The sequence below is a fragment of the Enhydra lutris genome, unplaced genomic scaffold (genome assembly GCF_002288905.1).
Source record: "Enhydra lutris kenyoni isolate GAN:26980312 unplaced genomic scaffold, ASM228890v2 scaffoldscaffold57, whole genome shotgun sequence".
NCBI lineage: Eukaryota > Metazoa > Chordata > Mammalia > Carnivora > Mustelidae > Enhydra > Enhydra lutris.
This window is the reverse complement of record NW_019154141.1, coordinates 8051072-8194756: the sequence shown is the minus strand read 5'-3', so window position 1 is coordinate 8194756 and position 143685 is coordinate 8051072. Positions and strand designations below refer to the sequence as shown.

Here is a 143685-nt window from a genome sequence, read left to right as displayed (position 1 = left end):
TCCCTCTGTTCCTCCCTCTGCTTGCATGTGCTCTCTCTAATAAATAAATTAATTAAATCTTAAAAAAATAATAACGTTCATTCCACACATACACCAGCCAAAACCAGAGGGGGGCAGGCAGCACTAATGTCAGTTATGCTTATCAGTAATTTTTATTTTCTAGTTTTAAGTATTTCCAAAGATTTTCATAATCTGGAAAAAAAATTACATGTAAATGGATGTCAATCTTTAAAATGAAATCATGATCTTTGGAATATAAAATTGCACTAGCCCATCCCCCATAAGTTACCCAAAAGAAAACTAAGGCACAGAAAGATTCATTTTTATAAAATGAGTCACACCATAAGAATGCATGCAATCTGTTTTTATACACAAGATTACACAGTGATCTAGCATATGGGTACCAGTGAGGCCTTTGGCTTCAGTTCCACCAATCTGGGAGGAGTCTGACCCTCAGGCGAGTTATTTACACTAGCCAAGCCTCTGTTTCTCCATCTGTAAAATGGGAATTGCAAAAGACTTCAGATTAAATAGAACAATATGTAAAGCACTGAGCATGGTCTTTGGTACAAAGCAAGCATTCCCTAGATGTTAACTGTGCTTTTAAGTGTATCCTCAAGTCAAGAGAGATTCTTCTACACATGATTTTAAATAGTTACCTAAAATTGACTATTCCATAACATAACTGTTTCAACACAAGATATTGCTTGGAATTTGTTGCTATCACAAACAACTCTACAATGCATTACGATCCTATACGCAACCTTTGACTGTCTCTGATTATTTCCTCAATAAATGAGGTTTTAGAAATAAAAATATAGGGTTATATAGCATCTATACATTTGCACTCCAGTTAAAAAAATACAAACAACAACAACAACAACAACAAAAAACAGTTTCAAACTCATTGTAAAAACCTTCCAAAACTGCTCCCCTCAAAAAATCAACTGCTTGGAATGTATCTTTCCTTTAAAAAAAAAAAAAAAAAAGTATCCTTCCTCCCAGTCCTTTTGTATTTATAAGTACACACCAACACATAAAGCTGTTTCTTAGTCTTAAATGAGATCATATTACACATACTGCTTTGCAGTTTGTTTTTCACCTACTATTTTTTAAGATTTCATTTATTTATTTGAGACAGAGAGCATGAGTTGGGTAGGGGGTAGGCAGAAGGAAAGGGAGAAGCAGCCTCCCCGCAGGTCAGGGAGCCCGATGCGTAGCTCCATCCCAGGACCCCAAGATCATGACCTGAGCTGAAGGCAGATGTGTAACTGACTGAGCCACCCAGGCAACCCTCACTATTTCTTGAACTTTTTCGTACGCCTATATAGTAAATTGATAGGTATACATACACACACACGTTTTCTTTATGTAATACAGATACACTATCATCCAATTACTCATTCCTTTGATAGAAATTTGAGTTTAAATTTTCACTATTAGAAACAATGCTATTTTGAAAAGATAAATCTTGTGTCCAGGGCAAGCCTATCTGTAGGATACATTTCTAGAAGTGGAACTGATGGGTCAAAGGAAGTGCATTTTGACAATTCTGGAACTGTCTTGCGAATTTGCCCGATTTGCTAATTTACACTCCTACCAGCAGCATATAAAGTATCCACCCCGAACTTTGGTCAAGACCGAACATTATTTTTAATTTTCGTCCAACTGATCAATGGTAAAAAGGCATCTCAATGCTTTGATAATCATTTCAAGCTTTTCCCCACCTGTTTTCCTTCTTCTGTCAACTGGTCATTCATGGTTCTTCTTGCTCAAGGGTTTTTCTTATTTATTTTATGAGTCGTGGACAGTTACCATTTTCTCTACTGTCTATTGCAAATATTGCTTCCCATCTCTGACCTGCCTTTTAATTTTGAAATATACAAAGTTTTGGATTTTGAAGTGTTGAATCTCTCAATCTCTTATTTGCAGTTTCTGGGTTTTACACTTCCCAAGAAAGTATTCCCCATTCCATCAGCTTAAGAACATTAGTCTCTGAAATCGCTGCAGAAAACGATGACAATAGTATACGTAACATGCATATTGTTCTCTGGTGCCCACACAAGGATCACACTCTTAACTTTAGAAAAACAGACTGTCAGGAACAATCATTCCTCTGTATTTTCTAGTCAAAATAAACAGTAAAGTATTGGATTTTTTCCCCTCCAAATCATATCTGTAAACTAGAAAACCTAGTTCACATATCTGAACCCCTTCGTATCAACAGATGGCTCAGCTTTCCCACGTGAGGAAAGTATTTCAGATTAATTCCTCAGAAATGGAAAAAATCTCTGGGAGAGAGAGAGAAAGGTAGCAACGGGTGGAAGTAAGAGAAGGTGACTTGAAGAAAGTGGAGAGCTGGCTCTTGTAGACTTGAAAGGCCGACCACAAAGACTTAGTGAGTGTAGAGAGTACATTCTGTGAAGGACAGACCAAAGGAAAGGGAAGGAGAAAAGAAACCCAAGGCCATGTTCAAGACCTGCAAGGTCACGAGATACTGTGTTCCTGGTAGAGGCACAGTCCTGGACGGCCAAATGGCCACACTGTGGTTCCCTCTGAAGAGGACTAGTTGCCTATAGGCCCCGTCAGGTAACATCCCCCCCATCCTACGCAACCACCATTGTGGATGTGACAGGGAAGGACTGGAGCTGGCAGCAACCCAGTGATATGACCGAGCCCAACAGTTCTACCCAAGTGTGAGATTTTGATAATTGTTCAGATGGTAGGAGAATCAGCCTCTGAAAATTCATACCGAGTGAAGCCATGAGGCAGCAGGGCCAGGAACTCCAAGGGGGACCAAGACCCTCCAGTGACAGTGGTGGCGCTACTCCACTTCACCTCCCTGACCCTGGGTTCTTTCACTGTAAACTGAGGGGACCCTCCTCGTCTTCGAGAAGTTTTCCAGAAAGCTCTAAATTCTGTACGTCTATGGTTCTATGATTCAATGTTCATGGAACAGAACCTACTTAGAGTTCCTACATTTTCATTTTGCCCAGAGAAACTCTTGGGCAATTGCCCAAGTCAAGCAAAAGGATGAGAGTACACTTGAAATGATTAACGTGCCTAAGGCAATTAAGTCAAAATATTTTTCTAATAATATTGAAACAGTTCATCTCAATTAACAAATACTTCCAGACCTTGTCTTGCTTAGCCCAGCTGTGGAAACATCCCTCACTTCTTCTGGTCCTAGGTAGAGAGTCTGCCAAGTCTACGAAGAATGAGATACAGACAGAAAATCAGCGCTCGCGTGTGCTGTGGTGACAGAAGGCTTCACCCCCTCTTGTGGATTCAAACAATACCTCCTCCAGGTTCCCATCTATCCTTACAGGGACACAATTCCATACCCTCTCACAAAAAATGATCCCCCTCCTACTCTGCCTGGCTTTTTTTTTCTTTTTTTTTAAATGGGGGAAGAGAGAAAGGTAAGAGAAGGGCTGGCCTAGTTTTTAAGACAAAATCACCATCTGTATTGTCAGATCAAACCACCATCTGTACTACCCCATCTAAATCATTAACACCGCTATCTATCGCCTGCGAGACATCCCCACCCCCATGCCTACAAGTCCTTCCCACTGCTAGGGATCTTCATCCTGGGTAGGGAGGGTGTGGGGGGAGAGAGCGGGGTGGGGATGCTCCAGATCCCAGCTACAGAGGTGACTACAGCATGCAGACCTGGACTAGGACATTGCTGTTTCCAGGAAATTCCTGAATTAGCTCATTGATTTCCTAGTCAGATCCCCCACTGGTCTGATGCCAGGCCTTGTCTCTCATCCAGGTGTCCCATTTTGTCTCCCTCTTTTCTCCCTCTAAGCAGATGGCCTTGCCCCTAATTCACTGGGAAGGTGGTAGGAGTTGCCATCTTGTCTCCCATACCTAACTACATACACGAATCCATCCCTTGGCTAGAAATTCTAGCTGTTCCTCTCTAATCTACACCCACACACAGATTCTATCTAGGTCTAAAGAGGCCTAATTCTAAACCAAATGGACCCATCTGTCCCCTCATTCCTGCCCACCCAACCTGACCCCACACTAACTCCCTCTCATCCATCAAGGGACTCCTGATCTTCCAACCACCAAGGCTCCAACCCCAATGGGTCATCTCCGATGTTCTCCTCTTCTTTATCCTCTAAGCCTCTTTTGTTCCCCAAGTCCTGTTGATGGAGTTCTTCTTTCATCATCTCATACCTCAACATTTCTTTCTGGTTTCATCTCTTGTCCCCAGAATCCAGCCCACATGGCATTCTGCAACCTGGCTAGCCTTCTTTTTCTTCTTCTTCTTTTTTTTTTTAAGATTTTATTTATTTATTTGGGAGAGAGAGAGAGAGCATGAGAGGAGAGAGGTCAGCAGGAGAAGCAGACTCCCCGCCGAGCAGGGAGCCCCATGTGGGACTCAATCCTGGGACTCCAGGATCATGACCTGAGCCGAAGGCAGTCAATTAACCAACTGAGCCACCCAGGTGCCCCAGCTAGCCTTCATTAAACACTGCTCTCATTATGTCCCTCTTCTGCTCAAAGACCTATCTTCTGTCTCATCTAATCTCTTTGGCTTTAAGGGTCCAACATAACCTGGTCCCTTCTATCTACTCAACCTTATTTTCAGTTACTCTCCAACACGTTCCCAACATTCTGGTTGGGTCTGATGAGCCACTGGCTCATGTGAGAACCATCCTCCTTCCCACCTTCATTCAGGCAGCTCCCTGTATCTAAAATGCCTTCCCCTCTTGTCTCTGTCTCGTCAAGTGCAATGTCCTCCGTGAAGCTAGTGATGCTTGAACTGAGCCCCAGGCCTTCCTCCTAGACAACTCTGGCCTGTCAGCTGACCTTCTACAACATTTATGCCATACAAGTAATCATAGTAAGTGAGTTCTCACCCAAGAGCAGGCTGAGTCTCAAAAGTTCATCAGTAAGTCAATTGTGTGAAATTTAAAATCCCTTTACCCTGAAGGAAAATACATGGGAAAGAGGTTCCTAAGCCCACAAAATTTACACAGTCCACAATGTCACCGTGCTACAAATGTACCTTTCCAACCACACAGAACATAACTCAAAACAAAACCACATTCTGAATTCAGATAATGCCAGGACCCTAGAACTAGGACCCACCTGTACACACTCCAGAAAAAGACAGTTCTAGAGAATAGGAAACCAGCGACCCAGGGTATAAACCCAGACACTTCTCAACCACCTGTCCCAATTGGACTTCTGGAGTCCAATTTCCAATCCAGCTCAAGGACATGAATCTGTTTTAACTCCTATGTAAAACTTCAATAGACCCTGGAAAAATAGAGGAATTGAATCGCCAGTCCCAGACACATAGGGGCCAGGCGGCAGTCAGAGGAAACACTTCCTCTCGGGCCCCTCCAGGCAGCGACAGAACTGCTTCGATGACTTCCAAGCATTGACATGGCAAAAGGCATAAGGGAGAACATGGGAACATTTTTAATTTGTCCAGAGGATAGAGTAGGGCACATAGATAACTTCTAATTAGGAATCTGGTGGCCACTCATCAGTGGCGATTAAATTCTAAGGTCAGGGCAAAAATCTACCAAGAGCCAAGATTACCCTACAAAGTACGGTACAAACGCTTCAGGTGACCTTGTGCGGTCATTGTTGTGCAAGTTTGAGAAACTCCAAGGCCGACTACGGGATGGAGTGAAAGAAAAGCCTGACTGTGGCCTGGCTGTTTGCCCCACTCTGCCCCAAGGAGGACAAACAAAGCTCTGATGCCGAGGGGGGGTTTCCTGGGGCTCCTGCTCACCTGAAGCATTTGCTCCGGCTTATTCTAGTATCAAGCCTCTGTGACTTTAATGCAGGTAACAGATGTGTTTGCGGCGAGCATGAAGGTGGAAGATAGAAGGTGGTAAGTTTTCTGAAGTCAGAGAAACCCGGTTACCAGTTTAAACACTGGTGTTACACTGCCCCAGCTTCTGATCCCAGCTGCACTGCTGACCAGCGTGTGACTCTGGACAAATTATCACAAAAGGCCTCTTTCTCCTCATTATTCAAATAAAACAGAGATAACAGTGCCCACCACAGAAGGGCTGCTGGGAAAATGAATTTAGCACATGGAAATTATAATTATCATTATCTGCAGCAGGCACGAGCACATCTTTTTATCCGTGCCCACGGGGCTGGAGCTGACCCCACCCGACCATGTTCTCAAGGGTCAAACAGCTTGTCCCTGGCCTCTCTAACCACCTGAACTAGACTGTCCCGCCTGGCTGACTTCAGCTTTAGTTCAGGCAGCTGTGACCATTAAGAATTACAAACACTGGGGCAAAGCAGAAATATGGAAAAGTCTATACATTATAGCACAACATGAAAAAGTAGAACTTGGGAGGGTGTGCATGGAAAAAAAAAGAAAGTGCGGCCAACAGGATCCTAGGAGGCTACAGAGACGAAAGGTTAATAGTTGGTGCTTTACTGTGAGTTGTCTTTTTGCTTTTACTATAGAGCTGTTTAAAAGGATCACTTTTAAAATGAAGGCACCAGGCGCACCTTGGGTGGCTCAGTCAGTTGGGCATCCGACTCTTGATTTCAGTTCAGGATCGTGGTCTCAAGGTCATGGGATCAAGCCCCGCATCAGGCACTTCACTCAGCAGGAGTCGCTGGGAGATTCTCTCTCCCTCTCCCCTCCCCACACTTGTGTGTGCATGCGTCCTCTCTCTCTCTGAAATAAATCTTTTTTAAAAAATACATAAAATAAAATAAAGACACTGAATGACCTATGCAATCCTACCAACCTTTTTTTCTGTCCCTTCTCCACTTTGGCCACATATTTGTGGCCAAGATTCTAACAAATGATGTTTAGTAGTAATGGGTTAATACTATATACTGTTTTTGCATTTCAATGCTGATCCAAATTTTAACCAATAATCCACACTTATAAAGGGTTTTAATTTTTTATTTATTTGAGAGAGAGAGACAGCACATGTGTGTGTGTATGCACGCACATGTGAGAGAGAGAGAGCACACATGCGCACACGAGCAGGGGGAAGGGACAGAGGGAGAGGGAGAAGCAGATGCCCCACTGAGCAGGGAGCCCAACACAGACTTGATCCCAGGACCCTGGGATCATGACCTGAACTGAGGGCAGATGCTTAACTGACTGAGCTACCCAAGCGCCCTATAAAGGGTTTTAAATAACATTATGAAATCAAATCACTGCCATAGGTATAAGGATGATAAACATTGCTAAGTAAGCAAGAAAGAATCAGTTGCTTAACTTTGATAATCAAGGTCAACCCCATTCTAAAGGCAGTAAGAACATTCAGTTTGGGGAATGAGACCTGATACCAGCTCTAATAACAATATCCAGAGTTAGACCAATCCTGTCTCAGAAGTTCTTATGTAACTCACAGCCAATCAGCACTTGGAATCAGCATGAAACCACACAGACTTGGCAATTCCAAACAGAAGAAAAGAAACTTGATGACTTGGGTAGCTTTTGTGTCCTTGTCCCGCGTAAATGCATAGCTTGTCTGAAGCCTTTTGAAATACTGAAAATGGCTCCCTGGCTCCCATGGGCTCCTTTGCAGATGTCAGGTTGGAACCACCAGCCTAGATCAGCCCCACCCAGCACACTGCGGTGGGCTCTTACCACCCAGCTCTGAGCACCTTCTTGTCCCTCGTAACCAAAGGGCAAGTGGGCAAATGCATTTGGGGACTTGAGAGAGGAGGTGTGCCAGGAAATCCTAGGGAATGTATTCATGCCAACGACCCAGCCACCCCTCCCCATCTCAGGACCTGTCATAACTGAGAAGGGGGGATTAGAAGACAAAGAATTTGAAACAATTTCCCAGTAATCACAGCCTATGTATGTGCACACATTTGCCCCAATACCTACCATGGAATTAAGACTCACTGGTCTAAATCACCTTGGAATATCAGGAACGCAGTATACTCACTCACTTACTCACTTACACACACACACACACACACACACACACTGGAAAGGGTGATGAAATCATGAAATCCCCAGGAACTCAGCTGGAGGCACAGTATCAGCTGTTCCTCAGCACCAGTAACTAGTTAACCCAGTCTACATCTATGTTAGAAGGCACTACCTTGGGGCGCCTGGGTGGCTCAGTGGGTTAAGCCGCTGCCTTTGGCTCAGGTCATGATCTCAGAGTCCTGGGATCGAGCCCCGCATCGGGCTCTCTGCTCTCTTGGGGAGCCTGCTTCCTCCTCTCTCTCTGCCTGCCTCTCTGCCTGCTTGTGATCTCTCTGTCAAATAAATAAATAAAATCTTTAAAAAAAAAAAAAAAAAGAAGGCACTACCTTAGAGGCCACTCCTTTGTAAGAGGTGACTGGCTCTGTGCCTACATTAGAAAGGCAGGGGCAGGCCTACCTCCATCAAGGTTAATCAGTGAACTACTTCAGATCTTTCAGATGAAGAATGAGAGGTGGGCCCCTGCTTCCATGGGCACAGGACACGACTGGACTGAATTCTGCTCTTGACCTTTGATATACCCGACTGCACTATTTGCCCCTAGAGCTGTGGCCTCATCTTCCTGGGGCTTAGCCTATCCCCCACCAAACCCAGACCCCAGGTACAGAGTTGACCCCAGCCAGGGCCTCCACAGCTGCCTATTCTGAAGGTCTGTTTCATCACTGTCTAAGGGCCCAAAGCAGGAGAGAAGGCAGAAATGAAGGGCAAGTGAAATACACAAACTTGGACGCACAAAGTAACAAGAGAAAAAGCTGTTTCTTGGCGAATCAGGGAAAACCCACACAAGGAGCATTTCATCACCAGAAACACGAGTACACAGCCTAGAACCAAACTGCCTCATCTAATTTGGGAGGCACTCTAAACCTGACGGCTGTACTGGGCCTCCATCTGACATTTCAAAGGGGTGAACGCTGTAAAGTTGTGATCTTGATGCTCTTCTGTTCATAGGTCCAGCAACTGCCTAACAGCGGTGTCCTGCCCTTTCCAGGTGAGGATGCTGAGTCTGTTGTTGGCTTTTGTCTTCCAGCTCACGTGGGTCCTCAGAGAGGACTCTCCACCAAAGGAAAATGCCAAAACAGGAGCAGAATTTTCTGGCTACCGAAGTGTAATTAAGGATACCATAAAATCCCACAGAGATAACTCAACACCCAAAGGCATAGCCCAGGACAGCTGAGGCTAACTGGGAAGAGCTCTGGCTCTGGAGCAGCCTCGCTGGGACTGTAGTTCCTGAGCTGTCAAATGAGGGTCATGATGGTGAAAACCCACTCCTCAAATTGCTGGGAGAAAGAATAAATGGGACAGCACTTCATGAACTGTGAAGTTATGGGCACTGATGGCAGAGAAATGTTATAATTAACCATGATGCTCTCTCCCCGTGGACAGGACGGAGTAAAGTATATCAAGGAAATATTATTAATTGTTCTCAAAAGACTCTGTTTGGCAGTTGTTTTTATTTAAAACAATGTATTACGGTCATCATACAAGGGGTTTTTTTCCTCCAAAAGCTTTGAGGGCCATTTAAATGTCCATGGTAAAGACCACCATTCACGTCCTGAGCATACATGCCCCAGTCACCTAAAGCAGCAGGAATTATTTCTTGGAGGAAAGGAGGGCCAAGGCCCACAGAGATCCAAGTGAGACACGATCTGGACGTGGGAGGATGTAGCAGAGGGATTCTGATAATTAACTTCTACACGCGCCAGGCCTCGGGGCCTTACCAGCAAGATCTCACCAAAGACTAGTGACTCGGAGAGGTAGGGAGCTAGTATTATTCCCACATTTTGCAGATGGGGATAAAGGAGGAGTGTTCTGGGCAACTTACCAAGGCAACAGAAAACTACCGACTAGCAGAGCTGGGGCTCGCCCTCCAAGGCCGTGCTCTACACCCCTATTACCTGCCTCGTTCATGTATTTCCAAGAGCAAATCGATCCATGGGCAACAGAAGCTCTCTACCAGTGCTCTGTGCTTCAAGAAAAGCTTCCAACCATTCAACATTTACTGAGCATAGGCTGCATGCCAAGCCCACTGCTGAATGACAAGGACCTTCACACTGTCTGTCCAGGAGGGAGCATCAATTCCAGGGTGGACCCTGAGTATAACTCAGCGAAGCAATGAAAAGTACTTCTTAAAAAGTCCCAGTAATTCATAGGACAGGCTATAAAATGCTTTATTCTTCGCTCTACTCTTCCAGGTCCCTCAAAGCCTACTTGGGATAGTAATCAACCTATTAGGGAACTACGTTCCACGCTGGGAAGACTTTCTTATAGTAAATCACGGTTTACAGCAAAAAGAAATCCAGCAGGCAGGTATCAGCCCTAGGGACTACGTGTTCTACCCCCCCACACACTTTATTGTGTACATAAGTAAATGTTCTATTGCATGCACAAAAATCTTAAGAAAACCCTAAAAATATGGCACTTCTCTTCTTGCATACTATGGGAACGTATTTCCATCCTAGGGAAGTTGGTCACAATTAGCTGGGACTCCAAGGAGACAGTGAAAGGTGGCAGCAGAGGCGGCTGCTGTTTGTAGCAAATGGTCCACCCATGTTATTGATTACCTGGTGACTTTACTGATGTCTCTGCCTTCCCTTTTGTACTAGCCATCACAGGCAGTCGCTACCACAGATTTTCCCTACGTGACCACTCCATGAAATGTTCATCCAAAATGTCTAAAGGTGCGACCATACAGAAACTGACTTCAAAAACAGCACCTAAAGACATTCATTTTCCTCTCAATTTATTATGCATAAAAAACAAGCATTTGGAGTTGATAGTAGATTTAAGGCTCTCTTGATTTCACAGTTTACGCACTGGTACAGGTCTGTTTGCACAGACATTTTAATCTCAGCCAAACCTTTCTAGTTGGACATGTGGAACTAAAGCTCTGAGAGCAGAGACACGTTTAAGCATTCAGTGCTTGCCACCTGCCTCCTGCCTTACAATGTCATAGCAGCACAGTACTGGAGCAGCCCTCAGGGAGCTTAGAGGACAGGGGGCAGAGACCATCAAATAATCAATGCAAGGGCTATGAAGGAACACGAAGGGTGCCAAGAGAGTACGGCCAGCGGGGAGACCCCATCAGTTTGAGGCTCAGTCATGGAATGGTCCCTAGAACAAGTGGAATTGGGCTGACATTTCAAGGATGAGGCAGAGTTGGCTGGGATGGTAGTGTGGGCGGTCCACAGGCAGAATGGCATGAGCAAGGGACCTGAGGCAGGAGCACAGCCTAATGGAGGAATCCAAACGAGAACCCTTGAATGCAGGTGTAGTGTACACAGCATGAGACTGGAAAGGTGGGCAAGGACCAGGTCATGCAGGATATTGAAGGCCACATTGAGGAACTGGTTTTTATCCCAAGAGCAATGAGGAACAACTGAAGGGTTATAGTTTGTGGTCTAGAGGCAGCATGCCGGTGATCAGATGGACATTCTGAAAGCTTACTCTGGGTACAGTGTGGAAGCAGACTGGAAAGGGACAAGAAGGGACTCAGAATGATCAGTGACACTCTTACATTTTAGGTGAGAGGTGACAATAGCCCGGACAAGGGAGGTGGCTGTGAAGATGAAAGAAGGGGACTGAGAGAGAGAAGATGACATGCGAGGGACTTGACTGGTAGGACAGGGAATGAGAAAAAAGGTGCTTTTAAGGACAAGCCTTAGGCTTTAGGCTTATAAGACAGTGGTCAGCAATCCCATTTATCAAGTCTGGGGATAAGAGAAGGATCAGTTTAAGGAGGACATAGCAGGTTCAGTTTGGGACATCTTAAGAGTCTGACATTTGGTGGCCTCCAAGGGTGGATGTCAGAAAGGTGCTGGAAGTTCCGATTCACTAACTGATACTATTCCACAACCACCAGGGAGGGAGACTAATGGTTCCTTACAAATAATGGCAAACCAGGGGCACCTGGGTGGCTCCGTTAAGCATCCCACTCTTGATTTCAGCTCAGGTCATGATCTCAGGGTCCTGGGATTGAGCCTTGTGTCGGTTTTTGCGCTCAGTGGGGAGTCTGCTTGAGGATTCACTCCCTCTTTCCCTCTCTCTGCCCCTCCTCCCACTCCTGCACATGCACACGCACTCTCTCCCTCTCTAAAATAAATACTTAAAAAATAAAAATTAAAAAAGCAAACAAACAGTAGAGAGAGAATTTGCTGGATGACAAAGTATTTCTTTTTAAGATTTTATTTATTTATTTGACAGACAGAGATCACAAGTAGGCAGAGAGGCAGGCAGAGAGGGAGAGGGAGAAGCAGGCTCCCCGCAGAGTGGAGATCCTGATGTGGGGCTCGATCCCAGGACCCCGAGATCTTGACCTGAGCCAAAGGCAGAGACTTAACCCACTGAGCAACCCAGGCGTCCCAACAAAGTATTTTCTTTGTTCAAAGTCAAAGTTCAAAGTCATGAACTTCTAACAATACTGTGCAAGTAACATATGCAATAAAACCATTGCATATGTTTGCCTATATTCAACATTTTTAGAACATCTTTCAAGAGAAATTTAATGCCATCTACTGTTCTACACACACACACACACACACACACACACACACACTTCTTCAACTTTTAGGACCCTAATTTAAACCAGGCAGCAAAGAAGAAACTTCAAATTGAAGCAGGAAAAAGAACTGTTTCCTAAAATGAGGAACAGGGTTGGGGGTGGGGGGGGATCTTGGCATTGCCCAGGCAGCTCACTTGGCAGGCACCAACTCATCTGAAGTTCTGAGTTAAGGGGAAAAACTATGATTGAAGATATAAGTCCTGGATACATCAAGACACTCCTTATTTCACTTCTGGCTCTAAGAGGCAGGAACCGTGTTTTCATTTCAAATGAGGAATAGGAGACAGGGAAGTTAAGAGATTTGCCTAAGGCATCATTGCCAGTTAAGGGCAGAAATGCAAAGCAAATGGGTCCAGGCAACTCCCTTTAGGGATGCCCAACACCACAGCGGAAAAGGAAGAAGCAGCTATTTCCTTGATGTTAATCCTCTGCTGTAGAAGTCGAACGTCGGGATATTTATTTCAGAAGGTGTTTTCTGTGATCACCTGTCAATTTCATCCTTAGCCTCAAGATAATCTTAATTTTTTAAAAAAATTCTAAGCTGTAACCGTTTTCTTTATTTTATTTTTTTTAAAGATTTTATTGATTTGAGAGAAAGAGTGAGTAGAGGGAAGGGCAGAGGGACAAGAGACTCCCCACTGAGCAGGGAGTCTGACATGGGGCTCGATCGATCCAGCTTAACCCACTGAGCCACCCAGGCGCCCCGAGATAATCTTAATTTTTAAAAAGTTTTGTCAATTCAATCCTCTCTGCTTTAGCTTCTGAAAAGAGTTTTGTCTGGTTAGATACGTAAATCACACCCAAGGAAAGTTTTAAAAGTTTTAGTTATGATTGTTTATAACATTGGGATCCAAATGTAAACTCCAATCTGGAAAAACCAAATATTTGTTTTTCATCAAATGTCTACTACACGTTTCCAAATAAAATCCACTGAAACTACAGTGAATAAGTGCCTCTAACTTACAGAACGATTTTTCAAAAACTATTTATTTATTCTTTTTTTTTTTTTAAGATTTTATTTATTTATTTGACAGACAGAGATCACAAGTCAGCAGAGAGGCAGGCAGAGAGGGAGAAAGGGAAGCAGGCTCCCTGCCCAGCAGAGAGCCTGATGTGGGGCTCGATCCCTGGACCCTGAGACCATGACCTGAGCCGAAGGCAGAGGCTTCAACCCACTGAGCCACCCAGGAGCCCCAAAAACCATTTATTTATTCTTAAGCCAAACTCAGAACTTTTCTTCCTAAAGAAGAAATGCTATCAGGTACATTCCTTGCCAGGCCCCAGAGCTTAACAACTCAAAAGGCCAACCAAGGATCATAACTGTGTTAACGGGAAATATTACACAGTCCTTACAAAGAGCAAGTATGGGGCGCCTGGGTGGCTCAGTCAGTTAAGTGTCTGCCTTCAGCTCAGCTCATGATCCCGGGGTCCTGGGACTGAGCCTCACGTTGTGGGGGGCGGGGGGGCGGTCCCTGCTCAGCAGGGAGTCTGCTTCTCCCTCTGCCCCCCCCCCGTTCATTCTCTCTCTCAAATAAATACATAAAATCTTGAAAAAACAACAACACATAGCAAGTATGTATAGAAGTGGGGCGATATGCAAATGAAATAATGATAAATGAGGAAAAAACACAAACTAGCACCTACACCGATTTCCACAATTTTAGAAATGTAAGAATGTAGAGTTTAATTTTCTGCTGCATCTCCACACACACAGACACGTATGTATGTATATTTATGTACATATATGTGTGTGTATAAAGCTCTTCACCCACAAATGTGTAACATCTGTGAGCCCTCCAGGGATCTCAGAAGCACTGCTCGGCTTGGCACGGCCCGGCCTGCCTGACACAGACCCAGGGAGGCCGCCGGCCCAGGTACCAGGCAAAGTGGCTGAGGTGACACTGAGGGGGGGCAGAGCAGGAGTTACAAAGGGAAGAAGGGAGCAAGGGCCAGGTGGCCTCAGCCAGGTGAGGCAGGCGCCGGAGGGGTGGTGAGAGCATGTTTTTCCAAACCCCACCTGGGTGACACCCTCGCCAGCTGCGTGACCTCGGGCTAGTTACACAATGTTTTTGCACTTCAGTTTTCTAATCTACAGAATGAGAAAAATAAACTCTACCCCATGGCATCTGTGTGGGGATGAAAGGAGTTCCACACAAGCCTTTATACGGGCTTCTCCCTGTGTGACTAGTGCCCTTCCTGCCTTGACAGGTGTGGTCAGTTTCCTGGTCTGCAAAGGGGCAGCAGTAACAACAGGATGTTGTGATGATTAAGGGCAGGGGTATGGCCCTGGCTCTGTCCATCGCAGCCCGATGCAAATACCGGTTATTAAAGTATCCTGGGACGACTGAGTACAGGCAGTAACCATGGGGCTAACAGGCCCCACGTGTGAACAAAGGCAGCATCGCTGGCAGAAGTATATACTATTTCCGAAAAGGTTGTTTTATAATTTTATGATTCAGTGCTTACACTTGATCTTAGCCAAAAGGCCAAGAAGCGATGTGATTCAGTGCTTAAAAATGACACTGAGGAGGGGGGAAAAAAGCCTTAGGCCAATAGCTGTAACTTTTCAGCCTGTACCCAGGCCCCTGTGTCTGGGACTCGACCATGCTCAGGTCAGCTGGCCTCTGGATGTGGGGACCCTTTCAGGGAAAGCATTCAGGTTGTCAGACCTCATGGAGCGACAAGTGGAGGGTCAGTTCGTGCATTTTAAAGACCGCTGGGCACTCATAACATCAGAAAGCGAGGTTCAGTGGTCAAGTTCAAAGGCAACCCAAGAGTAGGGAGATGCTCGGTCTGCTTTGAACCACCAGCACGACAGCCAGAGACAACTTGTTCTCCTCCTATTCCTGCCACAGGAAAACTGACAGTATGAAAAAAAAGAGGATACCAACCAGAATAAGGCCAGTCACTCTCTCAAAAAGTCATTGATACCAAAGTCCCAACTCCTCAAAAGATCCTTCAAATTAGTCGGTCAAAATCTCTGCAAAGAGGAGAAGAGTAAATGAAACAAGATGGGATTGGGAGGGAGACAAACCATAAGTGACTCTTAATCTCACAAAACAAACTGAGGGTTGATGGGGGGAGGGGGGTTGGGGGAGGCGGGGTGGAGTTATGGACATTGGGGAGGTATGTGCTATGGTGAGTGCTGTGAAGTGTGTAAACCTGGCGATTCACAGACCTGTACCCCTGGGGATAAAAATATATTATATGTTTATAAAAAAAAAATCTCTGCAAAGATGCCTCACTGAATTCCAAGGCCCCCAAGACAACTATTACTCCCCAAAATTTATTGTAGTAAAAACAATGGCAGGACTCAGCTCTAAGGTCTCCTCAGAAAGACCTTCCTGACCACTTCATTCTAAAAGCACGGCCTCCCCAGCCCCTTATTTTATTTTTAAGAACAGTAATACTACCTGACATCGTGTTACACGGCTACTTACTTGTTACCTCTCAGCCCGCAGAATATATGCACTGCAGAGTAGGCACTTAAATATTTATTGGTTCAATGAATGAAAGAACACCGCACTTAATACCTATGTAACCTGTTTATGTCCTTTTCGGGATATTCCATATGGTCTAGAAAATGAATATATCATTTATAGTCTAGTATATTTTTAGCAACTGGGCACCAAGTTTTAGCCCCAGAATGTAACATATTATAACACCTGCTAGGAGAAGGTGAGATCTAACTTCACACCCAGATCACCTCTACTGGTAGCCTCTGCAGCCACACAAGCTTTTCCTAATGCAGGCTGTGAGCATGGTACCACTCTTTTCTACAGAACCACTGAGTATATACATATTGTTGTTTCTGCTGGGAAAATGCATTTCCTCTAGGAGACTGAAATTCCAAGCCAGCCGCTGTCAAAGGAAAGGATCCTTCAGGAGAAGGGGGGTATACCTCTGGATGGTAGTGACTTCTCAGATCACTTAATTAATAAGAAAAACCTTTTAAGGTTTTAAAAAAAAATTTTATATGAAAGAGAGCACGCGTGCAACGTGCATGCAGGAGGAGGGGAGGCACAGAGAGGAGGGAGAGGGACAAGCAGACTCCCTGCTGCACGGGGAGCCCAACAAGATGCTCGACCCCAGGACCCAGAGATCATGACCTGAGCCAAAGTCAGACGCTTAACCAACTGAGCCACCCAGGTGCCTATAGATCTCGATGGCATAAATTAAAGCTCCTCGGCAAGTCACCATCTACCAGGGGTTCAGAAGTGGAAATTGCAGAGCTGTTGCCATCAACAGAACTCCAAGGTGTCCACCTGTGGCTCCTGGGCCTGCCTTTGGACCAGAACCACCCCACTCTCAGCTTGTATCACACGCCAGGCCCACTGGAAAGTGGAGCAGAGGATTTGAAAGCAGGACACAAATCCAATACATGCAGTTCTTTTTTTTTTTTTTTTAAGATTTTATTTATTTATTTGACAGAGAGAGAGAGAGAGATATCACAAGTAGGCAGAGAGGCAGGCAGAAAGAGGAGGAAGCAGGCTCACTGCTGAGCAGAGAGCCCAATGCGGGGCTTGATCCCAAGACCCTGAGATCATGACCTGAGCCGAAGGCAGAGGCTTAACCCACTGAGCCACCCAGGTGCCCCCAATACATGCAGTTCTTACAGAATATATATTCTCAAATGGGAAAATTCTGAAATCCTGTTGTGCATAAGTAAGTATGCAATGCCTCCTTTTTAACTTACATAACAAGCAATTTATCTAACAAATTAATTTTTGGCTCTTAAAACCCACTAGGTCAAAGTCTGTATCAGTCTTTTTAAGGGGAAAAGGATATGAGCAACGAGGGAAATAAATGCAGAGTTGGTCCAGCTTTGTCACACACACATAATCAATAACTTACACTTACAAAGACCTTGTCCAAAAAGCCTCTGACAGCAAACGCTGGGCCCAGATCTTGAGGGGAGCAGGGAGTTGCACCTTCTGGAAGCACTACTCTCAGACTGTACAACTCTCTCAAAATAGGCCTGGCTGGGGCGCCTGGGTGGCTCAGTGGGTTAAAGCCTCTGCCTTTGGCTCAGGTCATGATGATCCCAGGGTCCTGGGATCGAGCCCCGCATTGGGCTCTCTGCTCCACAGGGAGCCTGCTTCCTCCTCTCTCTCTGCCTGCCTCTCTAACTACTTGTGATCTCTGTCTGTCAAATAAATAAAATCTTAAAAAAAAAAAAAAAAAAAGGCCTAGCTGCGTATTCCAGCCCTGCTAAATCTTACTGTCCAACAACCCACAATGCACACTCCCCAGCGAGCGCGACCCTCCAGAGAAAAATGGCATCAGCACCAGCAGCATACTCCTTCCTAACATTCTCTTCCAAACCTTCCATCTTACTATTTTACATCAAGGGTTCCTAACATCCTATGGGCCAAATCTGGTCTAAGCGTACGTGTGTGGTTTCCTTGGGAGACGATGCGTAGCTTTCAGAGGCGCAAAGGGGTGCACGTTCCAAAAGTTAAAACGCTGCTCTTTCGAGGGAGTAGCAGAACTTCATCTGTTATTTTGGGAAACCAAAGTTTCTTTTTTTTTTTTTTTTTTAGGATTTTTAAAATTTATTCATTTGATATAGAGAGAGAGCGTGAGCAGGGAGGAGGCAGAGGGAGAGAGCGAGAAGCAGACTCCCCACTGAGCCAGGAGCCTGATGTGGGGCTTGATCCCAGGACCTAGAGATCATGACCTGAGCCAAAGGCAGATGCTTAAGCACCTGAGCCACCCAGGTGGCCGAAACCAAAGTTTCTCAGAGCCAGCTCTGGTTTGAACTGTTTCAGATCAAACAGTTTTTCCCAGGAAAAACACTAGGAAGCCAGAGTACTGGCTCCCATACTTGGTTGCTGGGAGTGGATCTCATGCATTTCTGGGGTGCCCAACAAGAGCCTGCTGGACCTCCCAGCAGGGTAAATCAAGATGACATGTCAGTGTGAGGTCTGCACTGAGGATGTTGATTCTGGAATTTGTTTGGGATTCTTCGCTGTTGGCATTTTCCACCCCAGGGCTCTGACACCTCATGAAAATGACTATTTTTTCCTCAGAAACAATATTATTTTATCCAGCTTCGTAAGAAAGATCAAAATTAATGTTGAGTCTGCAATGCTCTAATACATCACTCAAAATGCAGGGCACATCTCCACAGAGACCTTCCTCCTGGGCAAGTTTCTTCTTTGACTGAATGCTTCTACATCAAATGTAATCCTTAAAGCACTATTCCCACTGCGCTCTGGCTCCCTCACCGGACTGTGTCCCAGGTTATCTTTTTTCAACATCCTGTAAGATACACACGTGCACATTCCTCCTCCCATTTTTTAAAAAGTGATTTTCTATTTTGGTCTTAACAAACCACTGTTCTTGATGAGGTTTTTCTAACTTGGAAATTATATATCATACCAACTTAAATATCCTTCAGATTTCATGAATTCTCCCCTTCCACCAACCCGAGCTGCTAGACCTACTGTGATCACATATCCTTTGTTTCTACAACCGACGTAAGAAACTAGACCTTGTTACTCTGAAAATCTCACTTTCATCTCGAGTCTATCCAGTTGCCAATATCCTTTCACACATATGGCAATTCTTGGTCTCTCTTCAAAAATGTGGCCAAAGGTGTAATAAAAGAAAGGCTAAAAAAAACCCTGTTCTCTGCTTGTCTCCTGGACCACAATCTTCCTCTATTGTTTCTTCTAAACAAAAAGGTACCACTGTATTTGGAAAATAATCAGTTCTGGAAAAAGGTACCTTCACACTATTATTTCCAGAACAACGAGATGTACAGAAGGAGAAATTTAGAATCTGCTGAGAAAATTGTAAAATTATTTCTGACACTATTTGCTATAATTTGACAATTCTGTCCTAAGAGTCTGAGAATGGCACCACTGTGAGATGTCTGAAAACCATTGTCCTAACTGAAATCTGTTCAAATAGAATAGTTAGTTGATTTTCAAGTCACATAAAAGCACATATAGGGGTGCCTGGGTGGCTCAGTGGGCTGAAGCCTCTGCCTTCAGCTCAGGTCATGATCCCAGGGTCCTGAGATCAAGCCGCGGGCATCGGGCTCTCTGCTCAGCGGGGAGCCTGCTTCCCCTTCTCTCTCTGCCTGCTTCTCTGCCTACTTGTGATCTCTGTCAAATAAATAAATAAAAATCTTTAAAAAGAAAAAAAAAAGCACATATAGACCAGAGATCCTTCCTATTAAATCAAGGCATGAAATACCTATAAAGCACATCACCAAAGCAATATAAATTTTAGCCTCAAAGTATCCTAACCATTTATCTCAGTCCATGTAAGTACGGATCTTGAGATCTTTACATTTTGACTTACACACTAAATGAAGTAATAAACAATGCTCCTTTATTTTTATTTTTTTTAGAGATTTTTAAAATTTATTTAAAAATTAAAAATCTCCGCCGAGCAGAAAGCCTGATTCGGGGCTTGATCCCAGGACCCTGGGATCATGACCTGAGCCGAAGGCAGAGGCTTAACCCACTGAGTCACCCAGGCGCCCCAACAATGCTCCTTTAAAAGAAAAAATCAATGTCAGGAAAAGCAGACATGTTATATTCATCTAGCTGGTTTTCACTCACACATATTTGTTCTCCATACATTTTTACTGTTTTCTTTTTTCTTAAAGATTTTATTTATTTATTTGACAGACAGAGATCACAAGTAGGAAGAGCAGCAGGCAGAGAGAGAGGAGGAAGCAGGCTCCCTGCCGAGCAGAAAGCCCAATGTGGGGCTCGATCCCAGGACCCTGGGAACATGACCCGACCCTAAGGCAGAGGCTTTAACCCACTGAGCCACCCAGATGCCCCATACTGTTTTCTTTTAAATACATCGGACCTTTCACTTCTCTGTGTTCACAGAAGAGAAAAGCAGAATGGATAATCCCAAGCAATTGATTTGGGAATAAATGGCATTTTTTGGTAGCTTCCCATTAAAATGGGTCTGCATGGGAGGAACGTGAACCGAGCAGAGTGGAGTGGGAGGGAGACCCCAGCCACAATGGGGTGCAAAGGGAAGCCAGCTAAAGGCATAAAGACGAGCAAGAAATAACCTACTCAGATAACCGAGGGCCACTGCCATAACTTCCTCTGTATTTAACATCCACAGTGCTGAGTCTTCATTAATTTTAGATGAATTTCACGGTAGGTTTTGTGTAATTACCAACAGCTTGCATTACTAGCTCATGAGATCGCTCTATCTATGAACAGATCTGGTTTCCTAAGCAGAGCCTCCTGGACCGCACGCCCACCTCCGTGTGAAGGTGAGCGCTGCCAAGGAGCTAACGAGTCCTCAAAAGCAGGAAAAGAAGGAGACCTTCTGCCCAAACCCTTTCAGGGCCAGAGCCCTAGCTCCCCAGAGCACTGGGAGAAATTCGGAGAGGGAAAGAAGCTTAAACTACCGAAGGTAGAAAATGATCATCTTTCACTGTAATTTAAACTTTTGCTGTTGCAATGATGCACATTTGTCACCAATGCTCTCATATATTGGCCTGCCCCTGGAAGAACAGTCTTTCTGGAAGCAATAACTTCTGTTGTTTCTGCCTCTGGCAGCACTGGAATAAGGATGATAGAACAGAATCATACTTTCATGAACCGAGCTCACCATCATGGGATACATATAAGGTCCACAAGGAAAGGCAGGAGCCTGTGACAGCAAATGCATGTGTGTGTTCCTGGCTGGGTGGAGGCCACCAGAGCAGATGGCTGGACTTTGGGGATGGAAGCGGGTAGTAAGCTGAGACCCCGCAAGACATCCCAGGGAGGGGCAGGATCCACCGTCCAGAACCACAGGGCTGGGAGGCCTCCTGGTTCTCTGTCTAGCTCAGGGCCCCCTTTCTGGCTGCAGACAAGAGTTACCAGACCGAACAGAAAAGCCAATGGCAGGGAAGAGATTAACTTAGAATACATTAAGGAAAAAAAAAGGGGGGGGGAGGGGAGTGGGGGAGGAAGAAGGGGAGGAAGAGAAGGTGGTATAAGAGAGAAACCCAAGAAAAATGAGAAGAGAGGCCTAGGAGAAGTTAGAAGGCAGTTAGGGCATTGACCAAAAGAAAGTGACTAAAGAAACCAAGGACAAAATATCCTGGCGCATGGCACCGGGCTTGTAGGACAAGTTCATCCAGTGCTCTCCAAGCAAAGGATACCTTACAGATTTGAAGAGGGGAGAGAGGCCAGTAGGGAGGAAAGGCTCTCGGGGACCCAGAGGTAGTGAGAAGCCAGGCTAGCGTGCGTGGGCTCCCACCAGTCAGGAACCTGCAGACTGTGATCTAGGTTCTTTCCCTACTGTTAATCGGTCCTTCCTTTCTCAAAAGCTGGCTTTAGAGCTTTCTAGGTGAGAGGTACAGAGACTTCAGCTCCTTCGAGGGCTGCGTGAAAGCCTGACAAACATAAGACCCTACCACCACCAAACACAAATCCACAAACACCCGCAAGATTTCACATTCAATTTGCAAGCAGGTACAGAGTTCTCCCTTCCCCTTCCCAAGGTTAAAAACCCCGATTTAATGGGCTCCCTGCTCGGCGGGAAGCCTGCGTCTCCCTCTCTGACTCTCTGGATTGTATTCCCTCTCTCGATGTCTCTCTATTTGTCACATAAATAAATAAAATCTTAAAAAAAAAAAAAAAACAAAACAACAACAACCCTGATTTCAAGAACTCATTACATTATTCTCAGGAAGATGTACAGAGGTTTGATGTACACCCTTTGGGTAGTGGGGTGTGCGGTCTTTTAGAAGTCTGGGCAGGACAAGAGAGAGGGCAAGGTGAAGTACTGCCCCAAGAAAACAACAAAAGCTTCGTGGGTTTTTTTTTTTTTTTTTACTCCTGTGGCCAAGACCTTCCTGGGAAAATATGTGGTTCCTTTCTAGACACTCTACAAACAACCAAAAGTTGAAAAGCAAATATTCTAAAACATACTTAAGTGCTTGCCTAAGTTAAAAAGGAAAGAAAAACTGGCACACTGACTTTTAAGTTATTAATCAGGAAGAAAAAAAATCGAATTAGCCATTTTTTAATTAAGAATGTATCATGTTTCATGCTATGCAAATACTTGCTTTAAGATTCTTCGAGACCTCCCTTAAAAAGAATGACAAAGTGGGTAAACACTTTTAAGAGACTCTCATTTAGGAGACTCGCAGAAGACTGCCTTTCACTGCCCAGGAGAGCGTGGGCCTGCCCTGTGACAGTCCCCAAGTACGGCCACTGCTTTGGGAGCGGCGTCATCTGCTCAATGCTCGAGCGTCACCGGATGCCCAGCCCAGGTTAACTCAATGTGGGGACAACCCGTTTGATGAGTCCTTTCTCCAGCCCCAAATCACCATGAGATCTTCAAGCTGGCTCGATGAATGCTTCCAAAGCTAGTTTCAGGGCTCCCTGCTTGTCTCGCAGGGTCACTCCCTCCCTAAGCAATAGCATCACACCAGTGAGAGATCCGGATTTGTACTCTACGACAACGGGCAGAAATACAAACGGACAGGGCTGACCCAGGGAACCACCCTGCTTTATGGTGGCAAAAACCTCATTTTCCCTTTACACGCCCATTGGGGCACCTGTATGAACTCCAAAAATAGAAAAACTTGACCAAAAAAAAAAAAAAAAAAAAAATCACACTTTTCCCCTTAGCTTGCTATGAAGTACTGAACACTTACCAACCAATAGTGCCCACCCACGCTCTGTGCCGTGTTGGGTGAGGGACCACCAGCCCCCGCTGCAGTGCCGTGCCAGAGTTCAGAAGGAGCAACAGGATGTTTCTGGGCGGGGAAACTGGAGCTACTGGGTCAACTCTGCCAAATCACACAAAATGCTCAAATTCTTAGGCCACAGCACAGCTAAGGACTTCGAGATTGTGAATCCTGCAATTCCTGGAAGCCGTCTAAGCTGTGGGTCATATATTTTAAACATGTTTAAAATTCTATTTTTTAAGATAAACACTCTGGCATTATAAATTCATATAGTTGGAAGGAGCTCTTGATCACCTGCCCCCAGAAAATTCTGGGCCCTGTTCTTGCTACATCGGCCAAAGCAACTCTGTCACCTAATTCAGAAACTCAAGATATGTTTTTCCCTTCCACAAGACTTTCATCCCGCAAATCAGACCTCATGAGATAAAATTCGCTTCAGGCTGTTAAGCCTCTGCCAACAGCCCTCTTGATCACAGTCAGACCTTAAAAAAAAAGCCAGGCTGACCAAAGAAGTTCAGCCTCTGGCTCAGAGTATGATCAATAGTCATTTCTGTTGGGAGTTTTAGCCTTAAAAAAAATTAATGTTCCTGCTTTACTATTAACTTTCCCCATCAGGATCGAATACCACTCATCATATCTCCACAGACATTAGTCTACCCTGGGATATTAAAACAAAAGCAATTCCTTTCCCATGGGTTTTCTACTACTCTGACTTATTTTCCACTTCAATTTTGCCTCTGAACTTTGCCAGGGCAAGCAGCTCAACTTGCCCTGAGGACAACTCCCTTCAGACTTCTAGGACAGGTACTGCAGTTTCTACTCGAATTCTTCCGGGGTGGGGCAGAGGGTGGGGGAGTTGAGGCAGATGGCAGACCGAGGAGGAGCCACATCAAATTAGTCATTGCCATGGCCTGATACTCTAGAGGTCATTTCCAAAGGCATCTATATTTGAGGACACCAAGATGGCTCCTGTACAGCGAGTGGGAGGAGCGGTTCCATCGTTTTTATCAAAGGAAATAGGAAGAGGCAGGAGATGCTCGAAGAGCAGGGGCTGTGGAGCCAGCCTGCCTAAACCCCAGCTCTGGGCTTATCTCCCGGCTCCCTTGCCCTCTGGATGGCTTTAGCCTATCCGCGCGGTCAACTGGCTTTTCCTTATTTGTCATCATTAGGTCCAAACAGCACCCACCCAACACACACACACACACACACACACACACACACACACACACATCCCTCTACCTGCTCTCAGAGATAAAATATCAGCAAGGTGGTATTAAAATTTACCATATGGTCCACTTCTATTAACACTCACCTACAAACATCTTCACAGTCTACTACATCTGCCGGGGGCCTCTTTTAAGATCTGCCTGTGGAATAAAATCGTTGCCAGCTCAGTATGGCAGGCCGTCCTACAATTACATACCGGGTCCTGCCATCGTGACTGGAAGGCTTGCCGCCAGCCTTCTGCGGTCAAGGCACACAGAGGAGTCTCTCCTAGGGTTTTCTTTGGGGCCACGTGTGCCCATACTCCTTTGCTCTATTTCAGTCTATGCAGATCCAATTCCAATAAGCGGATCACTTATTTATCTGGCTGTGATGTTAAGGTTTCCAGTGCCTGGAGACATTGGCTGCTCCCCCTCCAGGCATGAGTTGACAGATACCTGACCCCTTCCCTCCGCGCTGTTCTCAAGCAGCTTCGGTGCTCATTTCCACTGGAGAGTTTCTGGGCACCACTTTGGTGCCCACACGGCCGCTGAGTCACATAGGTCTCTATAATATCTGGTTCTGCAAATTTCCTGTATGCTTTTTTTAAATATGTATATACTTTTCTATCCCCTTAATAGTCAGATTTGCAAGTCTCCCAGAAAACACATCACTCTTGTCCTCGATAAATACCTCCACTCTGGTTATCAGAGGACCTGGTCTGGGGACCCAATCCATTCTTCCAAAGGAAGGAACAAAACAAAGGAAAGGGAAGTTACCTAGGAAACCAGGTAATAACATCCCACATCAGTTTTCTCTCTCAGAATCACAATCGCAAAAGCTATAGAGGAAATTTAACTGCCATCTCCGCCTCAAGTTCTTTTCCTGTTTAGAACTTCAAAGTTCCGGTGAAGATCCAGGTGTTTCCTATGACTCCCTCCCAAGTGACAGGTGATCTGAGGAGGCAGACTCCTCCCCTCATCTAAAAGTTGGCCTCAGGGCTAGTAGGGCAAGTCTGCCCATCTGCTGGGCCAGGTCTAAACACAGTTGCCTCTTTTCTCTCCAATGGTGAATCTCCCAACATCGGGAAGATCCTTCCACCTCCTACTGCTGTCTAGCTCCCTCTTTAGGGCCCATCTAGCATTATTTTTGAGTAGTATGGGGGCTATTCACAAACACCTGCTGAACACCCAAGGGTAGAGCACTCTGGTTTGCTGATGGGAGCTGGGGAGGGAGCAGGGAGTGTGAGAGGGAGGAGATACAAATAGGAACAGGGCACAATCTCCACCTTCTAGACAGAGAGGAAGACTACTATGTCCCTGACTGTGGGCTGCATATGGAAGACTCTACCCTTGAGGCCTCAGTTTGGAGCCCCATGCTACCAATGACATACTCAGCAAGTGACGCCTCCTGAGGCTGGGACAGGAACCCTGGCAACTTGGCCCACATGAAAGCTTCAGGAGGTAAGGCAACCCCAGCCCAGAGGATGGAGAGGTGCGGAGGAGATGGGCTGAGGGCCTGGGCTGTCTTGCTCACCTATTTCTCCCCAGCACATAGTAGATGCTCGACGAATATGTTTCAAAAATGGATGACAGTTTTCAAGAATAGATTTAAGAGCAAATAAGGAGAACAGCTTTAAATTTATCTAGAAATTCTGAAAAACAGGTGCCAAGGGAAGTGTAATACCAGTGAGTTGCAGAGTATGCACAGCCAATGTTTTCTGCCAGAAGTAATTTACATTTCTTTTCACTGCAAATGCAAGCTGGCCCTCACCTAGTCCTTTACCAAGCGCTGTGATTTTTATCTTTAAACCTCTCCTCTCTCTTTCTTTCCAATTTCACTGCCACCACTCTGGTCCAAACGACCACCTTTTTGCTTGGAAGACAGTAGCAGCCCCCTCACGGCTCTCCCCATGGTGACTTCCATTTATTCGCCCAACTGCAGTGGAAGTGGTTTTAAAAATTCCTAATATGGGGGCCCGCTGGTTGGCTAGATCAGCAGCGCATGCGACTCCTGATCTCAGGGTGGGTCTTGTATTCAAGCCCTACAATGGGCGCAGAGCTTACTTAAAAACAAAATTTAAAAATTTTAAAAAATCCTGGGGCGCCTGGGTGGCTCAGTCGGTTAAGCAGCTGCCTTGGGCTCAGGTCATGATCCCAGGGTCCTGGGATCGAGCCCCACATCAGGCTCCCTGATCAGTGGAGAGCCTGCTTCTCCCTCTCCCTCTGCCTGCTGCTCTGCCTACTTGTGCTATCTGTCAAATAAATAAAATCTTTTAAAAATTTTAAACAAAAAATCCTAACATAAGCGTACCATATCCTTGCTCAAACCCTATGAGAGCTTCTTGTGGCTCATGGACTAGGATCTATGTTCTGAAAAGTGCTATATGGTCCAGCCCCTCCTGCCTTTTGCCTCAGCTGGGCCCATGCCTCTCTCCTCCTGGTTTATTATATTCCAGGCACCTTCCTGCTCCCAGGAGGAAGGGAGCGAGGCCTTTCAGGAACTGAACCACCTGCTCCCTCTTCAGGAAACAGCTCTACCCCCTCACCTCATTCCCATTTGCGCTTTCCTTTGTAGCACTTCTCACTATTCTTTAGGACGCATTTTTTTAGCAGACCTCTGCTTTTCTCCTTCCTCCAGGAGGGCAAGGACCTTGTCAGTCTTGCTCACCGCTATATACACAGTACCTAGCACACCATCTGACCCATTGCGCAACCACCTTTAATGTTTGTTGGGTGATGAATGAATGAATGCAAATGTGGTAGAAAACAAGGAGAAACTTGAGATAATGCTCTTCAAAACTTGGGTTCATAGAAGGAGTCAAACAATTTTTAGAGTAGAATAATCCAGAATGAGAAATAAGGGGGGAAAGAGTCTTGGGAATCCATGCCTGGAGCTGTCCAATGGGTTCAGACCCATCTCACAGAAGAAGCATGTTCTGTGCCTTTGTCCCAGACTTGAAATGAATTCTCCTGCCAACTTTTAAGGGTGGCCCTCTAGTCTGGGTGGGCTTCCTGTCCCACGCTCAGGAGGCATCACTCTCACTGAGTATGTCATCAGAAGAATGGGGCTCCAACCTGAGGCCCCAAGGTTATAACCTTCCCTATGCAGCCAGGTCAGGGATGCCTAATTTTCATAAGCAAGACTATGCAGACTTGCAAGAAATGTTCATTTAGGATTCTGAATTTCAACTACTAACACCAGTCCTGTAATTAGGCAGCATGTGGTAATTTTTTTTTCTCTAGGACCATATCTACCATATAATTTTATATTACAAAGATACATTTGTACTGTGACAGAAAATCCACCAAAAATGCTTCAAATGGAAACTATCTTGGAACAAGATTAGCAAAATGTCGATAATTATTGAAACAATGATAGATACATGGGCCTCATTATATTATTCTCTACTTTTGTGAATTCAAAAAAATGTTTCCAGAATAAATTTTTTTTTTTAAAAAAGGAACTAGTGCAATTATATACAAATTTGATCAGTTCTAACAAAATACTCTGTAGGATACTAACAAACTCTGATATGGCTGGGTTTCTATTTTACTGAACATCCCAAAGCAGGCCAAAGAACCAAAGCCAGTGACTCATTTCATGAAGTCTTCCTCCTGTATGATCCCGAGGTGTGGCCGTTTCCTCGAGAAAGCACCACATCAAATCTCATCGAGCATGGAGTTCAGGTGGGTACCACTTAGCAACTCTGAGTTGTCACCTTTGATCGCCTGGTAGTGAGGGCACTGGCCTCTGCCTCCTTTTATGGGGGGAAAAAAGGCCTAAAAATCTACCCTCCATATCAAACCCCAAAGCAGACAGCTGCAGGAAGGAGCTGAGGAACGAAGCTTCCGGTTGAATACGGCTCCCACAGCAGACAGGGCCAAGGCTCCATGCCAAGTGCTCCCCAGGCACAGGTGCTCGGGGGTGCTCCATGGTTAGCGCACCACAGAACATCCAACACCAAGCCACCTCAGAACGCACCCAGCAGCCGTGCATATTAGCCATCTCGTCTCAACTTCAGCCCCTGGTTACTTTACACATGGAATAATGGGAAATGCTAACCAGGAACAGAAGCTCATCCACTCCAGGTCAAGATGCCCACTGTGTGAGAATCAGCAAACCCTTAGCACCAGTCCTTCCTGTACGTGCCTCGCACCGTCCTCCAGAATCCCCAGACATCAGCTCATTCAATCCTAACGGCCACTTAGGATGGGAAATTGAGGCATCAGGAGCCTAAGAAATCCCCAAGTCCCTGAAGAAGTATCTGGCTCCTGAGCCAGGGGTCTCCACCTCTACCCTGCAGGGCTCTCCTGATGACTCGCCTTCCCACAACCTCCTCCACACCTCCTCCCTTCTCTCCTCCCCATGCCACACTTTCTACATACACCCTGTTCCCTCTAGAAATGCTTTGCTGGACACTCCCAGTTGCCAGCTCCCTCCCTTTCTTCCTTCTCAGTCTTCCCCTTCCTAGGAAGGAGCCTTCACACTTACCACAATGTAATATACACATACAACGTATACATCTCGACTTGTTGACTGTCTGGACTAGATAATGTGCTATGTGCCCGCAGAGACCACATCTGTTTTGCTCCCCACTGGATATCCAAGGACAGGCACAATGGTTGGCTCCAGTAGATGCTCAAATATTTATTGAACGAGTAATAATCATTGTTTAGTCAGTCCTTTCAGTGAAAAGATTTTTAAATTCTCTATTTCAAGCCCCAAATGATAAATATGACCATTTTTAGGAACACTGTTTAAAAGGCAGCATTAGATGCAAAAAGGAATTTAAAATTGAATACGAAAACAGGCCGGCTTACCCAGCTGTCAGAAACAAAGGAGATATGAAACTCAGAAGTGCCTATTGTGATTCTGAAAGGTTACGGCAGGAGGGATCCGAGGGGTGTGTTTACATCTCAAATCCCAAAGAAGCTTAAGACTGAAGTGGGCTCTGCTTGCCTGTGCTATTCTCAATTTTTTTTTTAAAGATTTTATCTATTTATCTGACAGGCAGAGATCACAAGTAGACAGAGAGGCCAGCAAAGGGTTGGGGTGGGGGGTGGAAGCAGGCTCCCCGCTGAGCAGAGAGCCGAAGGCAGGGCTCATTCCCAGAACTCTGAGATCATGACCTGAGCCGAAGGCAGAGGCCCAATCCACTGAGCCCCCCAGGCGCCCCCATTCTCAACTATTAGGATAAGACCAGGAGGCGCTCAATTTGTTAGGTCCAATAACCTGCCTGGGGAAAAGCCCTTAGAACCAACACTCCAGGGGCGCCTGGGTGGCTCAGTGGGTTAAAGCCTCTGCCTTCCACTAGGTCATGGTCTCAGGGTCCTGGGATCGAGCCCTGCATTGGACTCTTTGCTCAGCAGGGAGCCTGCTTCCCTTCCTCTCCCTCTGCCTGCCTCTCTGCCTACTTGTGATCTCTGTCTGTCAAATGAATAAATAAAATCTTAAAAAAAATAATAATAATAAAAAAAGAACCAACACTCCAGGCAAACCCAAAAGCGAAAGGCTACCTGATTGTTTCTAAGCCCACCTACGTTTCCCATCCCACCAGCTCCACAGAGAAGGACTGGATTCTGCTCTCAATGGTCCCACTTATGCTCAGGGTGACCCAGCTTGCGGCTTCTGTTCACCAAAGGAAAATCATGCCTTTGAAGGACTTAGGTCGCCCACAACTGGCACAGGCGCTATTCTTTAAAGGTTGAGCAAAATTCTCCCAATTCACAGCGATGCCCTGAACAAGAACTCAGATTTTTTTTTTTTTAAGGATTTTATTTATTTGACAGAGAGACATCACAAGTAGGCAAAGAGGCAGGCAGAGAGAGTAGGGGGAAGCAGGCTCCCCGCTGAGCAGAGAGCCCAATGCACGTGGCTTGAGAGGATTCCAAGACCAGGCAGGGTCCACCTGAAAGCAACCAAAGAGCTTGCACTGGAGAGCAACAGAAGCCCTCATCTTTGCTGTGTGACCTTGGATGAGGTTCGTACTTCTCTGAACTTCAGTGCTCTCATCTTACAATAAGATTGACCATGGTCTCCCCTACTCAAAGGGCCATGTGAAACTGAAAAGGAGACAGTGCCTGGCACACAGCAATTCTCCATAAATGATAGTTACTCATATTGTTATCACCTGACTACTGGTTTCTGCTTTACAAAGCATGATCACAAACACCCAAGTGAGACTTCAGGAGTCCTGAATGAAGGAACTCCTTTCAACCATTTAATTTCTCAGATTCTGGGGCACCTGGGTGGCTCAGTCGTTAGGCATCTGCCTTTGGCTCCGGTCACGATCCCAGGGTCCTTGGATCAAGCCCTGCCTCGGAGTCCCTGCCCGTCGGGGAGTCTGCTTCTCCCTCTCCCACTCCCCCTGCTTGTGTTCCTTCTCTCACAGTGACCCTCTGTCAAATAAATAAATAAAATCTTTTAAAAGAGTAAATAAGTAAATAACTTCTCAGATCCTTAGTTCATAAACTCACATAATCTCTGATACTGTGTTGAAGGGAGTCAGCGGAGGAGACTGAGAAATCACGTCTTCATTTTGGAAAAGAGAGCCTCGAGGCCCAGAGAGACCCTTGGGGGCCCAAGAACACACACAATAACAAGATAAACCCCAGGATTGGGAGGCAGGCCTTCCGATGCCCACTCCAGAGCTCTCTCTGCCTCAGCCAGTGCTAGACAAGGGCTTCTGCACATTCGTGAGCTCCTCGGCTCCTACTGTGTAACGGCGTCTCATGACACTTCCCCCAAAGCAATTAAACATCACAAGGAGTTTTGAGGGGAAACACAGAATCTTGTATATAACCTTGAGGAGCTTTATTTTTTTTTTTTTTTAAGATTTTATTTATTTATTTGACAGAGAGAGATCACAAGTAGACGGAGAGGCAGGCAGAGAGAGAGAGAGAGGAGGAAGCAGGCTTCTTGCTGAGCAGAGAGCCCGATGGGGGACTCGATCCCAGGACCCTGAGATCATGACCTGAGCCGAAGGCAGCGGCTTAACCCACTGAGCCACCCAGGCGCCCCATAACCTTGAGGAGCTTTAAAATTCACATGTAAGACTATGCAGGTTTCCAATCTTCTTACAATGATATTTATTTTTAACTTGGGATTTAAAGTTGACAAAGACCTTAATGAACAGGCAGGACAAAGGGAGCTGTCTGCCCGTGGCTCGTTAGCTCCTAGAGTTAATGCTCCTCATGGGGACAAGAGTCAGCCAAAGGACAGAGTTCCAGGCAAACAGGAAAATGCTCCTCCAGCCCGCAGATCACGGACTATTGCCTGGGCTCCAAGTGGCAAATCTTTGGAGGTGTTCACCGGCTTCAGCCCAGAGCCACCCACCAGTTCACCCTAACCCTGTCATTCAGTACCATCAACTGACATTGGGTGCCCACTATGTGCCAGGCACGGGAGTGACTTCATGTAATCCCCACAATTACCCATAAAGACCGCACTACTGGGGTGCCTGGGTAGCTCAGTCAGTTCAGCGTCTGCCTTTGTCACGATCTCAGGGTCCTGGGATCCAGCCCCCTGTCAGACCCCTGCCCAGCAGGGAGTTTGTTTCTCCCTCTCCCGCCGCTCCCCCCGCTCATGCACATACATGCTCTCTCTCTCAAATAAATATTTTTTAAAAATGAAGAATGCACTACTACAATTCATCTGATCTAGAACCCACTACTGTAAGACGTACCATTATATTATGTACCAAAAAGGGACATCATAGCCAACTACAACTGTGAGACCCCATAGATTATATTTTTCTTCAGAAATGTTAAAATGAGACAAACTGTACTTGTCTTACCATTGTTGGAATGTGAATACTGTCCCATTTTACAGATAAAGAAACTGACGTATAGAGAGAGAAAAAATTTGCCCAAAGTCACAGAGCTGCTAAATGGAAGCATTGGGATATGCCCTGGTAGGTCGGGTCACCTTTTCACAGCAGTAAACTCATATTTCCTGGCAGCCACACGAATGACCCAAAAAGGCACCAGGCAGAGACACAGGACATAGGGTGCTAACTCCTGGTCCACCATAAGCACAGTAACCGTGCCAATTCTCTGAACATCTCTGAACCTGACCTTTCATATGTCCAAAGAAGGCACTGTGCTACAACTGCCATGACTCTTCTGGGAGAAGCAACACAGTACAATGGAAAAAGCATGTTTTAGAATCACAGAGTCCTCGACTGACATTCTTGCTCCACTATCTAACCAGCTTATCATTCTAGACAAGTTACTGAGACTGCTCAGAATCTCAGTTTGCTTGTCCATAAAATGAAGCTCCCACAATCTATCTCCCTTAGAGGGCTGCCCGAGGACTGGAGAAGATACCTATATCCACATCTACATCTATCTGATAGAGATATCTCCTGGAGAGAGAGAGAGACAGTAGTACAGAGCAGAGTTGAAATTCAACAAACGCTCTCTTTTCTATACTAGCTGCCTTCTGCTTTGGGACAGAATCAAAGAACAAACATTCCCTGTGACCTCAACAATGCCCAAGGGGGACCCTCAGGGGAGAATAAAAATCAGAGAGAAGAAAGTAGATGCTGAGGGATAGTCTGGCAAAGAAAATGAAGTGGAAGCACCTAGAGGCCAGGGACAGTATTTGTCTAATGAACTTCCAAGTTTTTGAATAAATAGATAGCAGAAAGGGAAAAAAGAAAGAACAGGAACCAATACCATGAAATGATACCAGTGAATAGATATGAGAATGCAGATAATCTTATACCAAACCTGACACAGAAAACCACTCTTTGAAGTTTCAGTTTGACACCAGAAGTGAACTAAAGTGGGAAGAATTTCCCATTGTTCTGTTTTGTTCTTACATTAAGTAATATTCTGTGCATTTCTCCCCTTTCTTTCCTCAAGAACTTCAGAACAACCTCAGAAGAGAGCTTTTGACTTGGAGGGAAGGCAAATCATACGGCACATAGAACTAAACCCTCCACCCCTTTTGGTTTTTTCCACCATAACCCACAATGCCTTCCAGGTTCTGATACACTACCGACTTAATAAAAATTAGTCGAATGATGGGGCGCCTGGGTGGCTAGGTGGCTTAAGCCTCTGCCTTCGGCTCAGATCATGATCCCATGGTCCTGGGATGGAGCCCTGCATCGGGCTCTCTGCTCAGCAGGGAGCCTGCTTCCCCCTTCTCTCTCTGCCTGCCTCTCTGCCTACTTGTGATCTCTGTCAAATAAATAAAATCTTTAAAAAAAAATTAGTCAAATGAATATTTTTCAGCTACATGCAATTTCTTTTTGACAAAAACTCCAAAACATCCTGTACATTTATTCTACCTGAAAGCCTAATCTCTTCTGCTTTTCCAGAAGTATTCTAAAATCAGCATCTCTAATGAACAAACAATACATTTGGTACATGTGATTTCTCCAACCCTCTCATAGGAGGACACTCTACTCTCTTCAAACCTCCAGGCCCCAGAAACTCAGCCCAAGCAAACTCCTGCACTTGCCCTCCCCCACTCTGTCCCAGCCCCTGGGTCCCTTGTCGGTTGTCTCCATTACCACCATCCTCCGACTTGCATCAGGTTGTTAATCTCCTTCCTCTCAGGCACAGCCCCTCTTCCTGCAGATAAATGAACGGGCCAAGCTGAGTTCACCCAGGGCCTGCCATAGGCTGACTGGAGGCCTTCACTGACACTCCTAGAGAGCCCCATGTGAAAGAAACTGTCTGCCTAAAGACCCACTCTGTACGCATCACCTTAGGAGGCTTACTTGTTTTCTGAAAGTTTGGACCAACTACCCATTCCTGGAAGAATCTGAAATACCAAAATAGCTTAAGGGTTAAGAAAAGCTAATAGGAATGACTGCTTGGAATGACTCTTCCAATACCTCCTACGAGATAAGCTTCACAGTGTCACCTAGTTCTAAACCCTTAAACCTGGACTCCTCAAATACCCCCTTACTCTGGAGTTCAAGGATCATTTGCCCCTCCGTTTTTCCTTATTGGTTTCCATATAACAGCCACTCATTGGTTTCTTCCACCTTACATCTGGCTCCTGAAAGGACTCCTTTAAATCCTTTGATGGGTATCATCAAAACATGCAGAAGGCTGGTTCCTTTCAATTCTTGGGCAGAGCTGCCACGGTGGACTTCAAACAGGAATATGGTACCACCCCTGCCTTCAAGGAGCCCACGCTTTCCCTTCAACTCTAAAAAAGTATATCCTCCCAGCACAGCGTCTATAAAACGTAGTGACAAAGTACTTCATAGCTTTGGAGAAAAAGAGCGAGGGTGGGAACAGACTTTGCCCTTATATTTGATGCCCCGTAACCATAACAACCGATGGTTTAAGTAACCATCAACCCACTGAGGGGCTAAGTTTTCCAAAAAACCGTTTTCAAAAGGGGAAAACTCCCCTGCACCAACTCCCGCGTCGGCCGTGCAATTCGGGCGGCGTGCATGGTGCAACTGGAGTCGCGGTGCATTCCTTCTCCCCGTCCCTCGGCTTCGCTGGTGTGCTCGCCAGCGGCCAGCAGCCACAGCCTCCACCGTCACACCCGCGCTCCCGGGCAGGGCACCTGGCGTTAGGCCTCAGCCCAATGTCACTTGTTAACCTTCCGATCCCCCGGCTCTGGGCACGCCGCCGCCTCCTGTCCACGGCCATCCGCGATCTCCAGGAGTTGGGGGAAAACAACCCGAGCGCAGGCAGCCCCTGACAGATCCCCGTAAAAGTAACCGCGGTTCTTGACTTGGAAAGCGTTTCGTGACGTGGGAGAGGGGGGCGGCGGGAACCCGGGGCCCCATTCATAAATTTACAAGCTGTTTTCCCTTAGTTGCGTGTGGACTGCCCTCCCTGGTCCGGGCCGAGCCGGAGCCCGCGGACCGCAGGCTCGGGGCGCGGGAGGCGGGGGGGTGGGGGTACGGGCCGGCCGCCGCCTCGGGTCGGGGTCAAGCCTAAACCGCCACACCCGACCCCAAAGGAAAGAGGGGTTCGCCCGGGGGCGTCGCGGGTGGGCGTCTCCGTCAACACCGGGCCGTGACAGCGGGGCGGAGCCCTGGGGGGGCCCGATCCCCGCGCCCCGCCTCACCAACGGCCGCCGGCCCCCAGCGCAGCCGGGACCCAGCGGGGTTGGACCGCCCCCAGCCCCGGCCTTCTCTGCGGGCGCCCCTTCCACCGCCCCCCTGCCGGGCCCCAGTCGCTCTCACCCCGGCTCCGCTGGCTCCTTCATTGTACTGCGCCAGCGCCCGTGCTCCGCGGCCGCTGCGGATCCGGCTTGGGCTCCAGCTCCGGCCGCTGTCCTGCCGCCCGTCCGCCCGCGGGCACCGGCCGCCCCGCCCCGCCGGCGGACCCACCCACGCCCGCGGCCGCCGCCGCCAACCAGAGGACGGCAGGGGCGGAGCAGGCCGCGCGCCAGGCCCGGCCAATCCAGCCCCTACCCGCGCGCCGGGGAGCGGCCGCGGAAATGGGCGCGCTATTGGCCAGGTCTGTTAAAGGGACCGCCGCCCACGGGGCTAGAGGGGCGGCGGCAGCGTTACTGTTAAGAGACTGGATGGGAGGGGTAAGAGCTTCTCTTCTCTCCCGGCTGCAAAGCTTTCTTCAGTTCTTTGCACTTATTAATTTCCTCTTCCTGCAGTCTAGCAAACAAGTGGAGACAGAACCTGGCCGGGTTGGAGGGAGAAACTGAGGCTACGAGAACCAGGGGTCCCGCGCGGGGCATATTCACTCAAATTTGGGTTTTAGAAGGCCGTCATCTATCCCGTCCAGTCCCAGAAATTCACTTAAAAAGGCACATTCTCAGTCTCACCATGGAGGATTTTAACATGAAGATCCCTAGGTCCCACCCGAGTCTCTAATTGCCCACTTCTGGAATGGGTCTGGGGAAAATATGCCTTTTTCAACATCCCTCCCCCGAGGTGAATCTAATGTAGATGGTACAAACAGATTCACGCACGCTCAGGTGCATCTTTCAGTCCATCATAGTCATGAAACTCAAATTTAACTGTCAAAAATAAAGCTAAACTCCTTTTTATCCTCAAAATCAGTAATATGGCTGGGAGACTCTCTAGTGGGCTGGAGGTCGCCTACTAAGAAACTCAGAGCAGTTCCCTGAGAGCGTCATACTAAGAATTGAATTTGAAGGGAACTGGGGTGGGATGAAGCAAGAAACAAGTTTTGTCCCTCTGACTGGTGAGACAGTGTTGAAATATCTTAATGGCAAACACACCCAGACCCAGTCATAAGCCCAGGAGCGTGACTTGCCCCTCTGGAGCTTCCCTCCTAAACGCCTGAGCCCTGCCCACCCTCCCAGCCACATTCCTCTCCTCATCCCCAGTGTCCCAGATGTACATTTGACCCAGAAGTTACTGCCTTCAGTTTCAAGGTCAGCCCTGTCCACCTAGACCCCTCCTATGAGGAGCAAATGGCATCCACAGAACACCCCATATTTTGTTGTAGTATCTGCTGGGTGCTGTGTTTGCAGGGACAGCTCCACACACAGAGCGATCACCCTTGTCAGGGTTCAGTCTCGGGGTTGCTGATATCACTGCCTGGTATTACCATGTCTCCTCTTGGCATTCCCAAAGGGAAATGAGCTCTTGTCTCAACAGGAGAGGGCTCCATTCATGGATCTGTGGAAATGTCCAACAAGGGTGATTATCAGTGGAGAAACAGCCCCAGACTCTTTTTGGCCACATCTTAAAATCTCCACCTCGGTGGGGGTCTGGGGTGGGGGGAGCAGACCCTGAAGCTGCATGGCTGCAAGGGTCCTTGGAAACTGGCAAGGTGCATCAAAGGGTACCCACCCTCCTTTGTGCCTGTTCCAAGCCCTATATAAATATTAGATTAATTAATGCCTCATCAATCTGACCTCAGAGTGGAGGCCAATAAGATCTAGCACGAACACTTAGAAGAATCCCTTCTTTTTGAAAAGTGAGGAATTTGGATTCTTTGAAAAATAAATGAATATATAGTAACAATAATCTAACACTTCCTACCTATTAAGAGGCTACTATGGGGCACCTGGGTGGCTCAATGGGTTAAGCCTCTGCCTTCAGCTCAGGTCATGATCTCAGGGTCCTGGGATTGAGCCCCTGCATCAGGCTTTCTGCTCAGCGGGGAGCCTGCTTCCACCCCCCCCCACCCCCCCCACCCCCCCCACCCCCGCCTGCCTCTCTGCTCGCTGTCAAATAAATAAAATCTTTAAAAAAAAAAAAAAAAGAGGCTACTATGTGCCTTACTCTGTCAAGGCTTTTGCACATATTAATTCACTGAAACCTTACAATAATCCTGTGTGGTAGATAGGATTGCTATTTTCTCCATTTTACGGATGCAGAAACTGAAGCCCAGAGAGGACTGCTGATGCGTCCAAGATCACAAGACTAGCTAAAGAAAGAGCCAGCGTTCATGACCCTAACGATCAGGATCCTCCTAACTGCTCTGCTCCAGTGCCTGCCAAAATGCCCTTTGTTGCTGCCAGAAACAGGATGAATAACTTCAGAAGGCAAAAAGAAGTGAATATCACTAACCTTCACCAAAAGACCCTGTGATATAGACACCGCCTTGGAGGTGAAGTTCCAGTGCTCTAACTTACATCTGTTTGAACAAGTCACATAATTAAATCTCTTTGGCCCTTGATTGCTCATCTATAAAATGGGATCATAACAAATTCTGCCTCCTTGGGCTGGTATGAAAATCCAGTCAAATAAAGAATTTGTATATGAATCTACATGGACTTTGAACTTATAAACGAAAAGAGTCATTTTAGAGCTTGGCATCTGTGACTTCCTATGGTGACCTGTGACAAAGGGCGGGGATTGTGATGCAAAATTCAGATATCAAGCAAGATTCCTTACTCTATCCCCCTAATAGCTGTTCTATATGTACCTCATATACAAAGTAAAATAAATTTTTGTACCTACAGTAGAGGTAAAAGTCGTAGAAATTCATGCCCAAGTTATTAGTATTATTCTGGCATCTGCCCCCCTCTTTGTCCGGAGCCATCAGCGTGGTCTCTTTCACAACCCGGACTGCAGCTTGAGCCGACCTGGGTTCTGGTATACTTGACTTATTCCCCATTGTGATATTTCAGGATAATCCTTATTTTCTCCCGAAACTCTAAACAAACAAACAAAAATGCTCTATGATTTTTAATTCAATGTTTTAAATTTTTAAATTTTTATTTTAAATTTTAAATTAAAAAAAAATTTTTTAAGATTTTTATTTATTTATTTGACAGACAGAGATCACAAGTAGGCAGAAAGGCAGACAGAGAGAGGGGAAAGCAGGCTCCCCGCTGAGCAGAGAGCCTAATGTGGGCTTGATCCCAGGACCCTGAGATCATGACCTGATCCCAAGGCAGAGGCTTAACCCACTGAGCCACCCAGGCGCCCCCTTTTGATCCAATGTTATGACACTGCATTGCACTTTTGAAGGGAGAAGTGGTTGCAACATATACAAAAACAGAAAAGTTGATCCACCTGTATGCTTAACAAAGGCTTGGGACCCATTATGCTGCAAGCTGTACCATTAATGAGCAAACATGGAGAGCTCAGTAAGTACCAGGTGGTGTTGTAAGCACTGAGGATGGAGATGAAGGTAACTATAAAAAAGTGTGAAAAAAAAAAAGGTTGAATTTGGGCACTAAACTAGTAGAGAACGAGGCCCTATAGCTCAGGGGTTAGAGCACTGGTCTTGTAGAGCTAGTAGAGAAAGATCAGCAAGTTGATAGACCACTATAGGCTTCTGCGAATGTAAGCCCAGGAGCTATGGGGGCACAGAGTAGATGCTACTAACAGATGAGGTTTTAGGGGTAGCCAGAATAGGGCTATGAAGAAGAGAAACCAGAAAGGCGATAAAAAACCCAGAAAGAGCGTTGTCACCAAAGCCAAGGGAGAGGAGACTGGAGAAGGAGGAAGTGGTCGATAGCAACATGGCCTCCAAAGGTTCAAGTTGGAAGAGGTCTGAACTGTGAACCTTGGGATTTGGATATTAGACAACTATTGGGTCACTGACCAAAGCAGTGTAGGGAGGCCTGGAAATGCAGAGGACCCCCGGAGCTGGGCTGAAGAGAAGAGCTAAGAAAAGAGAATGAAAAGGTTGGGCAGGAGATGACCCACAGGACAGGATCCCAGGAGGCCCACAGGGCAGGGGAGCAGTCCTGGGACAGGAAGAGGGTCCGAGCTTCCACAGTAAGTTCGATGCAACTAAGAATGGGTGTGGGTGCAGCTTCATTCATAGGTGGAAAGCAGGAAGTTGAGGAAATTCCTGCCTGCTGGCTCCTACTTTTTTAGCTCTAAAGTGAGAAGCAAAGTCATCTCTTGAGAGTAGGTGGGAGGTGATAACAGGGGTTTGAAGGAAACAGTAAAGAACTGGAAAAGCCTCTGAGAGAAATGAAAGAGGGAGCTGCCAGATTGAGAGGGAGAATTCTGGGTGGCGCCATGGGCTCATGCACTCACCACAGCCCCAGGACGGTGGAGGGCTAGGCAGCGGGGGTCCAGGTGGGCAGAAACCAGAGTCACGAATTCACAGGGTCAGGAGCAGGAGGAAAACAAAACAGCCCAGGGACACCTGGGTGGCTCAGTTGGTTAAGTGTCTGTCTTCAGCTCAGGTCATGATCCCAGAGTCCCGGGATGCCAGGGTCCTGGGATCGAGTCCCACGTCGGGCTCCTTGATTAGCGGGGACCCCTGCTCCTCCCTCTGTCTGCTGCTCCCCGTGCTTGTGCTCTCTCTCTTCCTCTCTCTCTCTGACAAGTAAATAAGTAAGTAAATAAATAAATAAACAAATAAAATCTTTAAAAAAAAAGAAAACAAAACAAAACACCTCAGATACTGACAACAGGGGATTTGAAGTGATGGGTCTCGGGTCCTATGTTGGATGGAGATAGAGGGAAACCCAAAGACGGGGGTGGGGGGCGGATTGGGAGGGGATTGGAAGGGGAGCTTGGCAGGGGGAACACGTGGTGGCAGGAGAGATGAGGAGAACCAACATTGCCTTCATTCGGAGTGGGATGGTAGAGGCAAGGTTTTCAGAGAAGAATGATTCCAAGTGATGACAAGGTCAGGTGTGGCCAAAGAACTGGAACTTCTGAAGATGGTCAGCTCCTGGGTTTCCCCTCCCTCTGCTCCGTTTGAAGAATGATCAGCCACAGTGAGACTTCTAGCACTTTCTGTTTACTCTGCACCAGCACTGGGGTGAGGCTTCAAAATGACGGGTGGTAGGGGGGAGAGGGTGGAGGGTGGGAAGAAGATATTCTCATCTGGTTTTCCTTCTAAAATAAAAATCTGGGGCACCTGCGTGGCTCAGTGGGTTAAGCCTCTGCCTTTGGCTCAGGTCATGGTCTCAGGATCCTGGGATCGAGCCCCACATTAGGCTCTCTGCTCAGCGGGGAGCCTGCTTCCCCCTCTCTCTGCCTGCCTCTCTGCCTACTTGTGATCTCTCTCTCTGTCAAATAAACAAATAAAATCTTAAAAATATATTTTTGTTTAAAAAAATAATAATAAAATAAAAATCTGCTAATAATCAGGACTCACACCATCGTCAAGACACGAGCATCTGGGGGAAGGGATGCTTGAGAGAAGTCTTCAGGGCCTTCAGAGAGGCCTCCATCAGTGGGCTGACGCTCTGTGAAGATTTCCTAGCCATCATGGAACAGCAAACAGCAAGGTGATGTCAATTGTTTGCTCTGCTACTTAGCATGTGAGACCTGCGTTTATCAAATACAAATGTCTCAAAGCTCTGTCATTCCCAGGGGCACTGGAGGAATGGTGGCTTCCAACTGGTGTAGACCAGCCAGAATGGAATTTCTAGGGAGAAAGACTGATATTTCCTTCCCATTCCCTGCCCACTCTAAGCCTTGCCTCCCAGGCCCCCCGCCCCCAATGCTCATAGAGAATGAATACACAGTACAGAGGTTATTCCCTTGCTTTCCCGATAACCTTGATGTCACCCACCATCCCTCTTGTCTTCCAACCACCAGGCCCACTGCTCCACTGCAGCATGGGAAATTCAATCTCCAGCTTGCCCAGAATCACCCTGGAGCATAGTTCTGACTCCGGGGATGAGAGGCTTAGGAGTGCCGCCAATATAGGTAGCCTCAGCCGTGCAACTTTTATCCCCACCAGAACACATCACCCCTTAAGCAGCAGAAATGGGAGGGCTCAGCTGGACGTTTAGTGACATATACATCCACCTAAACATAGGGGAAGGTTGAGCATTTTGTTTTTGGTTTTTAAATCTTGGAAAGGAGATTTATATAATATGTATTATATATTCACACCCTGGTATATTTCCCAGGAGTTAGTGGGAAATGTTAGCTCCTGACCAGGTTGTTAAACAGAATTGAAATGAAAGTGGGCTTGCTCGTCTTGGTCATTTCCACATATCTATTCTACTCAACACCTCTGCAGTTCAGAAGAGAAGGATGGTCTGTATTTGAGGGAGCATTTAAGGAAAGGAAATGTTTGGGCAGCTCGTGGGGATATGGCCACGGAATCGGCCATGGTGGCCGTGGCTGGAAGTTCTCAAGTGGTGTGGTGCTTAAGACGTTTCTGATACAAAGTCCATTTTCAAAAAGAGAACCTTGTACAGTCCTCTCCAAACTGCCATCGTGGGGTATCAGGATACAATCTTTCAAATGTCTTTTGATGTTGTTATAATGTTCGTTTTAGGGAATTGGGATCAGGCGAGTAGCTTTGGGGGCCTTTTGGAGCTGGTTCAGGTTTCACCTTTGTCATTTCTGAGCCGTGTGGTCTTGGAGAAGATATTGAATTTCCTGGAGCCCTGGTTTCTCATCTGTAAACTGAGATAACCACATCATATACTATTGTAAAGATTAACTGTATGCATAAATGCTTAATATAGCATCTTTCCATAGTAGTTGCTCAGTTAATGGAAGCTGTTGTTTTTTCACTCTAGGGAAAACACACTCTGGCCAGGGAAGAAGATGATGGATTGACAGGCTTAAGCCTCAAATATAAAAGTGAAAGAAGAGATCACATGGTTGCAGAGAACAAAAAAAAAGACTCTTAATACTTTAAACAACCAAACAGTTTCAACTACGGTGACTACCTATATTGGAGTTTGAAGGAAAGCATCAGTATCAAATATTCTGTCAGTATGTAAGCTCATATTTGAGAGGAAGTCATCTTGATCTCAGACCAGGAAATAACATGATAGATATATCCCATCAAGGAGAAACCTCAGCCCTCTACTTTCCTTTGCCCTGCCCACTCCTGGAGAGTGGGAAGCATAGGTCTTCTCTAGGACAAGGTTCTTCTTCCCACACCTCAGTGCAGGGCTCAGCTTTGTTTGCACAGGTGAGCTAATTAACAGCCAACAGCAGAGGAAGAACCCAAATCCACAGGTGGGGGACTTCTTTCTCACTGCTCCCCCAGCTCCCCCTTCAAACCCCGCAGCACCCCACTCTCCTCCTGGGCCTGTGTGGTCCACCACAGCAGGAAATGGTTTGGGGTTTTCTACCGTGAAAGTGACAGAAGCTCAGTTTAGAGTATTAAAAAAACAGAAACCTAGAAGGGGAAAAAAAAAACAACCAACCTCCCTCATTTTCTTACCACTTATTAAAAACTGTCAACATTTTGTTTGGATTTCCTTCTGTTCTTTTTATTTTATTTTTTTAAAAGATTTTATTTATTTATTTAACAGACAGAGATCACAAGTAGGCAGAGAGGCAGGCGGAGAGAGAGGGGGAAGCAGACTCCCTGACGAGCACAGAGCCCGATGCGGGGCGCGATCCCAGGACCCTGGGATCATGACCTGAGCGGAAGGCAGAGGCTTAACCCACTGAGCCACCCAGGCGCCCCTCCTTCTGTTCTTTTTAAAAGTATAATTTGATTTATATAGCTGTTATTTCATACTCTATACAATGTTGTATTCCCTATTTGACATTTAACACTGTAATATAATGGATGGCAATATAGGCTGTGGGAAAGCAGGGTTTGGCTGGGGGTCAGAAGGGTCTGAGTGTTAATTTCAGCTCTGCCACTTATGGTATGACTTTGGGCATATTATTGGCCTTTTTTTTTTTTTTTTTTCTCTTCTCAGCCTCAGGCTTGCCATCTGTATAAGGAAATTGATAGACACAGCCATTCTCTGGCACTAGTTTTTTGTGTGTGATCCTGGACTGTAGGAGCTAGACCTGTGGTCTGGACTGTAAATTCTGTAAACACAAAGCTCTTTTGTCTAGTCCTCTGATAAATCCCTTGGGCCTTGGGCTGTGGGGGAGTAAAGATGATCACAAAGGCTTGGTCATTCTCCCCATCCAGAGGTAGAGTCTATTTCTCTACCCGTTGGAATCTTGGACTAGCCTGGTGTGACACCCAGCCTCCAGGATGGTCCCAGTGGTCCTCACTTCCTGGTCATTCGTGTCCTTTCACAGTCTCCTCCCATTGCAAATCGGGGCTGGTCTGTGTGACAAAAAGTTATGGCAGACATGATGAAGTCTGCCTTCGAAGCTCACTTATAAAGGGCTGCCTTGGTCTTTTGGATCACTCACTCTGAGGAAGCCAGCCACCATGTCACAAGGATATTCATGTAGGTCATGGAGATGCCCATCCAGAAGAACAGAGTCCTCTTGCCAAGAGCAAACCCAAATTTGCCAACTCAGTGAGTCAGCCATCTTGGAAATGGATCCTCCAATCCCAGTTGAGCCCTCAGATGAGCACAGCTCTGGCTGACATTTTGATGGCCATCTTATGAGATATCCCAAGTAAGAACTGCCTGGCAAAACTGCTCCATATTTCCTAACTAACCCACAGAAGATGTGAGAGATAAATATTTTTTTTTAAATAAATTTTATTTATTTATTTGACAGACAGAGATCACAGGTAGGCAGAGAGACAGGCAGACAGAGTGGGGGAGAAGCAGTCTCCCCGCTGAGCAGAGAGCCCGATGCAGGGCTTGATCCCAGGAATCTGAGATCACGACCTGAGCCGAGGCAGAGGCCCAACCCACTGAGCCACCCAGGCGCCCCGTGAGAGATAAATATTTATCATTATTTTACACCACTAAGTCTTAGAATCACTTGTTATGCAGCAGTAGGTAACTACTACACACACTATGACTGGCTTTACCCCAATAGAATGCAGCAGAAGTGGCATTCCGGGACTTCTGAGCCTGGGCATTATGGATACTGACAGCTTCCGCTTCCCTGGCTCTTGGCAATCAGTCACCATGCTTTGAGAAGCCCAAGCCAGGCAGAGAAGCCATACAGAAGAGAACCGAGGCATGCTAGGTGAGAGATGCAGGTTATCTCCCAGCCAAAGGTCGGCACCAACCTCCATCTTTCTGAGTGAGCCATCTTGAAGGTTCTAGCCGAGTCTTGCCTTGTCCAAATAACTTGGGGCCTCGGCCATCACCCTGTGGAGAAAAAGAACCACAGAGCTGAGATCAGTTGAACCACAGATATGTGAGAAATAATCAGATATGTGAGAAATAATAAAATGACTCTTGTTTTAAGCCTCTGAGTTTTGGGGGTAATGCATTGTGCCGCAATATTTAGCCAAAACACTGGCCCAGCACTTGGCCCATAATTGGCTCTTGAGAAATGCCTGGTGAATAAATGGATGACCTTTGTTGGACTTCAGTCTCCTATAACATCACAGAGGTGAGGCCATTGCGTGCCCTACATTCTGTGTGTTTCCATCTGTCTATTGTTTTATGGCTGTTTACCTGGCTGCCTGCCACGTGGTCACTTTACTATTGTAGGAGAATCTGGTGTCTGCGGCAGCTCTGTTCCTCACCCCACACAGTTCCTTCTTCTTTCTTCCTGTGCCGCATACACACTCCAGGCCCCTGGCTAAGTTTCTGCTTCTGAGAACTCGTGTCAGCTTCTGGTTTCTCAGGTTCCCTTGTTTGCCACAAAGGTGCTGCAATTTTATTAGTGGTGTCTATGGCCATCTGGGGTGGTAGATCTCTATCAATTCCATTAAAAAAAAAAAAAACAAAAAAACCACCACTCCAAAACAAATTAAACAGGATGGAAGAAGTCAAGTAGTTAGCCTGAGGCCACTAAGCAAACCCAGCTCCCTGGTAGAATTGAACTTGCCTTTCTTTCTCCCATCTTCTGACCACCCCGCCCCCTCCATCCACCCCACCCATGTTGTCTGAGCAATCATGGTGTGACCCATTTAAGTGATTATTCAGAAGAGTAATTGGTCCTCGTGGACTATCAGTCATCCCCAAATCCTTTTCATCATTGTAATTAGCAAGGCCTCTCTCGTGAAGCTCTGAAGGTATCTGTCCCAGACTCTACAAAGTCACCCGGTTTCTGGAGGCTGGGGGGACGACTGTTACAGGACCATTGCTTGCTATTTGTCTATCTCTACAGAAAATATTGATGAAAGCCTACTGCCTTCTAGGTGCTCTGCGAGGCGCGGGAGATACATCAGTGAACAAAACGCGGGCCCTGTTTGCAAGGAGCTTATAGTCAAGGGCTGGAGACTTTCCTCCTCTTTGTGCAAGTCAGGATGGTGAGGCCACACCCAGGCCCGGCTCCTGCGTCCGTCTCATGCACTGCGGAGCAGAGCAGAGGAGAAAACCTTTCCCTTACTCTCCAGCCTTCCCCACCTGCCTGCTTGTCTCTGTGATGCCTCACAGTCATCTCATGTTAAAATTCCTCACATGCATCTCTTGGTCCCTGCCACCCCATCTTAGTCCGTGCCCCCCACTAGCTTGCTCCAGTCAAGAACAATGAGTTATTCTTTTTTTTTTTTTTTTAAAGATTTTTATTTATTTATTTGACAGATCACAAGTAGGCAGAGAGGCAGGCAGAGAGAGAGAGAGGAGGAAGCAGGCTCCCCACCAAGGAGAGAGCCCAATGCGGGGCTCGATCCCAGGACCCTGAGATCACGACCTGAGCCGAAGGCAGAGGCTTAACCCACTGAGCCACCCAGGCGCCCTCCTCGGTCCTTTTAGAGGCTGACCTAGCTGGCTTCCTAGGAGTTTGTTGCTCTAGTCCGCCCCCTCCCCCACTTGGTAGATCATTCCTACCAACACACAAACATGCCCTAGCAGCTCTCTTCCGAAAACTTCCTTCTTTCTGGCCCAAGACTCCCTCCCGTGGTTCCCATGCTTGACCATCCCTTCCAGCACAACTTCTCCAGAAAGTTCTCCTCCTCTCCTATCATCCTCTATAACCTGCTCCTGAGAGGCTTCTGCCTCCACTGCTCCCCTGAAATGCTCCTGTCAAATCCTTGATATCTGTACCCTGCCAAGTCTCAGGTCGCTTCTCTGTATTCCTTGACCCTGACTCAGTCCTTTCCAAAATGTCTGCAGGCTACCGCTCACCTCCTCCAGACTTGGCTCCTCTAGTCTGGTTTCTCACATCCCCTCGGAGCCAGGTTGTGACAGAGATGGCAATCTTAGCCATTCTGGTCTGGTTACACATTTCTGGTGGTCTGTTTCCTATCCAGCAGGCAGGACGTCCATCTGTCTGTTGGTGCCAGGAAATGTAAGAGTGGGGTGTTGGCCAGGGCAGGCCCTGGGATGTCTGCTGTGGTCACCAAACACTGTCCCCACGGGCCTGTTCTCTTCATCTGGCACAAAGGGCCGGAAATGGAAATTTCAAGGCGTTGATATGGGGTGGTGTGATAGGATGGCTGGTGTTTCTTCCCTCCACCCCTCTCAATTTCCATTATGTAGTGCTAATGGTGTTTGGGGAACAGAGAATACTTTGATGCCAAAAACATAAAATGCCAGATAAGAAGATTTGGGGCTCCTCTGCTTCATAACAAGCAATCTCCATGGAGGGGACCCGCTTGCCATAGCAGTAAAGGACAGGGCAGTCTGGGTGGGGCCTGGTGGGCATCACTCAAGCCTCCGACAGAGCCATGATTCTTTCTCAGTCACGTTTTCAAGAGCCTGGCTATAGAATTCTCAGATCTGCTATAATTCTGGTTAGTGTTTATGCAGACGGAGTGTCCAGGGAACTTCCTGAAACCTCCTTGCCTTGTCTTCCTTTCTGGACATCCAGCAATTTAAATCCGAACTTGTCCAACCTTTCTCACCAATATCTACCTCCTTCTTCTCAACGCCTCTTCCCTTTTACTAAAATCTTCCTTTTCTAAGGGTGAAATTGAGCCCTGTCTCCCCGGTGACCATTTCCTTTGGTCCCGAGTTGTAAATCAGAGTAGTCTGGGTCCCGCTGGTGCTGCCGGGTATCTGCTCTGAGACACTGACCGACAGGGTGATTCAAGTCATTATTGGCATCTCCACCCCTGGACGGTGAGTTCCAGGAGATCAGGAATCAGATCTCGCTTCTCTCTCCTTCTGCAGGATGAGGCCCATCATGAGAAGAGCCCTTTCTGGGCCTGTTGGGCAAGGGGAAACGTCCATCAACTCTCCTCTCCTTGGCTGTTGTAGACACGTGTTCCACCAGCTAGAGCTTGGAAAGGTCCTGGGTGCCTCCAGCCTTGTAGACCAGAAGGCCAGAGGGGCAAATTTCCTGTGGTCAAGATACTGTTAGGCTAGATGCTGTTGGGATGAGCTGGAGTTTTCGTTCGCACTCCATGGTGATCCGACAGACATCGATTCTTGCTAGGCGTTGGAAATTTTGCCCTGACATGTCCCATCAAGGGTACAAAGCAGCCCCGTGAGAGAAAAGAGGCTCAGACTCTGAATGCATAGGAGGGAGTCTCCAAGGCCTGGGGAAAAGGACAAAAATTCTTCCTGTGTGTGGTGGGAAGAGAGCAGCGACTCCACTGACTGTATCCAACATCCACCAACTGAATAAAAACCTGAGGAGTGCTGTTTGAGGGAGCGAATTCTCTCCCGTTGGAGGATTTTATTTCCTAAATCCCATGGAATATATAAAGATAGGTAGAAATTCCTGTTTCGGGGCACCTGGGTGGCTCAGTGGGTTAAAGCCTCTGCCTTTGGCTCAGGTCATGATCCCAGGGTCCTGGGATCGAGCCCCGCATCAGACTCTCTGTTCAGCAGGGAGCCTGCTTTCTCCTCTTTCTCTCTGCCTGCCTCTCTGCCTACTTGTAATCTCTGTCTGTCAAATAAAATAAATAAAATCTTTAAAAAAAAAAAAAAAAGAAATTCCTGTTTCTCTGGCCAAGTTGGGGAAAAACAGAGGGAGAGGGACATGCTAATGTTAGGTTCCTCTCAAAGACTCTTCCCCACCCCCAAGAATATTTAATATTAAATATCAAATGTTAAGAAACTTATAATTACTCATCTAGTAAAAGCTGAAAGCTTCTTATATTTACTAAGCACCTAGTTTATTTTTTGTCTTGCCTTTCTTAATGGAGATGTAATTGACATGTAACATTATATTATTTTCAGGTGTTCAATGTACTGATGCGATTTCTGTGTTTATTACAAAATGATCACCATGGTAAGACTAACGAACATCTAATGCCACCCATAGTTACTAAAAATGTTTTTCTTGCCATAGGAACTTTTAAGATTTACTCTCCCCACAACTTTCAAATACGCAATACAAGATTAGCAACTATAGTCTCCATGGCGTACATTGTAATCCCAGGACTTACTAATTTAATTTTTTTTTATTTTAAAAATGTTTAGGACTTGTTTAATTTGTAAGTGGAAGTCTATAACTTTTGACCCTCTACCCATTTCACCCACCTCCTAACCGCCACCTCTGGCCACCACCAATCTGTTTTCTGCATCTATGAGTTCTGTTGCCTTTGTTTTTAAGATTCCACCTATAAGGACTCTTGAAGACTGAAAAACCAAGACTGGTCACACTCTTTCCTCAGCCTCCTCCTTTGGGTCTACTGCCTGGGGACCATCTGCCTTGAGCGAGTGCGCTGGGGGCGGGGGGCGGGGGTGGTGCTTGCTGGCAGAGTTGGCAAGGTGAAGCCCTTATATCCTGGGGCAAAAATGTGGTAGGTGGATAGAAGGTTCCAGCCCCAGGAAGAAGTGCCAGAGGGGAGGGATGGGAGTAAAATGATGGAAGGGTGCTAGAGCAGAGTGACAAAGAGCATAACTAACTCTCTTTCATTGAGATGCTGGGACCTCTCCTGGGGAGTCTCCAAATGCTCAATGCTTACCCTGGTCCAGAACACACAAAACATTTCACTTTTTATTTATTTATTTTTAAAGATTTTATTTATTTATTTGACACACACAGAGAGAGAGAGAGAGATCACAAGTAGGCAGAGAGGCAGGCAGAGAGAGAGGGGAAGCAGGCTCCCTGCTGAGCAGAGAGCCCAATGCAAGGCTTGATCCCAGGACCCTGAGACCATGACCTGAGTGGAAGGCAGAGGCTTTAACTCACTGAGCCACCCAGGTGCCCCACAATTTTTAAATTTAAAATGATAGGTAAGGTTGTCCCCTAGGAAGGGGACACTGGACAGTTCCAGAAACTTGAAGCCTACCCCAAGCTAGGGTTGGGAAGTGAGTGCACAAAATTGTCATAGAGCATTGATTATAATTCAAAAGAGGATTCTCAATCATTTAGAAGAATGAGGGCCATATCTCAAAGACCCTCTCCATCACACCGTTTCTTTGGTCTTGCTGTGCCCTCCGCTCCTAACGCATGACCTGGCCTGAATGTCTGGTCAATTTCTTTTCGTATTTTAAGACCAAGCTCAAATATCACCTCCTATGATAAGCCTTCTTTGCCCTCATCTAGGTAACTTTAATCATTCCCATCTGTTTTTCCCTAGCATTTTAGACATGTGTAGCTGGATTTTAGCAAGATTAACATGATTCAGAGATACTTATGTGTCTCTCTCCCTAGACTGGGAGCTTGGCATACAAAGACCTTGTCTTATTCATGTTTTTATTCACACTGCTTTACCTGGTAGAACTCCAGCTAGGGGGCTCACTAGATAGCTATGAAGTAATGTTGAATCAAAAAACCTTTTATATGTTTAATGGTGTTTATGAGGCCTTTCATGAGAAATAATAAACTTTTAAAAATTAAAAAAAAAAAGACCCTCTCCAGCTCTATGACCCTATTAAAAATAAAGAAAAGTCTTACCAAAACAAAAGCGATTGATATGTTTTGGTTTTAGGGAGACCTTAACTCTTGTTTGATGGGGAGAGAGAGATGTGCTAAACTGCTCTGGAAAGCTATCCCATTTTTCCTGCCTTTCTCACTGAATAAGGCAGAATAGGAATTACGGGTCTAGCTTCTCTGATTACAAGATTTTTTTTTTATGGGTATATTTTAAGCCCTTTATCATAGAAATTTTCAAACATAAGCAAAAGTAGAAAGAACAGCATTATTTGATACCTGTGTACCCATAATGGAGTTTTATCAATGATCGACATATGCCAATTTTTTGTTTTTATTAATCCCCTACTCCCCCCTCAACTGGATTACTTTTTAGCAAATTCTAGGTAATATTATTTCACTTTAAACACTTCACTATGCATCTCTAGGAAAGACTTATTATTATTATTTTTTAAAGATTAATTTATTTTAGAAGTGATCTCTACACCCACCTGGGGCTGGAACTCCTGACACAGAGATCAAGGGTCATATGCTCCACTGACTGAGCCAATCACTGCTCCAAGAAAGGCTCTCCAAATATGTAACCACAGTACCACTAGCACGCCTAGAAAAATGAACAATAATTCTTTAATAAAATATCCAGCCCGAATTTGTTTTCCTGAAAATTGTCTCATATTTGGTGCTGTTTCTTTATCAAGAACTTTCCAAATGTTTAGATGAGAGAAGTTCACCTCCAGCAATGAATCCAGAAAAATTTTAAGCATAAAGATGTTTTCTGACACTTTATCTAAAATAATGAAATTTGGCAATAAATGAAACGGACACACTAGGTGAATCGTTAAGTAAAACCCAATGAAACAGCACTATGATTAGAGAAAGGCAATTAAGTATCTTTCTACTCACAGATAAAACATGGGTAATAAGTGTCCACCTAAGTGGGTAGGTACTACTGTCATGAGGATTCTGGAAAAATGTGCTTAAAATATTCAGCTAATGTTTGCCTGGTTTCAAGTGAGCCCTTAATATATGTTCGCTGTCTAATGGGCAGCAATAAATGTGTTTATGATGAACTTGTAATAAGAAAAATATTATATCAAGTTTTAAAATGATTAAGCAATCACATTAGTCTAAAGCCACAACCATGAAAAAAAAGTGTCCGAGTTAATATATCAAAATAACAGTTTATCATTGAGTGGTGGTGCCCCTCAAAAATTGGAAAGTGCAGAGTTTGGGGGGGGGATGTGAGATTTGATCAGTTAAGAAGCTGAGCGATCTTGGGTGCTTCTTTTTAAAGACCTCAACTCCTAACTGCCCCCCCCCAACTATGGTCTGCCAAGCCCGTTAGCGCCACCTTGTGATAAAACTCAGCAACTACTTAGACAAAAATCCAATGCGGAATTAAACTGACAAATGGTGTAATACGCAGCATAAATGTCACGCTGAATTTTCTGCCATGGGACTTCTCACCCAAGGTCCATCTCAGCCTGTGGGCATGGGGGGAATCCTGGGTACCTCATGTAAATGTCCTCAGGTGAGAAACATGGTTCATGTCCTTTCATATGACATCCTACATGAATCTAACTCACCTGTCCATAGCTATTCTATGTCCCGCCGGAGCCTTTCTGGAAGCTTGTGTTCACTGAGTGTGTCCAACTTACAGAGGAGCCCAGCTGTCTCAGGGTTTACCGCCAGTGCAGAGAAAACCCAGCTGACACCTGCCCACCAGAGAATCACCTGAGAGAAGAGCAGCCCCCTCCCCTATAGCTCCTCCCACACCTGACCCTTCCCATGTCACTCCGGTTCTCTAAGGCACTAGACTAGCTGCCAATCCTCTCATCCTGTGAAGTGGAGGGAGTAGGCCTGAGGTTCCCTGAAGTTGATGTCCGGATCAGCTGCATCCGAGTCGTTTGGGGGGAGTTTGACATAACGAGTTTTGTTGCTTTCGCCCAGAAATTGTGACGCAGGTAGTCTGCAGGGTTGAGGATGAGATGGGGGTAGAATCTTCAATTCACAAAACCTCAGCAGGTTTGGGGATCTGGGAGTCTCCAGATGATGTCCCTCCCGGAACTGCCGGTCTCTCTCTTCTTCCTGCAGAGTCTGGAAAACTTCCTCCGGAGTACGGTGTTGTTTCAAATACATCCAAAAGTAACACAGACGTCATCGCAGTTAAAAGCGGGGCTCTGGAGGCAGATAGAAGATTTCCTCCTTGATCTGTCCTTTAACCTTGCTAACCCTTAGATTGATCTGTGAAATGAAGATAATGATGTTATACCTACCTCACGGGGTCATCGTGCGGTGAAGATTAGATTATTTATTATAATCATTTAATTACACTTATATTTAAATTCAATTACAGTTCATTTATGTTTGCAAAGCCCGAAGCCCTACATAAAAGCTATTATTAGCAGGGATTATTTTTAACTGTTATCACCATTACTATTATCTACAGATGGGTATCTCTAGATAATAATACTTTTAAAAGATACAACACCGAAATCTTGAAAAAGAACCTATGAGTTAAAATACCGGGTTCAAACCACACCCCTACTTCCTTCCCAGAGTGAATCCAGATGGAATACCCAGGACAAGGAGAATTTTCACCATCTAGAGGTAATACTCTCTGGGGGAAGGATGAGTTGTGGGGGCCTGGGGCATTTTGGGAGCGGGCAAGGCCCAATTGTGGGGACAGGGTTGTGTCTCCAGGCCCTTAGGTTAGTACATGATGATACGGAGCAGGGTTTCCTGAAGTGGGCATCCTTGCAGACACCAAGATGTTTCTGGTGGTTCAGGAACCAGTGGGTCATTAAGACCATGGACCATACCACTCTTTCGACCCTGACCACGATGGGTCAGCAGATACCAGTGCTCAGTGCTCTGGCTGCTCTGTGTCTTGGTTGAAATCAATTAAGTGCAAATGGAGGCGCTGGACTGTAAGACACTCTACTGATGAGCGCGGGAGACCCCTCCCCACCCTGCACCCCTCCCCACCCTGCACCCTTCACAGCGCTGTGCTAGGGGCAGTCAGAGCCAGTCAGCGGGGCCCCAGCCTCCGGCCCCTCCAGCCCCACTGGCTGAGTTTAAGTGTTCCTCGTGTGCACCCAGGACCGTCAGCGTACATAAGGCCAACAAGGTGAAGTCTGAATGAGTTTCCATCACAGAAAGAAGCGACATCTCTGAGATACAGATATGTGCTGCTGGGAAGTAGGATCTGATTCTCAAAAGGTGGCCCCCAGCCCACATCAGGGGCAGGTAGCTGTTCTCAAAGGGCGGAGCTCAGAACAGAGACTGCCACTGTTCCCTTCTCTGCCAATCAGCACAACAATTAAAAGAGTCACCCTGGGACACCGGAGCAGCCCATTGGAGAACTGGGGAAGTGAGAGCGCCCCCCTGGGACGTCCCACAGTCAGGATCTGTCACTGTCCTAGCATCCCAGCATGCCCATGGAAGGAAGGTCTCCTGTCTTGGAGGAAGCAGTGTGAGGCAGTAGAAAGAGCACTGTCTTGGGAGTCCAGGCAGGGCCCATCCCCCTCATGAGCACGAGGAGAGCCATGATGAAATCACTTATCAGGGGAAGTTTCCAGAGTGACTGATCAAGGGATGAACCTCTCTCTGGGCTGAAGGAAGGGTTCAAGGTCTTCCCACCCCGAGGGGACATCATGAATCCTGGAGGCCACTGCAAGAACCAGCAGGAAACTTCTTCACAGCCCCAGGCTCTGGGTACATCAGGCTCCTCCTACACATTTGCTGGGGACCTTCCTCTGTGCACAGAGCCCCCTCGGCCTCCCTTCATGTGAGAGATTAAAGGGAACCCCCACCTGAATTGGATCCTCTTTCAAACAAAGCAACCATAAATAATGTTTTTGAAATAACTGTAGAAATTTGAATATGAACTGGGTATTAAGGATATTAAAGGAATATTATGACTTATGCTCGGGTGATAAGAGTATTGTATACAATAAAGTATCCGTATTTAAAAAAATTGTACTGAAATATTTAGGTGTGAACTGCCACAGTATCTGAAATTTACCTAAAATATTGTTCAGAAAAAATCTGGCAAGACGTTAACTAACAGTCCTTAAACCCAGGTAATGAGCATGTAAGGCTTTCTGTAGGTTTAGAAATTTGTGGCATATAATGTGGGAAGAACAGAAGTCACCCCCTCTAAGAAGCCTTCCCTGATTTCCCAGAACTGGATGGAGTGCTCCTCTTGTGGGCTACTACTGTTTCAGGACAGGAACTGTTGTCACCAGGGAACTTACTATCCTGAAGTCAAGCACCTGCTTCTTCCACCAGGCGAAGACCCTTGGGCACACGTCCTGGAGTCCGGTAGAGAATAGGGTTAATAAGGGGAGGAGAGGGGAGGCAGGAGGTTACAGGCCCAGCACCCATCTCAGTGTCTGGGAAAAAGCAGGTCTTCGAATCTTGTTTATTAGGCTGCATTTGCTAAGAAGCAGCCTTCTCTCCTGTCTTCTTTCTCCTTGAAGCCCCCTCAATGCGGCGGTCAGAACACAGACTGGCTTTCACGTCACCTTCACGGACTTTGTCTCAAGCACACCATCACCCGAAGTGCCGATGGAAAGTGACATTAAGTATCTATGTCTACTACCCAAACACTCGTGCATGGATGTGTCTGATAGTGTCATTCATAAGACCCCAGACAACCCAAATGTCCATCAACGGATGAACGGACAAAATATGTTACATCGATACAATGCTGTCTTATTTGGTAATAAAAAAGAATTAAGTACTGATTTGGTGATCCAGGAAAATAGGACGCCAAGTGAAAGGAGCCAGTCACAAAGGACCACATACTGTCTGATACCATTTATATGAAATAGACAGAACAGGCAAATCCACAGAGAGAGAAAGTAGATTGGTAGTTTCCTAGGGCCAGGGGCATTAAGGGAATAAGAGGGACTATCGGGGGTATGGGCTTTCTTTTGGGAGGTGACAAAAATGTCCTAAGATTGATGGTGGCGATGTAGCACAACTCTGTGAATATATAAAAGTCACTGAATTGTACACTTTAAAAGGATGTGTTTTATGGCATGTGAATTATATCTCAATCAAGCTGTTATTAAATATATATGCATAAATATTTATGGCCATTATCCAGCCTGTACCCAGGGGCGGTATGGCAGAAGAAGATAGATATGGTGTTGGCTATCTCCCCAGTTTAAAACAGAATAATAAAAGATGAACTTGGCAGGGAAGGGGGGGTGGTTTAGTATGTAACAGAGCCGATAAATAAGGCCTTGGCTGTTAGCCGTCAGATGCAAGGTGATGATTAGGGCTGGTTATCTGTGACTCCACAAGGGGCAAGGTTTGATCTCCATCTATTTGCTAAAGAGCAAGTGTGACGCTACAGAGATAGGAAGGAAGAAAACGCCTTCCATGATGCTAGAGAAAGATCTAATTAAAAACACAAATTATACTTTCTAGGCTTTGGAGGCATTCATCATGCTGCTTTCCACAGGCATGCACAGATAAAGCGGTGTGAAGAATTCTATTAATTATCTTGGGAAAGAAAAGGAGGGGCCATCTCTGGAGCTGTGGGCACTGTGACTGCCTGGAGGAGGGAAGGAACGAGGACAGAGCTGCAGTTGGATACAGCTCAGGGACGGGGAGATCAGGAGGGAGCCTCACAGCCCGGTGGTCCTCACCAGAACGTGTTTAGTGGGTGCACACAGCATCAGAGAATTTTCTTATTCAGTTGCCGTGAGAATGTAAGTTGTGGGAGGGCAGAGATTTTTGTGTGTTTTGTTCATTGATGCCTCCAGATGGCTGGTATTCAGTAATTTTCTGTGCATGCAATGAATGAATGGATATTTTAAAAATTAGGAGATTTTAAAAATCTCCTGAGTTTCTGTAGGTATAGAAATTTGGTCCATTCTGACCAGGATGGAGTACCAGGGACCAGTCTGAAGCAACTTAAAAATTGGACAAAAATATATGCAACGGTGGTGGTCAAAAAACATTGGATGTTGGGCAGCAGGGGTCAGTGACTCTGGAGAGACAGGTCACAGACTACGTGAGCCCTGCGATTGCCCCAACTAACTGCCGGAAATGTTTGCAGGCCCTGGTGCGTGCAGTGGGAATCAGATGGACTTTGGCAGCTTCCCTGAATTGAGGAGGTGGAGCTGGGTGGCCAGGGCAGCTATTTTGCAAGGTAGAGACCTGGAGAAGAAAGCTTCAGGAAGAGAAAGTTCCAGAAATCTGCACAGGGTCCTGCTCAAGTCATCAGCGAAGTGCTGATCAGTCCAAACCCATGAAGAAACTACTAGAAGCCAGAGAACGGACCCCCCTGAACGGAACAGAGAGAGCAATCTCTGGCGCTCACACGGGGCCAGTAATGGTCCATGCTGCTACCAGCCAGGGCAGAAAACCTTGTAATTCGTGAGGCTGCCCCCTGGAGGTCCCCCATACTCTACCGGCAGCCATATGCAATGGGAGTTAAGAGGCCCACAGAAGTGCCTTAGAGTAACGAAGAGAAGCCTCTTTGCCTACAGCGTCCCTCTAGCGCCCCCTACCGACAAAGCTTAATACGGTGCCGGCAACAATGAAGAAATGCTTAAGAGTTCAGGGTGAACCCTGACACATTCATTTGTAGCTGCGAGGGAATAAACTGGTAACTTGTACAGTCACAGGCTGATATCCAATAAAAAATTATCAGGCATTCAAAAAGAAAAAAAAATGTGACCCACAATGAGAAAAAAAATCGATAAATAGAAATAGATGTAAAAATTGCAGATAGTACAACTAGTAGACAGGTCATAAGAACAGCAACAATACACCCTATGTATGAGAAGGTAGAGGAGAAGGGGCATGTTTAGTAAAGACATAGCAAACAGGAAAAAAGATCCAGACTAAACTACTAGGGATGAACAATACAATGTCTGAGGGGGAAAAATACACCAGATGGTATTAATTTCAGATTAGACACTGCGGGAGAAAAGATGAGTAAACTGGAAGACAGCGTTGGCAACTACCCAAAATGAAACACAGAGGGAAAAAAGACAAGGGGAAAAAAGGAACAGAGAGTCATTTCCCTGCTTCCCTTACCTCCCGGTGCAGAGATTGGGATCGTTTTTCTTGAAGGGTAGCTAGTGTTAAACTTGTGGGCCATATGGTTTCTATTGCAATCACTCAACTCTGCCTATTCACCTGTGCTCAAAAGCAACAGCAGACAATATGGAACAAATGGGCATGTCTGTGTTCCAATAAAACTTTATAAAAACAGGCATCCAGAAGTGGCCTATAGTTTGCTGACTCTGTCCCAAGAGCATTTAGTCAGCACCTAGACTGCTCATTCAGCACCCCTAAAACTCAGAGGGGCTGTCTGGCCCACTAGATGAGAGCCCAGCCCAGGCTTCTGCCCTGTCTCCTTCTCTTCCTTCCTTTCTCTCCCCATCTGAACTTCCTCTTCCAGCTCCCATCCCCCAGGGCCTCCAAAGCTAGCTAGCTGATAAGGTGACTTTATCTAGCTATTGTGGTTTGTTGGAAAATGGCCCTCCAAAAGATAGCCACATTCAAATCCCTGGAACCTGTGGATGTTACCTTATATGGGAAAAGGATCTTTGCAGAATGTGATTAACCTAAGGATCTTGAGATGGGGAAGTTCTCCCGCTTTACCCTCGTGGCCCCTCTCTGCCATCATAGGTGTCCTTTTCACATAGAAGCAGAGGGAGATTCGATACACAGAGGGAAAGGCAATGTGAAGACAGAAGAGAGGGAGACATGAACATGAAGATGCTGGCTTGGAGTGACGTGGCCACAGTGAAGGAACCAGAAGCTCCTGGAAGCTGTGAGAGGCAAGGAACAGATTCTTCTTTAGAGTCTCCAGAGGGACCACACCCCTGATCATGACTTGATTCTGCCTAGTGATACTGATTTGGGGCTTCTGGGTTCCAGAACTGTGAGAGAGAACAAAAAAACCAAAAAAAAAAAAAAAAAAAAAAAAAAAAAGTGTTGCTTTAAGCCACAGTTGGTGCCCATTTGTTGCAGTAGCTAAGTAACAGATACGGCCATCTCTACGTATCTGCAATAATTATCTGTGATGGGGCACCTGAGTGGCTCAGTCTGTTGAGCATCTGACTCTCGATTTCAGCTCAGGTCATGATCTCAGGGTTGTGAGATCGAGCCCCGAGTTGGGTTTCGTGCTCAGCATGGAATCTGCTTGAGATTTTCTCTCTCTTTCTCCCTCCTTTTCTGTCTCTCCCCCTCTAAATAATAATAATGATCCGTGATCATCAGTAGAATTAAATGGCCTCCCCCCATCCTGGTAAGTAGGTTTAGAGCCAAGTTAAAGGAGACTTGATGGAGCCTTTGCCTTAGTCCACAGCTGGCTTCTTGGGAATGGGGAGGCAGCCCAGTCAAGGAAGTGGATGGAGTCCCAGCCAGGGAGTCAAGAGAGCTGAGCTTGTGTCCCCCTCTGCCCTCCTCACTGCCCGAGGCCCAGGCAAGTCCCAGCTTTTGGTTTCCTTGTCTGTAAAACCCCCACCCTGGGGTAGAGGAAGAGGTTTTCCTCCGGCTCCAATAGCCATTAAGCTTAAAGGAAATGCCGATGGGAGCATTCAGCACAAACGTGGGGCTGGGGGGTGAGGGGAAGACAGTAGTTCTCAGATTCTACAACTGGAGTTTTAGGAATAACAATATTGATAATAGGATCAGCCCACCTGTACCGAGTGTCTCCTACGTGCCAGGCGCTGTGCCAAGCATTTTATTTGTGCCCTTCTCCAAAGACACGAGGACATGGGACAGCAAGAGTTTGCACTTTTGGAACCAGAAAGACCTGAGCTGGAATCTCGGATCTGCCACAGTTAAGCTGTATGACCTCGAACAAGTGGCTTAGCCTCCGGAAGCATCAATATCCCCACCTACAAAATGGGGCTGCCTTGAGCTATCTTCCCGGGAGGACTCGAGGATCAGATTTGCCTTCAACCACACATCTGGCCGAGTCCTCTTATTACTATTTGTCTTTTATAACGAGCGGTTGACTGCTGGTGAACCCACAGGATCATCAGGGGTTTGCTGATGTCTCTTGGGTGGGAACATCTAAGTGCCACTGGCATCTATTCAAAGGGCGCCCCCCCCACACCTGCCCCAGCCCCCATGGCTGCTGTACTATTGAACACCTTCTAAAGTGACAGCACCCGGACACCTGCATCTGCGGAAATCTTCAGGCAAGAGCTGAGCAACTAATTTCCCTCCCTGAAATTTATTCTCCCTTCTTTTGTTATTATAGGCTGGGGAACAGACATAATAAAACCCCTCTAAGTCTAGCAGAGAGCAAGAACACGAAATGTGATTTGAAACTGGGAGTAATCATTGCGTTTACAATTTTAAAAAAATTAATAAATCAAGGAGAAGCTTTTAGAGCCAGGCTTAAGGGCCAGAGTTCAACACAGAGGGCTCCGCATACCCAGCAATTCAGTTGTTGTTGTTTTTCTCCCTGTGGAGGCCAAGAAAAACAAGGCTGTACCCACCTCGAGTCTAGCCCTGACATAAGTACAGCCATCTTGGCAAAGCAAAAGCTGGCACCTTGCACCCCCTCTTCACCTGCTCCCCTTGGTCATATGTGTGACATTCCTCAGCCACCCCTGGCGGCTCTAAAAGTAAAACAAATAGTTAACCTGCAGAGATCACAATCCTGCAAGACAGGAGTCTCCCTTGGTTTACAAATGTCCTAGAGATTTAACAATAGCCCAGTTTCCAGGGGCAAATGACTCAGTTCTCCAAGCCCTAATGTTGCCCTCCCCACCATAAAACTGAAGGAGGCTGAGGCAGAAGGAAATGTAAATAAAGTTAAATTCCTAAGCCTAAATCTCACTAACAAGGACACTTGATAGGAAAAATGTGAAACTTTCTCTCTAAACCTCCAAGATAGTGTCAGCAGTCAATCCCAAGCATATGACCCACTGATATACATCTAAAGGGTCTCATGAGAAGATTTTTATTACTGGTAATGAATAACCTTTTCCCCAGACAATAGCTAGCCTAGCCCCTCAAGGTCCTGGAGACCTCGCTTCCAAAATTCCTTAGAGACTTACATCATCCACCCCACCACCGAGTCCACCCCTACTCTGCCTTTAAGAACACTGACTGTAGGGGTGCCTGGGTGGCTCAGTGGGTTAAAGCCTCTGCCTTCGGCTCAGGTCATGATCCCAGGGTCCTGGGTTCGAGCCCTGCATCGGGCTCTCTGCTCAGCGGGGAGTCTGCTTCCCTCTCTCTCTCTGCCTGCCTCTCTGCCTGCCTGTGATCTCTATCTGTCAAATAAATAAATAAAAATCTTTAAAAAAAAAAAAAAGAACTCTGACTGTAATCTGGTTCGGGGTCCAGGTCCCTACTCCGCTGTGTTGGGTATACTTGGGCCCAAGCTTAAGCTTGTCAAATAAACCCTTGTGTGATTGCATTGGTGCTTGGCTCCTTGGTGGCCTCTTGGATGCAAAAACTCGGGCATAACACTCCCGAAAATGCTGCTCTGCCTAGACTTTCTGTCCTGGTTACAATTCCCACCAACCCCCAGACCCCCAAGACTGGAGCTAGACTCAGTGATGCTGTCCATGGTCCCTTCTGGCTCCATCAGGCTGCCCGGTCCCGCGGTTTCCTGCCTCTTGCAGCTGTGGGACATTGCCCCTGGCCTCACTACCTCCCTCCCCCAGCAGCAGCAAGGCAAGTTCCCTCGCCTGCAGGCCTGAACTTGGCTGAGCACCTCCAGGCCAGCTGCTGAGGGATCTTTCTGGAACACAGATGGAAAGATCCTAGCGGTGATCGACAACTACTTAGCGCCTACTGAGTGTCTGCCATCTTGCTCGTACTTTCATTTCCTCTCCAAAAGCCCACCAGGTAGTTCGTACTCGTCCTACTTTACTGATGAGACACCTTGCTTCGATGACTTGACAGGGTCCCTGAGCTGGTAAACAGGGGAACTGGGATTTGAACCCGGGTCTGTGGGACTCCTAAGCTTTCATTTCACTCGTTTCCCTCATGGGCATCCTACTACTGATCACAGCTGAATTTCCCAAACTCTGCCCTTGGGGACACCACTATGTAAGATGTTAATAATGATTTTTTTTTCTTTAAAAAAACAGTGTCCACAGCAACGAGGTGTGTGTATGTGTGGTTGTGGCGGGTCTATAGTTAAGTAAATCGGAGGCATATTCCCTAGGCTGCCTTGTCTTGGAGAATCCCTAACATATTTGTCTATTGAAGGCTTTGATGTGTCCTGCAATTGAAAAAAAAAAAATCAAAGAACACATTAACCTTGAGTTTTCCAAAGGCGTTTTGCCATGGGACCCCTTCACACTGAGCATCTATCCATCAATCTGCAGGAGGACTGGTGTTCCTTGGCACACAGTCTGGGAACCACTGGCTCTCCAGCTCAAATTGCAGGTCCTTAACTTAGTGCACAAGCCTCAGAGCTGGCCCTACTTGCCTCTCCCAAGCTCACCTCCTCCTGTGCCTTCTGGAGATTTCTACTCCAGCCACACCTCACTGCTCACATTTTCTCAAATACGTGAAGCTGTTCATGCCTCTGTGTCTTTGCATAGGCTGTTCCCTCAATCCGGATTGCTGTTCCCTTCCTTTCCTCCTCCATGCACCTCAAGGACTGGCTGAAAGGTCTCCTGCTCTAGAGATGGTTTGCCAGGGCTTTGAACCAGAACGAATCACTGCCTTGATGGCAGTGAACCTCACTCTTACCTAGCTCATCGCGTTTCTCCGCGTACATTGAAAAAGATTTGTTTTCCCATGGCTGTCACCCGTGGAAGGCTGCAAACTTCACGAAGGGCCAGACCGTGCTTTCTTTATTTCCAAATCAGTGCTGGATAGGGCCCAGTACTCAGTCGGTGTTGGCAGGCTGACCCTCCTATTGTCTTCTGGTCTATTTTCGGGATATATTTTGCTGATTATAAAAGTAATTCAAGTCCACTGTGAGACTAATAATAATAATAATAATAAACAAATTTATTTGCTTTTTAAGATTTTATTTATGTATTGACAGAGATCACAAGTAGGCAGAGAGGCAGGCAGAGAGAGGAGGAAGTAGGCTCCCCGCTGAGCAGAGATGCAGATGTGGGACTCGATCCCAGCACCTTGAGATTATGACCTGAGCCGAAGGCAGAGGCTTAACCCACTGAGCCACCCAGGTGCCTGATAATGATAATAAACAAATTTAAAGAAAAACCTGCGAAAGGGAACAGGTGAACGGTTCTCAAACTGGTATTAGCATAAGAATGAGCTGCAGGAGCTTGTTAAAAATAGAGATGACCCACCTGGAACCAGGCCACCTGGCTTCTGCCCCAGTGTACACGTGTGCACGTGTGCACGGGTGTGTGTGTGTGCCTGCGTGTGTGTTCATGGATTTAGTAAACTTCCAGGTGATTCTAAAACGTAGCCCTCATTAAAGCTCACTGCTTAGGTGAATTCCAATATTTTTGTCCTATAAACAAGGCTACGACGAGCATCTTCATAGATAAATCTTGCCCCTTGGTCTATGTATTGCCTCAGGATAGATACCCAGAAACGGGCTCACTGAGCCAAAGGGTGGGGAGGTTTTTAAAGCTCTTAGAAGGAGTAATTCTTCAGAAAGACCGTGCTACTCCCTGCTCCCACCAACAGCTGATAAGGGTGCCTGTCTTTCTCACAACCCGTGATTATGGCCACTTTGGATGAGAACGAATACAAGAATAGTTGCTATTAAATGCGGAAGAAAAATTGCCTCGCTAGGTGGTTCTTTGGGAGAGACATTTAGCAAGCTTTTGAGATGTAATTACTGTTTACTCCAGCCTAGGAACACACAGACTCATTTTCTTTTTGTGCATGGTTGGTTGGTGATTTTGCCCACTCTGTGAGCACCCGTCACTTCATCCATCCCCCCGGGGCTCACACTGCTGGTGGGTTTTCCTAGAAGAAAACTTCTCTCTCTCTCTCTCTGTAAGGAATGAGTTTCCTCCTCCCCAGAGTCTGGGCGAAGGGGCAAGTGCCCCGACCTGAGAAGGTGAGAAGGGGGTTGCCCACCCCCTAAGCTCAAAGCTCAGGATGCTTGGCTGTCCTATTTCATTCTTTCCCCCTTTCTGCCTCCAGAAACTCTGCCGAGCAAGGGCACCCCTGGCAGAGCTTCTCAAAGTCTAGACCCACCTGCACCTGAAGTCGCTCCAGGCCAGCTCATTCCTGCCTGAGGATGCTCGAGGATGGAAAAGGCCCCACCTGCCTCCCTGTGCTCAAGAAGCCAAGGGTCTCCGTGAGCTCCAGTGTGGTAGGAAACAGACGTTTGCGAGAGGAGGGAACCACCTGTGACTGAGTCCAAAGGAGGACAAGAGCCATTTGAATGCCAAATGTGCTTGTGCTCTGACCCACAGTTCCCATGCCAGAAATTTTCCCCAGAGAACGCTCACGACGTGCATAATGGTGTTTGCAAGAACCATGCTGTTTGCAATGGGGGGGGGAAGTACCCTTTAATGAGCGAACTGGTTAAACGGTGAAGGTCCTTCATTGTTATGGGATACCCAGCAGTTGCACCAGGCAGTTAAAAATAATGAGGCAAAAAGACGACGAGGCAGAGCCACAGAGCCATCCAGGTGCCAGGACACTATCTGCTTTAAATGAAAACAGCAAGCGGAGGAAAAATATGTTCCAAATGACCCCATTTATGCGAAAGAAAATACTTATTTTATTCAACCAACATTTAATGAGAACCTACTCCAGGCCGGGCACCATGGATAAAAAGGCAAACGATGCAAAACCCCTGCCCTCGGAGCACGTGCCTAGCCAGGGTTTACAAAGGAACGCAAGCAAGATGGGAAGCACCTGTTCACGCTGGCTATTTCTAGGCATGGAGTACGGGAGCAGGGAAATGGTTTTAATGAGGATTTTTCTATTTTGTTCACTATGTTTCCATATTGTTCGAGTTTTCCACAATCAAAGGGCATCGTGTTTGTAATTTACAATAATACAAAATAAGGGAATGAAATGAATGAAAGATGCAGAAATGGAGATGTGGGGCCAGAGACACAAGCCTGGGCAGGATCTCACTTCTGTTCTTTCTGTGGCCCAGAGAGGTGGGATCCCCGTTGCTTCAGTCTTCCGTGGGCTCAAGGGCTTGACCTTCAAATTGACCCCCAGCTCATACGACCTGATTCACAGGTACTTGGTGTCCTTAAGTAGTGGGGTTTTTTGTTGTTGTTGTTGTTGTTGTTGTTTTTTAAGATTTATTTATTTATTTGAGGGCGGAGGGGCAGAGGCAGAGGGAGAGGGAGAATCTTAAGCAGATTCCACACTGAGCATGGAGCCTGATGCAGGGCTCGACCCTAGGACTCTGAGATCATGACCTGAGCCAAAATCAAGAGTTGGATGCTTAACCCACTGAGCCACCAAGGTGCCCAAGTAGTTTCTTGCAACTTAAAGTGGGTCCAAAGATACTGGTTTCCCTTTCTTATTTTGAAAGATTTCAAGCCTTCAGAAAAGTGACAAGAAATAGTACCATGAACATGTGTATATCCTTCACCTACATTCATATTAGTCGTTAACATTTTGCCTGTTTGCTCCCTCTCTCTGTCTCTGTCTCTCTCTCTCTCTATATATATATAAAATCCACTTTTGCTGAATCATTTGAGACTTAGGTACAGATATCATGATGTTTTATTCCTAATATTTTAGTATGTATCCCCTAAGAAGAGGGACACCTTCCATAACCACCATATATTATCAAGCTTGGGAAACCTAACATTTAATAACTACCCTACTACTAACACACATTCCAAATTCAAATTTCCCAAATTGGCCCAATAATATTCCTTAATAGCTTTTCTTTTCTTCTCTTTTCTTTTCTTTCTCTCTTTCTTTTATCATTCTTTCTTTCCTCCTTTCCTTCCTTCCTCCTCCTCCTCCTCCTCCTCCTTCTTCTTCTTCTTCTTTTTTTTCTTTTGTTTTGTTTTGAACACCTAGGATTCCCATCCAGGATCATGTATGTGTTGCATTCAGTTCCCTGAAACTAGAGAGTCTCCTTTAATCTAGAATAGTTCTCAGCATATTCTGTCATTTCTGACATGGAGACTTTGAAAAGTCCAAGCCAATTGTTTTAAAACGACAATATCTTTAAATATGATAAAGTACTAGAATCCTAAATGTGAGCCTTGTCCTAGAAATGTAAATTTTCTTAAGCCACCGCCAGGTGGTGCTCTCAGCAGCCCTTGGACCGCACACGTGGCAAGGCAATTTCAGACAAGCAAACCCACTTTGTCTCAATCAGATAAGGCTCTTATTTGGTAAAGCGTATGATGTTAAAAATGTCCACATATTTATAAAGATGCTATTCTTTTGAGCATGACTTCTCACATATGATTCATAATCCCCAGGGGCTGTTGCACATCGGGGCTCTGATTCAGTGGGACTGTGGTGGGTCCCCAGAGTCTGCATTTCTTTCTTTCTCTCTTTCTTTTTTTTTTTTTTTTTAAGATTTTATTTATTTATTTGACAGAGATCACAAGTAGGCAGAGAGGCAGGCAGAGAGGAAGGAGGAAGCAGGCTCCCTACTGAGCAGAGAGCCCAATGTGGGGCTCAATCCCAGGACCCTGAGATCATGACCTGAGTCCAAGGCAGAGGTTTAACCCACTGAGCCACCCAGGCGCCCCTAGAATCTGCATTTCTAACAAGCTACGGTGTGACTGTGATGGTGTTGGTCCGCAGAGGACACTTCGAGGAGCAGGGGTTTCGAACAAGCATGTGAACAAACATATCTACTTACAATTCAGCAACTTTTACTTCTACACCGTAATTAGCAGGAAACCTGTTCCTGTGCCCTCCTGCTGAGACCCCAGCCCTCTGGCCTCCTCCCTCCAAACAGCAGGGATTTTGCTCTAGCTGTTCTCTTTGCCTAGAATGTTCTTCCCCCAGATGTCCTTCTGCTTGTCTAACTCTCTTGGTGCCCCTCCAGCCTTTGCTCAAATCTCACTTAATGAGACTTGCCCAGACCACCCTGAATCCCTCCTGATACCACCACCTGCCCCCAACCCTGCTTCCATTTCCTTCAATCTGCTTGATCCTTTTTCCTGTAGCCCTCACCACCTTCTCCTATACCCTTTAATCTCCTTACTATGTTTATTGCTTATTTCTGTCTCCCCTTGTTAGAATCTAAGTTCCACGAGGGCAGGAATCGTTGTGTTTTCTTCCCCAATACAGCCCAAACATCTAGAGCAGTGTCTGGCCCATAGTAGGTGCCCAAGGAAATATCTGTGCACGCTCATAGGACCTTCAAGATAACAGAGCCCCAACCCCCCCCCGCCATTTTTGCTGGTGAAGAAACGAGCTGCAGATCTTTAGGCAAGATAAAGACTTGCCCAAGGCCACACAGACTGGAGGAATATTTTCCCTAGTCTTCTAAGTGAATCTAATTTAAAAACAGGACTTGTTTCTATCAGTTAAATTTGAAGCTACCTTTTTAATTTTTATTGTCTTAGGCCTTTTCCCCAAAAGGATCTGAAGCAGTGGACAAGATTAAAGGTCATATAAAATGGAACAGTTAGGAATCAAAATGCAAGAGATATCATCTAAAGGAAGAGGGAGCCCACGTAACAGGCACTTGACAGTCGTTAATTACTCTAATGGGGCGCAGGATTTGGCTCGAAGTTCTTTGGCAGCTGAGTTAAACGGGAAGCACGTGGGACTACATAGTGTTCATTGTCTGACCTAAGAAAGCCTGAGCACTCAGCAGGGACTCACTTCCAGGAGGAATTGATACAGGAGAACTCCGTGTAACATCCACTGGGCTCCAAGTTGGCCAACGTTTACAAAATACCCAAAGTCACGGTTAAAGAACGCAACCCCCTTCATCCACGAACGCTGAGAGTATAGCATTAAATCACGTGCCAGCTTTCATGGTTCAAGTGAATTCTCTTCTGATGCTCTCACTGAAAATAAAGATGGAAACTGGAGAATCTAGAAGAATGCAGAGTCCAACACATCCAAGAACGTGTTCTACAAATATCTGATGTCTTAAATCTTTGGTCAACATTGAACCCCAGGCAATTCATGGATTGGATTTTCTTATGATCAACAAATATTTATTGCGTTTTTGCCACAAACCATCTCTTTCCTTTTCTTGCTTGCCCACAGGCATCTCCCTAGGCCCAGGATCTGTAGGGCAGAGAGGACAGGAGAGGAAGCCACGTGTGTTTCTCCAAGTTGCATAATGTACTTGCTAGGGTTTACTATGTGTCCAAAAGAGAGAGACTGCACGTAGAGCAAATTCATCTCTTCTGGCCACTTGAAAGTTGTCTCCCACCACCAGGCGAGGACAATTGCTCTGTTTTCTGTTGATGTGCCTTCAAAACCCATTTCTTTTACAAAGCCTCTGACTACCCAGTGAATGAATTCTAGCCAACATATTTGAATGAACAAATGACAATATATGTTTTCTTACAGAACTTTGGTCTTTTTTTTTTAAATTTAAAGATTTCCCAGGGTGCCTAGGCGGCTCAGTTGGTTAAGTGTCTGCCTTCGGCTCGGGTCATGATCCGGGAGTCCTGAGATAGAGCCCAGCATTGGGCTCTGGGCTCAGCCGGGAGTCTGCATCTCCCTCTACTCCTCCCCTGCTCATGTTCTCTCTCTGAAATAAATAAATAAAATTTAAAAAAAGATTTCCCAAGGTATTTTTTCCACCTGGTGCACCCCAAAATCTGTGTGTGTGCACCATGTGTGATAACATCCACATAACATAAAAATGACCACTTTAACCATTTTTTTCAATGTACAGTTCAGTGATATTAGTCACATTCATAATGTTGGGCCGTCATCACCACCATCCATCCCCATAACACTCTTCATCTTATAAAACTGACAGTCTATCCATTAATAACCCCCCTGTGCTCCCCCAAGCCTTGGCAACCACCTTTCTACTTTCTTTTTTTTTCTTTTTTTTTTTTTTTAAAGATTTTTTTATTTATTCACTTGACAGAGATCACAAGTAGGTAGAGAGACAGGCAGAGAGAGAGGAGGAAGCAGGCTCCCCGCTGAGCAGAGAGCCCGATGCGGGGCTCGATCCCAGGACCCTGGGATCACGACCCGAGCCGAAGGCAGAGGCTTTAACCCACTGAGCCACCCAGGCGCCCCACCTTTCTACTTTCTATCGTACGATTGTGACTGCTCTAAGTACCTCATGTCAGTGGAATCTTAAAGTATTTGTCTTCTTGTGACTAGTTTATTTCACATGTCCTCAAGTTTCCTCCCCGTTGTAACATAGTGCTGGATTTCCCTCCTTTTAAAGGCTGGACAACATTGCGCTGTGTGTATTTACCATGTTTTGTTTCTTCATTCATCCATCAATGGACACTTGGGTTGCTTCCATATCCTAGTTTTTGGACATGCTGCTCTGAATACAGGCGTACAGATAATCCCTTTGAACCCTGCTTTCAATTATTTTGGGTAAATACCCAGAAGTGGAATTACTAGACCATGTGGTAATTCTATGTTTATTTATTTATTTATTTTTAAGGAATTACCAGATTGTTTTTCATAGCAGTTGCACCACTTTACGTTCCTACCAACAGGGCACAAATGCTCCAATTTCTCCCCATTCTCGCCAACACACTGTCTTCTGGTTTTCTTTGATAGAAGCCATCCTAATGAGTGGGAGATGGTTTCTCCCTGTGATTTTGATTTGCATTAATTCCCTAATGATCTGTGATGTTGAGCATCTTTTCATGTGCTTATTGGCCATTTGTAGATTTCCCTAGGAGAACTGTTGTCCAAGTCCTTTGCTCATTTTGAATCAGGTTATTTGGTTTTTGTGATTATTGAGTCTTAGGAGTTTTCTGTCTATTCTGGATATGAATCCCCTACCACATATATGATTTATAAATACTTTACACTTAATATATTTCCCAAGGCTTTTTTGTTTCTGTCTGGTGCTTTTTTTTTTTTTTTTTTTTTAAGATTTTATTTATTTATTTGACACAGAGAGAGCACAAGCATGGGAAGCAGCAGGCAGAGGGAGAGGGAGAAGCAGGCTCCCAGCTGAGCAAGGAGCCGGATGTGGGACTTGATCCCAGGACTCTGGGATCATGACCTGAGCCGAAGGCAGCAGCTTAACCAATTGAGCCACCCAGGCGTCCCTGGTGCTTTTTAAGATAAAAGTCATCGTGACCATGTCTTCAAATGAGTCCCCACTGTACTGTGCCTCTGCTGGTCACAGATACATATCACTCACACACACACACACACACACACACACACACAGAATATTCTTTCTCCACTTGGCATTGGTTGTGATATGTTAAGAATCCTTGACTGTGAGAGGACCCAGAGCTTGCATTTGCAATGTGTCATGTCACCTTAGTCATCACCCGGTCCTGGGTTCTGCACTGATCGAACCCTGGGCTTTTGCCTGAATGGCCTGACTCCCTCTGCTTCAACTACAAAGATCAGCCACTTCCCTTGTGAAAGAGAAGACCTGGTTGGGTTTGTCACGAGCCTGCTGTGTGGGAAGGGGTGCCATCTTTGAGGGCCGGGGAAGCCGGTAACGGGCTTCCGGCCTGTGCTGGCCATGTGTGGGCTCCTGTTCCTTCGGGGCATCTGCTTATTTTGGCTTCTTCTGCATGGCCACGGACTACGCAGAGCCTCGCACAAGCCAGATGTTCGGTGTTTGTTGAATAAAATCTGATAAGCAAAAGTGATATGTGGACTGTTTGGAGTCAGGCTGTCTTGACTTTCACTTTTTGACTTCAATCTCACATGTCCATATGCCAACACCTTCCTACAAAACAGAGGGAAGCCCCTGTGTTGGTCTTGGCACAGGATCTGTTCAGGGGGAGGGCTGGGGCGTTCTTGTTTCCTAGTGTGCTGTGCATGTGTGTGTTTATACGGGGGAGCACACACGCGTACTTACCCAGGGCTGGACAAGTACGTCACTTCAAGACGGCAACGGGAACTCAGACAAACTCAGAGATGAATACGGTAGACCAACAGCTCCCAACGTGTTCAAGGGTAAGGACTCTTCTTTAAAACAATAAAGTTTGCAAAGACTCTCACATGAGTTTAATTGAACTTTTAGCATTTGTAGGTTGATAAAAATACGTCCCTAAGTATTTGAGGATCCTTTGTAATGACTCCAAAGCTCTCTGGATCTGGGGGTCCACTTCCTGAGTAGACATTAAACTGGAAAGGGATAATTACTGTGAACATTTGACATTTTAGCATTTTTCCCCCTAAAAAGCATGACTTCTCTAAGCAAAGTATCACAAGTACCGGAGACCATGTCTGTCTGGTTCCCTGATACATCTTTTTCCTTTTCCTGGGGTCCAGTCCCAGGATCCATCAAAACCCCAACAGTGGGAGGTTTTCTTGTGCTGCAGATTTTGGCTTGAACAAGCTGAGCCCTGAGAAGGAAAGTGTTAGTTGTACCAGAAACTAATGGAATAGTTTCTGGCACTAAACCAGATCTTCCTGTGCCAAGAAGTTCCAGGAAAACCAGCACATCCCAGGATCAGGAGGAAGTAAGGCAGTAACTTGGGACTTTTTCCTAATGAATCCAATAAACCTTTGGAAAAATAATCCATCAATGGTTCAAATATAGACAGAAACCAAAAACAACTTTGCAGGCTTTTGGAGCCATTTTTTTTTTTCCTAAAGAGAGAGAAAACCAGAAAATATTCCATGCACTGGCTCTCAAAATAAATGAAACTATAATACTCATCTATAAATATAAGAAATAGATAAAAGGGGCACCTGGGTGGCTCAGTTGGTTGAGCATCCAACTCTTGATTTCAGCTCAGGTCTTGATCTCAGGGTGGTGAGTTCAAGCCCTGCATCAGGCTCCACACCCACTATGAAAAAAAAAAAAAAGAAAGAAATATATAGAAAATTAAAAATAGAAATTCCACTGCTGGGTATTTACCCAAAGAAAACACTAATTTGAAAAAATATATGCACCCCTATGTTATTGCAGCAGTTTTTTATTTATGATAGGCAAGATAGGGAAGCAACCCAAGTGTCCATCAATAGGAGAATGGATAAAGAAGATGTGGTATATATCTACAGTAGAACATTATTCAGCCTTAAAAAATTAGATCTTGCCTTTTGCAACAATATGGATGGCCCTAGGGGGTGTTACGCTCAGCAAAATAAGTCAGACAAAGACAAATACCGTATGATTTCACTTGTATGTGGAATCTAAAAAACAAAACAAACAAAGCAGAAAAAGACCCATAAACAGAACAAACTGATGGTTGCCAGAAGGGAAGAGGGTGGGGGTTGGGCAAAGTGAGTGAAAGGAAGTGGAAGGCACAGGCTTATAGTTGTGGAATGAAAAGTCATGGGGATGAAAGGCACCACATAGGGAATATAGTCGATGGTGATAGCCTTGGATGGTGACAGATGGTGGCCACCCTTGCCGTGAGTACAGCTTCATAGACAGAATTGTTCAATCACTATGTTGTACACCTGAAACTAAGGTAATACCGTGTGTCAACTTGCTTCAGGTTTGTTTTTTTTTTTTTAAGGAAAACTTTCATGGTAAAATAAAAGAATGAGAGAGGAAAAAATATATATATAAACTTCAACTCTGTATTATGGCCAAGTAATCGTAGATGGAGGAGAAAGGAAAAAGATGAAATGGAGGGGAAAAAGGAAAGAAGCAGCAGGGAAAAGATGTGAGATGAGAGATGAGAGAGATGAGCGGGAGGACATGAAGAAGGTTAGAGACAGAAACGCAGTGTTAATTTCAGAGGCAGAGACATCAAACACAAGAGAGCAATCACAGTGAGCAAACACCAGAGACGACTCGAAAGACTGTTATTTTTGGGTAAATCACTGGTGCCACACCTTTCTATTTATAGGAGCATCTTAGAAACATGGAAAGTCAGATCCGCAAGGACTTGAGTTCATCTTGTCTCTTTCCTTCTGTACCGGATTGAACAGTGTCTCCCTGAAATTTATGTCTACCTATAGGAGCCTTGGAACACGAGTTTCTTTGGAAATAGTGATTAGTAAAGATGGGGTCATGCCGGATTAGGATGGGCTCTAAATCCAATGATTGGTGTCTTTATGAGAAGACCATGTGACAGAGGCAGGGATTGGTGATGTAGCTGCAAGCCCGGGTCACCATCCATTACCAACCACCACCAAAAACTAGAAGAGGCAAGAAGGAGTCTTTGGACACTCCCTAGAGCCTTTGGAGGGAGTATGTGGGCAACTTGACTGGGGACATCTGGCCTCCACAGCAGTGGGAGAATAATTTTTCTTTTTTTTAAAAAATATTTTATTTATTTATTTGACAGAGAGAGAGAGATCACAAGTAGGCAGAGAGGCAGGCAGAGAGAGAGGGGGGAAGCAGGCTCCCTGCTGAGCAGAGAGCCCCATGAGGGGCTTGATCCCAGGACCCTGAGATCATGACCCGAGCCGAAGGCAGAGGCCTAACCCACTGAGCCACCCAGGTGCCCCGAGAATAATTTTTCTTATTTCAAGTCAGAGTTTGTGGTAATTTGCCATGGGAGCCCTAGAGAATGAATACACCTTCTTTTGTAGGTGAAGAACCCAAAGATGTGTGACATCTCCAAGGTCACAGAGTCAACGGATAGTCAATCTCTTAAGGCACCTTGCCTTTTCCTTCATCCTCTGGAAACATGGAAATCGTTTTCCTCTTCTATTCTCAAAGTTCATGTTGAAATACAATTTTTTCCCCTTGAATTTTGAAGTCCCTATGAAGGGACAATTCAGGCTTTATAAATACTTTGGACTATTAAGTTTTAAAATTAATGTACTGCCTGTTCCTTTGCTTTACCAAAATAGTCTAATAGCTTATTACTTTTGAGAGACGAAGGCTCTCTTTCTAACACTGAAATCACCCTTTCTTTCTTTATTTTGAGCAATTATCTCAAGGTGAGCCAAGTTCTTCTGGGGATATTGGACTTAAAACTGTCCACAAACTAGACTCTTTGAGAAAAAACAGGTTAACTGTGCTTTTGGTTTTGTTTTCTCTTCTTTCTTTCTTTTTTTCTTTCTCTCTCTCTCTCTTTCTCTTTTCTATTTGTTCATTTGAGAGTGAGAGCAAGAGCACAAGCAGAGGGGAGACTCGGAGAGGGAGAAGCAGGCTCCCCGCTGAGCAAGGAATCCATCTGGGGTCTCCATCCCAGGACCCTCAGATCATGACCCACGCTGAAGGCAGATGCTTAACTGACTGAACCACCCAGGCACCCCTCTTTTGGGGGTTTTAACAGACATCAAATCATATGGAGCATACAGGAGTTTTTAATTAATTTATAGTTCTTAACGTTGTTTTGGACCTTGTCTCTGAGAAACTGGTAAAAGCTACGACTCTCTTCCAGAAAATTGCATCTTCTCACAACCTTTGCCCCGACTCTCAGGGTGGGTGTTCACAGCTGCCATATCCTACCCATCCATACCCATCCCATGGGCCCCGACTGTGGAGACTCTCCTCAAATAGCCAGGCTTCCACTTCCCTGCAGTTCACTTTTTCATTTGAGCCACACAGGGCTGAGCAAGGGCAGAATCTGGTCTATGGCGGAAGATTTTCTCTTCAACATGCTAATAACACCCATGGAGGGTCTTAAAAACAACTGTGTTCAGGAGCTGAGTTCTGGTTGAGCAACCTTCAGAAGGCCTCTCCTGAAGACTCTCAAATATTGAGTCAGACCAGTGAGGTGCCCAGCAGAAATTTCAGAGGACAATGGTGGCTTTTTGAAGAGGACTGATTGATTGATCCTCGGTTGGGAGAGGACCTGGGGCCAATAGACTGTCTTCCTGTTATTCCTTGAGGACACCATTCTCTCACTTGCCTCAGGGCCTCAGCACACTCTCCCCCTTTGTCAGCCATGTTCATCCCGCCTCTTCCGCCCAGTACCCTCTACCTGTTCTCAGGTCTCTGGTTAGACCCAACTTCCTCTGGGACACTGTGGTTCCCCAAGGTCAGAGTGAGGAGCCCTTCCTCCGTGGCCCCATTGGCTCTAAATTCCCCCATTGCGGTCTTTGTCCCATCGTTGTAATCGGTGCTTTCCTCGTCTGTATCTCTACTGGATTGTGTGTTCCAGGAAGAGCAGGAGCCAAGTGATTCTTATACTCTGGCCTATTTCCAACAGTGTCGGGAAAACAGAGCGTGACGGGGACAAAATAAATGAATAACTGGCTGGTTCAGTGCAGGCATTACTGATATTTTCGACTTGATAATTCTTGGCGATGGTGGGCTGTCCTGGGCGTTGTGGGACATTCAGCGGCATCCCTGGCTTCGTCCCACCAGATGCCAGTGGCTCCCCCGACCCAATTGTGACAAATAAACATGTCTCCAGACACTGCCCAGTGATCCTGGGAGGCAAAATCTCCCTGGTAGAAATACCACTGCTTTGATGGATGAATGCTGACCTTGGTGTCACCTCGCCCATCTTGCGTTTGTCAAGGGGTGAGAATACAGTTTATCAGTTAATGCTGATGGAGTGCTCAGTGTATGCTCCTGACATGGGCGGCTGATCTCTAGAGGATCCTCAGAAGAGGGGAAAAAATGCCACTACGCGTTTGCAGAGAGTGGTTAAGTCCTTTAATGGTCTATTACGACACGAGAGGGAGCTCTGAGTGCCGAGGATAACCAGGCTCTCCTGGAAAGGGTGACTGATGCTCTTCTTCAGGGAGGAGCTCTGGCTTAGACCCTTGGTTATGCCATTGGGTTAGGACAGCTGAACCAGGATCTTGGACTTAGATTTTTAGATACTGAATCTGCTATGAAAAGTCCATGTGTGTGTGTGTGTGTGTGTGTGTGTGTGTGTGTGTGGTTTCCCTCTCAGAAATACAGATAAGAGGGAAAAACAATTAAAAACTCACTTACGCTCCATAAATAAGTCATAAGCTATAGGAATGGATCGTCCCAGTTTCTACGGCAGTGGCCTGGTGGGAGCAGGGACTGAGGAGCTGACATGTGGCTCTGGGCTTTCCCCAGATCATCAACACATCAACTGTCAGACTTTAAGTTCATTACAGATTGTCTCCTCCTTTGCCTCCAACCTGAGTCCATGACCCTGGAACCTGGGAAATTATAGGACATTTTTGTGAAACAACTTGGTGTGTGTGTACGTGCGTGTGTGCATGTGAGAGTCCATAGCTTTCATACTTTCAAAGGCGTCTAAACCCTCCAAATGTTAAGAACCATTAGTCCAATCTCCTCATTGTGGAGCTGAAGACCTGAGGCTCAAGGTTAAGAGGCTCTTTCACATTCCTGCGGCCGTCACGTGGCAGAGCCAGGACACGCACTCCGTGGCTCCCTCTGCCTTTGGGCCCAGGAGGGTGATGCTGTGATTGGGACCCGGCCCTCGGGGCAGTGAGGTCTGGTCTGAGGCCAGTGAGGCTGGCTTATAGGGGTAGGAGGGTGCTTTGCCAGTATTGTTACCAAATAAAATAGGAGATGCCTAGTTAAATCTGAATCTCAGATAAATGAATACTTTTACTGTATAAGTACATCCCACATGTTATGGGGGATATACTTACACTTAAAAGATAGTCCGTTTACCTGAAATTCAAATTTAACCAAACATCCTGTTCTGGGTTTTTGTTGTTTTTGCTCAGTCTGGCAACCCCAACTGCCAGGGACAGCCTGGCAGGCTTTGGCTTGGGAAGCAAACACCTGAGAACCAGCCAATGGGTATTAATGACTCAGTGATTGACACTCAGACTTCCTCTGGCTCTGCTTTCGGCAAAGGCCAGAGGCTCTGGGCCCGTAGGAGACAACCAGCTGATAAGACCTGCTTGGTTCTTTGTGACTTCAGAAAGCCAGGAGTCCTCGAACACTACAGACATCCTATATGCGTGCTGCCTCTTAGAAAAGAACATTTCACAGGTCCGTGAAGAGTAAAGATCAAATTTATTTAATACAAAACCTTGCAGCTGTGTCACTGAGGCGGCTGGGGGAAATGGGTTCAGTTAGGTCTCTGCTCCCTAGTGAAATCCCACCACAAAATGGTCGCAGCTACTCGTCCACCCACTCAAGACACCATCAGAAACATCTTAAGACCTCAGGAGACCATTTCTTTAGCAAGGAATAAATTAAAAAAAAAATTAGTAAGAAAAATATGTATTTCGTTTTTCTATTAAAAACAGTATCTGCTGTAGGCCAACATCCTCCTGTCTTGCTGCCTTCAGCATGGTAGAGGAAAAGAAAGAAAAGGTATAGAAAATCATCTTAAGAACATCTGTGCTCGGTCCAGTGTCGTTTTCTATTTTGTGCATTGCCCGGAATGAACCTGAGCTTCAAGTTGGCATCTCAAAGCGGACACTCCCAGACAGCGTTGGTTTCGCGTTTGTGGCAGGCGAGGTCACGGAGGGAACAGGGTGCCGCTGTCTGGTCGGTGCCGTGGACCTTACAAGGAGCGAGGACTACCCAGAACCACAGGCCTTTGAAGGACCAAAGGCAAAGAGAAAAATTAGCCCCTAAGCCAGGCCATTCGCTAGGAAGTGATCGACAGCAAAACAAAAATGGTTTGTGTGTGTGAAGATACTTGGAAAAGTTCTTTATCTCTGTATGAGATAAAATATTCAAGTTTCAAAATATCCCAATAGGCTGTTGACCCTGAACGTCCTTCTGCTGCTCTCCACTCCTGAGGGTGCTCCAACTTGGTGAGAGGGGGGCTGGGTGGGAATTCACCAGCCCCTCTGGATCCCTCTGTGCCCCACATAAAGGTCTTAGGAGGGATGAAGAACTGGTGACTTGGCCTGAGGAACTGCTATGTCCGGTGGGAGCAGGGCAGGATCATAAGGAAGCGCACAGAGCTCTTGGAATACGGGAATCATCTGCTCTTCTTGGAATGTGGGTGTCCCCCCGCGGAGGAGTGTCTGCTCCTGCAGTCCTAAGTTCCATCAAGCGAGCCTTCCGTTCTCTGCAGAGACAAGAGAGAAGAAGACGAGCTACGGTCACACCCTTCAGGACTGAAGATGTGCCTGGTGGAAAGAGATGCAAAACTCCAGACAGCCCTTCACAAAGGAGCTCCAAAGCAGTGCTGTCTTCGGCAGGACCTCCACCCTGTGGGGCGGCCCCTGGCCACACTTGCTCTTCCCTTCTGTCCTCGCCAGCTCTGTAAGCCTGCAGCCTGTCCTCCCTGGAGACACCGCAGAGCAGAAGGTCTACCTGCTCTGTCAAGGACCCGCTGTGCCCCAGGGCTATGTCTGGGGGTGTCACCCTTACCCACGGAGCAAGACTAGGACGGTTATGAGAGACCCAGCTTCTTGCTCCAGCCCTGCCTCTAGGTCTGTGGTTTTAGTTGAAAAGTTGAAGGGCTTCAATGTGGATAAAGGCTGAAGACATGATGCTGCTAAGGGAAAGAAGCCAGACACAAAAGGAACAAATAAGGGTTCCACTTCCACGAGGTACCCAGAGCAGTCAAACTGAGATGAAAAGGAAAACTCTGGTTTCCAGGGGCCCCTGGGTGGCTCAGTGGGTTAAAGCCTCTGCCTTCGGCTCAGGTCATGATCCCAAGGTTCTGGGATCGAGCCCCGCATCCCGCTCTCTGCTCAGTGGGGAGCCTGCTTCCTCCTCTCTCTCTGTCTGCCTCTCTGGCTACTTGTGACCTCTCTCTGTCAAGTAAATAAATAAAGTCTTTAAAAAACAAAACAAAAAAACAAAAAACTCTGGTTTCCAGGGGAAATGGGGAGGTAATGTTGAACAGGCAGACTCTTGGTTTGGAATGATGAGAAAGTTCTGTGGATGGAGGGTGGTCACGTCTGCACGGCCACGGGAATGTACTTCATGTCACCGAACTGGACACTTAAAAATGGCTAAAGTGGTCAATTTTGTTGTGTATGTTTTGCATCATCAAGTTAAAAAAAAAAGATTCCATCTTGTATTCGCTGATTGCTTTGTATGGGATTTTTGATACCTGCTCATCCGCCAGGGACTGGACCCACCTCCGACCCTGTTATCTGTACTGAGGATGCACGAGTTTTATACCCTGCCCATCACGGTGGTGTGGCCCCGTGGAAGATTTCCCAGCGATCCACAGGAGCTCACTGGGGACTCACAGACGGCATCATGGACAGAGCCTCCAAGGTGGGTCAGATTTGGACGAATGCATGTGGCAAGGGGGCGAGCGGATGGGGAGTGCTGCAGTAGAGGGGCCCTGGGCCCCAAAGGGCAGGCAGCAAAGGAAGCCCCGACTCTGGCTCCTCTGGGAGCAGAGGGCGCCCTGCCGCGGAGGGACCTCAGGGAGGCCAGTGTTGGGGCAATTGTGAGGATTAGCTAGGTCTTGGGAGCCCCGTGGCCAGGCTGGTGGGTTCCTGGAGCTGGGGGCTGAGGTCGAGTCCCCCTTTTGTTCTGGCCCTGCCACGTCAGAACAGGATGCAGGTCCAAGGAGCTCCAGCTGGCAGGCCCAGGCTCTGCCTCCTCCTTTGCCAGCAGAGAGCCTGGCAAGCCGGCCAAGAGAGAGGTGTTGGCCCCAGGGGGCTGGAGGCCTGCCAGCCTTTGGCAGCTCCTTTCACTTCATTTCTTCCGCTTTGCCCACAGGGGTGACCCTGGTGTCCAGCCTTCCTGCAGGCCCCAGACCAAGCCCCTCCCTAGACGCCTCCATTCTCCTTCTCCAGGCGAGGCAAGGACTGCGGATGGAAAGGGCTGGGCCACCGGCCACAGGACCTTGAAGTAAAGGTTAACACGCTCACATCCCAGACCTATCCGTCCTGGTGCTTCAGTCAGCGGCCAGCCGTCAACCACCCAAGTACAGCCCTGAAATCGCCCCCCTTCTGTCCAGAACATGGTGTGGATGCTCTCAAAGGTCATTTTGCTTCTAACACCTCTGGGATTTCTACTTCCTGCTTCTACAATGTGCCCCTTATAGAGCGATTGCAATAAACCAGGTCTGTGCTAGACCCTCATTTAATCCTTGCAATGGCCAGGTTGGGGGGGGGGCGTCGTTTTTACCTCCAGTTTACAGATGAAGAAACCAAGGCCTCAAAAGGTTAAGAAATCTGCCCAAAGTGACATGGCTAGTGAATAGCTTATCAGGGAAAGGTTAGGTTTGGGGGGTTGGGAGGGGGTCTCCGGTTTCTTAAGTCAAAGCCTCGCTTTGGTTGAATCCTGTGAAGAGGCATTTCAGGGCTAAGGGATGTAAATCCCCCATCCATACCTCATACTGCCAGAGTGATGAAAAGGACTTTATTTGTTTTTTTTTAAAGATTTTTAAAAATTTACTTGTTTGACAGAGAGAGAGAGAGAGAGAGAGATCACAAGTAGGCAGAGAGGCAGGCAGAGAGAGAGAAAGGGAAGCAGGCTCCCCGCTGAGCAGAGAGCCCGATGCGGGACTTGATCCCAGGACCCTGAGATCATGACCTGAGCCGAAGGCAGAGGCTTTAACCCACTGAGCCACCCAGGCGCCCCAGAAAAGGTCTTTAAAGAGATAACCAAGCTGCATTTACATGGGCGTTTGTAAAATATCTCATTTTGCCTTTAAGACCCTTTTAATTGGGTGGCCGGTAGTGTTTTTTGTTGGTCTCACCATCAACATTTTACAGATTGGGAAGCTTTGAGGAGGACAGGATCACCCCAAAGACGGCTGGAGGACTGGCCCTCGTAGTCCAGTTCCCACCACGGCCCAGGGGCCGGCCGGCTCCCCGGAGGGAAGGAGGCCACTTGTGACCGGGAGCCTCCTTTTTGCAATAAGAAAGCGAGGCTGCTGCAAGATCCCGAGCCCCAGGAAGGTCCAGATTCACCCCTTCCGTTCAAGTACAAGGTGTTCTCTTTCTCATTATCTGTCTGCCTGGGCCACAAACACAATTTATAAACAAGGCAAAAATGGCAGAGGAAAAATGAAGTCAGAATGTGCCATTGAAGCAAGTCGAACAATACTAAATTAGTATTTGGCTAAGTGGCTATCTCATTGTTAAGATATTTCCTCCAATGTGTTTTCAGAAGCAACGGCCATTAAACAACTGGGAATGATCGCCAGGTTTGATTTCAGGAAGGAAATCCCCTCCCATTTCCCTGCTGGGCAATTCAATTAATTTTCTCCTGACCCTCACCAGCTGATTATTAGCAAAACTATACCTGCTGCTTTTATAAACAAAATGCATTCGCTTAAAGATTTCAAATCTCTCTCCCAAGGGCTGGGCACCCCAGAGCTCCCCACAAAAGGCTTTACGGTTTGGGGTGGGGCAGGCTGGGTTGCCAGTGAGCTCTCAGGAGCATCCTGGGAGCAGACTGCAAGACCCACGGGCCAACTTCTGGGGGAAAGGAAAGTTCTATCTGTCCTGGAGTTCAGAGCCTTTGTCCAGAGAGACCTTTTGGATCAAAGACAAAGTAAATAAGTCGGTCCCGCAGATCCAGCAGACCTGCCTTGAATGGTGATGTCACTTCTTCGAGGGAGTCTGCAGATCCGACCTAGGTTCTAGTCCTGGCCCTGTTATGACCTAGCTGGCTGACCCGGGCCGGGCTGTTATGCCCATTCAGCCTTCAGTTTTCTCACCTATAGATTGGGCCCCCTGCCCTTCCAAAGCAAGTCTCTGGTTTCAGGAGTCTGGGTGGGTTTAAGCTGGAAAAAGACATTCATTTCATTCCTCTTTTCCTCAGATTGATAGCTTTCCTCCATGAAAAGAATGTCAGTGGTTTCCTGCCCAGCAAAGGCATAAGGAGTTCCCTATTTTATAAGAATTCAGACTCCAGCAAAACAAAGGAAGCCAGGGGGCCCATTGGAAGGTGACCAGCAATTTTGCATAGAGTTCTTCCCAGACCTTAAAGAAGCAGTTCCTTGTTTCTCAAGGTACTAGAGGCCCAGTGAGTTAACCCCCGCACTGCTGCATAGTTGGTACGGAGGTCAGGAGTGGGAAGACAGGAGAAGACAGGTCTTGGCAAAATTTGAACTTGGATTTCTACATTTTTAAAAAACATTTCCATCTGCCAAGTAGCAGCTTCCTAAATCCTCAACTTCCTACAGGGTGAAACCTTGTACATAATGAGGCGTTGGAATCCTTTGCATGTAAACCCTAACTGACCTCTTCCTAGCACTTCCTAGCACTTGCCCCCCACACCCTTTCTCCTCCCATTCTGAGCTGCTTGGCAACTATAGTGAGACTCATTCCTCACGGCCCATACCAACAACCCCTTCCTTGGGGAGGAGACCCCTAACCAGGCCAGTCTCTCTTCTGCATTTCCATAGCATCTGGTGAGTTATGATCCTCATCAGTGTTAACTTATCTAATTCCTTCATTGGGTCAAGGACCTTGAGATCAGAGGGCCTGGTGTATTGGGGTGACTGGCGTAGGTTCTCAGACTTCAAAGTTTAAATAAGCTGTTGGATCCTCTCCTCCTCAAGCAGACTCTCCCCCACCCCTACCCCCCAGTCTGCCTCACTTCCAAAACCTGAAGCTGGACTAGGAGGAAATGTGCACTCTACTCACGGGCAGCTAGGGCATGCCCTAGGTTCCCAGTCCTACGGTGGTGGTGATGGATGGGGGGTATCTCTTCACAGGAGGGCTGAGATATAATGTTGGAACCTTGGGAGAGAGTATTTGAAACCACAGCAGGCCCAGAGCACCCTGTCAGCCAGATGACCAAGCCTTCCCTGTCCCAGGCTAGTTGTGACGTGTCTGGGGCTCCTGGTCTAAAACAGACAAGGCTGGTGTAGGGGTGTAACTAGTGGGAACATAGAATCTGGGTGAGTTTGGAAATATTACAGTGTTCACTGGACTATTTAAAAAAAAGTTAATGAAAGTGTACTTACAGAATATCTGTTTTCCATGAAATCTGCAAAACAAAGGATAACATGGAGGTGAGAATATACAGAGTGCCTTAGGCTCCCTCCCCTCAAATCTCAGGAACTCCAAGGTGAAAGGAGGGGGGTGGGATGCAGAAGGAGAGGCCCAGAGTCATAGGCTTTCTAGGTCCTTAGCCAGATGGCTGGATGGCTCATTTGCCCACAGACAGCTTCCTCTGGACCCTGTAGCCCCATGTGACAAGCACATAAAATCCTTGGCAACTCACTAGACCTTGAAAACAATTTAAAGATTTTCTTTGATTTTTTTAAGCAATCTTTCCACCCATGGTGGGGCTTAAACATGACCTGAGATTAAGAGTCACACATGTCACACACACCTGTCAGGGCACTGAGTCAGACAGGTGCCCCGTAAGTAGGTTTTTGTTTGTTTGTTTTTTAAATTAGTACCACATGTTATTTCAGGAAAAAAAAAAAAACCTGAAAATTACAGGGAAGTAAAAAGTAGCAGATAAACATGATCTCTGGTTCTACTCTTCAAACCGTGTTGACACTTTTGTCTTCCAGTGATTTTCTGCTCTCCAGAGGTTCCCCCCCACCGAGTTCTGATATATAATACAGGCCATTTCATAGCCTATCTTTCTTACATAACACGATTTCACGAACATTCTCTGGCACCTTCTTAAACATAATTGGGAGTAGCTGCGTAATTATCATTAAATAGATGTGCAACTGTTTACTTATCCAGTTCCTTATTGTAAAAATTTAGGTTCTTTCCAAGTTTTTGCTATCTTATTTTTTTTTAATTTTTTTTTTTAAAGATTTTATTATTTATTTGTCAGAGAGAGAGGGAGAGAAAGCGAGCACAGGCAGACAGAAAGGCAGGCAGAGGCAGAGGGAGAAGCAGGCTCCCCGCCGAGCAAGGAGCCCGATGCGGGACTCGATCCCAGGACGCTAGGATCATGACCTGAGCCGAAGGCAGCCGCCCAACCAACTGAGCCACCCAGGTGTCCCCAAGTTTTTGCTATTTTAAATAATGCTGCCATATCCTCTTCGGGAATAAAGCTATTTCCATATTTCCTATAGTTTGTCCATTCCCAGGAGTGGGATCAAGGTATAAACATTGCCTATCGCTCTTGGGATACATGGCCCAAGGTCTGTCTCAACACCGTGTTCTTGCCAGAGTGCGGTGGGGGGAACCAGCAGCCCCGGCCAGGCTGCGGTGCTGAAGATGGGCCTGGCCAGATGTCAGGAAAATCAGAGTGAGGTAAAGAAAGGCAAAGGAGCGCAGAAGATATTATGGTGAGAGTGAGCCATGCCCGCCTATTAGTTAGAGATGGTTTTCACTACCACAAGCAAGAGAGGGCTGTGGTTTGCCCCTTTGGAAAGGATCAGGCCGCCCACTAATAGCAGTTTCTAAATGAACAGGGGCCCAAATGGTTGGGGCTGATTCCCCAAACAACCCCCACGGCACAAACCTGGAGACAGAGAAACTATGGGGACTTCCTGTCTGGGGAAGGGAGGAGATGTGGGGATGGGGGATGGTTGCCATTCCTGAAGGTGGCAGAGGTAATCGCAGGAAGGTCATCACCCACCCGCTCCGAGTCCTCAGTATCATAGACGGTCATGCTCCAAGAGGCCTCAGTTTCTGCTCTGCTGTCCAACCTTGAACCCAGTCCCTTCAGAGTCTGGGGAAGTCTCAGGGCCCACCTGTCACAACGGGAGTCACAACCCTTCTGTTTCTTTCTCTAATTTAAAAATATCCTGTTTCCAAAAGTCCACTTCCCCCTCCAACCCTGTCTTATCACAGCTCTATTGTGCGTCCCCTTGAGAGGGAACAGGGCCAGAAGTTCCTAAGGGGCCCCCTTCTGTCCTGGCTGGGCCAGAGGCAGACGTCAACGGCCAAATGGATGAATCAGCCTGACCGCGAAGTCAAGCCATTGTATAAACTTCCACGCATTGAGTGAGGCCTGGGCAGTACTCCCACCTCCAACCCAAACCTGACCTGGAAGGACCCAAAGGACCCCATGCTTCCCACTCCCCCTTAGCCCCAGTGGCTCTGCAATCAGACACAAGAAAGAAAGAGTCTTAGGCTATTTCTTAAAGCAATATGAATATAAAATTCTAAAACTTCAGATATGCTGGTAAATACTGAAGGAACTCTAGGTTTATGCACACTTGTAGTTTCTGCTTCTTTTCAGTAATAGAGCAATCACCACAAAAAGAAAATCTGGTGCGGGCGCCTGGGTGGCTTAGTCAGTTAAGCTAAGTGTCTGCCTTCAGCTCAGGTTGAGATCCCGGAGTCCTGGGATCGAGGCCCGTGTCAGGCTCCCTGCTCTAGGGGCGTCTGCTTCTCCCTCTCTCTCTGCCCCTCCCCCTGCTCATGCTCTCTCTCTCTCTCTCTCCCCTCTCAAATAAGTAAATAAAATCTTAAAAAGAATAGGAACTGGTGGGTAGTACCATTTTTTTTTTCAAAGTACTTCTTTACCCGCTTGGATTCTGAAGTGGGAAACAGCAACCTGGGGCAGGTTTGGCAGTGACCACTGGCCTGATTGGCTCTGGACCCCACAGGATGGGTGGGGACTGACCCCCAAGTGCTCTTCTCTCCCTCCCAGAGGGCTGGAACAGAAAGGCCCTCTGCTCTATAATTCTTTCTTGATGAGAGCCACTCTTAGTATAGTAAATTTCTACCCCATTTGGAAACATCTGAAACACCAGGAAAAGCCAGAGCAGAAGGCGAAGGCCAAGTGAGCAGATACTGGGATGGGAAGGTACAAGTTAGTGTCCCATCTAAAAGGCATAAGTTAATGTCTGAAGAGGGACTCGGCATCTCTTCCCAGGGCCAGGAGCTGCCAGGTGGGATGTGCTCAGGACACCTTCCGAGATGGACCCAGGCATCTAGAGAGGAAAACCAGCTTTCCTGTTGGAAGACTCACAGGAGGTAAGCTCTTATAAGCCAGGGTTTTTTAACACTGGCATTATTCACATTCTGGGCTGGAACATTCTTTTCTGAGTTTACTTATTATTTTTTGGGTAAGATTTTATTTATTTATTTGACAGAGAGAGAGAGAGATCACAAGTAGGCAGAGAGGCGGGCAGAGGGAGAGGGGGAAGCAGGCTCCCTACTCAGCAGAGAGCCCGATGCGGGGCTCCATCCCAGGACCCTGAGACCATGACCTGAGCCGAAGGCAGAGGCTTAACCCACTGAGCCACCCAGGCGCCCTTACTTATTATTTTTTAATAGTCTCTACTAAATGTGAGGCTCAAACTCATGACCCTGAGATCAACAGTCTCCTGCTCCTCCAACTGAGCAAGCCAGGTGCCCTTGGGCTGGATCATTCTTTGCTCTCGGGGAATGTCCCGTCCACTGTAAGATGTTTAGCAGATTCCCGGCCTCCACACATTAGATGCGATAGTACCCCTTCTACCCTCCGCCCCCTGCCCAAATTATGACAACCAAAAATGTCTTCTGCCTCGAGAACCAGGGCTCCCATCTGTGGAAATGTCATCCTAGACCCGATTTCTTTCATAGGGAAGAACTTGACTGTGTTTCTGATTGTAGGAAACCACTTCACTCTTCAGTTTTAAAATCAGGGCAAATATACATGAGTAGGTTTAGCTTTGAGGTGAGCAGCAAGCCGTTTTATGAAGTGCCTTTAGAATGAGCAGGAGCACTAGAAAATGTCGGGCACTGATTCAGAGTAAAGAAACAAATTTTCCTCTTAGCCAGAAACAGCAGTTTGCATGAGGCTCAGCCAGGCTGAGAGTGAGGTTGTGGAGAAAGTCAGAGGCAGTCACGCCTTCATGGAGAGGCTCCCTGCCCAGCCCCGCTGTGATGTCTCCCTTTTAGGTCTTGTCACGAGAAGAGCAAGAGAGGAAAGGAAAATCAAGCATTTCCCTGGATTAGTCAGAGGAGGAGGAAGCTGACAGCAGGTGAACAAAGAGGTTTTCGGAAGGTGGTGTTTGGGGGGGAAATGGGGGGCTCTTGAGGCCAAGTCACCCTGTACCTCCGAGCACCAAAGCTACGAACGAGCCCCCTGGGACGGCAGCGCCATCTAAATCGAGAGAACTCAGATGCGTGACACATGAGAGTGTCAGAACTGCAGTAACAATTGGTTCCAGTTACTATACCCTGTATGACTTTCTTTAAGCACTCACTTCTTGGACTACCTACATTACTGCTTAATAAGAGACATAAAAACAGACTTCGTTCCTGTTTCTGGAAAGTCAGGTCCGATGCTGTAACCAGAGCCACCGTAGCTGACTGGGATTTGCAAACCTGACCTCAGGCAAATCGTTGGAGAAAGAATAAGTACTTAAAAAAAAAAAAAAAAACAAACCCAAATGCTATCCTTGCAGATCCAAATTATGAGAAATTATCTGTGTGGTCTCCATTAGCTAAGCCTGCCCATGGTTATGTAGATGCAGAAGCTGTTTCTCAACCCCGTTCTGGCTCTTTTCCAGATCTTGCTTTCCCTTCTCCTTAGGCTTCTCTCAGTGGGGTTTCTTTTTTTTTTTTTTTTAAAGATTTTATTTATTTATTTGACAGAGAGATCACAAGTAGGCAGAGAGGCAGACAGAGAGAGAGGGAAGCAGGCTTCCTGCTGAGCAGAGAGCCCGATGCGGGGCTCGATCCCTGGACCCTGGGATCATGACCTGAGCTGAAGACAGAGGCTTAACCCACTGAGCTACCCAGGCGCCCCTCAGTGGGGTTTCTTTCAGAAATAAATTTCCTAATACTGAGAACCCCTCTCCTTCTTTCCCTAACATGTTGTAATGAATCACCTAAGAGTTGGAGAGGGAAGAACTGTAAGATCAGGGGTTTCCTTGCCCTGGACTGAGTTAATGGCTGGGACAAGATGTTAGCTTAGCTCTTTGTCAATGAAATAGTAGGTTCCCAGCAGAAGAGCAGACCTAACCACCACGACCCAGCAGGGGACACTGGGTTGGAAGAGATGTCCTCTCCTCCCCATTTTACCCCCTACAGTACCCACTACTCCTACCCACCTGCCCACTACAGCTCTTAGCCCCAGCACTCACTCCTGAGAACACTGAGTGTTCTGCAGCAGTCCCACATGAGCGAGGGATGTTTTATTGAAAATGAGAAAAGTAACACCTGAGGGAGAAATGAGGGGCGGGAGCCAAGTCATACAACTGGATAAGGGCAGGGCTGAAAATCAACCCCAAGCCTCTATCTCCCACTTAGGGTGTTCCCCGCAGGATTAGAGTGCAAAGAACCATCCAGGTGGACGCCAGCCAACACAAACACGACAGAAGCACAGTGAGTTGGGCCCGGAGATCCATGACTTAATTCAGATTTGAAGGAAAAACTCAGGCTTAGGTGCAAATACGTATAGGGTCTTGGAATCAAGGGTGAGTAAAGGATTGGGATTGGCTCCAAGGGACCTAAAAAGTAACTCTTAGCAGTTACTTAGAACCAACATGTTCAGGGGAATGGTTCCGGATGGACAGACGGACCAAAGCATAGACGAATGACCATTACTTCCAAACGCTAGGACCGAGACTCTCCAAACGTTCTGACTGGAAGGCAACTTAAGATCATCCATCCAACTACCTCATTTAACATAAAAACGCTGAGCTTAGTCACATTCAGGGACGTGCAAAGGAGAATGGTTGTGGCCAGGGGCTGGGAGAGTCACGAGTTATTGTTTACTGGGTATGAAGTTTCACTCTGGGAAGATGGAAACGTTCTGGAGATGGATGGTGATGATGGTTGTAGGATTGTGTGAATGTATTTAATGCCACTGAAATGTACACTTAAAAGTGATTAAAATGCCAAATGTGATGTATGTTTTGTCACAGTTAAAACTCCCACACAGACAAGGCTGAGCTTAGAGCCGAAAGCCACGATTGCCAAGAACTTGGCTCCTCCCCCAGCCTCCAGATGACCGCCAGCCCTCAGCCAGCCGCCCAGCAACCCTCTCCCCAGGGCGCTGGTCCTACCCAGAGCCCCGCCCTGGGGCTGCTCCTTGGTGGCAGGCCTGCCCGATGCCCTTTAGCTTATCTAGAGGAGCAGTTTTCCTTTGTATCACTCAGGGGAAAAAAGGGGGTTTAAGAGCCAGAACTACGCCCTGTGAGCCATTTCCCAAAATAGCCAGCCCTGAAGTGCGGCTAGTTGGAAGGTGGCGAGGACTGAGAAATTAAGGTGGGAAGGAAAAAAATCTAGGAAGGAAAGGTTAGAGAAGACGTAGCTCTGCATGCAGCCTGCTCACTGACCTGTCCGGACACCCACCCTCACGAGGTCCCTTATTTTATTAGGTGTCACCCTTCTCCCCCCCCCCCCACATCTACACCCGCACCCTTGCACCCGTGTTGGAGGATTCTCTCTGCTTGCCAACCCTGAGGGATCCTTCCAAGACTGCTGAGGAGTGGGAAAGACTCCAAGACCCCACCTTGTCAAACAAGAAGCACTTGAGTGGCATCACCTGAAGGGAACCTGGAAACATCTAGGAGAGTCTTCTAGAAGTGTGGTCCCCAGACCAATAGCCAGATATGTGAGAATCTGTGAGGAATGCAAAGTAGCCTCACTCCAGACCTACTGAATCCAAAATTCAGGGGGCTGGTTGCCGCACCGTCTGTGTTTTAACAGACCTGGGGAACACTCCATCTAGATCGGGCATCTGCCCCTCATCTCACAGAGGTGGTGACCAGGGTCCCTAGAGTTTCCACGACTCAGCCAGGGTCACCCAGACCATACCGGCTGTCACTCTTAACAGAGGCGACTCCTCTAGGGAGACCGGTGATGATGGGAAGCCGACCAGAGAGCTGGAAAACACACAGCACGTGGTCCATCGGTTTGGCGGTGTGGAGAGATGTGAGGAGCCGCGCTCTGCAGCCGGCCTCCCTGCCTCCGACTCCCTGCTCTGCCAACCACTGGCCTTGGGATCTGCTCTGGGACAAATTATTTAACCTCTGGGCCCATTTCCCCATCTGCAGAACAGGAAGAGTCGTAGAGCTCCCGCCACCCCAAGCTGGTTTTGAGGCCTGCGCATAGAGTAGCATATGACGGTAAGAGGAAAGGAAAGGGAAGAGAATTGACCCGAGGCTGCCAGCCTCTGCCTGCCCCCCACCCCCATCTCCCTGGGGAGCAGCAGCCCAGCAGGAAATGTTCCAGAACAGCAACTCCTGAGGCTTCCAGGACGGAGCCTCTTCAGTGAGGGGCCAGCAGGGACTTCCAAAGCAGCACCGGGGATTTGACCACAAGACCAGGGCTCTCTCTATAACCCCCAAACGCTGGGCAGGAGCTGGCTGCCGGGTCGGAGACCAGATTACAGAGGTGCCCAAGGCCCCGCCGACTCCTGACAGCCCAGATTGGGCAGGAGGAGCGCCCTGGCCGGGAATCAGGACACGGCTCTAGTCTCTGCCTGGGCTCAAGTTTCTCTGGCATCTTTCAGCTAAAAGGGCTTGGATGCTCACTGTAGGACAGGGATACTATGAGGACTGGTGCTTGGGGTAATTTGCACCATCTCCCCCCTTCTCTCATTTAATCTCAGTGGAAGAAACTGGAGTCTCAGAGGGGTTAGACATCTTGGTCAAAGACACAGCTGCCAAGTGGCCGCACGGGGACTGGGGATGGGGACTGGGGCTCAGATGTCTGTCAGCAAAATAGGGCCCTTCACCACCCTGAATCCCTATAGGGTCGGGTCCTGCGGTCCATTCCTGCCTTAGGTCAGAGGGAGCAGTAGGGTTCCCACAGCGGGGGACTGAGGACTCAGGCCTGGAGAACCAGCCTGGGGCCCCTGAGGGAACCCATCTGAACAGCGGCCCTAAAGCAGGGGTAGAAAATCACAATAGGCCTCCTCCAAACATGCCACATCAGCATAGGGTTATTTTGAGCTGAAGGCAAATGACAGTCAACGGATGCAGAAAGCACCTACAAAAAATTTTTATTGTTCTTGGTTAACTTCCTATATAAGCCCCCACTTCTAACCACTCTGCAGTTTCCCATCACTTGGTTTTTCTCCTGTTAACCTGTCTTTTGCCAGCCTAATTTGCGGGGCACCTAACACACACCCTTCGGGGTGCACACTGGGGGTAGCCTTTTCCAGCGGTAAAGGGCCTCCAGCAGCAGGCTCAGGCCACAGCAGACTGCAGGCTTCCCGCAGGTCTCCTGTGGGGGGAAGCGCTCTGGGGGCAACCCCTGTCGGCTCCACAATCCACAGCTTCCTTTCCCCGAAACCAAAGGCAATGCAGTTCCCTGATCTGTGATCAGGAGCATGGAAATCCACCTCCAGGGCAGGCCATTGTGGGGACCTGCTTCCTGTGCGAACTTGGGCAAGTGTTTCAACTGCTCTGTGCCTCAGTATCCTCATCTGTAAAATGGGACTAACTGTGAGGATTCAAAGAGATATTCCAACACAGTAAGCGCTCCGTCCTCCTTGTATAACCAAAGTAATTAAATGTGAACGATCTCAGGGACCTTGAGGAGAGCAGAAGGGGTGTTTTCATACAATTGGGTGAACCCTACTGGAGCTCTAGCTTTTTGTTACACTGGAAGAACAGAGAAGGTCTATTTATTTTTCAATTTGCATTTTGCTGGCTCTGAACATATTGAGATTGCAAAATGAGACACTGAAATCGAAAATTGCCCCCGGAGATGCTTTCTGAAAGTTGGTCAGTGTCAAGTTCCTCAAGGGGTTGAGTTTCTGCTCTACCCATGAAAATACCATTAAAAAAACATATTCACTAAAGGGAGATTCCTCTTTCAGATAAAAAGGGGGTCTCCTGTGGTTAAGACAGTGCTTCTCCAATGTTAGCAATTGTCAACAGTATCTAGAAGCCTGTTAGGAGTTCAGATTCTGAAGATTCTGATTCTCGCAGGTCTGGACTCGCCCTGAGACCGCCACAGCCGTGGGTCTGCGGACCCTGCTCAGAGTAGCTGGGCTGTCCCGAAGCTTCCTGGCCAGTTGTAATGCTCCTCAGATAATCCACTTAAATACAGGTCTGAGGCAAGATATCCACATAGTGACTATTTCCCCCAGAATTATGCCTTTTGGCCTGTGACTTATTTTCAGAATTGAAAAAGGAGTCTTTGTGTTCCATTCATTTCCCCAGAATGGGATAGAATAATGATACAAAAATGATACTGCTGGGAGCTTCCCCAGCTCCATGTCTGCTTGGGTACCATGTTCAGTCCTGGGGGAAGATCTTCATGGGGGAAGTGGTGGAGACGGGGACTGAATTGGGGTCTGTCACCAGAGAAAGGGAGAATGGAAGGAGCGGATCTACACCCCCCCACCCACCCCCAGGCAGTGTGTTCTTATAGAGACTGAGCTCCCCAACGTCTTGAAAGCAAAGCACTGACTTTGTCTACGAATTCTGGGTGCCCATCATGCACCAGGGCCCGTGGGGGTGGGGCGGGGGGCGGAGAGGGCAGATGAGATGCCCTGGCTGGCACCTGAACATGGGTGGAGCCACGCTGCTTCTCCTGGGGTCCCGTGAGCCCACAGTGGTGCCAGGACACACTCCAGCCCAGATGCTCCTGAGCTGGGTCTGAACATGTGAAGTTCTATATCCCTGGCATGCAGTAGGCGCTTAATAAGTGTGCATTGACTAAATTACAGCACATGTAACATGTGGCTACGTTTTAGGGGTGGCAGGAGAGAGGCAGCCACCAGCTTCGGTATAAGGGGAGGTACTCCTTTTTGTCTTCCTTTGCTCCTTCTTCTCCTGCCCACTCCCAAGCCCCCATGGATGATTCTGGGGGAACCATCCCTCAGGCTGGGGGAGTCAAGGGCCCTCACTCACCAGGGTTAGCTTTCCGGATTTCACTGTACACCGTCTCTGTGCCCTTGGTTTCCAGACCTGGAAAGTGACCGGGTACAGGTCAACAGCTGCCTCTGGGCACCAGGTCAGCCCACTGCTGAAGCAGGAGAAGGTCCGAGGCTCCCTGCTTACCCACTAACCCCTGACCCCATGAACACCCTTCTCCAGCAGGGGCTGGAGACCTTGTTGCCACAAAGCTCAGGCCACTTCCTGGCTTCAGAAGATCCTGGTCTAACTAGTGGCACCCAGCCTGGAAGGATGAGGTCAACAGGCCAGTAGAGGGGCGGGTCCAGCTGCTCCAGGGGAACCCTGGGCCCGAAGGACCACAGGTGGAGGGGTCCCCAGTATCGGCCTGCAGCCTCCAGCTCGGGGGCCCCACCCCTCCTTCCCTGCCAGGGTGTCCCCGTGTCCAGTCGCTTTCCCGGCCACTCCCAGGGGGCAGGGCTCTGGGCTCCCAATCACCTGAGGCCTGGGTTAGAGCGTGGGCATCATCTGTGACTTTAAGGATCAGCTGGGACCAAGAACCACTTAAAATCTTGCCGGGCCAGCCGATGTCAAATGCCAACACCGGGGCCCCATTCTGGCTCTGACTGGTCTGGGGTGGCCCTGGCACTGGGGTTTTTTAAGAGCTTCCAGGGGATTCTAAGACACAGACCAGGCTGAGATCCTCTGGTGTGGACTCTTTCAGAAGAGCAGACAGAGGACTGACCAGGGTATGCATTACGCCCTGAGGAGACTCAGCGTTTGGGGGACAAAGCACCCATACGGGCATCTGTTTAAGTTCAAGTCTACGTACAGGTTGTATATACACATACTTGTACACACACCATACTGTGTCTACACGCTGCGTACACACACACCCAGTGTGTACACACACAGCACGTACATACACACCCCCCCACAAACCTCAGGAAACAGGACAGGGCCCAGCCACTTCCCCCGCCTCCTCTCACCTGCACGAAAGACCAGGAAGCCTCACTGTGGAAAGGTAGCTTTCTACATGTGGCCAACATTCTCCTTCTACGGATCCGGAAACGAAGCACCCAACAGGGGAAGACGCTTCCTGACCGTCCTCTGTACCAAGTGGCTGTTGTTTTCCTTAGTGGCCGGCAGCTGGCTGGGCCACGCCCGTGGACTCTAACTGCGCCAAGATGCCCTTGACTCACTAGGCTCCAGGGATGCCCCCCGACCCTAAGAGTGTCCCTTCACTGCCGGCACGGCCCATTCTCTTTGGCCCACTCCTCCTCGTCCTCCAAGTCCCAGGACAAGCTTTGTTCCCGCACCGGTTCACACACCCTCACATACCTACCCACTCCCTAACACGCTCACCCCTTCCCTGTGCCCAGGGCAGTTACACAGGACCCCTGTGCTCACACTCAGCACTTTGGGGACACTTGCCCATGACCACACCAATATTATTTGTCCCCAAGACTGTCTCCCTGGTGGACCCAGAGCTCTGGGTGCACCTCTCAGGCCCAGGCCTTGCATGGCTACCTGGAGGCACAGAGGTTTGATAGGACAATGAAGGCACCAGTCAATGTCCTTGCAAGGGTCTCTAGCCCTCTCAAACCCCTGAACTTGAGGAAGGTATTAGTATAACCAGCCTGTTCCCCGAGGTTTTAGATCTTGGTGATCAAAGCCATGGTCCTTCATCAGACACTGAATGGTGAACGGTAGTGGTTCTAGGAGGAAGGCTGGGGGTGGAGGGGCGGTTCAGATCCCCCAGCAGGTGAGTCTGGGACATTTGGAGCGGCCAGGCCCTTGCAGAAGGCTTCATATGACTCCACCAAGACACCAAACAGGAGCTGGTACTCACCAGGGTGGCTGAGCCACCAAGCACCCCTCTGCTAGGACACCTGCATTTTTCTAAGAGGCCAGCAGAGATGCCCACCCCGCTCCCCACACTCCCTCCATGGCACCAGATTTGGGGGTGCACAGGGAGGCTCCAGGGATTTCTGCATCTCCTGGGGATCTGCCACATTCCCAAGGGATTCTGCTCCGTGTTAGGTCTGGGTGAGTCTCGAATTCAGTGTGATCCTAACACCTGCTCTGTGCTGGGCACTGTGGACCAGGAAGGGAGAAGGTGACTTGGACCCAGAGCTTTCAGGAGCCCTGGGCTGTGGAGCAGACAATGCGGGGAGAAACGATGGTATAAGGCGCTGTATACCAGGTGCCCTGGGTCCCTGCCAGCTCGTCCTCAGACCCTGTCCCACAATGGGAGCCAGGCCCAGGGGGAAAGAAAGGAGGGATGGGGTGGGGTGGCCAAGCCTGGGGGTTGGGCACCTTGTAAGATCCATACCCCCCAGGCTTGCTGGTAGACCTCTCTGGTCACCTTGGGGACACTAACACCCTCTGGACTCAAGAGCTACACTTGACCCCCTTCCTTCTTGTAACTGTGGATCAGTCCGGGTGGCAGGGTGGTTTCCACTTCTTGGCCGAGCGGCTATCCTTGCAGCTGCCCCAGCAATTCCTCCTGCTGCCCCCTGTCCTGCCCCCAGTGATGGGCCGGGGCTGGCCGCTCACCTCCACCACCCCTGCCCTGCTCTGCAGCTGCTCACTAATGAGTAACCCACGCCAACAGGCTGTTTGTCTCTGCTGTCAGGCATGTTTCCGGATGGGGCTTTATTTTGGCTTCTGTTTTTCTCTGTTCTCAGAGAAAGAGATGGCTTCAACGTCATGGGGTTTTCCCAGCAATTAGCCTCAGAGCAAACAAGCAACAGACCAGGCTGAACAAGTTCCTTCCCACCCCGCCTCCATCCCCCAGTGATTCCTTGGTCAGCTGCCAGTCGGAGGCAGAGCTGGACGCAGGCCTCATCCCCTCCCCCACCCCAGCTGTGGAAGAGGGAGCCTTGAGGATAGGGAACTGGGTTGGCCAAGACCACATCAAGTTTACTCATCACTGGCCTTGAAACCACAAAGCCCTTTCCCCACCCTAGGGACACCCCACCCACCACCCACGAGAAAGCAAGGGGACAGCTTCCTAGGCCAGGCTGGCCCTACCCTGCTGTCCCTGAGCACCCAAGAGGCTGGATCCAGAAAACACAACGTGTACCTTCCAAAAACTCTCCATTTCCACCCACACGGCTGTCACTCTAGCTCTCATGAGACCCTCGCAGCAACATGGGGAATGGTGACCGCAGCTGTGCACAGTCTAGCAAGGAACGCACCCCTTGTCATCCTGTCCTAAGACTTCTTTTCCCTTTAAAGCCCACCCCACCCTCACACAAGAAAAAGAAAACCAGACACTCTAACATGGAAACATTCCCAAAAGAAAGGAAAATGGACCCTTTTGCAAGGACACAACACTGCATCCTTTCTCTATCAGCTGCCTTCACTACAAACCCTCTGAGGCATCAGGCCCAGTGCTCTTAATCCCACCTCGTCCTGGCCCAGCGGGCAGCAGCGGCGAGAACAGGACCTGGCATGAGAACCTTGAGGCCAGAGCCCGGGGCAATCGCTGTCAGCTTGAGCACCCCATGGAATTTGGAGGGTTGGGGACAGCAGGGTTTTTCTACACATATGCAAAATCTTGGGGCAGCCCTGTCCTCTTTTTACGCTTCACCTTCCCTTCCTGGCCTGAATTCCCCTTTAGAGGAAGGAAGCTGTTACCGCCAGAACTGAGCCCATGATGCACAGTGACAAAGGGGCATTTGTAGCGGCTCTGGCAGGACCAGAGAAGGCTGGAAGGGAGTCCCCTACAGCCCCTTTAGCCACAGCCGAACCAGACTCTGTTCTGAGCACCAGCCCCCCGTGCTGTCTCCTCTTCGGCATCTCATGCTTAACCTAACCGGACCTGTTCCTCCCAATCTCAGATATCGGAACCGTCCATCCAGACCTGTAGTGATTTGGTCTCCCCGATCCTTGCCATAAAATGTCATCCACGGTGGCATGTCTCTGAAATCTATCTCCAGTCTACCCACTGCTGGCACTTTGTCTCCGCCCTCATCCCTTCTGGCCCGGGACAACACACCGACCTCTGCCTCCTTCCAGATCCTCAGATGAGCCAAGCTCTGGGCCACCGCACGCTGTCCTGCCCATTTCCTGGGTCCTCCCAACCCTTCCTCCTCTTATTGGGGCCACCTTCTTTGTGCCCTGCAGGCCCCAGCTTCAATGCCAGCCCCCAAAGCCGCCTTTCGCGCCGTCTCATTGCTCCCTTTCCTTCTGAGCACTAACCATCACCTGACGCTGTCTATATATTCTTCGTTTCTGTGTTTTCTTGGCTCCCTCACAGGCTCTACCCCCATGGGGGGGGCGGGAAGAAGGGCCATATATGAACCTTTGCTGCTTGCACAAGGGCTGGCCCATCAAGGACTTTACTTTGTTAACAAGCAAACCTCTTTACAATGAAATAAAGAGGAAGAGAACTCCAGGCCTGCCACGGCCCCCACCCTTCCCAGGTCCAGTCCAGCCTCACAAGTGGGATGCCCAGCGTGATCATGCAGACGGGGCAGCATCAACCCTAGGGGCCATTCTGATGGTGGACTGTGGGTACAGTGCCCCACTGGGCAGCACACAGCCCAGGAGCCATAGGGGACAGCCTCACCTGAAGGTTCTGTGCACACACCCGCTTACGTGGTGCCCAGGACCTAAGCAAGGAAGCAGGAAGGAGCCCAAAACTCTTCCGGATTCATGGAGCCAGAGAGGACAAAGGGATGCCATTGCCCTGGGACTCTGGTTAATGCTATGCACGACTAGTCTGGTGGAGTGGACCCAGCAGCAGTCCTGGGCCTCAGTGGGAGGGGGGATGTGTGGCTATAGCCTTAAAGAGCCACCCAGCAGGGCAAGAAGGCTGTGGGTGGCTAGGGTGAAGGAAAGCCAGGAGGAGATGCATCGTTTTTTTTTTTGACAGGGGCGGCAAAAAGCAACTGCAACTGACGTTCTGGCATTCGCTGTGGAGCAGTCCACTCTGTATCTGTGTCCCTAAGGGAGCCACAGAGCCAGGTCAGCTGCGCCCGAGAGAACCGCAAACAGAAAAACAAAACCTGAAGTGGGAGGCTCGTGCCACTGTTCACACAGAAGGGGACTCTGGTTTCAGAAGCACTTCCCCAAGAGTCCCTCTAAAGAGCCAAGCCCTCACCACTTTCGAACATGTGTTTCATTTCCCCAGGCTCCGTGTGCAAGCAGCTCTTTAAGGAAGATACTAGGCACGGGCAAGGAACATAGCTCCGGAAGAAAGCCCAAACACGGGCAGTGAGGCCCTCAAAAAGCCTCTCAACAAACACATTTCTTAGCACTTAATAATTGCTCAGGAAAACCTACTCATTATTAATCGTGAGATAAATAAGAATGAAATTTATTTAATGCTTCAAAAGCCTAGGCAGGCATCCCTGCTCCCGCCGTAGTCATGCCCAGCAGGTCTGACTGACTGAAGGGACCTTTGTCCTTGGGTCACAGCACACCTCCCCCTGGTGTCTATACCCCAGCAGAGAACAAAGCGTGGGGGATCACCCCAGTAATGGTGCTTACCTTGGTAAGACTCAGGCGAGGTCACTTCCACTTCTGTGTATTCTACATCCAAGGTCAGAGGCTCTGCTCAAAAGAACCACAGCACCCCACAGTTAGACAAAACCTCCTCCGGGGGCCTCCCCCTGCATTACAGATTTCCACTCAAATGACTGCAGAAGTCCCTGTTTCGAGGAGGAAGCTAGACACAGGCTAAAGTCTATTCATTCCAAGTGAGATGGACACCACAGGCTGGGGAAGACCCTGACAAGTCCCGCTCTCCCCAGGACGTGGGGGTACCCTTCTGCCCAGGTCCCCCCTTGTTCCCACAGGGGAAGGATTGTTAAAAGCTCAGGATCAGCCATGGCAGTTAACTCTGGAAGCGTATTCCACAGCCATAGGCATAGAAAACTATTTCCAAGAAGGAAAGAATCTCAGGAAATGGGGAACAGGTTTCCCCATCCTAAAAATGCTCTGAGAGCATAAGCCGTATGCATCGAAAAACAAGTCTATGAAAGCAGTTGGGCCGCTAGGGCAAAATCTGGTAAAATGGCTGGTCTTTAGCTCAAAGTCACATTATTGTTTTATTTTTGAAGCCTCAGAGTCAGTCTTTCTCACCAGCACCAGAAACTGATGTGTGGTTGAGGACACCGGTGTTTACTGTTTTAGATCTTTAGTTCTTGTGAGAGGACCCCGGAGGGGAAGCGACTTTTGCAAAATGAGTTAGCCCCATCTTTACGAGCTTTAAAGCCGCAGCAAGGACTCTATTGTTCATTGTCTTTAAACATTAGCAGCAGTGATATTTTCTATTTTTTATAGTGTGTTTTATTTTTATTAAATACTTAAGTATCAGAAAATATTTGTAAGTTATGCATAAAACACAAATAATAATAATAAGTAACGGTGTACCCTTCACCCTTTTCAAGAAAAATAACATTTTTATTACCCCTGAAGTATCCTGTGTGCCTCTCCCCATCCCCGACCCTTAATACTTTCCTTCCAGCCTAACTGAAGCATAAAAGACATGAAACCTTGTGTAAGTGTAAGGTGTAAAACTTGATGATTTACCCCAATGCTATTATAAAAAACACCCCACCTCTACTATCCAAGAGAAAGACGATCCTTCTATGGTGCCCAGTACACAGTTCCCTGTTATGTATAACCCAGCTCTTTCCTCCTGGAATTCAGGTTACTGTCTTTTTTTTTTTTTTTAAGACATTTTTAAATTTATTTGAGAGAGAAAAAGAGAGAGAGAGAGAGAGAGAGAGAGCAAGTTGGGGGGGAGGGGCAGAGGAAGAGGGAGAAAGGATCTCAACCAGACTCCATGTTGAGCACGGAGCCTGACATGGGGCTCAGTCTCCCAACCCTGAGATCGTAACCTGAGCCAAAACAGAGTCAGATGCTCAACCTGCTGAGCCACCCAGGGGTCCCTAGGTTACTTTCCAGTAAGGACACAAGATAGCACCTTTGGAGCAAATGACCAGCCACTTCCATTTTATACAGCAGCCAGGGACAGGGTCCCTGGGGGGTGAAGGGGAGGGTACAATATCCCCAGGTCTTAACAGTTTTAGTTCTTTCCTAGAGGTCTTTTTTTTCTATAAATGCTTCTAATTTTAAAAAAAAGCCAAAAACTTAATTTGATAATTACCTTTATTTTCATTTATTGGTTTCATTGCATGGTTTCCAACATCTTCATTGTAACCTAGTTGAAAAATAACAAAGAGGATGAGTGGCAACGGAAATCCTAGTTTCCTATATAACTTGTAAAAAAAACTGGGTGCCACTAACACACAGAGTCAAGTTTAACCTCTTTGGTGTAGTAGGCCACCAGCTGCGTAGAAGATTCTGGATTCCCTCCTCGCCCCACTATGGCCCTATCCAACCCCCAAGTGGTCAGTTTCTAACACCAACCATGCCCATCATTCCACGGAGAGATACTTCTGCTTATGAATTGTTCAAAATTCAGAATTGTTCACTTTGAGCAACCTCATTGGAAATGAAGCTTATTTCTAAAGGGGTGGGCCTGTAACCAGAAACATGAAGAACGCTAGCAAACTAACCGTCTCCAACCAGAGAGCTGGATGCAGGAGAACGTGGCTTAAAGAAATGGTGGTACCTCCAGGCTGCCACCTCAGTGGGTAAAAAGAACTTCTTAACTTTTTTTTTTTTTCCCATCAAGTTGTTCTTTATTAAAAATAATTCTATGGATTATAAATAACATAAATACTTCCGAAGAACACATGACTTTTCCATTATGTTTTTAAGTTAATTGCTTACAGTGATTGCTAAACTACTTCATAAAGTAAAACAATCCACAAAGAGACAATATAATTAGAGTATTTCTTGCAGTTTGGAAATGTGGGGGGAAATCCTATTTTTTTTAATTTAATTTTTTTCAGTGTTCCAAGATTCATTGTTTATGTACCACACCCAGTGCTCATGCAATACATGCCCTCCTTAATACCCACCACCAGGGTCACCCATCCCTCTATCTCTCTCCCCTCCAAAACCCTCAGTTTGTTTCTCAGAATCCATAGTCTCTCATGGTTCGTCTCTCCCTCCGATTTCCCCCAACTCACTTCTCCTCTCCAACTCCCAATGTCCTCCATGTTTTATCTTATTTTAATGTAAGTCTACATTAGCATTCAATTTAAACTATGTATTTACGTATAATACAAATAACCAAAAGACCCCCTCATACCACAAAAATGTACTTCTTCTGTAATGCTTACTTTTTGCTAAACAGTCACCAAATTTTTCTGAATGCAGTTTCTTATATGATATATTTGCTCTGTTTTCTTTACTGGTCCATTACTTTTGTTATTACAAATGTTTTATTCACTTTTTAGTAAGGATTATACCCCACTGTGTGTTTTCTTTAGTTCCTGTTCTATTTGATGGACTTCAGGAATTCCCAGGTTCTTCTATCTGTTTATTATTTATTTATTGTTTGTTTGTTTATGTGTTTATTTTTTTTTAAAGTAGGCTCCATGCCCTTTGTGGGGCTTGAACTCACCACCCTGAGACTGAATCTCACACTCTGCTGACTGAGCCAGCCAGGCGCTATTTTATTCACTTTTTAAAGGTGGATGATTTGGTAGTTATAAGAATTGCTCAGTTCTTAAAATATATTTCTCAAGTACGCCCTGCTAGAGGACTATCCTAAAATTCTCATTTTGCGGAACACTTACACAATTAGAAAAGAACATCAGCATTCTCTTCCCAGACCTGATGATAAAGAAAACTGCCCCCAACCTGGTCTGGGACAGGACTAGTTGCATGGGATAGTATTCTCTGCCCTGCTGGGAGCTTTCTCAGAGACCAGATGGGATTAAGAACTCCGGGATTGGCTCCCCACCCAACTGAGCAGGTTTCTAAGCTTGCCCCAAGCCTTATCAGGTACTCTTCGCTTGTACCACTTTTTTCTTTTAAATGCCTCCACTACAGAGAACTATGGAAAGCAGTTTTGGTAAAAGCTGAAAGGAAACTGTCTCATGCTTGTGATAAATAATTCCATCTGAGATCTTTTACCGATGACTTCAGCGGATAACATGCTCTCTCAAACTCTAACAAAAGGATAATGATTATACCTGGGCCATGTTCAAAGTTTTAGACGATAACCCAGGATGGGTATCTGCAGCCTTGTAATCATTCTCTACCTTTTCGTTCCCCAGCATGTTTAGGAGGTGGTGAGATTAGGGTAAAATGTTCTGCCTTTCTTCCTAAGTTTTTGTTTTGCTTATCAGCTCACCCTTCCACAACTGGTTAGATGAAGTGCCCCTGCTAGAGGATAGGGCCTCCCTTCCAACTTGAACTCTGTCACCTACAGATTCGGCTTCTAAGAGGGGTGAGGGAGTGTGCAGCCAGCTAGGGGAAAACACTTAGCAAGAAACCACGACTCTACCGTAATGTCTGTTGGCTTCAGTATTGGGATCTGACAACATCTTCTCATTGCTGGAGTTCAGAAGGGGAGCTGCTGGCCTTGAAATGAAATTTCAAAAGGAAAGAAAGAATATGACTTTTTTTGGCTCTAACTTCAAACTATGAAAACAATCAAGGAAAGATAATGAGAAAACCAGTTTTCTGAAGTGAGGAAAACTTTACTCTCTCCTGTGGAAAACTAACTATTTTTCCAGAAGGTTGATAAAAACTCTTTGCTGTTAAAATAAGTGTGAGGGCCCTCCCATACTGTAGCAAGCTCTGAAGAAGTAACGTTTTCTTGACCTCCTTTGGACGGTCTTCACTTATTTCCAGAATTGCTTGATTATTCTGTTTATTCCATTTATTAAATAGTCTATCGTCTCATAAATATTTGGCATACTAAAATTATCCTATATTAATCAAATACATACACACATATATCCTTGTTACTTTCACTTACATATAAATTACCTGTTAGGAATATATTCTTGTATGTATAGAAATTGTTTCAGATAAATTTCTGCCAAATTGAATATTATTGTATATTATAGTTACTATAAATATAAAATATTTTGCCTTAAGTAGTATGTATGATTTCATTATTGTTGATCAAGAGTATTATTTGCTCTCACACAATTTCTCATACACGTCAATATTAGCCTCAAACTAGAAATGAAAATGACACCTTTTAATAGTTTGCTTGGGAATCTGTGTAATTTCTTTTAATTTATATATAATATGTGAAACTTTTTTATAAATTCGGTATTTGGTGTTTGTTTAAGAAAAAAAAAAGTGTCAGGGCCAAGATGAATTCTATCCCTCTGAATTCTTCATCCTATGCTACTGTTTTTCTCCAGAACAGAACTATCCTTTCCATACCTTCGGATTTTGGATTTCAAGAACAGTAGAAACATTACCACTTTTTTTTTTTTTTTAAGGCCAACTCTATTTTGCAAATTACGCAAATTTTAAAAATTCCATCTATTACCAGTATAATTTCATAAGGAAAAAGGGATCTCACAAGGAACAGTATAGGAGGGACATGACCTCAGAATAAAGCCACTCTTTCCCATTGAAGGATAGTTGGCAATCATCCATGGAGCCAAAGACACACACATGTGTGCACACTCACACTTCCCTATGCTACTCACATCTAAGACCCTTATTTTTCTGGGTTTTCCAGGGGATACTGAAAACCCTCTAACGACCAGAATTTTCCTTTAGTTGATGCATGTCTACAGAGCAGCCACCTCCCTCCTAAATACACACACTGACCTGGACATCTCCACTGGTGTCTGCTTGGCTTTGAAAGAGAAAGAGAAAATCCAAAGTTAGTATAATGTACCCATGTTTGTATCAGATAAGAACACTCATCTCCACCATATTTGACTTCCTTGAAGATTGAACACCCATGAAAAGAGAAAAGAAAGCCAAATATATTCCGCTTCAAATAAAGAAGAAAAAAACAAATAAACAAAATAGGTCTTCTCTTGGTCTTATACCAAGAGATTTCACATCATTTCCTCCAGAAATACGGACATTTTGACTGTTTTAGCCAGGAGCGAGTTTCTTTAGTGGCACGTGGTGGAGATGAAGTCAAGGAACCAGGTAAGGGTAAACAGGCAACTCTTTCTTCAATTCAAGATGATTCCAAGAAGGAAAGGCTACATCAGTCCTTATTCTCTTAATTCCAAGCTGGCCTGAGACCTTAGCAAGGGGCTGGTTCTGGAGCCTGTCTTCCCAGAAGGGTTGCAGCTTTCTTGTTCTAGAAAAAGCCCAGGGCCCCGCCTCATCCCATCTGTCCCCACCCATCCCAGGCCGCAGCGCTGGAGCTCCAAAAGAAACTGCTGTACTCCACAGAAATTGATGCAGAATTTACTGGGGCTGTGTCCTTTTCCTTAAGTTCATGCTAGCTGACTGATTCCTGAGTGTCTGGGTGATCCTGGCTTCCTTTCCATGTGTGGTTAACCTCAAGCACAGGGTAGAAATCATGGCACAAACGGCAGATCAACTGGGAGGCATTCAGTGGATGGGGAGCTAGGCAGGGCAGGTCCCAGCTGCAGGACTGGGTGTGGCCAACCCCATGAAACAGTATCTTCTGACCACACCTAGCTACAACCTCCCCCTCACCACCGCTCCAATGCATCTTTTCTGGGTTGTCCAACTAGGAAAGCAGTTGCTTTCATTTGTGCCTAACTAAATCCAAAGGGCAATAAAAGCTTTTTGCCCACCAAAGCCAAAGTCTTCGATTATCAAGGTAACACCACAAAGAGAAAAGCAATTGTTCTCAGCTATATCTCCTTGGTTCCCAGTGGGGCAGAGCACCAGGCCTCCATGAAGCTGAAGCCCCTCCTGTCCATGGCCCGTTTCCTGGACAGAGCAACCTACCAGAATGGAATGAAAGAACTGTACTCACCCTTGGCTTTCTTCTGAAAATAACATCTGGCCCCAAGTATAAAGACGGCAATTATCACTCCAATGACAAATACTGCAATAAGTCCTTTTATCCATGGGGCAAGAAAGACTGGAAACAAAGAAAAAAAAATACACACACACACACACAAACACAGGTTTTTCCTCTGCCAGCAAGAAATAATACCAGGTTCAAGCAACAAATAAGACTAATTTTTATAGTCCTTGTAACCAGCATCTTACTTCTGAAAGACACTGTTCACAGCTGGCACAGAAATGTTCTTGTGTGTTTTTTGTTTGTTTGCAATAGCATCAGCTTAAAGGACCACTGGACTGAAGTCGACTCCTTTTTCGGGTCTATTCAGCCCTTCTCCTTCACTAGGAGACCACCTTCTACCCACTTGTGTGGGCTCCCCTATGTCCCTTCTGCATGACCTAATCCCCTTGGCCATAGGTAGTCCATGGGTGGACATTTGACCCAACATGGACCAACTGGTATCTCTTGACCAAGAATTTGGAATTACGACTATGGGAAAAGTTTCTAATTTTTTATAATAACCAATTCCTCTTTTATATAATGTGGATGCGTGTCTGTCATTTGCAACAAAAGAGCCTGGAGGACATCGGTCTCTTAATCCTCAGTGAAATGAGCTAAACAGTGGTCCGCCTCCTCTTACAAGGGGTGAGGCCTTGGCCTCACCCTTTGAGATCACACTATGTCCCCCTGTTTGAGACCCTGACTCACCTCTGACTGTCAGTATGTTGCTTTGGGGGCTGCTTTTAACACGATTGGCTCTGTTGAAGGCTGTGCAGTAATACCGTCCTTCATGCTCCTTGCTAGCCTTTGAGTTGTGCCAAATGGCCTGGGTTTCATTCAAGGTGGTTTGGTGGAAGGGCCTGGTCTCTTTTTCTCTGTAAAAACTGAAGGTGATTGGGCCAGACGCTTCATTCACGGAGCACCGAAGCACAACGGCCTTCCCAGACTCCACATCCTCTTTCAGCAGGATAGAGAGCTTGACCTCATCCACCGGGGCTGAAAGGCAGGGAAAGGGACAGTACTGAGAAATGGGGGAGGCGCAACGGACAGAACACGACACAGCACTGCTTAAGGCCAGCCTCCTGCTGTACTGTGACAGAGACTGGGGCTGTGTGTGCCTTTTTTTTTTTTTTCTATGCTAAATTTTACCCTTTTTTCTTTTTTTTTAAATTTAATTTAATTTTTTCAGCGTTCCAAGATTCATTGTTTATGTACCACACCCAGTGCTCCAGCAATGGCCACAGTTGCCAATGTGCAAAGAGCCAAGATGCCCTTCAACAGATGAATGGATAAAGAAGATATGGTCCATATATACAATGGAGTATTATGCCTCCATCAGAAAGGATGAATACCCAACTTTTGTAGCAAATGGATGGGACCAGAGGAGATTATGCTGAGTGAAATAACTCAAGCAGAGAGAGTCAATTATCATATCATTTCACTTACTTTTGTGTGCCTTTTACTCAATTCACCACCCTCATCCCACGTCCTTCACATCTCCCTCCTCCCTCAGCCCAGAAGGGCAGCAACTGATGCCTCCTGGAGACACCTCCCTTCACTTAGCCCCTCAAGTATTACTGACCACTCAGCCTGACACTATAGCTCATCTCTGTATCCTGTTGAGTGTGTGTGTGTGTGTGTGTGTGTGTATGATTTCCCTCCCTGTGCTTACAAAGATGTATGGCACTTCCAGGTCTTGTGAGTAACCTTGACCCACTATCTTTAGCTATTCTTGTTTTTCTACCTTCTCCTTTATGAATGTTCTAAACCAGCTGCTCTCACATCCTCATTTCCCACCTTGTTACCCCTGTCACCTGACTTCCATCCCTCTGCTTTGGAAACTGCTCTCCATCTCCAGTTTTGAAGAAACGGCAAAGGTCACCCGATCCCCTGACGATCCCCTCCCTGAGTCCTCAGCAGATTAATTCCAGTCCTTAATAGGGGTCCGTCCACTCTTCCCATCCAGAACCAGTGTGGCTTCCTCTGAGGCTTCTTTGATGTCTCCCAGCCCAGATTCTCTAACCTCCTCACCTGTCACTCCCTCTTTATTCACTAGTTTTTCTTCCTTTTGCCCCTTAAATATGGACTTTCTGCAAAATTCAGTCCTCAGCTTTCCATCTCTGTTCTCCTCTTTGGTGATTTCACCTACATCATAGCTTCTGTTCGTGCATTTAACACATAAACATAGAGCATTTAATGCTGAAATAGATAGCTCTAATCCGATTAGTCCCCTGAATTCCAGGTCTTGATTTTGACCTGGGTGTTTCCACCAGGAAGCCCTGCCAACCTGGCATTCTCAGCAGATCCAAGCAGAACTCAGTTTCCTCCCATATACCATTTCCAAGTTTAATTACCAAAATTCTGATCCTCAATTGTCTTCCCAAGTAGATCTTCATATTAGTGTGAGAATGGAATGGTCAGCCAACTGGCATCTGACTTATTTTTTATTCATTCATTTGAGAGAGAGAGAGAGAGAGAAAGAGAACAGGTGGAGGGGCAGAGAGAAAGAGGGAGAGAATTCCAAGCAGACTCCCCTCTGAGCTAGATGTGGGGCTCCATCTCACGACCCTGAGATCATGACCTAAGCCAAAACCAAGAGTCAGATGCTCAACTGACTGAGCCACCCAGACGCCCCTGACATCTGACTAGGAGATGAATCACCTCGAGCATGCAGTGGGTGGCCAGGCCATGGAGATGCCAGTACCACAAAAGGGAGCACCAGGCCTGAGATGGGAGGGTGGAGTTCAACCATAAGGGCAGAGTCCTGGAGGGTACCGCCTGATTTGGCAGTCTCTCTCCTGAAGCACAGTGGGGTGGTGGCAAACCAGCTTCAGGAGCCCGGCTGCCCGACCCCAATTCCCAGCCCCACTCCCCATCAGCTGTTCATCTTTTTTTTTTTTTTAAAGGTTTTATTTATTTATTTGACAGAGACAGAGATCACAAGGAGTCAGAGAAGCAGGCAGAGAGGGGGAAGCAGGCTCCCCGCTGAGCAGAGAGCCCGATGTGGGGCTCGATCCCAGGACCCTGAGATCATGACCCGAGCTGAAGGCAGAGGCTTTAACCCACTGAGCCACCCAGGTGCCCCTCAGCTGTTCATCTTAAGCCTTTGCTGCATCATCATAAAGCAAGGATAGTATTTTCACGGGTCTTACAAGGCTATTGTAAGTATTAACGGGGATAATTTACTAGACTACTTCACACTGGGATGCCCACCTGGTCAAGGTTCATGGTAAATGTTAGCAGCTACTATTGACCCAATTTAAACCAACTTAAACAGTTTCACATGGGCCTCTGCATTGACTTCTTAAGGTATTGTGAGATCTGAAGTCTCCACTTCTAAGAGATAGAGCCCCCCAGTTAATCTCCCCCAAACTCCATCCTCCTCATGACCTCCTTTCCTCTTCTGGCTCTTATTGCACACAGGACAAACTCTCAACTCTAGAGACCAGCATTCGATGCCCTTCACAGTTGAGCTCAGTCACATTTTCAGTTTATATCCAATGATTTTCCAGTCCCAATCTTTTGTTTCCAGCCATCTGATCTACCCAGTCTTTTAAACTATTCCATGGAGACATTTTGCTCATGTATTTAACTGGTTGGCCATTTCTTGACCCAGCCCTTTCTTGACCCATTGTCAAGACCTGGCTCCCAACCCAGGTCTTTGGATTCAAGCTAGATGATCCCTTTCATGCCCTGAATTCCTATCACCATTGTTGTAAGGATAGTTCATGTGACAATCATGGGTTCCCTAGCAGCATTTTTTTTCTATGCTTACTTGCACTGTCATTCAAGTATACTAAACTATTTCTCCATTATTTAATCAGGACATCCTGTGTTTCTTGCTATGTCATTGAAAACAATATGTTTTCTTTTTTTGTATGCCCTATAGCATTAGATGCTTTATATATATTGATATTAATTTGAAATATATGGCTCCTTTTGGACCATACATTAATAGAAGCAAGAATCTCTAGCCTACTTAAGAGGTCCACAGTGGAACCCGCAGATAGGCAGTTATTAAACAAGAAGGAGGAAGAAGAAGGAGAAGCCTATTAGGCTTTTTACAAAAGGATGTGGGATATCTCAGAGATGCAAACAATGGTGGTCCTGAGGCCTTCTGAGAGATGACAAGTCAGAGGCTCAATGGAAAATATCCACCCCAGCACAAAGGTCTATTTCTCCTGAGTATGACAGTGTCAGTCCCATGAGACCACAGTCTGCAGCTCTCATGGCTGCAGGTTCTCCACATGATGGAGTCTTCAACCTCAAGGGTCAACAGCGGAGAAGAACTCCGGTCTACAATTCTCAGAGACGGTGGTCAGTTCCTCTAAAAAGGGAGCCCCATAACACAACTTTAGTAGTTCTTGACGTCGGGACACTTTACTCTGATATTTCAGCAGTTCGATTGAAAGGTTCTGCCAAGAGATGTCACTGGCCACGCCAAGAGCCACCAGATATTTTCTGGCCCTGTTTACCTGGGTCTTGGTCCTGCTTTGCCACATGGCATGTTTAGGGCCTTTGCATGAGTACCAACCACTAGTGCGTACAACCCCTGGGGAACCCCAAACCTTTGAAGATATGAAGTAAAGCCCCCAAACCACAAGATTTCTTCTCCCAGCACAGCCACTTACCTATGACCTTGACCCGCAGGACTTCGCTGACCATTTCATTATGGGAATGACAATTATCCACAATACACTGGTATTCTACATCTTTCATTGGTTTGTCTTTGAATACTGCAGGCTCATTCGAGTTCATGTCACAGCTATCCAAGATGCTATTTCCTTTTAAAAGGTGATAAGAAATAGGTGCAGTTCCATTTACAGATTGGCAACTGACTGCAATGGTCTGTCCTTTTATCACTTCAGAGCTGGAGTCATAAAAAATCCTGGGCGTGGAGAGCATTTCTAGAATGACAGAGAAACAGCTTGAACAACAATGAAGGCAGAAACAAAACATCCAGCCCAAGAGGGTCCTTCTCCAAACTCTGCTCTTTGCTTCTCTGGCTTGACCATAATTACTTGCCTGTCTCACCTACCTTCACAGGACTATTTTAAGATGGACAGGTGATGTGTGTGGGGATGAGGGGAGGATTGGGGGTGACGAGGGAGAGGAGAAGCAAATGCTATAAACAAAAATAAGGGTGACACCAATTTAAGAAAAACATTACATCTTCCTAAATACACGTTTATATGTTTGTACACTCACACATCCGTATGTTGCTGTTGTGTTGAGAAAAGATACAGGAAAAGCATAAGATCTATAACAAGTACCCAAATGGATTCGATTTGAAAACAAATCCTCAGTGCCTCAGCCTTGTTTGAGAGTAAATTGCATGCCTCGAGAAGCAAGAATTCTATTAGGTCCTTATTTATTTATTTATTTATTTATTTTTAAATTTTTATTTATTTATTTGACAGACAGAGATCACAAGTAGGCAGAGGCAGGCAGAGAGAGAGGAGGAAGCAGGCTCCTGACCAAGCAGAGAGCCCGATGCGGGGCTCGATCCCAGGACCCTGGGATCATGACCTGAGCCGAAGGCAGAGGCTTTAACCCACTGAGCCACCCAGGCGCCCCTACTAGGTCCTTATTTAGAAGTTCACTTATTTATAAAGCTTATAAAATGTAAAAGTCCGCCATTGTCTATTACATTATTTCCTTTGGAATTCCATGATGAGAGAGTTGACAAGAAAATACAACCCTGTTTGAGCGGAGACTAAGATCTTGGCTGCATAAAGCACAGCCACAAGTTAAACTAAAGGACAGTGACTGAGTCACAGCAGAGCCTGTGACAGCCTGACCAGAGTTCCACATTTACTTAGACCTCTACTTCAAGGGCGGTCCAGGGCCCAGCATCCCCAAGGCAGGCACTAGTGAGAGATGTGGAATCTGGCTCCATCTCGACCTGCCTTCTAACCAGGTTTTGCATGCACGGTCAGTTCTGGGAAGCATGGCTTTAGGTGGTCCCAGCACCTACATTCTGCCCACCAGAAGACCTAGGCTTGCTTGTCAGCCAGGATATGGATTAAAAAAGGAGGAACTTAGATCCTAAAGTTTGCTATTGAATAAGGAATGTTTCCTCCCTGAGTGGGAGCCTGTTCTAGCAGCCAGAATCTTGCCAGCTCAGCCCCATCATCAGCAAGCAGCCACAATAAAGCCATGAACTTGACTTTTGCCTATGCTTTCCTTGTATTGCCTCCTCCTGGTACTCTGAGTGGGAATACACCCACTTGTTTGGTCTCTTGATTTCACTATTCTCAATTTCTCCCAAGTTCTTCCCCTGCCTCAGTCTGATCTGCCTTCAGCCTGGAGAGGGTGGCAGCTGCTGACAAACAGCCTCTGTCCCATCCCATCCCAAGATTCTCTGAGCCAGTGAGCATGTACCTACCACACACGGTTATCAGGACTGCATTGCTTCTCTTGACCACCCTGCCCACGCTTGCTCTGCAGGTGTATGTCCCACTGTCCCTTGCTGAGGCGATTCTGGTGAAATTTTGAGACTCTGACACAGTCGTGTTTTCCTTCTGGATGGTGAAGTTGGCTGGAGGTGCTCCTGGAATGGAGCACCACAGGTCCAGGTTTTTTCCCTGGTCCAGACGGGTGGTGGAATATTCCAGCTTTGGTTTGGAAAATAGCTCTGAAAGACCAATGAGTGGAAGGGGGTGAGATGTTTCTGGGCACCACTCCCACAGCCCCTTTACAGAGAGAGAAAAGAGAAAATCAGGAAAGGACTCTTGCAGGAAGTTATCCAGAAGCAGCGAAACAGGCCTGGCAGGAAGGAGTACCAGAAATTTCAGGCATTCTGGAACATAGTGGGAGCAGAAGCAGCCACAGGAAGACCTATAGATTTGAAGGATCTTGGGAACCACCTAAAGAAGTGTGAATTGTATCCTAGGGGCAATGGGAACCATGGAGAGTCTGGGTCAGGGGAATGGCATCAGACTGTGTTAGAGGGAGCTATCTGGAGGGAGAAGGGACAGAGTTGAAGGGGCCCAGACTAGAAGCAGGAGGGATGCAATACAGGCTTAAAGCAGAGTGAGAGTGTGAGGTTGGGGAGAAGTGGCAGCTGACCACCATCCCTCCCACACTTCCCACAGAGAAAGAGGACGACGATGACACCTGAAGCCACCCAAGGTTGAATAATTTGTAAACTAGAACATTCTATGCCACTTTAAGGAGTCACCAGTACCGTAATTCAGGTTGAATGTCAACAGCAGTAAAGACAGAAGTTGACTTTTAAGAAGTCTTGGCATCTCCGTGTTTAAATATTCCCTGAAATATATCAAGATCTTGTTGTTATGGAATATGTTTTTATTTTCAGATACTGGGAAATTACTAATTAACTACTTAGCTGCTGTGAAGACTTGGTCCTTTGTGTAAACAAGTGCACTCTGGCTCAGGATTTTGGCTTTTGATACAGAAGGAAGGAGTCAGTAGTTTTTTTTAAGATTTTATTTATTTATTTGAGAGGCACATATGCAAGTGAGTACAAGCAGGGGTTAGGAGGGACAGAAGAAGAAGTAGACTCCCCGCTGAGCAGGGAGCCCTACATGGAGCTCAGTCCTAGGATCCCGAAATCACAACCAGAAAAGAAGGCAGACACTCAACCAACTGAACCACCCAGGTGCCCCAGGAGTCAGTAAGTTTTGACACTATCTGCCTATTGAGAAAGGAACAGAGACCCAAAGTTCCTCCTAGGAAAGCTTCTTAGACTACAGGTTTGAGAATGCAGCCAGGAGTCAGGGAATCAAATTGTACTTTTGATTCTAAATTTACCTGCCATACAGGTTTGGGGGTACAAATCAATGCTGTCATTATCAATGATGTTACATAGCTATAGAAATCATTTCCATCATCATCAGTCCCCAATGCCTTCTAGTTTCCTCAATAAGATCAAATAAAACTTCAAGTAAGGTGGTAGCCTAATAATTAACCTATATTTTATTAAGACACATTCCATCCTTCCTTCCATGTAATCATTGACTTACTTGTTTTCAGAGCACCATCAAAAGCTCTAGGTTAGGAGTGGGGAAAAGGAACCAAAGAGACTGACATCCTAAAATGCCTTACAAACTCATTGGGTGGATATCAAAAAATGTGAAAAAAATGATGTAGCAAGAATCCCAAAGAAATGACTCTCTGTTTAAAAATATGTAAATGAAAATGTGAAAAGTAGAAGCCATCCTGCAGAAGTACATGTAAGATGGTTTAGAATTAGGAATGAAATGTTAGGGAACAATAGTCCATCTGTAAAGGATGTAATATAGCAGACAGGCCCATCACGTAGACTAATCAGAATTAGTCTTTTATTTGCTCACTGAATGAATGTTTATCGAACTCCTACAATGTGTCATGCTCTGTTTTAAGTATCAAATGATATAAGGTGAATTGAGGCCCAGACTTGGTCTTTTGAGAGCTTACGCAGAGTGGCTGTGGCAGATGCTAGATCTTTTCAGGGATTGCTGACTTGAAGATGGGAGCAGAGTGTGGTGGGAACTGAGGTGTGACCATGGGACTCTCCTGGGGGAGGCTCAAAGGAGATCTGGGGCTTGGTCTTTAAAGACAACAGAAGTTTTTCAGTAGCCAAAGGGGAAAGGGTGGTCAGAGTAGGAGGCATGTTGGGACGGGGATGGGGTCAAAGTGAAGGATCATGACCATGCAGGAGTTTAAGTCCATGAATAGTGATATCAAATAGGGGTCATATTAGAAGTGCTTCTCCTACAGCTGGTTGAAGAATGAACTGGAACAGAGATGGTCCAGGACACCCCTGCAATAGATAATCCTGGTGTGAGGGCCAGTGTTAGGATGTGATTACAAAGATAGGAAGACAGGACAGAGTTGAGAGACCAGACAACACCTGGTGACAGATTGGATCTGTAAAGGTGGATAGTTTCAGGGGTGGGGGAGGCAAAGGTGTCATTTCTCCCCAAAGACAAATGACTAATTCAATGACTTTTATCTTCATAAAATTATTGTGAGCTGCTAATATCACTATATAGAGCCATTGACAGTGAGGCTCGATAGTAACAGAAGTGTGGATAACCAGATGTATAAGTGGTCCTGGAGACATTTCCAAAGGCCTAAAAGAACTTGAACGTGAGGATGCATGCCAGCCCTGGTATGGCTCAGTTAGCTCCATGTAGAAAGGGCGGAGGTCAGGATCACAGAGCACTCAGGTTGAAGGGATGGGAAGGGCAGGCTGAGTGTAACACTTTGCTATCTTGGGCCAGGGAGACTGATCTACTGAATGAATTGTATACCCTACATGATACAGACTTCTGGGTGTGGGTGATCACCTACAACAGTAGTATCTTAGGGACCAATGATGCTCTATGCTTTCCTAAAGTAGCTTGGCCCAAAGGGTAGTGGTGCTGCTTTGACTGATGCAAGAGTCAGTTGGTTCACCACTTGGTCCCTGTTGCTCTCATAGCAGTATGCCCACCATGTTATTGTACTTTTTCATGACATTGCATTTGAATGGTCTATTTTTGTCTGTGAATTCTTTTTTTTTTTTTAAGATTTTATTTATTTATTTGACAGACAGAGATCACAAGTAGGCAGAGAGGCAGGCAGAGAGAGAGGAAGGGAAGCAGGCTCCCCGCTGAGCAGAGAGCCTGATGCGGGACTTGATCCCAGGACCCTGGGATCATGACCCGAGCCAAAGGCAGCGGCTCAACCCACTGAGCCACCCAGGCGCCCCTTGTCTGTGAATTCTTTAAGAGCAAAGCTCGACCTTAGAGCTGTCTATCTCCAATAAGTTGCCCAGCATACAGTAGGTACTCAATGTATGTTGAATTGAATACTTTTCTCTAATGAGGTACTATGCCTTACCAGTGAAAAACATCATGTACCATCAAGATATTTGTCATTATCAATGATAAACTGCTAGTACACGCTATAGACCAGCAGGATCCGACACATAGACCAATCACCACATTGGAAAGTTGGCAGCCTACCTGTGATACTATAGATTGTCCCTATGACTCTACATTCAGTGCTTGACACTTAGAAGGCTTTCAGTAAATGAAGGAATGAATGAACACCTTCATTTGGCAACCAAGAAGTGCTGATTCTCTCTGCCCTTAGAGAGGGTAGAGAGAATGTTCATTCATTCCCCCAGCAAATATGTATTGAAATCCTACTATGTATCAGGCACTACTCTAGGAGTTAAAGACATAGCAGTGAATAAATAGGTAATGTCTCTGCTCCCATTGGCTTGCAGTCTAGTGCCTAGATACATACAATAAACAGGAAGAGGTAGAGTATATTTCTTTTGTAATAGGTACTATGGAGAGAAGTAAATCCAGGAAAGGCGAAAAAGAGTCTAATAGAACTTTTAAGTGCATAGGTTTGGAAGTCAAATGGGCCTGGGGATGACTCATTCTGCCATCTGGTAACCCTGTGATTGCAGGGTGAATGACTTAACATCTCAGCCTCAACTTCCATATTCATAAATGCAGGATCATGATAGCTATTTCATAGCTTTGTTACAAGCATTAACTGAAAATGTAGGTAAACCACTCATACCGTGTTCAACAAAAGGGAATTTTTACTATTGTTTTTGAATATATTAATGCTTTCTCACTCCTGACCCTGTCTTAGAACCCGTGTCTGGGATCTAGCCTACAATGTGGCCCAGAGAAAAAATAAATGTGGTATATATCATAATAGACATTCTAGCTCACATTCACCGGGTGCTTCTTCTGTATGAGGTGCTGTATAGCAAGTCACGTCACTTAGTCACTGTAACAGTCCTACAGGTTGAGTGCTATAACTATCCCCATTTCATAGAGTTGTGGCACGGAACAGCTCCATAACTTATGTAAGGTCACCGAAGTAGTGAGTGACAGTGCTGGTATCTGATGCCAGAGGTTCCATGCTTGACCACCACAGCTAACTGCTTACCCACTGTGCACTGACTTTCCCCCTTAAGCATGACACCCCCACCTGAGCACATCATTCAGACAAGCAGGCGCAGAAGCATTGGCCCTCACTGGCCATTTTGCATTCTAGCATGGTGACTGCACAGGTCCGCCTTATTCCCACACCCTCCAGCAGGAGCCCTACCTGTTATGTTGACCACGATGCTGCTGACCTTGGATATCCGGCTCGTTTCCACTTTGCACGTGTAGTTGCCATTGTGCTCCACCATGGCCATCACAGAGTAGGTGGCCTCGCGGCCATGGCTCTTGTACGCTACAATCTCCTTGTCCTTCTGGATTATGATTTCTGGAGACGCTTGAATCAGATGGGTCACTTGAATGGTGCACCTGATGTGAAGCTGATCTCCTTCTGTGATCACTCCTTCGGGGCTGATGTGGAATTTGGGATTAGAGAAGGATTCTACAAGAAGAGGACAAGCTGGTTGGACTCAGGTTCAAACCTGGGGGAGGGGAAGAGGCACTTAGGTCCCTCTCTCTTTTGCTTTTTGTTGCCAACCACTGTTCTTCCTTGTTAATTAAAAAAATTCAATCTTTCCTCCCAAAAACCTCCTAAGTTGCTCCGGTAACTTCTCACTCCTCCCTTCTCACTCATTCTTGCATCTTCGGCCCATTTTTTTTTCTTAAAGATTTTATTTATTTATTCGTCAGAGAGAGACACAGCGAGAGAGGGAACGCAAGCAGAGGGAGTGGAGAGGGAGAAGCAGGCTTCCTTTAGAGCGGGGAGCCTGATGCGGGGCCTCTGATCCCAAGGATGCTGGGATCATGATCTGAGCTGAAGGCAGATGCTTAACAACTGAGCCACTCAGGCACCCCTCATCTTTAGACTTAATTGCAATCCTCCCTTGAGCTTCCCAAAGGTGAAACCACCTTCTCTAGAGCTCATCTGCAGAATCTTCTCCGAACGACCTCAAAAATAATCAGAGCATTAGAAACAGACTCTCGCCCCTGCCCACAGAGAATTGTCTAGGCTCTTCTCACACCACTTCACGGAACTATGGCATCAGTATAAATATTCCATCGCTTTCAAAAGTGACGACTGTGCTGCTTTGTGGAAATGCACATTTAAATAACGATATGCCCCCACACAAAAGTGATTTCTAGTCTCTTCTATTTTTTTTTTTTAGCGTTGGCCTTGACTGACTAAATTGATTTCATGACTCATGCAGTTTGGAAAACACCGCTTTGATAAGGTATGGGCTGGATGCCAGGGCATGGGATCTTCAGGAGCTGGTAAGAAAAGTAGGGACAAACCTTTGCTTCTGCAAAACGAATTGCAGAGCGTTAGAGAATGCACACAGATCGCCAACTATGCAAAATCAGATGGGACATTTTAAAATGCCCAAAGTAGATTTAGAGTGATATACTTTAATTCATTAAACTTTTTTACTGCAAAGTCATCTAAATTCACAATAAGTAACTATCATTAAAAAAAAAAATTAGTCTGGGGCGCCTGGGTGGCTCAGCGGGTTAAGCCTCTGCCTTCGGCTCAGGTCATGATCTTGGGGTCCTGGGATCGAGTCCCTCATTGGGCTCTCTGCTCAGTGGGGAGCCTGCTTCCCCTCCTCTCTCTCTCTGCCTGCCTCTCTGCCTACTTGTGATCTCTCTCTGTCAAATAAATAAATAAAATATTTTAAAAAATAGTCTGTTTTCCTGAATAAAAGTCAAAAAAGAGAGGCCATCTTTTAGGACACTCAACAACTACCCTCTGGAGGAGCATAATAATCACTAAAGGGTTTTTTTTTCTTATATCTTAATTAATTCCAGATGCACCAGAGATCTAAAGGCAGGAAATAAAAAAACATTAAAATAATAAGAGCAAATATAAGTGCATTTTTACTTCAGTAATTTTTTTAAGGATTTATTTATTTATTTGTGAGAGAGGGAGAGAGAGAACAGGGAGGAGAGGTGGGGAGGGGGGGGGCTTGATCTCACGATCCTGAGATCACAACACCAAGATCATGACCCGAGCTGAAACTAAGAGCCAGTTGCTTAGCCTGACTGAGCCGTCCAGGTGCCCCTAATTTAATAACCTTTAATAAGGTTCAGGTATGAATCATGAAACAGATGCCAAAAAGAAAAAGATGGATAGATTCAATTAAATAAAGATGAAACACTTCTGCATGCAAAACTTATCATAAAGACAAATGATGAACTCGGGGAAATTTGTGCATAGCACTCCAAAAAGAGCTAATAATGCCTTTCATTTATAAAGGACTCAAACAAATCAATCAGAAACAGTAAAAATGGGCCAAGTGTATATGAACGGGCAGTTTATGGAAGGAAATGTGAGAGGCCAATAAACGCAAAGAACACACTCAACCTCAGTAAAGACCAAAGAAATATAAAGCGTAAGAACAGTGATATATCACTGTGCCTCAATCAGACTGGCAAAAATAATGAAAGTAGATAATACTCTGTGAGAGTAGGGATGTGGGGAAACAAACACCAGCCTCGCTTTTGATGGAAATGTTCAACCATTTTGAGAAGCGCTTTGGCCATACACGTCAATATTTCAAATGCACAAAACATTTGAATCAACAATTTGACTGCTAGGAATCAACCTCAGAAATAATAATGAAACAAAATACTTGGGAAAGTACCCAAATGATGAGTTTAAGAATGTGTATTCCAGCTTTGTTTTAACCGCAAAAACCTGGGAAAATATCTAAATGTCTATCATTGGAAAAATGAGATAAATCATGGTTCCTCTCTAGGATAAGGTTCTGAGATGCCACAGAGAATGACCAAGGTCTGTCTGTCTTGACACAGACTCAAGTCCATAAAATACTGCTAAGGAAAAGTCATAAAATAGTATGTTTGGCAGGTTGTATTTCTTTGTCAAAACAAAGAAGAACACAATAAAAGTTGTGTGTGTGCGTGAGCACATAAAGCAGAACAAGACTGGGACTGTACAAGTGATTTCTCTGAGCAGTGGTGCTGTGAATGATTGTCACTTTACCCTTTATATTGTACCCTATTTTCTGAAAACTAAACCCACACCATGTATTATAATCAGAAAAATATTATATATACATACTATCATCCCTGTATATATTTGGACATATACCCATACACAATGGGGGGTGACACAGATACCACAAGCAGGAGGGTATTTATGACAAACCTTGGGGTTCCTATAGATAAGACTTAAGGCTATCTGCACTAGAGTGTGCCTTCCCTCGACTCTTCCTGGCTCGCGAGTCCTGTCCCATCCTGCGGGCTGCCTGTCCCAGGGCTCCCATCATTCTGGACATGCATATGCAGGCTTCCCTCTGTTAGGGCTTTTCTCTCTAGAGAGCACGCCTCAGGACACCTCATTGGTTTATTTGTCCAAAATCTCGGTGATGAGGGGTGGGTAGAAGAGGGGAGTCCTTTATCAAATGTGGGAGGCAAAGGCTAAGGACCTGGACGCCCTTCCCTCCAGATCCCCTCCAGACTCCACCTTCTGGTGTCTGACCCGTGTTGGACTAAAGCTGTGGTTTCCACAGTGCATCGCGTTTCCCTGAGTCGTGACCAGTGTTTTTAAAAAAAACTGAAGTAGAGGGGCGCCTGGGTGGCTCAGTGGGTTAAAGCCTCTGCCTCTGGCTCAGGTCATGATCTCGGGGTCCTGGGGGTCCTGGGATCAAGCCCCAGGTCGGGCTCTCTGCTCAGCAGGGAGCCTGCTTCCTCCTCTCTCTCTTCTTGTCTCTCTGCCTACTTGTGATCTCTCTCTCTCTGTCAAATAAATAAATAAAATCCTTAAAAAAAAAAAAACTGAAGTAGAATGGAACAGAAAATACCAAAATGCCCCATATATCGAGATGATTTGTGAAACTTTTGTTTGGGAAATTTCTCTCTCTCTCTCTCTCACACACACACACGTTAAACTAAACATAATCTTTAGGTGGTTAAGAACAGTCTTGAGAACAGCAGCCCAGCCCAGAAGGCCCCTGCCCGCTTCCGGAATTCTGGGCCCTTTCTTCCCACCCCCAACCAGCAAACCAGAAAGAGTGATTTTTAAAAAGGAGGGTAGGACTCTGACCTGTCACGGTGACCAGTTCACTCCTGATGATTCTCGAGAGCTCCATGCGGTTCTCAGAGAAGATGGTGGCCTGGCACTGGAAGTATATAACATGGTCCTGCTCCTCTACTGAGAATTCCAGCAGCACAAAATTCTGCTCATACGTTTTTTTTTTTCTTTTTTGCTTGAGACCGTTTGTGTGTAGTTTGAGTTTTTCAATTGTGAAATGTATTGGGGGCTTTTCTTCTGGGACAGAACAATTGACCATCACGACCCCGCCTTCTATTGCCTCTTTCTTGTCCAGTATCACTCTGGGATCAGACACTCCTTGGGGAGAAGAGAAAGCCCATTAGTATCATTTGCTGTAGATATGCAAGCTTCCTTCAGCTGGGAAATTCAGCCCATTGGAGCGTCTTCTGCTTTGTTTCTAGAACCTCAGCGCTACCTACCGGGTAATTATTGAGCCTGTATGTGCCTAGAGCTATAACAGTTACTTTGAAAAATATCAGATATGTTTAGAGGCGGTTGGTGCTTTCAAAGTTTATAAACCCATTGGGAAGACTAGTCTTCTCAACTGATAAATACAATTACAGACAAAACAAAACAGCCAGTATCTATTAGAAAGTACTCCCCTGCTTCATGCTGATCTCCCCAAAGGAAGGGGTCATGTCTTCCTCATTTTTGGGTTCTTGGCTTGGCTCAGAGCGGGACTCAATAAATATTTAATGAATGAATGAATGGCCTTTTGTCTACCTCAAAAACCAATAATGATTAAGAGTTAGAGAGGCCAATTTTGGAGTCCAAGAGATCTTGGTTCTAACCAGCTTTGCCTTGGAGCAACTCCAAGGCATGAACATGCCGCTCAACCTCTCTGAGCCTGTGACTGCCCCTGGAAATGTTTGGGTTGGGGGGGGACCATGTTTGGCTCCCAGTGCTACTGCAGGGGTTAAATAAAATGTGTGTAAAGCACTTCTAACTGTTGACTTCATGAGGGCCTAATAAGGGGGCAGTTCTTACAATGACTGCTCTGATGACCAACATGAACACAAAAATGCAGAAATGACAGTCATGGCGGCCGCTGTCAAGGAAGTACAGGGCTCACCTCACTAACTCTACCCATTCAACCACCCAAGTTTAAAAAACAATTACCCTAAGTTTCAAAAGCCTGCCAGCAGGTTTCTTTTCAACAACATTCCCCAAATTCAGCCCTGCCAATCTTTCTCAGCCTTTGCTCTTCCACCCATGCTATGTTCCACGTCTCTGCCCTTGCTCAACTTCACCATCGAGCAAACTCCTATGCGATCCTCTGTATCTGGACCCAATGTCCCTTCTTCCAGGAAACCAGCCCTACCTTCTCCAAGAGGAATTGTTTCCTCTCACTTTTGTGCTCCCTAAGGCACTCAGATCATGTGACTATTAGACTCTAATTATTCTTGTAAATGTTTCTCTTCCCCACCAGACAGCAACTGCCTCCAGGGCTGGCCCTGACCTGATGTTTTTTCATGCCTTGCATCTGGTTTTCTTCCTGACTTTCAGCCTTGGGAAATGCTCCTTGAGGGAGGAAATCCATGAGTGGATGGATGGAGTCCTCTATCTCTGAACCCAAATTCCCCACGATTTCCCTCGTTTCTCCATGTGTACCTCCCTTTTTCATCTGTTTAATTTATTCCATGATCATTATTGAGTGCCTACTATGAGCCAGATTCTTTGTTGGAGATACAAAAAGGGACCAAACCCCATCTCTTTCCTTGTGATCGCACATTCCAGAAGAGCAGACGGGTGTGCGAGAAATGCTTCCAATACCATGAAATAGTAATTGCCATTTACTGGGAATTTATTATGTGCTGGAAATTATACTAAGCACTTCACCTACGAGATGTCTTTTAATCCTTCCAATAACTCCCCGAGCTGGGGATTACTGTGATCTTCATTTCACAGAGGAGAATTTTAAAGTTTAGAGAGGCTGAGGGACTTGCCCAAACTGGACGCCAGGCAGAGTGAACACAGCAGCCAGGGTCAGCAGTCAGCATGTGGCCTTTCTACAAATACCACTGGATGCTGAGATTGCATAAGAGCTGTGAGCACCAGGACCCTGGGGGCGATCGGTTTTGCTTGGGAAGGTGTCAGAGAAGAGACTGCTAAGCTGCCTCTTAAAGGAGGAAAAGCAGTTGGTAGGGACAGGAGGGAAAGATGGGTATTCCCAGGAGATGGACTAGCATATGCAAAGGCACGGAGAGGAGAGACAGCCTGGCATATTGAGAACATGTCTAAAGCCCACATTTTCAGGTTAGGAAAATGCCAGGCAGGGGAGTGGGAGGAGTGGGGCCAGGGTTACCGGCCACTCGATTACTCTTCTTGCCTTCACATCTGCTATAATGCATCAGCTCGAGCTCCGCTCAAATGCGGGGACTCACCTTTCACCCACACCTGATACTCCGAGGTGGTTTTCTCCTTGTTGTTGAGAATCACGGTGCATTTATATGTCCCTGCATCATAGACCCGGGCTTGGGGAATAAAATAACTCTCGGTGGTGTCCACGGAGGAGACGTTGTGAAACAGCACGTCATCCTTATAGAACAGGACCCAGTGCTGAGGCTTGATGTGCGAGGTGGTGCTGATGTCCACGACACACTGCAGGGTCAGGTTCTGCCCATTTTGCACCTCCTGGCCTGGCAGGATCTCCATGTAGATGTGGTTGATGGTGAAAGCTAAATGCCAAGGGAAGGAGAGCAGACACACCTGTTATCTCAGGAACATCGCCGTGGTGTCCTTGACCACATCAGACTGGTATGATCATACCCTCTGCAGTGTAGCCTCCAGGGGCCCCTGGGCCCCAGCGACCAGGCAGCCAGTGGCTATGTGTAGTGCCCATTCTCGAGGAGGCCATCTCTCCAACATCAGGACCTGGGGTTGGGAGCTACTGTGTCTGGTGTGCTTCGTGAGCCTCCTGTCTCATCGGCTTCCAAGAAGTGTGAATAGGACAATCATGAGATTAGAAACATTTTATTGAAACATGTAAGTGGCCAGTGCAGTCAAACGTTTCCAAACCCCCAAAGGCAGAGGATATGATGTCTATGTGAAAACCCCGAAGAGGCTACGGATAGGCATTATTTGAAATAATGCACGTTGAGAAAGGCAGAGGGAGATCATAAATATAAAAAAATCAGGATAGTGGTCACTTCTGAAGGGAAGAGGGGGATACGACTAGGAATACGCAGAAAGATATAGTGTTGGTGATGTTCTCATTTTAGCACTGGGTGGCAGGCTCACGTGAATTCATTATGTTACTAAAATCATGTCTCTATAAATAAAACAAAAGGCAACTGTGCATAGATCACAGATGAAGGTATGTTATGAGCCAAGAATTATAATCAATCCAGTTCTGTGTCCCTGAGGTCCCAAAAAGAGAATGTATTTTCTGTATGAGGAAAAGATACAGGGTAAAGTCTCTTTCCCATTCTTTTCCGGTCCACCCAGTTCCCACCTCCCCTTGCAGAAGTAAGCTCTGATTTTCGTTTCTTCCAGCTCATCTTTATACAACTATAAGCAAATACAAAGATAAATTCTTACTTATTCCCCCCAACCCCACAGCTTTTACACAAGAGGTAGATTTCCACAGGCAGAGTCTGGCATCTTACCTAAAGTTTGTATGGCCCATGAGGACTTCAGGGGCCAGAGACAGTGTGGAGCTGTGGGCACCCTGTGTTATTCAAGCAAAACAGGGCCACGTGGCTTAAGTAAGACTCCTAAAATTCAGTTCTTCTCAGATACTTTGATCACAAAAATATTCATGGGCTGTGCTTGATGAATGTATATTTATTGGGTATCCTGCATACCCTGAATCTCTTTACCCTGGGACAGAGGAAGATCTTCAGAAACCTGCAAGCTTGGACCACTCGGCTATCGTCCCTTATGGCCTGGTACTAACAAATTAAGTTTGGCCCTCTATCAAAGGATGCTGTTAGGTAGGGACTGAATTGCGTCCCATCCCCGCAATACACACACACACACACACACACACACATATACACACAATGTTCGTATACTGAAAACCTAGCCCCTCGTACGTCAGATAGTGATTGGGCTTGAGCAAAAGGCCTGTAACGAGGTGACTGAGTTAAAATGGGCCTTAATCCAAACTGACTGGTGTCCTTATATAAGAAGAAATTTGGACAGAGAGAGAGAGAGAGAGAGAGAGAGAGAGGGACGTGTGTACAGAGGGATGACCATATGAGGACACAGCAGCAAACAGCCATCTGAGAGCCAAGGAGGGAGGCCTCGGAAGGGACCAAACCTGCTGACATCTTAGTCTTGGACTTCCAGCCTCCAGAACTAAGAGGAAATGAATTATGTTGTTTTGGCCACCCAGTCTGTATTAGTCTGTTTTGGTAGTCCTAGGAAACTAATAGATGCTGGTGAGAAATTGTCTTATGGAAACTGATATTGTCTGGTCAAGGATGCCACGAGGATGTTGTTCATGATTTCACTGGGTTTCAACTGCATCAGCAAATGCTATGTTTAGGGCACCTCGGTGCCTCCATCGGTTAAGCGTCTGCCCTCAGCTCAGATCATGATCTCGGGGTGCTCAGATTGAGTCTCTCATTGGGCTCCCTGCTCAGCGGGGAGTCTGCTTCTCCCTCTGCCCCTCCCCCCCACCTGCTCATCCTCTCTCTCTCTCTTTCAAATGAATAAACAAAGTCTTAAAAAAAGAAAAAAGCTGTGTTTATTCTTTCTATCTTGTAGATTCTGAAATTTTTCTAATGGATCTTGTTTTCATTTTTGCTTTGACTGCTAAGAAGTATAAACCCAAAATTTCACCTCTGCTTCTAGCAAACTTTGCAATGAATTTCTGTATGCTAAAAGAACCCCCCAGTTTTATTTGCCTGCCTTTACTTCCTTCCCATTCTGATTTTCTCCTATTGAACAATAATAGTAATTGTTGTAAGTGGTCCCAAATTATTTTTCAAGTAAGAAATGGTAGAGCTAGCTAGCTGGCCAGAGATACTGGCAAAGATTGTCTTTCTTTCTCTCTCTTATTTATTTATTTATATTTTTAAAGATTTTTTAATTTTTTATTTGACAGACAGAGATCACAAGGAGGCAGAGAGGCAGGCAAAGAGAGGGGGGGAAGCAGGCTACCCGCTGAGCAGAGAGCTCAATGCAGGGCTCGATCCCAGGATCCTGGGATCATGACCTGAGCCCAAGGCAGAAGCTTTAAACCACTGAGCCACCCAGGCACCCCTCTTTCTCTCTCTTTTAATAAAGCCAAATCTTTCGGAACAATTTAGAATTTGCTTTGGCTACAATATGTCTCAGGTTTTAAAATGAATACAACAGTCCACACCTGTCCTTTTCTTCTGAGCAATTAAATGAACAAAAAAAAAATGGCATCTGATCAGTTGACAAGATGAAGCAAAGTGGTTGTTTAAATGCAAGTTATTTCCTGTAGCATTAATGCTTAAAACTCCCTTTTCTTTGTTTTTGTCTATTCCTTACTAGTTCCTGGTCTGAGGAGCTGCTCAGTGAGCTCTCAAAACAAAATCTCTTTGGACCATATTTAGTTTCCCATCAATTAATTTTGTCCCTTCCCAGGTAAGGACAGGTAGTCTCACTCCCCCCTTCAGTACCTTCTCCTCATTTTAAACCATGCTATTTAGCACAGTGATTCTAACAGGAGAATAAGGTAAGTGCAGAGTGAGGTTGCCTTGGTCAAATCCCACCTCCGTTCACAAACTGTGACTTTGGCCAGTTCCTGAACTCTGAGCCTCATCCATACAACGGACATAATAATAGTAAGTATAAATGGGAACCCGAGTTTAAGTACTAGAAACACAGTTCCTGGCACAGAAGAAGTGCTTGAGAAATGTTAGCCAGGTTCTGCCAGTCACAGATACAGAGCCAAACTTTAGTCTCGAGGGTGCCGAAACTCTGCATCCATTCCCTATTTCTAGCAAAATTTTTTCAAAAGAAAACCGTTTCTTAATTTCCCAGGTTACTGACAGTGACTTCTCCAGACTTTCTGGGGTTCATCACCCTACTTTATTAGGCTGCGTTCCTGTCCTCATGCTGGATGAAGTACACACCCGTGGCTGGTCAGGCCCCAGACTGGGACCCAGGCCTGGCTACAGGGAGAAAGCTAGTTGGGCACACCTGGGTCCACAGCCATTAGCTGGGGGATGCTGGGAGTCTCTCAACCCCTCTAAGCTACCACTTCTCCTCCTATAGAATGGGGAACATTAGTACCTGCCTTCCCTTGTCTTTCAGCCTTGAATAATGACTGAGCCAAGGGAGCCGAGAGCCCTGAGGGGCAGAGCCTGGTCCCCAGTTGACAGTCCCTTCCCTCTTCCTTAGCACCATTCGGCCCATGTTCCAAGGGCTTTCTCTGTGCTAGGCACTGTGTCCAATACTGGAAGCTCACAAAAGAGTGAGATCAGCACGGTCTTTGCTCCCCTGGAGCTCACCATCTGCAATCCCAAGCCTTCTCTATTCCAGACCCTCCAGCCTCAGCATCGTCCCTGCCTGGGCTTCCTACTGACCAGACGTAATGCATATCTTTGTTACAGGAGCCCTAAAGCAAACCAGCTAAAGCATCAGGTGGTGTTTCTTTCAAAAGGATGAGAGCCACTAGCACAGGGCACTCCTGCCAACTCCTTTTTCTAAGCCACAAACACACATCTGCTTAATAAATCAACTCAGCCTAGTCACTGGAAGAAACGTCACACTCCCGTGGCCAACGGCAACAGACAAGGGGCAAGGAAGGCAAAATGGAAGAAGGAAAAGCATTTTATAAAATGTATCAATAGGGACGCCTGGGTGGCTCAGTTGGTTAGGCGGCTGCCTTCGGCTCGGGTCATGATCCCAGCGTCCTGGGATTGAGTCCCACATCGGGCTCCTTGCTCAGCAGGGAGCCTGCTTCTCCCTCTGCCTCTGCCTGCCACTCTGTCTGCCTGTGCTCATGCTCTCTCTCTCTCTCTCTCTCTCTAACAAATAAATTAAAAAAAATGTATCAATAAATTTATTGTAAATTTATGAAACCCAGCTCTCTGACTAGCACAAAACCTCATCGATGTGAGGCCAGCAAAAGCAGTGGCCCAGCCTTCAACACCACCACCGTCCCCACCTCCATGTCCTCGCTCATGGTAGCCAGACTTCAGATGGCCCCCGGGGAGGCTCCTCTTCCTCTAGTCCTACGGGCACCTTGCCACCTCATACCAGGGTTGGTCTTCCAACCAAACACACTGAAGTGTTACTTTGTTGCTTCTGAAATGATAAAAGACGTGGCAACTTTTGCCTTGAGCACTTTTTCCTTTACTAGGATCACTCCCTCTGGGCCAAGTCATGAGTGTCCCTCTGGAGGGGCCCACGTGGTGAGGAGCTGTCACGAGAGTGAGCTTAAAAGCAAACCCCCAGCCCCAAACAAGCCCTCTGTTCACTGTAATCCTGACGAGCATCATTCTCTGGGCGATCTCCTCCTGACAGGCCCTGAGCCAGAGCTCTCAGGTTCCTGACCCTCAGAAGCTGTGAGGTAAAAAACCGTTATCTTGAGCCACTAAATTTGGGGGTAATTAGTTCAGCAACAATATGCCACCCATCTCATCTTCAAAAATCTCTACCCGATTGTTAAGATAGTATAGAAAACATCGTCGTCTTTGTGAATGAATCATTGGGGAACAGCCAAGCTGGATTGCTGTGTACAGCTCTCACAATTCACACAACAGAGTGAGTGTTCACACCTGGCCCCCCTGGGGATTCACGGGCAGGTGGGAGGGGGCCCACGGACCGCCTTCAAGTGTGGGGGTTTTGGGGTGGGGTGGGGAGAGAGGAGCCACAGCTTTCTTTACTGAGCCCAAAAGTTTCAGAACCATTGTGATCAAAGTTTTTTGGTTAGGCAGCAGCCTAAGGAGGTCACATCTTTTCAACCTGGACAGATGAAGGCTGACAGAGGGGGACCCATGTAACAGTCACCAGAGCACAGATAAGGTACCCATGGACCATTGTGCCAAATCGCCAGACCCTAAAACAAGGGGCCTGCTCTCCTGGACCTCGAGCCCCCAATCAGCGGATGCTGACACTCCTTGGGAAGATGAGGCATCGTGACTCAGCCAGCCTCTTGGGCAACCTGGAAATGACTCAGAAAGGGAGGGAGGAGAGCACCCTCCCCTCCACCCTTGTCAGGAAAATTACAGGGAGTCAGCTAGCACAGAGCCGCTGGTGAACTCTGGGGCTCAGTGGAGAATGTGCTGACCCATCTTGTCTGAATCCCAAGCATCTCCAATCTCAGTTTGGGTCCCCTTCAGTGAGACATTTATGGAGCACCTGTGTCAGATGCTAGGGTTGCAAGGTGAATAAGAAATCATCCCTGCTGTCCTACACCATACTGGCTGGTGGGGACCCAGATAACCGAAGTATAATTCCAGACACACCGAGAGGAAGGGCAGCCCAGGAGAGGCCAAGGGAAGTCTGAAGGACGAGCTCCCTGAACCAGCCTTGGACCAGGTGGGGCGCCCCAGGCCGGAGCTCAGCATGTACCAGGGCACAGGGGCAAGAGAACTCACAGGTTGGGTATTTCCACAGGGAGCCTCTTTGCTGCAAGCATTTTAACCACATAACTATTTGCTGCAAAGCCGTTTTTGCCATCAAAGATAAAATCACAAAATATAAAAGAGGGACATTCATTAAAGGGGACTTAACAAAGCATGAGAAATGAATAACAAAATCAGAAAGCTATTGTAAAACACAAAATAACTGAATACGTTTCAAATGTGTGGAGATTCATGCCAATTCTATGTAAATAACTGATTGTATTTCATGGATTGTACCTAAGTGTGTGTCCCCAAAGTCTTTTGTTAATAGAATTATATATATATTTTTTTGTCTGTTGATGGGTCTCCTCATTTTTTAAAAAAGATTTTTATTTATTTATTTGACAGAGTGAGAGAGGTAGAGAGAGCACGAGCAGGGGAAGTGACAGACAGAGAGAGAAGGAGACACAGGCTCCCTGCTGTGCAGAGAGCCTGAGGTGGGGCTTGATCCTAGGACGCTAGCCAGCATCAGGGCCTGAGCTGGAGAAGGAAGACACTTAACCGGCTAAGCCACCCAGGTCCCCCTCCTCATTCTTTTTTTAACTAAAGTTTCTTCCTCAGGAAGAGAGGTAGAGTCCTGGAGCAGCTGGCTGCCTCAGTCGGTGTGGAGCTTACAACTCTTGATCTCACGGTCATGAGTTCAAGCTCCACATTAGGAGTAGAGATGACTTAAAAATAAAATCTTGGGGCACCTGGGTGGCTCAGTGGGGTAGTGGCTCAGTCGTTAAGCGTCTGCCTTTGGCTCAGGTCATGATCCCGGGGTCCTGGGATCAAGCCCCATGTCGGGCTCCCTGCTCAGCAGGGAGACTTCTTCCTCCTCTCCCACTACCCCCTGCTCCGCCTCTCTCACTGTGTCTCTCTCTGTCAAATAAATAAATAAAATATTTTAAAAATGAATAAATAAAATCTTAAAAATAAAAAAAATAAAATAAAAATAAAAGAGAGGTAGTGTTTCCAAATACTAGGATGCGTATTTGTATCAGAACTCACATCGAGAAGGCGAATTGCCTCCTACACTGTTGTTTGTTCTGGCCAATTGTCACAGGCCCATTGGTAGGTGTTCCCAAGTTCTGTGGGAATTGTGGGTTCAAAACTCTGCACCACTGTACAGACCATCATGAGGGCCAAGATTTATGTAATATAAAAATGGAGGAGTGCCTGGGTGGCTTAGTGGGGCAAGCCTCTGCCTTCAGCTCAAGTCATGGTCTCAGGGTCCTGGGATCGAGCCCCACATCAGGCTCTCTGCTCAGCAGGGAGCCTGCTTCCCCTCTCCCTCTGTCTGCCTCTCTGCCTACTTGTGATCTCTGTCTGTCAAATAAATAAATAAAATCTTAAAAAAATATATGGAGCCTGTGTCAATGGAGAAATGAAACCAAACTCAACCAGTTGATAAAACCAACAAACTGCCAACCCGTTACTTAGTCTTTCACGGCAAGGTTGCCTTACGGCCTATTAGTTACGCAGCGAAAATGCTTACAGCAAAGATATTCATGGCAAAACCACCTAGAACCGGGAAATCAGTGCATTCTGGGCATGTGCAGTTACAGGAACTGGACTGTGGGGCCTGAAGGTGCGGGTGGGCCAGGTAGAAGGGGCCAGATAAGAGGGCCTTGCCTGGGGTACTGACAAGCTGGACCTGTCTGAGGGTATTTGGAGGGGGGTGACAGGATGACACCTGAGCTTTAGAAAGATCACTGTGGGCTGGAGGGAGAGACTGGAGGCCTGTAAACATCCTGGACCACGGTTCAGTGATAGCTCAGGAGGCCTGTGCTAGGGCAGGCATGGAGGGACTGGGGGAAGGAGTAGACTTGAGAATATTTAGCGGACGAGAAAGGACTTGCTTTCTGGGGTGATGAAAATGTTCTGGAACTAGACAGTGGAGATGTTTGTACGGCATTATGAATGTACTGTTATTAGTAGCAAAATTTGTTATATGTAGATCAGCACAATAAAGAAAAGACTTGTGGGATTGGATGTGAGGGTTGAGGCAAAGAAAGGAAGTTTCCTGGATCAGGCACCCAGGAGGGACTGGGTGCTGTCCACTGAAGCAGAGAACACCAGAAAAAGATAAAGGACGGGATAAGATCCCAGTCGTGCCACTGGGTTTGAGGGGCCCAAGGGATGGCTAGGAGATGTCGGCCACTGGCTCCTCTCTGGAGCCGGATGCTCAGCGAAGAGGACCAGGGCAAGGATGTAGACATGTGGAGGGATGTGTTGAACTTCAGAACCACAGAGACTGCAGAGACCAGGGAAAGGCATTCAGACCCTGGGAAAGTCCAAGTCTCCCCTGGATTAAGGGGAAGAAGGTTTGTCAGAGGGGTAGGAGAACACCAAGGAAGAGAGTCTAGAAGCTCAAGGAAGGAGGCTTTGTGCACAGGCAGCACAGGGGTGCAGAAGACTAAGGGCTGAGAGTATTCATGGCATTTGTTATTACAAGGTCCTTGATGACCCTTCAGTGAGAGGATTCCGGTGCCAGGGAGATGTGGGGACCAAGCACTAAGGCCAGAGTACTAAGTGAGAGCAGACTGAGAGCTAGGGTTGCAGAGACAGGGGCCGTAAACCAGTCTGGAGGGAGGTGGCTTGTTTGTGATTTTTCTTGTTCCTAAAAGAACAAGAGCTACCAATTGTGTCTGTAGAACGAGGAGAAAGAGCCAGAAGAGGGTGGGGGATAGAGATACTAAGAGTAGGGTGGGAGCTGAATAAATGGCAGAGCGAGATTGGGGTAGGAGTGCTGTGAGTGATGGGCTCAGAGCCCAGATGGACAGGCTGCCCCCCCACACACAACGTCAGCCACGAGGGGCGACAGGGCTGAAGCCGGGAGGGAAGCCGGGAGGATGGGTGGGGAGGAAGATAAGCCCGGAGCTGGGGCAGGGCGGGAAGCAGAGGGAGTTCCCTCCAGACTGCAGTGTTTTCTACATGAAGATGAAGCTGAGGTCATCTCCTAAGGCGGGAGGGCTGGGATGGGGGTGGGGGAGCCTGGGATAAACGGAACAGAAAGGGCCAAGGCTGACCAAGGACCTCAACCACAGAGCCCGCAATGTGGTGTAATTGGACGGGTCATGCATGTCCCATGTGACATCAGCGTGACGGCAGGAACGGGAGAGCTTGTCCTGGCCCCCACGCTGCTGACACCCACTTGACCACACACAAGCCCCTCATGGCTTCTGCGCCTTGGTTTCCTCAAGTGTAAAACAAGGTGGAGGATGGAGGCCTGAGGAAGCAGTGGGAGAGTCTCCCTGCTCCAGTGCTCCAAGTCCTGCAGTTCTGAGGTCGTCCCTGAACAGACCAAAGGCCTTTCTCCAGGAACCCTGGGAAGGGAGCCATTGACTTCCATGTGAGGTGGGGAAGGTGGGAGAGACTGGAGACTGGAGGTCCTGGGGAGCAGAAAGCCAGCAGCCTGCACGCTTGCAGGGCGTGGTGCGGATGAGAGTGGGGTATGTGGGCAGTAGCGGACAGATGGGGGGTACGCGGGTGGTGGGGGGCTGGCGCAGGGGCTATGACTGTGAAGGAGGGCTAGGACCAGACAGTAGACTATCATTAGTCACCGCCTGCCGTGAAGCTGAGTCACCTCCTCTTAGCTCATCTTATCCTCAAACTGACTCTACGGGATCAATTCTCGTATCATCCCCATTTTACAGATTGGGAAAAAGGCTCAAAGAGGCCAGGTGAAAGCGGCTTTAAAGATCTGAGCTGGGCTTCTGGTTCCAGACAGAGAGCCATATTTCAGACAGCAGAAGTTCTAGCGCCCACGCCCGGCTAACTAGCTCTGGCTTGGTCCGGTTGGTTATTTCTCTGAGGATAGAGGCCTTATTGGTTCATTAGGATGGTAGGAACATAATGGATACCCTGCCTCCTCGGTTATTGTGGGGGTCAAATGCCAGCCAAAGCACATGTGACTGCGGCAGGAGACCCGCAAACTGGCTTTGCTGGTAGCTGTGCTAGCCTTCCCAATCCTAGAGCCACTCACTGCTCAGAGCCTGGGCTCAGCCAACCAGCCTCATGCACATATATCATTGCCGAAGAGCTGTACAACCATCCCCCGTTCTTTGTGGAATGAAGTGACCGTGCTGGTAAGGGGGTCCTGTTCTGTGGGTTCTCCCTCCATTTAGACCCTGACGCAGCTGAGCATCTTAAAGATTCAAAACTAGCTCTAAAATGGATGATAAACCAAATTTTAAAGCTGGGCAGAAGCCCCCTCCCTGGGCATGAGTGCAAAATATTACAGATAGAATCTTAGCTTCCCAGGTCAGTGAGGAATGAAATCCAATATCTGTTTTAGATCATTTAGAAGAAAAAGCCATAACAACAAATTATGTTCTGTCCTCATGAATCTAACAAATTAATTATGTCTCATTTGTGATGAAAAACAATCGGGGATGGGGAGACTACATTTATGGTAAAAATGACAAGAAATAAAATGCGAAATCACTCCTTTTTCTTTTTATCAGCTTCCAATCCAAACAAATAGCAATTCACTCATTTCTAGGGGAAAAAATGTATGCGACTTCTAGAACATGCTGATTAGACCTTGGCTTAGAACGAGGGTTTTCTTCTAAAAGCCTTCTAGAAATGCCAGAGGGGAATACACGTTAGCTGTCGACTGGAATATTTTTCTCAGTTTTTATACCCACTAAACCCAAGCAATTTGATGTGAGTTTTAAGAATCATGAAAGACACAGCAAAGCTAGATAGAAACTTAACAACTTACAGTTTTCTTGTCCCTCAAGGCTTGGACCTGGAAAAGACAGAAGAAATATGTTGATTTCATCAGCTTCAAGTTTCATGAACTTTAAGTAATGTGGGAAGAGGATAAAAACTCACACAGCAGAAGCATGAGCAGGACTCCTAGCCACATCTTGCCTTCTTGGGCCCACTCCAGGTGCATCTTGACAGCCAAGACCTCAGGCAGTTAGTTCTGCCTTTGGGCCATGCCCCTGGGGCAGAAGACGCTTCCCACGTGGCCCAGATAAATCTGCCCTGAGAAAGCAGAGAAACCACTCTGGTAACTTCTGGCGGCCGCAGAGAGACTGGCTGTCGTGCTGGTCAGGTAATGGCAGCCATTGCTGGAAACTGGAAACAATGAAGCATGGGCCCGCCTGATATCTCCTCAGGAAATGACTGGCCTTCCTGAGGGGCCACTGAACGCAGACTCTTTGTTTTAAAGGCACAAGTGACATTTGCCTCTGGTGCCCCTGACCCTCCTGTCTCACCTGGGTTTGGAGCCCCTTTCATGGCAGCGTGAGAGGGTTCTTCCCTCTTTCCGATCTCTACCCAAAGGGCTTCTCTCTTTGGACACTCAACAAGATCGCTCCATCTTTCCTGAGTGCATCTCCCCCACCCCCGCTGCCCAGGGGCCTCTTTCCACACAGCATGAGTTTGGACCTCTCGCCTTTCCTGGCAATGCTATGGGACAGGGCTGACTTTTCCAGAAAGTTGCAGGTTCACCAGACAGACCAGCTGCCTTGTGGCAAACTCTGCTTGGAACCTAGTGTACCTAGGAGGCTCTCCCTGGCTCCTGCACTTGGTTTCAGGGTGGATAAAAGCAGCTCTGTGAGATATGCATGTTTTCTGGTCACTCCCTCCAGCCTGAACCTTTATTTTACTTTTTATTTCTTAAGTAGGCTCCATGCTGAATGTGGGGCTTGAACTCACGAACCTGGGAACAAGAGTCACATGTTCTACTGACCGAGCCAACCAGGCACCCCCAGCCTGTACCTTTAAATATGCACAGAGTGTATCAGGCCACAGAGAGCCTTCGGAGATATAAATCAGTTCCTTTCACTCCCGGGCTTGAAACCTTATGATGGCTCCGCATTGCCCTCCAGAGAGAGTCGGTTTACAATCCTCCACAACCCAGCCCTTGCTTACCTCTCCAGCCAAGGCGCTCACCAATTCTTTCTTGGCCCCCATATTCTGATTGCTAGAATTTATAGTTCCCAGGACACATCACGTGTCTGCGCCTTTGTCTTTGCTGTTCCACTGCCTGGAGGACTCTTCCCGCTCTGATTTTCTGGTGTGTTCCCACCCACGCATCGTAACTCAGTTCAGGCATCCACTCTTGCAGAATTGTCTCCTGTCTCCCCCACACTGAGCTGCCCTTCCTCTGGATTCCTCACCTCCCTAGTCTTCCCTCTGTGAGACACTTTCTATAGTGTGCCATAATGGCCTGTCCTCCCCCAAGGGAACTGCTGGCTGCATGAAGACAGGGACAGTGCCTGGTACCTAGTAGGGGATCAAAAAACATTAGTAGAGGGGCGCCTAGGTGACACTTTGGTGATTTTGGCTCAGGTCATGGTCTCAGGGTCGTGAGATGGAAACCCATCCCCTCCCAACCCCCACACCCTTCCCATTGGCTGGAGCTGGGAGTGGAACCTGCTTGAGATCCTTTCCCCAGCTCGTCCTCCACCCCTCCCCCACCAGGGAGTCCATACACACACACTTTCTCTCTCTCAGAAAAACAATAACAGAAACAAAAATACATTAGTAGAGTCAGTGATTGGGTGAATGAAGATAGGTTAACGGTACTGTCTGAATTAGATTACTGCTCTGAGGTCAGAGAGCAGTGTTGTTTCTGAAATGCTACCCTCTGAGCCTGCACCCGGTAAAGCTAAGTCAGGGACAAATAGAAACCAAAGAAAACCAAAGACTTCTATTCTCTAGAAAACAACTTCTCTCTCTGTTCTATGGTTCAGTGGAAGTTATGAGAAGAGATATTAAAGAGTCATGCAGCATAAAGGAATGTTTTCTATTGTGTCATTTACTTTTGGTGTTTGGTATTGTCTACTCCTCACTGTAAACTCTCTTCTTCAGCAACTTACTGGAAATCACCCCCACCCACCCACCAAATTTCTATTTGTGGAGAAAAAAAGAAACACCATGAGTCCTAAAATAGATGTTGGCTTCAAAGATAACTTTCGCTTATGGCAGACTAACCAACCTTTGCTTCTCAAAGTGACTTTCAATCAAGGGTGGTTAATACCCCACCCCATGTCCCCTAAGTCCCAAAGTAAACTTCTAGGACTTAGTCATTGTTTCGTACACAATGCTAATAGTTTTAGAACACCATGAGAAAATAAAACTTCATTTCAAAATAAGTGTTAATAACTTAAAAGAAAAGCTGAAGAAAAACTGTATCCCGCCACTCACACCATGCACCAGAATAAATTCCAAATGGACCAACCATTTGAAAGGACAAACGAAGCCATAGGAGTTCTAAAAGAAAACATGAAAGAATTCCTCATGACCCTGGAATGGCGAAGTCTGGTTTAACTCTGACTTAAAATCCAGAAATTATAAAAGACTGACAAATTATACTCCATGAAAAAAGTTCTCCTCATCACCCTCCCCTCAAAAAAAAAGTTCAGTCAAGAGAAAAAAAAATACAAACTGGAAAAAATATTTGCAATTTACATCATAGACAAAGAACTAACCTCTCTAACACGTAAATTAATACGTAACCTCTCTAATAGCTACCCCATAGCCACCATCCCTCATTGCAAACACTTACCTGCTTTCCATCCTTATAGGTAAAGTTTTTATCCCTAGAATTTTATAAAAATGGAATTATACAGTACTTAGCTGGGTGGGGCATCTATCTTCTTCCAGTCAGCATCGTCAAATATTAATTTCTTTTTATTGCTGAGTGGTATTTCATTGCATGAATATATCACAGTTTGCTTATCATTGTTTATTAATGAACATTTGGGTAGTTTCTAATTTTGAGCTAATAGAGACAACTGCTTGGACCACGCCCTTGTATGGACATACACTTTCATTTCTCTTGGGTAAATACCCAGGAGGAGAATGCCTGGATGGTGTGGTAGGTGTATGTCTAACATTTCAAGAAACTGCCAGGCTGTTTTCCAAAGTGGCTACACCATCTTACCGTCCCGCCCGCGATGTGTGAGAGTTCCAGTGGCTCCACACGTTACCAGCTCGTTACTATTTTGGGTCCTGGGGCTATCCAAGCAACAGAGAACCCAAACTGAAAGTTCCAGACAAGGCTTTTACTGGGGCTTATGTTAGAGCTTGAGGGAGACAGCAGAAAGGGAAGGGTCCCTCGTGCTATTTCTCTGAGCAAAGGTCAGGGAAAGATTGCAAAGAGGCTGGGAGAGGAAAGGGTTGGCTGGAGCAGGTAAAGATGGGGAGAGAAGGCAGGAAGTGGGGAGCATTAGTGCGATGGACAGGACGTGCTTTATCATGCATCACTCGTCTCATGGGCCTGTTAAATCTGTCCACCCAGGGCTGGATTTTTAGTACTTTGATGAGGGGGAGAGTCGGTGACAGGTCAGTGCTGGGGCCCACCTTAGAGCATACTGGTTCGGCTCAGTCTTCACCAGTCTAGGTAGTGGAGTCCCTCCTCTGGTGAGCAGCCCAAGTCCACATTCCTGCAGGATTCGCACAGAGATTCAGCCCTCAGGGGATGCCAGAGGGGCGCCTGGGTGGCTTAGTCGGTTAAGCAGCTGCCTTCACTCAGGTCATGATCCTGGGGTCCTGGGACTGAGTCTCGCATCTGGCTCTTTGCTCAGCAGGGAGTGTGCTGCTCCCCCTGCTTGTGCTCTCCCTTGCTCTCTAACAAATAAATAAACAAGATCTTTAAAAAAAAAAAAAAAAAGGGGAACCCTGGGCTTCTGCGGTCTGGGTTGAGAGCGCTGGAGTCCTGTCCCTTCCTCTGTCTCAATTTGAAGTTCCCTTATGAATTTTAAAATCAACTTCTCAATTCCTACCCCAAAATAAGCCTACTGAGATTTCGACTGGAATTGCATTGAATCTGCCGACCAATCTGGGGAGAAGTGACATTTTAGCTTGACCAAGAGTCTTCTAGCCCAGGGACACGGCATCTGTCTCCATAAACAGCAATGTTCTATAGTTTTCAGTGTACTTTTCCTTATAATAAACCTTGTGTCTCTTTTATGTCATTTTAAAGTATTACCTACTAAAAATCAAATTAGGAAGTTAAATTCTAAAAAGCTGCACCCTCGGTGTTAGAAATCAGTAGGAATGTCTGTCATATCCACCCCACACTCCAGGAGCCAAGTCAACATAAGACTGAGCCTTCACGGGACAGCATCCCCCCAACTCTCTGTAGGTCTGTCTCCCCCTCTCTCCGGGAACCCCTCTTTCTAGCTTTCTTCCCCCTCTCTTACTCCCGGCCGTGATGTAAGAACGGAAGTGTATATTCTGCTTCATTTATTTTATTCACTGAAAAGATGATCAGGCTCCTCATTCTTTGTGAAGTATGAATGTCTTATTAAAAATAAAAAATGTGGGGCACCTGGGTGGCTCAGTGGGTTAAAGCCTCTGCCTTCAGCTCGGGTCATGATCTCAGCATCCTGAGATAGAGTCCCACATCAGGCTCTCTGCTCGGTGGAGAGCCTACTTTCCCTTCTCTCTCTGCCTGCTGCTCTGCCTACTTGTGATCTCTCCCTCTCTGTCAAATAAATAAATAAAATCTTTTTTAAAAAAATTCTTTTAAAAATTTAAATTTGGCTCAAATGGTTAAGCATCTGCCTTCGACTCCCGTCGTGTCTAGGGCCATACCACCCTGAACGTGCCCGATCTCGTCTGATCTCGGAAGATAAGCAGGGTCGGGCCTGGTTAGTACTTGGATGGGAGACTCCCATCGTGATCCCAGGGTCCTGGGATCGAGCCCCACATCGGACTCCCTGCTCAGCAGGAGATCTGCTTCTCCCTTGTATTAACATATATCTTAATAAAGAAATATTTTAATATAAGGCCACATCTTATATTATCCTGCATATGTGTATATATATGAAATGTCCAAAATGGGCAAATCTCTGGAGACGGAAGTAGATAAGTAGTTTCCGAGGGCCAGGGAGTTGAAGAAAATCAGAGTGACTGCTAATGGGTAGGGAGTGTCTTTGTAGGGGTGCTTAAAAGCTTCCAGAAGTTGGGGAGCCCGGGTGGCATAGTCAGTTGAGTGGCTGATTCCTGGCTTCAGCTTAGGTCATGATCTCAGGGTCTTGGGATTAAGGCCTGAGTCTGGCTCAGGACTCAGCAGGGAGTCTGCTTGAGACCCTCTCTCTCCCTGTCCCTCCGCCCCTCCCACTTGTGCATGCTCGCTCTCTCTCTCTCAAATAAATAAATTAATCTTTTTTAAAAAAGGCACTGAAAAACACTTCTAAAAATTGAGTGTGATGACAGTTGCACAATTCTGACAGTAGACTAAAGACCATTGAATTGTACACTTTATTTTTTTATTTATTTTTTTAAAATATTTTATTTATTTATTTGACAGAGAGAGATCACAAGTAGGCAGAGAGGCAGACAGAGAGAGAGAGAGAGAGAGAGGAGAAAGCAGGCTCCCCGCCAAGCAGAGAGCCCGATGCAGGACTCGATCCCAGGACCCTGAGATCATGACCTGAGCCGAAGGCAGAGGCTTATTAACCCACTGAGCCACCCAGGCGCCCCGAATTGTACACTTTAAATAGTTGAATGGTGGGTGTGTGAAATATGTGTCCATAAAGCTGTTATTTTAAAAACCCTAGGAGGCAGGCACCTGGGTGGCTCAGTGAGTTAAAGCCTCTGCCTTCAGCTCAGGTCATGGTCCCAGCGTCCTGGGATCCAGCCCCGAGTCAGGAATCTCTGCTCAGCAGGGAGCCTGCTTCCTCCTCTCTCTGCCTGCTTCTCTGCCTACTTGTAATCTCTGTCTGTCAAATAAATAAATAAATAAAATCTTTAAAACAAACAAACAAAAAAACCCTTAGGAAGCTGGTGTTTTCGTTTCTTGTGGCTGCTGTAACAAATCCCCACAAACCTGGGGGCTTAAGACAACACAAACTTATGCTCTCACAGTTCTGAGGGGCAGAAATACAAAATCAGTACCCCTGGACCAAAACCACGGTGTCCATAGGGCCACACTCCCTTCGGACGCCCCAGCTCCAGCCACTCCAGCTTTGGGGGCTGCCGGCATCCGTGGCTGTGGCCAAATCAGCCCCATCTGCGAGGCCAGCATCTTTAAAGGTCCCTCTGTTTCATCTTCTCATTGCCTTCTCCCCTGTGTGTCAAATCTCCCTCTGCCTCTTTCTTTTAAGGACACTTGTGATGGCATTCAAGGCCCACCCAGATAATTCAGGATAATCTCTCCATCTCAAGATCTCTGACTGTAAACATCTGCAAAGACCTTCCCCCGCTCCCCATATTAGGTAACACTCACAGGTTCCAGGGATTAGGACCTGATATCCGTGGGGGCCACGATCAGACTTCCACACGTGGGGTCAGGATCCCTATCAGAGATGGGGAAACGGAGGTAGAAGGGGAAGCATCAACCAGGTCTCAGGGTCACATCTGCCAGGCTGTGTGTCTGTCTGACGCGCTCCGAGGCCTCCAGTAACTGGCCTTGAAGAATACCTTTCTGATAGAAAACTCAAATCCAGGCCCTGACCTGACACACGTGAGTCACGAGACCAGAACCAGCTTCCCAGCTGTGGAATCTGGGCAGTCACACAGGGCCTGTGCTCAGAAGGGGCCGTGCTTGGTTTAATGCTCTGCTGTCACCATCTCGAAATTATATTTTATTTTATTTATAGAACATGCAAACAGGGGAGGGGCAGAGGGAGAAGGAGAGAGAGAATCCGAAGCAGACTCCATGCTGAGCAGAGCCAGACATGGGGCTTGATCTCATGACCCTGAGATCATGACCTGAGCTGAAATTAAGAGTTGGATGCTTAACCGACTGAGCCACCCAGGCACCCCACCATCTCAAAATTCTTAATCATTTTTGGTAAAGGAGCACTGCATTTTCCTTTTGCACTGGATCTGCAAATTATGGAACTGGCCTTGTGTGTGACTTTAGGCAGAAAAACAAACCAATGAGATGAGGTGGGCGGGAAGGATACCCCGGAGAGTGCCAAGCTCCCTGACCCCGCCAGCTAGCCTCTCTGCTTGGACAGTCTTCCTGCCCCCCATTTCCCAATAGTTAACTCCTCCCCTCCAGGCTCAGCTCAGAGGAGACTCCCAGCCCCCAGCAGAATTCCTTCCTGTTGCGTACTCTCAGAGCACCTGCACTGTTGGTAACCCTATATTTGTCTTCGTGAACCTTAAGAAGTGTCACCCTTAGCAGCTGTCAGCTCTGCAAGGGCACACGTGGGTCTGTGGGGCTCACTGCCATGCCCTGTGACATAGGGAACCCTGTGTGAATCTTTGCTGAATGAGTTCAAGGGCCGGAAGCACAGCCGGGATGTGACAGTCGCCTGGTGCCATGGCGATGCCCGGGCCACGGCGTCGGACTTTCTCTCCATGGCTGGCCACAATGCTGAGCTGGACTTCTGGGGGGCGGATGGAAAGCCAGGGTCGGCCCCTCACCCTGTGAGGCAAGATATGGCCCCGAAGTGAGGGCAGGCCCGAGACCAGTGGAGGTGCCCCGGACCTGAGGAGTCCACCGGAACGAAGGAGGAAGCATGTGTGTGCGTGCGTGTGCATGTGTGTGTGTGCACGCGCGTGACAGTTTGGGGGGCCTGCATGCTTTCGCAGGAGAGGCGGTTTGGGTTGGAAGTGGGCCAGGCCTGGTATGCGGAGGCCCCCAGCCATCACCTCTGCCTGCCCTGGTTTAGCAAAAACAGAAACACCTGACAGCCGGTTTCATTTGAATTTCACAAAAGCAACAAATCATTTGGTCATAGAGGTAGGCCCCACGTATTGCACAGGACATCCCGGAACAGGATTTGGTCTCCCTGAAATTCAGATGTAACTGGGCACCCTGTAGTTTAGCCGATAGCCGTCACTCGGGACCCCTCTGTTTCAGGAATGCTTCTGCGAAAGGGGAGTCATGTGCAGAAAGGCCAGAATGTTTGGGGCAGAAGCAGTGCATTTCCCCATTTTTAAAAAATTTCAGGCGATTTGAGGGCACACAAGGGAAAACAGGCACTAAGTGGGGCTGCCGTTGGGTGGGAGGGTCAGAAACGCAGGTCCCGCCCAGGACCAGGTCCGAGTCCTCTGGGAGGCCTGATCTATGAAGCAACAAAGATTCTCCCTGCAGGGGTATGGCTGCTCTCCTCCCTGGCAGGCCCCCCAAAATCATGAGAAAGACAAAGGCCTGGCCCTGCCCTCAAGGGGTCTGTAGGCTAATTTGTCAACAGATTATTCAGCAAGGAGTCAGGCATGCTGAAAGGAGCTCCCCCTAGAAGACAGAAGATGGGAGGTGGCCGTCCTTGAAATGGTCCTCTCTGGTTTTCCTCTTCAGTCTAAGGTGGAAAACCAGATCTACCTCCATGACCCATGCCTTTATCTGTCTTTTTTTTTTTTTTTTTTAAGATTATTGGGACACCTGGGTGGCTCAGTTGGTTAAGTGGCTGCCTTCGGCTCAGGTCATGATCCCAGAGTCCTGGGATCGAGTCCCACATCGGGCTCCTTGCTCAGCAGGGAGCCTGCTTCTCCCTCTGCCTCTGCCTACCACTCTGTCTGCCTGTGCTCATGCTCTCTCTCTAACAAATAAATAAATAAAATCTTTAAAAAAAAAAAGATTATTTATTTATTTGACACAGAGAGACACAGCAAGAGAGGGAACACAAGCAGGGGGAGTGGGAGAGGGAGAAGCAGGCTTCCTGCTGAGTGAGGAGCCCAACATGGGGCTCTATCTCAGGACCCTGGGATCATGACCTGAGCCAAAGGCAGAGGCTTAGTTAACCCACAGAGCCACCCAGGCGCCCCCTTTAGCCATCTTCTAGACAATTGATTTTACCCTCTGACTTTTTTCTTCCCAGTTTTGAATCATCCACAGTTTTTATCAGATGGTCACCAGAGTCCTCATCCAAGTCATTAAGAAAAATATTCAGTAGATAAAGATAGAGCCCTATAGCACTCTGCCAGAAATGTGCCCCAGGGCTGACCCCCCTTTTTTTTTTAAGATTTATGTATTTACTTGAGAGAGAGAAATTGAGAGTGCAAACAGGGGGAGGGGCAGAGGGAGAGAAAGAATCTCAAGTAGACTCCCCACTGTGCGTGGAGCCCAACACCAGGCTCGGGAACCTGAAATCATGACCCAAGCTGAAATCAAGAGTCAGACACCTAACTGACTGAGCCACCCAGGCACCCCTGCCCCAGGCTGATCTTAATCAAAATCCTTCTGATATAAATATTTAACAAGCTACAAATTCCTTCCTCTGTTGTCAGGTATCCCACACATCTCCCTGAGGATGTGAGGCTTCTTCATGAGGATGTCCTAGGTTCCTTGATCAAATCCAGAAGTACTAGCGAGCTACACAACTGTTAGATGGCAGCCACTCTCGATACTGTCCTAGCGGCAGTGGTAGCAAATAACAATAATACTGGAATTTTTTTTTTTTGTCTTCACTCTTTTTCTGTCCTTTCTATCCAAGATGAAGTAAACTTTGCTAAAATAAGAGGAAACCTGAATTGGTTTAGCATAAGTTCAAGGAGGAATTACCGTGCCAGGAACAATTCTTGGGGGGCGGGGGGCAGGGGTGGGAAACGGTCATGGTTTATCTAGAAATCAACAACATGAATTTTAGATACAAAAAATGACTTTGGTTTAAAGTACAAGCAGTTTTCAGCTTATCATCGGAAGGTTTTGATCCAGGAGTTTGTTTTTATGCTGGCTATCGAGCAAATGCTGAATGTACTCAGAAAACAGTCTGACAAACACTGATTAGCTTCTCTGCTCGGCCCCCACAAGCCATTTATCCACAATGAGGATGAAATCATAACTGGGCCCCGAGTCTCTTCAAGCTCCCAGACTTGAGCCCCTCTTAATCCCAGGGGCAGATCTGGTGGTTTCCCCTCCCTGTAGGTGGGACCCAACAGGCAGCCTTTGGCATGCGGGGATTACTTTTAAGTCCACTGTCTGTAACTTTAAGACATTTTTAATGGAGCATAATCCCCTCATTTGGGGGACTTTCCAGCAGGAACAGTGTCCCCATTCCTCACCTCACCCCATCCGTGCCTGTAGACTCCCACCTGTAGCGTTCCAGAGCCTCACCTGACCCAGGAAAAGGTGGAGGCCATTTCTCTCACCTGTTTTCTTAAGCCCACAAAGTGTCCTGAGTTTAAAAGTTCGGGGAGGTAGGGAGTTCCAAAACCACAGATCCCAATCTGCGGGAAAGACTGATGAGTTGGAAGGGGCCTGTCCGCCATCATCGCTGGCCACATGAACAGAGGTAAGGAGTTCAGAAGAGGGGAGGAGATAGCCCCACAGCCTGATGTCCTGCAAGCTCAGTTATGCAGGTCACGCCCAGACACATGGAGACATGTGACCAAAATGCTAAGGCAGGAGCTTCACAACCCATCCTGAGAGAAGCATTTGAAGGAAGTGGGAATGCTAAGATTAAGGAAGAAGATCTGGAAAGCATCTGATGATTATCTTTAAATAATCGCATTGTTTTAAGGGAAAGAGAAATTGGATTTTTTTCTGCCTCTTGGTAGAAATCGCAAGGAGGTACATTCCAGTTAGAACCATGCAACCAGACAGTGAGGACAAGTTTTACGAAGGTTTTTTTTAAAGACAGCTGAGAGAGAGGGAGACATTTCTAGACGGCTGCGGACACTCCCCTGGGGCCGATGTCGGGCAAATACAGCCTCTAGCAAGGGGCAAGTGTGTGTGCCAGCAGCCACGTAGGCCACTCCCCCTCTCTCTAGGGGGAAATAGTGCCTCTGAACATCTCTTCATCCTACTGATAAATAAGCTACTAAGAAGGTAAATATTGGTCAGAACCAACGCCGTGGGTCAGAGCAGTGTTCCTGCTGATTGCCACGGTTAAGGACAAAGGAAGAGGAAAAAGGAAAGTTGTTTTCATCGCAAATTGTTAAGAGGCCTCTGTTGCTTGTGGGCTGGGATCACAGTTCTGGCTCAATGCGAGGAAGGGCCATGATGTTGTTCACGGAGCTTGTGGATGACCAGCCAGAGAGCAAGAATTGTGTCCCTGTTGTGGAAATCTGAGCAGATCCGTCTGACCACTCGAATAGCAAGCACGACAGGAACCAAAACAAAAAGGAAAACAAAACATAGCCTTAGAGTTCCCAGTCTTCATTCCCTGGAAGTGGGGTGCAGGGCAGGGGGGTGGAGGGGTGCGTGTGGCAGAATGACAAGGGCTCCTGGATGAGATGCACAGAATTGAGGAAGAAAAGGGCCCATCTGGGAGTGAGCAGGACTGACTGGCTGACATTGGGAGGGCTTGCCTGGACTTGATTTTGAGGGAGAGGCCTCCGTATTGGATTTTTTTCTGAGATGTGAGATATAATTCTCTCCTCACAGTCCCCTTCAAAGAACCTTCAGTGAAGCCCTGTATTACTTTAAAATGATTTGGAGAGGGGTTTCTGCTAAAATGTATGGAGCATTTAGCAAGTCTTACCCACTATCTTGTTGAATCCTGTGAATCAGAGGCTGGTAGTAACCTCATGTTACAGGACAAAAACGAGACTCTCAGAGAGGTTAGTACACTTGCCCAAGCTCCCACAGCCAGTTTAAGTGATAAAGCCTGTTGGAAACTCAGATGCTCGACTCCAAGGCCAAACACCTCTAGAGGAAAAACATTTCAGGGTTTCTTGAAATGCCCCCCCCCATAGGAAAATCTTTGGCTTTGAACAGAGACCAACGGGGTCAAAGTCTGAAAAAGG

At 46.8% G+C, this 143685-nt stretch overlaps 1 protein-coding gene across 3 annotated transcripts; it reads right to left on the bottom strand.

Annotated features, from left to right (window-relative positions):
* Positions 1 to 76126: 76126 nt before the first annotated feature.
* LOC111158031 (platelet and endothelial cell adhesion molecule 1) lies at positions 76127 to 135508 on the bottom strand. Of its 3 annotated transcripts, none has more exons than XM_022519821.1 (17): positions 135400 to 135508; positions 131917 to 132072; positions 131804 to 131830; positions 120928 to 121221; positions 118535 to 118840; positions 114638 to 114913; positions 109959 to 110207; positions 108202 to 108477; positions 104279 to 104566; positions 103538 to 103645; positions 102397 to 102424; positions 101105 to 101181; positions 98849 to 98902; positions 97225 to 97287; positions 91741 to 91797; positions 81982 to 82004; positions 76127 to 77157 (listed from the first exon to the last, which is right to left on the bottom strand). In XM_022519821.1, the coding sequence occupies exons 2-17, from the start codon at positions 131978 to 131980 to the stop codon at positions 77128 to 77130; spliced, it is 2220 nt and encodes a 739-aa protein (XP_022375529.1). In that variant the 5' UTR covers positions 131981 to 132072; positions 135400 to 135508; the 3' UTR covers positions 76127 to 77127. The 3 variants fall into 3 exon arrangements, with proteins under 3 accessions (XP_022375529.1, XP_022375530.1, XP_022375531.1); XM_022519822.1 differs by lacking the exon at positions 135400 to 135508 and adding an exon at positions 134603 to 134665; XM_022519823.1 differs by lacking the exons at positions 91741 to 91797; positions 135400 to 135508 and having other exon boundaries at positions 131917 to 132457.
* Between the last annotated feature and the right edge of the window lie 8177 nt (positions 135509 to 143685).

Excerpts from the sequence above, each read along its gene's own strand:
- LOC111158031 (XM_022519821.1), bottom strand. The coding sequence starts at position 131,980 with ATGCACCTGGAGTGGGCCCAAGAAGGCAAGATGTGGCTAGGAGTCCTG. Across the intron at positions 114,914-118,534 it reads TGAACTGGTCACCGTGACAG|AATCCTTCTCTAATCCCAAA; the intron begins GTCAGAGTCCTA and ends CTCTTCTTGTAG. Across the intron at positions 102,425-103,537 it reads TTTTCAGAAGAAAGCCAAGG|CCAAGCAGACACCAGTGGAG; the intron begins GTGAGTACAGTT and ends TCTCTTTCAAAG.